This window comes from Apus apus, chromosome 3 (genome assembly GCF_020740795.1).
Source record: "Apus apus isolate bApuApu2 chromosome 3, bApuApu2.pri.cur, whole genome shotgun sequence".
NCBI classification, from domain to species: Eukaryota; Metazoa; Chordata; class Aves; order Apodiformes; family Apodidae; genus Apus; species Apus apus.
The window spans coordinates 62,559,146-62,681,131 of NC_067284.1; the positions used below are offsets into that span (position 1 = coordinate 62,559,146).

A 121,986-nucleotide genomic window follows, 5' to 3' on the forward strand; every position below is an offset into this window, starting at 1 on the left:
CTAGAATTATCTAAGCATAGTATGATTAAGATAAACAGGGAAATTTTTACAAAGAAGAAATTCCTGACAGTAAAATGTATTCCAGATTGTATAAGGTTGGTTTTTAAGCAAAAATGTGGAAACAGTCTAGTGAGGAACATTTCTTTATTGGTCTTTCCCTATCTCTATTTACATTGTCCAAAAGAGCAATGCTTTCCTACTAGCCAGTGAGAAACCTAGCATTCAGCAAGTGTTTTAAAAAGGCCGTATTCCTATGAAAACCTTTATTTTTTTAATATACTCTCCAGCAGTACTTTCTGATGAGTGGTATGCATGGAAAGCAATTTGTTGACTGTAGTACCTGAATTCCTGACTGCACCATGCCAGTTCGTGGCAAACAATTAGTATGAGCTGTTTAGGAAAAAAACTATGAAATAGGGAATAGGGTGAAAGACTGTTCTGTTCTGTCTGAGGCTGGAAGGAGCAAGAGAAAATCCATCACTGTTTATGTGGTTGTATTTGTGAAACATGGGAGCTTGACTAACAGAGGAAGTGGGAATAAATACACAGCACAGAGAGTGATTATTGTTCAGATACAGGTTCCTAGTCCTGGAAGTGTGACTTACAGCCAATTGCAGGGAATTAATTCTCATTAATTTTACAGAGCATATAATAATTTTGACATGTTTGCTAATGACTTACAGTCATAATAATGGCATGTGTTAGTGTTGTAATCTCTTCGGAGCTTATTTCTTCACATCTTTTTATAGAAACATTAATTCATTTGGCAAACATTTTTGTGATGTTCTTTCTAAAATACTGAAGAAGAATATTTTTGCAACTGCTGCTTTGTGTATTTTGGGTCTCATGCATGATTTATCACTTACTACATTTGAAATCCAAATTATGGAGTTGGCTATAGCTATTGCCAGGAAGCAAAATCTGCAGTGCTGGAAAGGTCTAAAGGGGTTATAATACTCTTACTAAGCTTCTACCTTTATGGGAACAATATTTGTGTTGTGAGTCACTCCTAGCATTGCAGTCCACAGGTGCTCACTCACAATAGCAAAAGTGTTGTCGTTCATCTATAATCAGGACATTATTTTCATTGCAAGTTATTCTGACTTCGCAGTTAGTGGAAACTAACCAGCTATAGTAAAAGTGTTGTCATTCATCTATAACTGGGACAGTACTTTCATCGTGAGTTATTTCAACTTTGCAGTGAATGGAAACTAACCAGCAATAGTAAGCATGTTGTCAGGCATCTAAAATAGAAGGGAGGAGAAAGGAGAAGGATGGTCAAAAGACAGAACATATTTTTAATGGAGTCAGGGAAGAATACTCCCAGGGTTTCAGAATGCATTTTGCAATTGTTTGGGTTGGGGTTTTTTGTCTGTTAAAGCTAAATTGCAAAGTGCAAGGTAGCTTTAAACTGGTGAAATTCGGCACAGGCTTCCAGCTGAAAGGCTCCAACACCTCCTTTGGCACCTGTCTACCTTGACTTGGGCAGGATGAAGGGGTATGATGCCACAAACATGCTCCTGTAAAGTGAAATCTCTGCCAGTGTTGGGGCCAAGAAGCGAGATAAACAGCCGTTTTGCAGCACTCAATGCAGTTGCAGCTATTATGTACCAGATAACTAATACCAGCTAACTTAGCTAAATATTTTTAAGGTAGCTCAGATATGGGACACTATCCCCTTAGAGTAATAGCACTTTCAGGCAAGAAGCCTGCCCCTTTTTTATGCTACAAGTGCACTGTAGGCACTTAACAACTATTAACAATAGCTAATTAATAATGGCCCAAGTCCTTGGCTGTGGTTGATGAACTTAAAATATAACTCATGTGGAGATGGCTCAAAAAAGATGGCTTAATAACCTTAACCAAATCCAGGGCCAGCTTTGTGCCTGGACTTTCCTCCAGCATGGGATAAAGCAGCAGAGTACAATTTGTTCTAAGACATTTGCAAGGGAGACCTAAGAACAAAATGAATACATTTTATTAGTAATATATACGAAGAATGCAGACTTGTGGCAATTAAGACCATTAGGAGATAAGAGTATAAAATTAGATGGGAAGTAAGAGATGAGATTGGTCTATCACAGTGGTCCTAAATCAACATGTCATCTCAGAAACCACAGAAGTCAGCAACAGAATGGAGGTGAATGAAAGACAAAGGTAAAAACACCGTGATTTATCTGAGTGTCAGAACAGCATTTTTACACTCAGTACATAATGCATCGATTTACACTTGATAGACAGTACTTACACAAAAAGATACTTCAGCCCTCACTGAATAGCCTGCAGCACAATACAAATTATTTTTGTGGTAATTCTACGGGGGGAAAACAATCCTTTTTTACTAATGGCATTTTCACTTGAATATTTTAGTCTACTGGGAGCAGACTGAAAGACATACCATACTCCAGACTCATGTCTACAGAGGCTTGTGGTTGGATTTGCTGATGCTATTTGATAGTATGAGGGGCACTATTAGGAGCCTTGGTGGAAAGTTGCACAGTGGAAAGCTTCAGCTGGTATTTTCATTCCTTTTCATAGGTGCTTGATAGAAGATCTACGAATTGTTTACTTGTATAACAAGGAGCAGGGTGTCCTGCTAGGAAGACCAAGCTTCACAATCAGGAGTCAAAGGACTGTGCTTGATAGCAAAACATTTGCTTCCTTTTCTGGTGATGTTGTTTTGCCTTTTTTATAAACCCCCCCCAAATATTATTCCATTAAGAAAAGACCTTGCTGGCTATTGTTATCTGCTGAGTCATGCCAATAATTGTTTATTTTAGCATACTTAAAGAATATTAGAGATAGTTTACTCCCCTCACTCAGAAGGCACTTGAGAAATACTGCACAATTTCACAAATAAAATTAAGCTAAAAAGTTTTTGGTCTAAAGCATTTCCTTTAATGGTCTGCTATGCAACACTTCAGCAGTCAGCTTACTCATAGCAACCTGAAATTGAACATGACTTGAGGGTGAGGGAGAGAAAGAAGAGGACAGGAAGAATTACACTAGCCAGTGTATTTTAACTATCTATAAGGCAGCCTGATCCTCATCTTGTTCAACTAACCATGACCTTACAGAATTGGTTCAGACATCAGCTCTGTGTCTGGTGCAGAGCAAAAGAAGCATTTATAAATTAGATTAACATAACCAGTTATGAGAATATTAAATTACTTAATTAACTTCTGTTTTGATAATCTTACAAGCTAACAGGAGCATGCTGTCAGAGCCATCTTCTTCTAGTCCACCATTTTTTGAAAGCCCTTCACTACCATCAGAGAGAAAGCTCATGCTTTGTGGTTGCAATTCTCTCACTTGTATGATATGCTAAATTGCATTTTCTTTCTATACTAGTTCTATGGAAAGTAATCCAAACCAGTAAAATAATCTTTTCCTACATATTTGAAAACCAGACTCTAGACACATTAAGTAAAAATAACAATAACCTTCAAAAAACCAAAACCACCAGAAAAACCCACTTCCCCCTACTCCAGAAACCTCTCTGACTGTGCATCCTGCATTATGCTATTTACAGATCATCAAAGAAGGCCAAAGTGATCTTGCAAAAGTGCTGCTGCCCTAGGACACTGACTGTAGGAAGTCATATGAAGATGTCAGCTACTTTTTCCTCTTAAATACAAACAGACTTTCCAAAGAAATGAAAACTGCAAAGCAGGAGATTGTTTCTGAGAAGATGGGGAAACCTCACTGTAAGAGGGAGGATTACTCTGCTTTTTGAAGCTTTTCAATTCCTTTAATGCCATCAGAACATTAGTCATGCATCCTCCTCATGACCCTATATTAAGGGTGATCCATGCTGATGAGATGCGGCAGCCTCAGCTGGGTTTGCTCAGGAGCAGCCTGCCAAGCCTCTTGCATCTGCCTGATACTAAACAGAAACACATTCCCTTCTGGTTTATGCCTGGGTGAGCCATTTCTCTAGCATTCAAAAAGCCTTCTTTAGCCGGAGAGGAGGCACACCATACTGGTGAACCTGGGCTGGCTTAGCCTCTGGAAGCATCTGAATTCCAGTCCTTAGTTGCAGCTGAGCAGCAACAAAATGCAAGAGGGAGGGATGCCAAGTGGCTTTGGGGTATTCTGAGCTGCTTGGATCTGGAGGAAGGAGGGGACAAACATGGTCCTTGGACTCAGATTAGAAAAGCTATTACGTGGCTCTGCCTTGTAAGTTGTCAAGGGCCTCAGGTTATTAGTGTGACACCACCAGCTCTGAAGGCTTTCTGCCATATTGCTTTTGTCATTGCCAGAAGAAGGGATAGTGGTGGGAGGTGATGCGGAGGGCATTAATGTGTGCAACTGGGTGATCCTGTCAGAAAGAAAGATAAAGGCAGAATCTTACAAAATTACTTGGACACACTGACTACAGCTTGAGAACACACGGGCTCACTACAAGAGATTACAGATTTCCCAATGCATAATTCAGTATCATAAATATGTACATGACACTAACTTGTTATTCTGCTAGACTACTTCAATTTCTTGACAATAACATCACTAAATAGACCTGGGACTAAAAAGGCACTCAACATTTATAATTGATTTCTGCCCTATATCATTTTGGCTCCCCTCCTTCTCAGTAATATGAGTTACTGCAGATTTAGTATTTTGTTACAGATTAATTCAATGGGATTTTTGACTAAGCTAGTGTCCAGAACGACTTTGTATTTGGTGACATCTGTGATGCCAGCATGCAAAATTATTTTTCTGGCATTTTCACAAATCCTATTGTACCACAGAGCGTGTCTTGAGAAATCCATCTATGACCATATCTGATTTGGCTAAGAACACCAAGTGTTATAACACAAATAACAAGAATAGTTATTTTGCAGGAGTACCAGCTTCTGGTTATTTTAATTCCCTTTCAGGGAATTGTAGCCCAGGTGTACTTTCCGAGGTTTTTATATACCTGTCACAGTCGAACTTATTTCACATTTCACTAACAAAACCATATGTATCAGAACAGTCACATGATGACCCTATTTTTTTCTGGTATAGAACTACTAGGATCTCAGAACAAAATCCTCCTTCATCTATCTCTGCCATTCAATCTACTGATGTATCTGCTGAATTCCATTACATATATACCTTAGATATATCTAAATAGATACATAGATATATCAGTTACATATAGATCTTAACATTTCTCTTTGGCTGTTTTTAGAATACTTTTCACTGTCAGAATGAATTTATTTTCAAACCTTTTGTTAGGAGGATGTTCTGGTGATAGGAATCCCAGATCTTAGAAAATTAATTATTCCTTAAGAACTGAGATCCACTGGCAGTCATTAGAGTCTGCAGTATTTGCTGGAATCAATTAAGGTAAATTTATGCACCAGATTCAATTGTGTTCCCTATTTCAAACTGTTTACATTGTGTCAAAGGTACCAAACTAATTTTTAAGAGTATGATGCTGCTTTTATTCCCAATTACTCATCTGCATTCTGTGATTCATCTCTACAGCAACATTTTACTTGACATCATCCTTATGCCAGTAAAAACATGTTAATTTTCTTACTGAACTGTTATTCATTAGCTTCAGTTTCAGAGACTGTCATTTTTCCTGAATTAGTATTTTCTAACACCTGACCATTTTTCTCTTTGACCAGCTCCTCTCTTATTGCATTACTGACACCACTAATTGACAGTGGATGACCTTGCCTCAGATCCCATACTGATCAAGGAAGAGGTTGTAAGCATAGTGTCACATAACTGAAATTCATGGTAAAAAAACTCAAATGTGTGAAACATGGATCATATATATATACATAAAAGGTAACTAGGTATTTCCAAAATCAAGTGCCTTTTAATATCTAGAAGTCTGGAAATTTATAAAGAAGACACATACACACATTTATTTCTCAGATACAAAACATTTTTAAGAAGTAAACTCTAGAGAACACGTTTGTTAGGGAAAAATTAAATCACAGATGCAAAAGCACACAGATGCCCAGGGTGGTTGGAAATTGCAAAGATCATCACCTCTGTTAACACAGATGGAAAAGAATGGGAATTTGGTTCCTGACCGAATTCAGCTAACAGGATCCGGGTTAAAGCTATGCACACTGTATGGGGGGTCCGCTAGGAATACTAAACGCAAAACATAAATCTGTATTTAGCACAAACGCCGGGCTACTGAAAGATGGAAAGCTGGAACAACATTCCTGGACCCCTGAACACGTGTCTTAGGCCACAGGCTTCCCGGGGCACAGAGAGGCACTGCCAAGAGCCACAAACCCAGCGGAATTTCCCGGGGGAGCACAGGCGGTGGGTGCACGGGTGCTCTCCCACACAGGGATGCCAGTGTCACCAGTACACCCAGTGCCGTTTCCCGGGGCGCACAGACCCCGGGCTCATCCCGGGCCGGGGTACGGAGGCTCTGCCGATGGCGGGGTTCGGTGAGCCCCGGGGCCGCGCTCCGCCGAGCCGGCACGGCTGCTGGGGAGCCCAGGCTGCTCCTCGGCCGCTCCGGGAGGGTCTCCTGGCAGCCGGGTCGGGCGGTCCCGCTTCCCGCGGGGCCGCTGGGGGAAGGAGCTGCTGCAGGCGACGGCTCCCCAGGAGCAAGGGCTGAGGAAGGGCTCCCGGAAAGCCGCCGCCATCGCCCTGTGCATGCATGTATGTGCGTGCGTGCACACCTACCCACCTGACCGCCCGCCCGCCCGCCCCCGCCGGGCCCCGTCCCGCCGCCCGGCCCCGGCGACGCGACCCGCCCCTTCCCGCCGCGTCCCCGCACCTCCGCCGCGCCCTCCGCCCCGCCGCTCCCCTCCGGCCTCCCCCGCGCTTTGGTTCGCTCCTCCCCGCCCATTTCCCCCCACCTCTGCCGTCCCCCTCCCACCCCCCGGCTGCCCGCGGTGGTCTGGTCTGGCCCGGCCCGGCGGCGGAGGGAGCGGCGGAGACGGGTGGGGGAGCTGCCGGCGCCCGCGGCCCCTGCGGAGCGGCGAGGAGCGGCCAGAGGGAGCGAGCGGAGCGAGCGAGGAAGCGGCAGCGGCTCTGCGGCCCCGGGCGGCACCATGAGGTGAGGGGCCGGCCCCGCGGCGGGCGGGCGGGTGTCTGTGTCTGTGTCTGTGTCTGTGTGTGTGTGCGGGGCTGAGTGCGGGTGTCTGTGTGTGTGTGTGTGTGTGTCTGTGCCCCCCCGCCGCCGTGAGCGGGGCCCCGGGGCGCTGGGCCGGCGGGGGGAGGGGGCCAGGCTGAGGGGAGCCCCGCGGTGGGGGAGGGGCCCATTGTTAGTGGCGCGTGGGGGAGGGGCGGCCCCGCCGTCCCCGTCCCCGTCCCCCGCGGCGGCGAAGTTGCGCTCGGCGGAGGGGAGAGGGGCCCAGCCCGGCGGGAGGGGGCGGCCCCGCTCCGGCCTCCCCCGGGGGCACCGGCACGGCTGGCGCCGCGCTCCGCCCGCTCCCCTCGTTTTCTCCCGGTGTGTGGTGTTGGGGTTTTTGTGGGGGGTTTTTTATTATTTTCTTTTTCTTTTTTTCCTTTTCCTCTTCGCTCCTGCTCTGCCGTACCCGGCGCGTGTTGCATTGCAGCAGCAGCTGGGCTTTTCCCTGTGTAATCAATAAAGAGGCGCCGGGGGAGGTGGGGAGGGGGGGGGGTTCCCCCTCTTGGCAGCCGGGAAAGTGTCGCGTTGGGAGGTTTCGGATGTAAACACCGAGGTGGACGCGGCTGGGGGCCGGGGGAGGAGGAGAGGAGGTGGGTGCTTGCCCACCTTTCAGCCAGGGACTCCCGCTCCCCGCCGGCTCATTCATTTAAAGTCGTTTTTTTGCCTCTCTAGCCCGTTCCGTCCCGCCCACCCCCCCCCCAGCTCTTTGTAGTGCCTGCTCTGTCTCCGTAATCTTCCTCGACTGGTGCAGGACCCGGTGAGAATGCGGCTGGGTAGCCCGGGCGCTGCTCTTTCGCTGTGTGCTCCCCGTAGGCCTGTCCCGCAGTGAAACAACGGAGGAACCCAGTTACCTTTTTCATTTTCTTTCTCCCCGTTAGAAGGTCTTGCCTGGTTTGCGGTTTAATTGAACCTTCTTTGTCTTAAAGATGCCTGTAAGTCGTCAGGTCTTTGGAGTATAATAGCTAGGCAAGATTTGCATGATGAAAATCAGCCAGTTCTTCTGCTACAAAAAACTGCAGTGGCTATTGGAATTCTATGTCAATTGCAGTAAAATCTTAATTACATTTTTTGAACTTAAGGGTGTTGTGTCTCCGCCCCCCCATGTGTGTACACCGTCGGTGGGAAGGGTAGCATTGCCATTGTTTGAATTGTGTTCTGTGTTTCCCTCTCGTTTTCTTTGTTAACTGTAGGTATTTGTGTCCTGTGTTGTTTTAAGGTTTGCTTTGTCACAAGATAATTTATTTTCATTTATTCATGTTGTTCTTTTAGAGGTCAGATGCCCAACAAAAGAAAAGTTACAACTTAGAAAACTTCCAGTTCATACCCAGATTCTTTAAACAGAGGGTCGTTGTTTTTTGAACTTTATTTTTATTGTCTTTCCAGCCTTTAACACAATGGCTGCTGGTAATCTAGCAAGACTTGACGTTAAATGTTCTGAGAAGCCCTGCGTAGATTTGTTTTTCATACTGGCAAAAGGTACTTCAATTGTGCGGGTGACCCTGGGTGAAGTAAGCTATACCAGCGAGGCTGCTCGTTCGCTGATGTAACTGCTCGTGTGCTAGGACTTCTGCCAGTTTGGAGGGAGCACAAAAATTTTCTCCTAACTAGCATAACAAGAAAGTGTGTAGGTTGAACCTGCCCTTAGGTTGCTTATTTAGATGTTTGAATAGTTGACTCGAAGCAGTTAATAAATATAGGGAAATGAATATATTTTAGGTCTGAGACTTGTTAGCTGCTTGTGAGTGCAGAGCGTTTACCTGGTATGGGGGGGAATGTAGTTGCAAGTTGGATGGTCAGTGTGAGTGGTCATGGGGTATTTCAAAGAAATCAGCCTTCAAGAACACTAATTTCTAAACCCGTTGAAAAAAAGAAGGAAACTGTACCAATAAAACTACACAGGCTAAGAAAATGATGTGGTTAAAGAAGTATATTCTCTATAGAGGCACTGTTAAGTTGACTCAGTTTTGTTTAATTGGTCCGACTCCAGAACAATGGCAAGCTTTCACTGCACGCTCTCTCTTTGGACTTGTTTAGACTAGGATTGATGGTATATTTCTGTAACATGTTTAAACAATATCTTCATCCTGTATTTTGTTTGGGCAATGTCTTTTAATGTATACTTGCTGGTCAAGTTGTGATGGGGGAGGAGTGACAAGGTGGATTGAACAAGTGACCAGCATTTCATATATAGGTCCTCTATTTGCAGGTGGTGTTAAATCTTAGCAGTTAATATTAAAAACATACTTTTGACACTGTCTTCTGGAATGCTTAAACTCTGTTCTGCCATTGCTGTTCTACAGGTAAGTATTCAATTGGTGTTCCGAAGAATACAAAAAGTAGTAAATACCGAAAGTTGTTCTGAGATGATTTGGGGGAAAAAACCCAACAAGAAAACCTAATTTTCTGTTCTGTCCTTTGACACATACATGTGTGAGAGCCTGTTCTTCAGCCATCACGAGCCTGAACTAATTCTGATGATTTTGTGTTAAGATCTCGCATCTTATCTGCGTTAGCTGGTCGGATACTGAAGAGCAGACTGGTTTTCTGTATGTCAAATAAAACTAAACATCATCATAAAGAGCATCTTCATATTATAAATTAATCATCAGTTCCTAAGACACAAACATCAGTGGTGCATGGGATTAGTTCTTGCAGAAGTCTGTTTTGTATTTGAATTAACATTATATGCTATTCGAGTAGCATCTGTTCAGGGTTTTAGGTTGCTGATAAACTTTGAATGTTAAGTATCCCGGTTAAATGGTGTAGCCCAAGTATGAAGTTACTTTGCTCAGGTGCCAGCTTGAATTGGGCTTCTGTATCCTTCTCCCTGCTCTAGGTAAAAACAGGTGACTCCCATGAACACCTGTTGTTCTTATTGTATTCTGGCTTAGTACTAAGTCATGCTCTTGATGTAGTTTTCTGAATGCACTTATAATAGGTATAGAGGAATAGGAATATTCAGTGAGGTTTATGTTTACTAACTGGAATGTGGTAGAGAAAAAAAGTAGTTAAAATCTAGGTAACAGCAGAATTTGGTGGCCTGGTTCTAGTAACGGCATCACTTCCCATCTTATTGATACGAGAGGAAAATGTGTGAACAGACTTTTATGGAAGCATAAGTTGAAATCTGTATTATGGATACTGATGAACCTAACCCTACTGCTAGAGCTAGTATTCTACAGTGAAGGTTAACCAAATTCTTTTGAGGGTGGGTTTTTTTTTTTTTCCTCTGTTATTTTTGGGTTTTGTTTGGTTTTGTATCTTTTGGGATTACTACATCCATTTCTTCGTGTGTGAAAGAATTGTTTTTCATTAGTTTGCCAGTCAGCAAGCTAACTGCTTAGTCTGGTTTAATTACCCAAGTTGCAGGAACTGGGAAAGAAACATTATTTTTTTAGAATTTTAAATTCTTCTATTTCAAGAGTCTAGTATATTAATTTGTGCTTGCAATGGGCTACTGTGCATATCATGTGTGAATGTTCATGCTGTATTTAGGTAGGGCAAGTAGCTAAATTACTGAGTTTTTAGAAAATCATGTCGCATCCTCACGTTTTCATGATAAAAAGCTAAATTTTTGGTCTCTAAACCATATTAAATTTTCTATTTACTAACATTCATCAGCTTTTCTGCCCATGTATGTTGCTTTAGGATGTAATTCATGATATAATTATAAGTCAGTCTATTCTGTGTCTGAGTGAGTAAGCCTTCATTATATTTTAAATGTTGTGCTAAGATATCTGATACCATATTTGCTGGGTTTTTTTTATGTCTTTAATACATGAGTGAAAGCCCACGAGAGAAGTAACAAAATATGTACCTTCATTAGGACTAGAAATTCTTGAAGGAGCTGCTACATGTTTCCCAGGGTTTCCAGAAAAGTGGGTATGCTAGTGTATTGTATTAGTGACAGTAGTATGGTTCAGTCTATTGCAATAACTGCAGTTATTTAAGGTAGTAAAATATCAGAGTAGCAAAGCCATTAATTTCAATGGGGGCAATAAGTTATTGTGTACATCAATATGTAGGGTAACGAATCGTACCTTTGCTTTAAAGACTTGCTCAGATAGCATATTTGAAATAGAAAGCTTAATTTAGTTGAGAACTACTTGACAAAATGTTGGAAGTTCAAGCAAGCAATTAAATTAGACTGGAAAGACATAACTGCAACCAGTACAGTTCCTAAAGCTGCTCATATGTTAAGAGTAAAATTGGTCGTGTAGGCAGGCTTTTTCAGGTGGATACAAGAATTCAGGTTACTTTCCTTGTTCATAAGTAAACTAACAGATGGACTGAGTCATCTGTCTGATAGAAGTGCAGTCTTTAGCCCTGTATTTGTGACAGTTGCAAGCAATTTTTGGATGGGTCAGTTCTGCTCTCCTTATATGGGATCTGACAACTGTTTTGCCCTCAAGGTCTCTGGGTAGTTTAGTTAATTACTTTGACGATAAAAGTATAAGTCTTTACGAGATTACTCTGTGAATAGGGTGTGGTAATCAGAATACAATTTTTCTAGAAAAAAGCTATTTATGATCACCTAAAAATTAGAAGCACTCTGGGAGTGTGTATAATTCAGGAATGCGCTCTGGAAGGGTATGTACTAGTTTTTTCTTGGCTGTTTCAGGGTTTCATGTTTGGAGGTCAGAAAACAAAACTGACTTAAGTGTCCTACTTCAGACCACTGTAGCATAAAAACCTTTCTTTCTAGGCTTCCATAAAAAGGAGAGGAATTATTCTTCCAGCACCTGTTCCAGCAGATGCTTTGCTAGTGCACGTATGCCCTAAGTGATGTACTTCAGTGGTGCCTTAGGCATGTGATTGGAAATACTTGGTAATGAGAACTGCTTCTTGCCATGCCAGTGCATTTCATGCAGAACTATTATAGAAGTAGGTTATTGAACAACTGGACAGAGCCATTTGCTTTCATTACTAGAGAGCAAATGTGTATTGTGAAACATAATTATTCCCTTCTTTACTTTGACCTTTCTTCTAGAATTGCTTTTGACAGTTCATACCTGATTCCACTCAGCAGTGTAGAAATACGTGTGCCAGCTCTCTAAACATCTAGATTATTTTAGTTTACAAGAATGCTATATTGTTAAGAGGAGGCAGAAGGTATGTGCTTTTTATCTTTGATTAAAAAAAATTACTTTAGTGGTAACTAAAAGTAAATGTAGCAGAGAGAGAAGTTGCACAAGCCTTGTAGAACAGCTTCAGTACATTCAGGTAATTTATGATGGTGCCTACCTTGCTCCCTGTTTTCACCCCTGCCTTTCCCTGCTAGTCCTTGTGAATTGTATAAAACTACCTTGTCTTCCTGGCCTGTTTGCATCTCTCTTGGGATTAATACGGAGCAAAGGCACTTCTCTATCTGTCAGTATTTAAACCTGCCAAATGAAAAGCCAGTGTTTTGTCCTTACTGTCCCTCCCCTGCCCTGTTCGGTATGCCCTACAATACAGAATCTTTTTTCCTTTTTAGAAATGGCTGCACTACCTTACTTTAACTTTCAAATTTTATAACTTAAGAAATAAAAACATATATCGAAATAAGTGAGTCAAAAGCAGTTTTGCCTCATTTTAAAAAGCTCCGTATCCAATACAGGTTTTAGAGGAAAATGTTTTATTTGAGATACTCATAATGAATTGTTCTAATAATTGATAAGCTTCTCGCCACCTATGACTTATTACAAGTCTCCTTCACTGTAGCTGTTTCACAACTAATGTTAAAAAAATTCCAAAAAAGAATGTGTAAGTCGTGCTTACCTAAGCCTTTTGACAGTGTTACACATCTGCTACTTCTAATGTTATAGTTCTGTAGACATTTATGGGCAGCTTATGGAACTGCTGCTTGGGAGAAGATAGGACATTTTTCTGAGTTTTCTGCCCAAATGCTAGTGACAGCCTGGTGGAGAAAATGGGACTGTTCAATATGGTGTGAGATGAGTTGTCAATCTGCTTTGGGTTAGTCTTTCCAGTTGAACTGCTTGTTAGGAGCACATGTTTTGGGAGTCAATGCACAAATTTATGTGAGTAGTTGAAGCAAGATTCTCTTGCTCTCCATGAATAGTCTTTGGGCAGGGCTTATTAAAAGAAAACACAATCAATATTCAGGAAAAGAAAAAATCTGCTCTCACATACTGAAAATTCTCCAGGCAAAGCTAGCTTACATAAAGGAAGAATAGTAAAAATTACTTCAGTTTAGTGCAAAACTAGTATTCTTCTTTGCTAAGTGTGTAGGTTGGTGGTGTGGGTTTTTTCTTCTTTTTTTTCCCCCCCTCTTTTTTCTTTTTTAAATTATGGTAAAGAAAGGTGCTGACACCCAGGGAAGCATGGGGGAGAGAAGTGGAAACTACACTCCGGAGGGTGATATGAAAATGTTCCTTTGCTGGATTAGTGTTTTGTCAGAAATAACTCTGAACTCCTAGTTTATAGCACAAACACAGTTGGAAGGATTTTGTTTCACAGGTTCTCTTGTTCTTCTGTTATTCTTCAACAATTTTTGAAAGTAATCTATACTTATTGTGAATTCCATAAGGAAGATGAGGTCAGGTTGTTTTGTGTTCCAAGTATACTAGCCACCTAGTTTAAAAAAGAAAGTTTTAAAACTTAAAATTTAGTGGAATAGTAAAAGAACGAGTAATCAGTGGTATAGCCTAAAGACTCTATTTATGCCTTAGTTGCGGTTCTATAGTGACTAGAGAAATATTTAGATTTTCATTTTGTAGGAAATAAATTTCTATGTATGTGTCCTTCTCCTTAAAGCAACCTCCTAAAATACTGATTAATACTTAAAATTTGCTTAGGCAACTGACTGAGATCTTTTTTGCAGGTTACCATACAGTGATAACAGATTTTTAACTGAAATGCTTTGGAAGGCATGTAGTTGATGGAGTGTTTTATTGTGGTCTTGTCTGGCTATTGGTAAAAGTTCTTATATTTCAGTTGTATAGACTTATCTTCATATGTGGTCATATCTGCTAGAATTGCGTATTTTGTGGAGCCTTCCACTGAAGTTGCATTTTTTCCTAATTGTATGGGATTGAAAATGCAAATACTAAATGGGAAGAGGATTAGGATTCTGTTGCAGTTCATATATTTCCAACAAACCTTTCAATAGCGCTGTATTGGTTGTATTTTTACTGTCATTGCTGGAAAGAGGCGGTTGGTATTTTTAGGTTGCATTCAGTTTTCTGGTTGGCTTTGCAAATCTGACTTGAGTACATACGGGCCTTGAACCTGGTAATGCTGCTTGAAACCACTAGCTCTTGAAATAACATGTAAAAATACACGTGTTTTTCAGGCACCAACCTTCAAGTGCTAGGCTAGCATGGATTCTTCTACTGTAGATGTTCATATCAGTAATGTGTTGTGCAATAAGCAGTATACACTACTGCTTGTTTTGAAAACTTGTTTTCTCCATATATTTTCTTGTTCCTTAACAGTCTTTGCTCTTCTGTGCTTTCTTTTAAAAGCTTGGGGTCTTTTATAAACAATACGTAGTGATGTGTATACCTTTTATTTCTTCTTCTCCGCTGAACTGTTGTTGAGGAAAGTATATGATCCTTCTGGCAAACCTCAGTCCATTAAACAATGCTGGCTGTTCTAGAAAAGGACTCTGTGTGAGTTAATGGAACTTTTTTTTTTTTTACCTTGTTGGATTTGTACTTAAATTTGAACACAGTGAAGCTTTGTTAGGAAACTTGTATTGTGTTCTTGAATGCATTTACAAAGCCCATTTAAAAAAAAAAACGACCAACCTGCAACTGGCTACTGTGGATTAAGTTAAATGGACTTTACAACTTCAGAATAAACATTGTTACCTATTGTCTGAAATGGATGATGTGGCCAGAATGACAAAGCAGTGAAACCTAATCCAAGTGAACCCAATTATGGCAGAGATAATAAAGTAGTGAATGATAGCACTGTTATGAAAATGATCAGTGCTGAAGCTCAGCATTTGCATGTGTAAATCTAATAATTGAACATATTACTGAAGAACAGATATAGTTTGACAGTACTTATGTAAAAAAAAAATTTTTTTAGTTTTTTTTTTTTGGGAAATTAGGTCTGGAGGTACTTTTTGCTAGTTCGGAATACTCCTGCTTTGATGTAAGTTTGTGAATATAGTCAGAACTCAAGAAACTACTACTATATTTTAATATATTGTTATATACTGACATATTTAGTTCAATCACTTCAGTGTGAGTAGAGCAGTAGGATGGTTCAGGAAGTAGCTGATACTTGTATCTCCATTCATTGTGTGTCTCTACTTTTCTCTTGGTTTTTGCTTGCTGTTTGAGGGGTGAGTGAAGACATGAAAGACCTATCCAGTTCATTCTTCTGACCAAGAGAAGGCTGAGGAGAAAGGTTAACCTTAGAAAGCTGGCATGGAATCCATCTCTAATCAAGAGTAGAAGGAAGAGCAGATTAATGTCTAGAGCACTTGAGTAGTGAGTTGCTGCCAATAAGCTTAAGCGGAAGTTGAATCCAGTATTTCAGCTGCTTCTTCAGTTGTTACGTGTTTTGGAGAGTAATTGAGAATGAGGTTTTGTAGCATTTCAGTGATTTCATTGGGTTTTTAGCCACTGTCTGGAAATGCAGGAATGGGTTTGAGATAAAAATTTTGACTTGAGATTGAGGGAGAAGACCAAAGCATCAAATACAAAGAGGTAACTTAAATATTGCACCCTAAATGTCTTGTGCTGTAATCTCAAGGATTTTGGTAGTACCATTTTTCTAGATTGCAGAATATGATGTGACGAAGTTTAGTGATCTGCTGTTAACTGCCTCATACAGGAATTATTCTCAGAATTATTATTGCTTAACTTTACATCTGACCTTGCAACTGAGTTATGAGGTTATGAAAACTGGAGGTTCAGGGACCTAATTTTTTATTTTGCCAATATCTTACAATGGTATTTTCATGAAGATTGGAAGAATAGTGCATTTCAGACTTACTGGTTTGGTGTACTATATGGGTAACTTCAAAAGTTATTCCTGTATATTTTCTATTTTATGTACATTTCTTATTCACTGATAAAACACTTCTGTCATCCTGTAACTGCTATGGTTTCAAACAGTAGCTAAATCCACAAATAGATGGCTGTAAGGTTGTCTTGCAGATTATGAACTGTTGCAGTAGCTGTGTTGCGCTGAAGATATAAACAAGACCAAGTTTTTACAAGGAGAGGCAATACCTTTTATTAGATCAGCTGCTGTAGTGGTGTGGATCAGGCTGCAGGCAAGCTTTCAGACATTCAAGTGCTGAGTGCCTGAGAAAGTTATTCAATTCTTTGGAGACACCATGTGGAGATTTTGTACTGTGTGGATTGTTGCAGGCATATTGCAGATACAGGTAAATGTTGCTGTGTGGTTTGTTTTTTTATAGCTAGCTCATAGTTTTTATGTCTCACGTAGTAGCAATGTTTAGTATAATTTGTATTCCAAAGAATAAGGGACTAGGTGCTTTAAAACAGGTAAGCAGTGGTAGGATACAATTTAACTTGCCCTTTGTTTTTGCATTAGTCTGCAAACATGATGCCCACCTAGAGGAATCTGAGATTGCATTGCAGAGAAAAATTTCAAACAGTAAAACTGAAAGATACTTTGCAAATGTTACTGTTCTGGTGTAAAGTGCGAAGGTGTATTTTCCTTTGAAGCATCCAACTATTGGGAATTGCTGGGGAAAAACCAAAATGCTCCTAGTGCCTGGTTTGAGGAGCCCATCACACATTTTTTGTGAGGATGTGGTGTGGTCACCAGCGTGACCTCTGTATAGTAAATTTGTAGGCTGGAGATAGAAGTGGATTGCATTACAAGGGTTGCATCTTTAGACATGACTAATGCTTAATAATACTGCTCTGTTGAAGTCCCTAGTTAGTCATCACAGGGTAGAAGAGTGTACAGTTAAGCCAGTTCTGAATACTCTAAATATCTTGCTTTCAATTAATGTGAATCCTTTTCTTAGGGCATATGAATGCAAAACAAGCAACCTCTCCTCTTAGACTTCTCTCTGCCTTGACAGTAAAAAGAAGACACCATTCCGGATATGTACTGTTAACCTGTGTGTGCTGCCTGTATATAAAGGTTTAGGATTCCAAATATTTGATGCACAGTCTTCACCTACAATCATCTATCTGATTTCTGTCTGGTCTGTTCTGTGCCTCACTAGCTGTGAATAAAGACGGAGGGAAGTGGCTGTATGGTATGACAAATCCTTAGCTCTTTTGAATGGGAAAGTGTTTTTAAGCCTTGTAACCACTTGTATGATTGATGTTATCTAGGCCTTATGTAGTAAGGCCTTTGTAACATTTTTCCTTAAGTTTTTCTCCTGCGTAAATTGTTCACATTTTGTAAGTCATGGTAGGATGAAGACTGAGCTGTTAGTGTAACTCTTAGGAATGCTTTCAGGTTCTATGATTTATATAGTGGCAATCTCGTTATTCAACATTCGTGTATTTGAAATCTTGCATGTTTTTCTTGTGAACTGGACTGAGGTCTCTGTCTTCAAATATGTCTGCTGTTGGGGTAGGTGTAGGGAGTGAACTCGCCTCAAAGCCCAGTCATTAGTTACTTTGGTTGTAATTCAGGGAGCTTGTCTGGGAATCACGGGAATGGGCAGGGTGTTTAGCAAAAACAAAACAAAACTGTCCCCAGTTTGGTGCTGCGTACTTTCATATAACTTTTGATGAATCATTGTATCAATTGCCCAAATAGTTGAGTGATAATAGCTTTTCTGTTCTTTGGGAAGGGGGAAAGATTTCATGCAATTCATTCTTTCTTAGAGAAAACTTTGTCTCCCATGAAAAGGAACACAGTTCAGCTGTCCACACATAGTTTTGTAACATTTGTAACAGGTCTTAAATTCAAAGCAGTTTTGGTTAATGCTTTTTTTTTTTTTTTTTTTGGTAGAACAAAATCAGCTCCCCAAACACATGCAACAAATGAAACAAAGCAAAACTATTTAGAAATAAAGCTGTAGGCTTTTTCCCTACAACTTGAGAGATTTAATTTTGTTTTTTTGTTACATTGTAGGACAAAAATCTGGGATATAATGATGAAAGCATTCTGCACTTAGGAAAATTTTTGCATCTTAGAATTTTTTCTTGGCCATTACTGTAGCATGAAAATGTTGCTGGCTGTCTGCATTGTAGCAGTGAATTTTTTCTCAGCAGAACCATACCTTACAACCATTTAAATGTACAGAATAATTTTAAAGTAAAACAGAGTTAGTGTTGGACATAGCATCTTCGGTTAGACTGATGATGAGAGCAATGTTTATGCCATGGAGTTTCTGTTTCTCAGGAAGACTGGGGTTAATTGCAGCTTGGCAAGTAAAAAAAAAAGTTCCATATTGTTTTTCTGCAGTAGATTCCTGTTGCTATGCAACAAATAGAATGTCACTTAGTAGAGGATATATTAATTTTGTATTCCCAGCACACATCTCTGCACGTTCATTTTATACTTTAACAGGAGGGTATGATTCTGACTTCCTGTTGGGCTGTAGTATGAAGTATATATTTGAGTTTCTATTCTGGTGCTTGCTGTATCTGCGGTGACGTCAGTGTACTTGCAGAGCCTTTGTTTTCAGATGGATGGGGACACCTGTGCAACACAATCAGGCTTCCAATCAGAAAAAAAGGGGTGGTCGTTGTCTTCCCAGAGGTGGGATGTTATTGCCAAGCAACATGTTACGACTTAATTCTGGTATGGAAAAAATCTTAGGTTGTGAATTCTGAAAAGCTTTGAATGTGATGTGAAGAAAGTTAATGCAGATGGCACTATATGAATCTTTAAACCAAATATCTGGTTAATTTTTAATGATTAGAATTAACTTTGATATTTGAATATGCCTCCCTTCCTGACCTCCCTGCTCCCCCCACTGCTAAAACCAACCAATCTCAGCATCCCAATTCTTTACATTTGCTCTTGATGGATTTTGGAATAAATGTTTAGGGTTTGTTTGAGAAAATCACTGAATATGGCTCCGGAACCAGTAATTAGGTAATGGACAAATGACATCTGGTAAGGCATTATTTCATAATCTATTAGACTTCTGTAGTAGAAAAGAAGGCAAAAATAATATTTGAAACGTAGAAGGATATTAATTTGGCCTTTGTTTCAAAGGCTGTAGTGTGATATAGATGACTGAAATACAGAAACTTGAAAGCTGCAGATTTTTAGTATTGTGCTTTTAAGAATAAAATGCATGTGTTGTCTCACATATTATGATGTTTATCCTAGATAGTAATCAACCTTATTTTAAGTAGTTCTCTGAATTTTGTTGTGGATTTTGAAAGCCAGCTCCTAAAATGTAAGCTGAAATGAAGTTAGATACTATAATTAGCAGGTCAAATACCCTCACTTTTTCTGCTTTTAGAATTGAAATATGCCATTGTCTAACATCTCTTTAAATGGTCACTCTGAAGTAAATTTGTAAGTACCTGTTTTTTTTTTTTTTAAATGTTACTGTAAATCTGCTTATATGTGTGGCTTCCTAATAAAACAGAAGTTAAAAGGAAGACTCAAAATGAAGTTAGGAAAGATTCCTAACATCTCTCAGTACTGTTCTCTTGCTTGTTTTGCCAAGGGGATGCCTCTGGTACATCAAGCATCATTAAAGGATTGAGAAGCCTTTAATAATACCATTTTTTTTCCTGTAGTCTGCCTCTTAATTCAGAGCTCAGTGCCAGAGCATTACATGCCCGTTCCCAGGCTGACCCAATAAAAATGATTTCTCTGTGTACACGAAGAGAACCTGATGCAACCTAGAATAAATTCTTACAGCATTCAGTATTTGGTGAGATCAAACCTTAGCTGTAATACAGATAAATTATTTAAAGACATGGATACGGGTTGTTTAGGGCCTTTTTGTTTTCTTTATTGGGAAGATGAATCCTTGGTTCTGTTGCAGAACTATTTGGCTGTCGCTTTCAAGGCTACGATGACTTGTTTTAATGGTATCTTTTGGCACAATAAACAGTAGGAATTGGTAGAACTGCCTCTTGGAATGGTAAAACTGTCTCCTCTTCCTGAGGAGGGGGGGGAGGGAATTAGGTTTGTGGTTTGAAGGTTGTTGGGTTTTTTTGTTTAAATTCTTTTTCTGTTTCAGGGGATGGAAAGTCTCTAATGACTGAGCTAGGGAGAGATGGTTTTATAGTCTCAGCTCAGTGTCATCTTCAAGAACTGACTGCTTTTTATTTTTCAAAGAGTTTCTGTCCTTTGGTGGTGGTTGAGTTGTTCGTAGTTGTCAGGGATATTCTTGTTTTGTCATTCACTAACTTAAAACTGTGGGCCTGATCTCTCAAAACATTAAATTGTTCAGCATATACCTTAATCCTTCAAAGTAGAGAGAACATTATATGGCCACTGAAGACAGAGGGCCCTAGATCACCTTGGATTAAATAATCTACAGAAGATTTGGTACACTAGTTACTGTGCTTCAGCTCTCCAATGGAGGAAACTACTTCCATCTATTTCTCATTTAATTTCCAACTTTTGCTAATTTCTTAAAAATCAGTGTGTTTAAGTTTGAAGCTCTCAAATGCTGTATTTTATGACACTGTGCTTAAACCATGAATAACTTCTGAATTTGGTATTCAGAACAAATTTTTATTAATATGCAGAAAACATTGCTACACATTGAATAATGAAGAAATCTACTAGCTGTTCACTTACTCTTTAGTCCATCTATGCTAAGTCAGAGGTAGTCTGAGAAAAAAGGTGGAAGGGGCAAAAGGAGTAAGTATGTAACTAAGACTTTCTAGTGGCTATATAGCCGTAAGTCACTCCTTCCTCTCATATAGAAGCAACAAGAACTTCTAGCTATTCTGAACTCTTGTACTTTTTTTAACCCTGGTTATTTTTTAACCATATTAAAACGTAACTTCGCAGGTTCTTTAAAAATTGGAATAACAAGCCAAACATGATATGTTATGATATATGAAATTCTTGGAACAGCTAGATTCTTGACTGCCTGTGCTACCTAAAATCAGTGTAACTCTGGTTAGTTCTTGTCCTGCTGGTAAAGCGTGCACATGAAGGAAATAAACTGTGATTATAACAGTGTGTGCTTACCAGAGAGGAATACTAACTCTAGAAACCTGTGTTTTGCTCATACTGTGCTTAATCAGAGTCACTAGCTTCACAAAAATTAAGATCTGGCAATATTTATTTGTCAGTTTTTACAATGGGAATATGAAGAACCTTGACACTTGGCTCGCTGTTTCAGTGGTTTTTTTGTGGGTTGGACCCTGTGACTTTTTCTGAGGATGCTTTGAATTGGATTTTCTTGATCTCTCCTTTATCATATAACTAAAAGATACTGCTCACCTGTTTTATGTAATGGGACGGTCCACTTAAGTGATTCCTTTAAGATACTTGGAGGTGCGACTACTCTATAATGAGTGATGGAATAGGTCACTTTTTTGTGTGTGTGTTCTGGCTACATGGCAGATGCAGGCCTGATTATTAAGGAAGGGAGGTGTTGTGATACCCTCAGAGCAGCAAGGAACGGGTTTTAAAAAGAACTGTACATACTCTCTGGCTATATCTTGGGAGCCTCTGGGGGGGAAAATTACACCAGTGAGCAGTCTGGACAGATTTTTCTGGTAGACTTTGGTTTGTAGACTGCAGTTTGGGCATCTCAGTTCAGTATGTCTGTAATCTGAGATGGTATTGCGTCTGTCATTCCTGTTCTGAATCATCTTTGGACTTTCTGTCTCACTATGGAACTTAAATTTTTCCTTCTGTATATTAAGGCTTTCATACTCACTGAGGACAGCAGAGAATAGTTTCTTCTCCTCTTTGAAGCTACCACTAGTGTAAGTGAGTGTTTGTATTTCTCTTAAAGCTATTTGTGCTGGTGTGGTGGGATTTTTGGTAGTGGGGGAAGGGCCCCCGGACAAGAAGCTGAGAAGCTCCCCCTGCTCCAAAACCAGGCAAGTGGCCATTAGAGGAACAAAAGACCTGAGCAGAGCAGGCACCTGGCAGTTAAAAGAGAAAGAGCTGAGCTGGAGAGGTGAGAAGCAGTGCTGGGGTGAAGATCCTCAGATGGTTGGTGAGGAAGATGGGGAAGAAGGTGCCCAGGCAGAAATTTCCCTGCAGCCTATGGCGAGATGGCAGGCAGTCCCCCTGCACTCATGGAGGAACGTGGTGGAGCATTTCCTGGCAGCACTAGGAGGGGTGAACATGGCCAGTGGACTCGGATTTGCTGCCAGTGGACTCAGATTACGCAGCTTTGGAAGACCCCAGCGCCAGGGGAAGTGACTGTTCCCGAAGCAGCTGGAGCAGCTTGCCCATGGGAGGGACCCCGTGGGGAAGCAGGGAAGGACTGTAAGGAATCCTTCTTCCGAAGGAGGAGGGAGCAGGAGGGAGCGGCAGGAAGCACCAGCCTGTGAACTGACTCTAAACCCCATCCCCTGTCCCCCTGTGCCGCTGGGGGAAAGGAGGGAGAGAAATTGGGAACAAAGTAATTTGGGCCTGGGAAGAAGGAAGGGGTGGGGTAACATATGCAAGCCCTGCTCTGTGTGTTGTGTGTGTCCTGTGTGTGTTTGATTAGTATGAAATTAAATTATTTTTCCCCAAGTTGAGTCTGTTTTGCTCGTGACCTTAATCTGTGAAGAACCCTCCTTGTCCTTTTTCTCAACCCATGAGCTTCTAGTTGGCCTTTGTCCTCCTTATCCCAGTGTGTGTGAGGGTGGGAGTTGAATGAGCGAGCGACCATGGGGCTGTTTGTTTGTTGTTGTGTTGGGCCCAAACCATGAGACTTTTCCAGATTAGAATCGCCAAATTTCATTCATCTTTCCTTGTGTGCTGTTTTCTACACCTCCTGCCAGTTGCTAACTCTCCTCCTGGTCTACATAATTTGGAAACCAAGGCTGACTGTTGTCTATCATGTATTGATTTACATCTCTTCTCTGGAATGTATCTAAATGTAGACTGGAACTTTTTTCTCCAGTCACTTTTCAGCTATGCCGGTATTATTCAGAATTCTTGCCCTGTTGTATCATCTTCTGGGCCTCTGTCATCTCTGATGGTAGCAAGCATGCTCTTCCACTTCCTTACGGTTCTGCGGCAGCATGAGCATCACAAAACTGCACTTGTGTGTTTTCCCTGATTGTAGCATTGATAGCTGCTATCTGAACATGGTTTTCAAAACTCCTTTCTGTTTTTCTTTCAGTAATTTCTGTTTATATCTAATGAAAATGCCTTGTACATTCCGTCAAGAACCGTGTCATACCACAGTATCTGCCACTTTTCTACGGTAGTTAGCACAGGACTCTAGCAGACCTAGAGGAAATTAAACTTATTTGATATTTAGTTCTTAAGTAATATTGGAGATACTTTTTTTTAATTATTATAATCTTAGCAGGTTTTTACTGCAGTTAGCAGGTCTTGTGCTGCTGTTTTTCTTAGGATTCAAGTTAAACAGAGTCTTCATAAAGCTGACAGCTTGCTTCATTCCCCATTCAGAACCCTGCATCTGCTTTGAGAGGTAACCACTTGCTACAGACTTCTGCAAATCGGATTGACATCCCTCCATGGTCTGAGGTTCTGAACACTAGCTGAAAATATAGCAATAGTAATTTCAGGAATATTTTGCTGAGTCTTTCCTGAGCTTGGAATAGAATCTGTCCAGTCTAAGCTCAATAGCTCTGCAGTCTTCTGAAAACTGAGGCTTGTAGTTGTGGCATTACCAGTTTTCTCTTGGGGAAAAATCCATAGTAAATGTATCACAGAATCACAGAATTGCTGGAGTTGGAAGGGACCTCTAGAGATCATCTAGTCCAGCTCTCCCACTGAAGTAGGGTAACCTAGAGCACTTTACACAGGACTGTATCCAGGTGGATTTTGAATATCTCCAGGGATGGAGACTCCACAACCTCCCTGGGCAGCCTGTTGCAGTGCTCTGTCACCCTCACTGTAAAGAAGTTTTTCCTCGTATTTAAGTGGAACTTCCTATGTTCCAACTTGTATGCGTTGCCCCTCTTTCTGACAATGGGAACTACGAAGAAGAGGCCATTTCACCTCCATAATTGGCCCTTGACCCCTAGGCTCATCACTGGCGAGTCTGCTTTTATCCCCCTCCTCCTTCAAGTTTAGTTTATAAAGCCCTGTCTGTGAGCCCTGCTAACTCTTGCCCTAGTATCCTTTTCCCCATGCGAGACAGGGTTTTCCCATTTGTTGCGAGCAGGCCTGGTGTTCTGTAAATCAAGCTGTGGTCAAAAAACCCGAAGTCCTGCTGGTAGCACCAGGTTTGAAGACAGGCATTGATCTGTCGGGTCTTCTTGTTTACCCATTCATCATTCCCAGGAACTGGAGAGAGAGAGGAGAACACAACTTGGGCTCCTGATCCCTTGAGCAATTGCCCCAAGGCCCTGAAATATTTTTTTTTGTTGACCTTGGACTTCTCTCTACCTCGTCACTATCTACCTGAAAGATCAGAATAGGGTAGTAATCTGAGGGCTGTATCAGACCAGGGAGTTTTCTGGTTATATCCCTAACCCAGGCCCCAGGGAGGGGCAGCAGACCTCCCTGTGGGAAGGGTCTGGCTGGCATTTGGGACCCTCAGATCCTCTCAGAAGGAGGGGATCATCCTCCTCTTGTTCTTCACAGAAGCAGTCTTAATGTGTGAATCTGGCCCGCTTCAGTGACTCCCTGGATGGGGCTTTATCAGCATCCTCATTTCCTTGGTTCTTTATCTCCAGTGCACTGCATCTGCTCTGTGAGGGCACCTGGGAAGGCAGTGGAGGCCCAGAGAGGACTCTCCTGCTTCCATTCCTCCCCGTCCTCACCTAGTTCCCCTCCTTCTGCCCTCTGACAAGAGAACAGGGGATCCTCTACCTCTCCACTATCCTCACCACTACCAGGCGTTTCTACCTGCAGGGCCCCATACCTGTTCTGCAAGGGCACTGCATAAATCTCTGAAGCTGTTTTGTCTTGTAACGTGAGAGTTAATTTTGCTGAGATGTAATTAGCAGTAGTCGTGGCTTCTGCACCTAGCAAAAATACTACCTGAAAAGATAGGTGCAGTTTACTTTTTTGTACACAGCTTGTGTTTCCTAGCAGCCTAAAAGTGTAGGAAATACTGCTTCACAGTGATATCAAATATGGTTTTTTTTTTGTGTAGCTAGTTGGCACACTCAGGGGATAAGCTCTTAAACTGGTAATCTTACTTCTGGTACACTTTATTCTAGAAACTAGCTGAATTTTCATTAAAAATTCTAAGTATGACAACTTCTGTCTGCGAAATAGTTAAAAAATGTGGAAAACTTCTTATTTTGCTTTCCTTTTGTGTTGCCACAAGATGCAAGGCAGTGTATCTCTAGAAGCTTATAAAAGTTTGCTGTGTTCAGCTTTCCTGTGCAGTTTAAAGTCTCTTGGAAGTCTAAGTGCTCTTCCTGGATAATTCCTTACACTGTGTATCTGTGTGTGGGGTAGTAATGAGGATGATTGTTCCCATCTAGCCTTTAATGGTGTCACTAACACACACATACATATGCTTCTTTACTATTGCCTGTTGAAGAAGAGAGCATCTCTTCTTCGTTGTTAAATTTGTATGCCGAACACTTCACAGATTCATCATGGAGCATGAACAGGTCTGTTCATTGTCTAAAATTCAGTCTTTGCATTGTACTTCAGCCTGTTTACTTTTTAAGTTTCTTAGATCTGTTGGCATGCTATGAGGGGCATGTAGCAATTTGTAGCTTTTTTGATACTGCTTGATAACTAGATCACAGGCCTTCTAGGAACTTGATTTGGGTTGAGTGTTTTGTTAAGAATTATTAGATAAGAATATTTCAAAAGTAGTGTAGCAACAGTTTACTGATTAAATAATGCAAATAGATTTGAAAGCTACTATCTAAAATTCATGTGGGATTGAAAAAAACAAGTTTTCAAAGGTTTCTCCAGTGTTGCTATCTGGGCAGTATCGCTGTTTTTTTAAACTGGGACTTCCTTCTGAATATTTAAAACAATGGAAAATTACCCTTAATGTAGAAGACGTTGCTTCCTATCTTGGATGCCTTGTGATAGCAAAACAAAGAAAACAGGATGTATAATTGAAGCAAGGCAAATTTAAGTGTTCTAGGATTCCCTGCCCATGGAAGGAGTTAGGTTTTGTTTGAACTAGAGAGGTTTCACTGTCAGAGTAGCATTAGAAATGAGAGAAGTCTTCGGTTGGGGCAGGCCAGTGGTCAGTCTAGTCCCATACCCTATCCTGGAAAGTAGCAATAGGAGAAGCATAGAAGAAGCTGCATGCAGCCGCTTGGCAATAATCCCTTCTCCTCCCCCTCTGCCATTGTCTGATTTGAGATGCTTGTTGATTTGAACATGCTTGTTGATTAATTTATTATTTGTTTTTTGTAAGAACTTGTTATCCATGAAGTCTTCTAATCCCTTGTAGCTTCCTGATGTTACCTGTGTCCATAACTTCTGTAGCAGCGAAGTCCAGAATTCACTGTCTTTGCTTGTAGCTTTTTGTCTGTTAGGGTGGTTAGGATTGATGTTAACTCAGAAGTTCAAATTTGGCAACTGGCTTCACTTTTTCCCTCCTCATTGTGAGTTCTGCTTCTGTTTAGTAGTCTGTTTTATGGTATGTAGTACAGGATAGTGATTTTATACCTTTGCAAGTGAAATGAAATGGAGTAGTCATGTTGCTTGTGCTGCTGTAAGGCCAAAAGGGCATTGTTAATTTTCCTTGGTGTGGATTAAGTGGATATGTAGATGAAGTAGTTTAGACTCTCCAAATAGCACCTTCCAATTTATTCCTTTTATCTAATAAAGGTCTGCACTAGTAAGGTAAGATCTTTCTAAACATTTTGACAAGTTTTTGACAGGTTATTTTAGTGATTGCTGTAGCAGTTTGCAGTATTTTTATGAAATTTCTGTAAAAGTATTCTCTTTGTATGTAGCAGAGAAGCAGTACACGTTGCTTATTTTTTATGGCTAGAGGGAAGAGCTCGAAACTGGTACAGCTCCTGTGTATGATTTACGGTATGCAAGCTTCCTTGCAGCTATTGCCTCAGGTCGCTGTTCTTCTGCTGTACCTCCTTAGTCACTCATATTACAGGTCAGTGTAGTTTCATTTCTCTTTCTCTTTTAACTACACCAATGTACACAGAATGTACACCTATGTACCTACACAGAAAACAAGTAGAAATCCTATGACATAAATTAAATTTGCAAGCCTAGCACCTGTAACACAGAAATGCTAGTACTAGGTTGTCTTTAAGTTCATGGAACCTGTGTGTGTCTGTAGGTTTTTGTGGTGTAATAGTATCGGTTGACACTTCCACATTCCTTTCCTCTGTCTCCTTGCTATTAGAGTTGTAAAATCAAACTGGAGAGAACACGGTGACCTCAGAAGATTGTTATGGCAGCAGTACTCTGTATAGTGTGACTTCGATAAAAATGTTTTACTTGACACCGGAGGTTTTCAGTGTAAGTCTATATATCCTGGAAAAAAATGCCCACCATCTGTAGTATCACAGTTAAAATCTAGTGAAGTGCTTGAAATTACTCATCTTTTAAGTTGTAAGCTATTACGTTCTCGGTGCTTTTATTTGCAGGCTGGCATACTTTGTATATCAGGAATGTTAAGATTACTCTGGGAGTTTTAACAAATTTCTGGATATTTGCAGTCTTAAGATGACACTAGATAAGGTTTGGGGCTTGATTTCTCTTGTGTCATGTGTTACCATGAATAGGGGTAGTACTTCAGTGATGAAAGGTGGCAGTTTTGTGGGTTTTGGATATCGAAGAGGTTAACAGTCTCATGTTGGTGTACGGGCAAGAAACTGATGAGTAACTTTTCCAGCTTTGTTTTGGAGAATCTGAAATGCAGTTTTAAAAAGTTCACATCTAGTGTATGCACAGGAAGTATATTTACAGAAAAAATAAGTCTTAATTTTTTGTCCGACAGTTGCTAGCTGTAAAGAAGGAACACGGCTGTATGTTAAAAAAGCATATTTGTGTTGTAGTTCATTCAAAATTAAATTTCCATGTCGACTAAAAGCTGTCTTTCTTTACACTTGTAAAGCTGCTGTTGAAAGAAGCGGAGGTTATGTAATTTAAATTTAGGCCAAACTAGGTTCTTTTGGATGTTTTGCAACAGTGAATGATGCAGAAAAGGCCCTACTTGTCTTACATAATTATGAAGAGGTAGCATCTAGTAAGATATGTGCTGACCACAGTGAGATGCCTTTATAAATAACTTGCATAGAACTCTATTTTATGGTGGGTAACTTTTTTAAATAAATACAACTCTGCCATTTCTTTCCTTAAAAACTGTTGTTAACTTTAAGAATTACCTCCTAGATCCAATTAAGTTGCCAAACTTTGTATTTAATTATTTTGTTTCTCTGCAGCTTTTTTGCAGACAGCAGCCAGACTGGGAGTGTATTTAGGTGTTTTGCATGCAATTTCTTTTTGCATGCTTTCTTTTGTCCTGAGAAATTGAACTTCTTGACCGAAAAGCTGTTCAGGGTTTGGTTTGGCTTTTTATAATGAATGATTGTGTTAGAAATGTTTTTTTCTGATAATTGTTTTCATAGACATTATATTTATATACACACATATTATGCCATAACCTAGATTAAGGTACAAAAATATTGCAATAAATCAGAATTCCTACTAAAACTGTAGTGACAACAAATTGGTAGTGAAATTCTGTTTATAGCAACTTGCTATTATAATTGAATCATTTGGTTTGAGTTTTACCAAAAATTGAGTATTGATGAAGGGTGGAAGCGATTCGGGCTGGCATTGCCCCATAAATCTTGCAAAGAATGTTTCCTGACTGTTGAGATTCTGCATTGGTGCAGAGAAAACAAAGTGAACAAAAGGTGTTAAGCAGGAAGAAATATTTTTATAATCATAATGGTGCGATTTTAATGAAATGTAAGTAATTTCAGGTGAATTAACTGTAGTCTACATCAGGTAAACTAAACCTCGACTACAATAGTAATCATTATAGTACATATTAATTTACTGCTATGGTTTTCTCATAGGAGAAAGTGCTGGTGTATTGAAATTCTTGGTAAGGGTTCTTAGCTGAGTTATCAACCTGCATAGGGGTCTAGAAGGAGCTTTCAGTCACAAGTGCTGCCACACCCAGACTGCTGAGCCTAGCTGTTAGGAAAAGTTTTAAGTGGATTGTGCTATTTCAGTAGATGCCACTTAAAACTATGTGAAGTGTGGTCAATAGTAGAAGTTAGTGCTTTGGCTTCTGGTCATAAAGAAGCCCCAGACGCATCAGAAACTGAGTGCAACTCTTTGTTTAAGATATATGACATTATGGAAAGTTATTTTAAACTGCCTCAGAATCAAGAATGTGGGGCTTTATAAGGCAGCTTTTTTCCTGCCAAAGTTGTATAGTTTCTAAGACTGGAGGTTGCTTTGGTATAAAAAGTGATACTATGATAACAAAAAGCATTTAAAGTATTTCCAAAAGTTAAGGGAGATAGTTTTATTTATTTATTTAAATACAAGATGTATTTTTCTGTTGTGGTAATAGAGGCTCAGACAATGTATTCACTGATTCAAGCTAAAAATCAGCATGTGAAAAATGAAGATCTGTTGCCTTTCAGATTGCATTTTGAGTCAAATGACATGCACAGAGCAGGAATTTGAACTGGCATTCTGCAAACAGACCTTGTGTACCTTCTATGTTGTTGTGGTTTTGGTTTTTTTTTAATTAAATTTGTTAAAAATGTAACTTCTCCATTTATGCTGGAGTCAAAACTTTCAAAAAACATAAATTTGCTTGGATAAATCTTGGTGACTGCAGATATTACTGATATATGCAAGTTTTATGTCTGTCTAAGCCTACTTTAGCCAGTATTTCTAAAAACCTGGTTTTGTATACAGAAGTAGAGCATAGATATCACCAAGCCAATTCTGGGACAAAGAACATATATGTAAACTTTTCTACACAATTTTCTTGTTTGTTTTCTTGCAGGCAAATTCAGACCAATCTATAACAAAAAGCAGAAGAGAAGGTTCTGCATTTCCTTTTCATCCTTTATAGGTATTTATGCACCTGGCATGGAGATGACTGGAGCTTTGGAGGGCAAAGCACGGACTTCAGAACCAACACAAAATACCACAAGCACAAAATGCTCCAACTTGTTTTAGGAAGAGCGTGGTCAGTTGTTACAGTATGATTATCAGTTGTCCCAAATGCTGTAGGATCTGAGAGAATTGAGGCCCGATTTCTCGGGGATGTTGGTAAAATTGACTGCTCAAGCATTTGTTTTTACTTACTGGTGTGACAATAGTGGCAGGTAGTGGGTAAACATCTGAAATTATTGATAACTGAAGTTAAAAATTAGACTTAAAAGGGGACTGCAGCATTTGAGAAGCTAATGCATATATGCTTCTGCAGCTGTGCTGCAGAGGTGGTGTAACCTCGAAGAAAGTGGTGAACAGGTGCTAAACTTCCATAGTTGCAGTTGGCAGGCGTGTGCAGATGTTTTTGTGCTGACATCCTGAGGTTTCTAGAACAACTCAAGTGCAAGAGTTTTGAGCATTTTGGTAGCAAAGTTGATGTTGCTCTACATGTGAACAGAAGCTGTACCTGCTCAGGAATTTGAGAACCATCCATATCCTAGAACTTTTAAAAGAAACAGATAAAGATCCAGGCTGTTTGACAGGAAAAACTTGAATTTTCTTATCACCTGAAACAAAACCACAATTTTATTAACCACAGTGGAATGCATTTCACCAGGCACCTTTATAATCTGAAGCAATTGAAGCTCAAGTAAAATAATACTAAAACTGAAATTATCAGTTTTACTGTATCAAAAATTGTTGGGAACTGCAACCAAGAGTCTGTTCCTGTACTATTTACAAATTGCTTGTTTAATTTTAAGGAAAATTATTGCAAAAGGCTAATGGGTTCTAGAAATTATAAGATAACACTATGTGAAGTATTCATCCTTACCCTTTTTATTTTCCAATCTCCTGTTACTTGTGAGTGCCATAAGAATAAGCTGTAGTGCTGCTTGGAGTATCTCCTGGCTCTCAGAAGAGTAATGTGAATGCCTTCTATGAAGGTAAAGGAAGGATTTCTGGTTTCTTTCATCCCCTCAAGGAAGTTATCTCTTCATGTGCTACCATTTGTAATATTTGAAACTTGGAATTAGAATATTCTTCTCTGAAATCTTGAGGACTAGTGCCGCTTTTTGACCTCAAAACCATACATTTTAGTCTCTCCATCAGCATAGGGGAAACGCACAATTAGGACCATTATCATGCAAGTACTGCCCTGTATTTTTTAGGGGAAGTTGTTTATTTGTCATCAGCCCTTAAAGTCTTCAGTGTATCTTTTGGAAGGTGTGTCTAAGGAGATGAAACATTCTGCTTTAATCATAGAGTACTCTTTCTGGAATTTGTTATCCTGGGACTCGCAATCAGGTGCCAACTCATTTACTAGGAATATTTATAGAGACTGCTGCATTTTAGGGACTGTTAATTTGGTAGATAAGCCAAATAAAAATTGCAGAAGGGTGAGAAAAACAGTAAACATCTCTAAGGATATAAAGCTATGTCTCACTTGTGTTGATGAGCTATTCTGATTTCAGTGGGGGGGGGGGATTTGTTTTGTTTTTTTTTTTTTAGAGAAGACACTTCAGTTTCCTAAACAACTAACATAAATGTGAGTCTTTAAATCCTTGCTCAGTTGGTTGCTTACATTTGATGTGGTCTTTTGAATGTTGAAGGATCTTGGGATATTCTGGGTGCCTGGCTTTTTTACTGCCAGAGATCTTGCGGGCTGTGATGCAGAGTGCTCGAATGACATAGCAGAGTGTTTTGGGTCACCAGCTGGTGCTGTAAATGCAAATTAGTTCAGATCCTAAAAAAATTATGCATGCTTCTTGGGTGTTTCTCAGATGTGGGACTGGAGCCATGGTCTGTGAACACCTGAGCCAGATTACTTTGACTGATTCTTATTCCATGCCTTGCAAAACAGCAGCCTGCTGATTTGAAAGCGATAAAACCAGCACCTGCTAAGCACTGCAATACATTTAGTAGGTCTGCTGGATCTGGACCTTACTTTGCATAGAGCCAGCATCTGTCTCTGCTGTTTCTCTGCAGAGTTCATCCCCAGCAGGTACCTGCAAGCTGAGTGTGTGGGGCCAGCGAAGCCCCTGACTTGGAACTTTGTCCTGATGTGTCTGTACAGTATGATTCTGTCCCTCCTCGCTGAAGTGCCACAATGGGCTGCTTGCAGTTTCTACCTGGAAGTGAGTGCTGTCAGCTGCAAAGTTCAAGGGCTACCTCTGCACATGGATGCTTCTAAAATACAGACTTGAGAAGCAAGCATAAAATAAACTTGTCTTGACATGTTTAACTTTTTTCAGGCTCTTCTACCAGGTTTCACAATGTTTCTAAATAGTTTCTTCTAGTTTTTTGTTGCTGTTACTTATAGGGGAATTTTGCTTCTTCTCATTCTTATTTATGAAAGATGTTGTTTGTACATTCCCAGTTTTTTTCCTGTGTTATGTGGATTGCTCTTCAACTCTGTCATCTCCATGTCTTTTTTGATGCACTTCTGCCTTCCCAAGAATTTTCACAATTTGCATGTCTGCTGTTTTTCAAAAGCTAGTTCAAGTCACTTTATCCTTTAGATTTTACATCTACCTCCATTTTACTAATAATTTATATGGTAAGGTTTTTGATATCAAAATCATATCGTTTATGTGCAGTGCTTTTTTTTCTCCACTTTTTTTCTTTCCAGAGTTAGGTAATGATGAAAAAGATAGTGTCTATCTCTCTTGTCTTTTGTGATAGCAAGGTCACACTTTGCATGTGGTCTTGTATGTACCTGTGTTACCTGAGCCAGATTATTACAAACAGTTCCTAAATGACCACTAGCAGTTACAGATTTTTTTTCACATGAACTATTTTGTCACAAGCTGCTCAAAAGTAGATTTGTCACAGAAAAGGTTGTAAAGTGCTGAATCTTGCACTCCGCAGCTAACTGGAAATCTAGGTTTCTATAAGCATATTTTTCATACTTGAGAGTAGACTTGCCTCTTGTTAAGAAGTTCTTGCTGAATTGGCAGTAAAGATACTGTTTGAATTATTTGGTCTAGCCAATGTTTACATTTCTAGATCTTACAACATGAATACTGATTACTTAATGAAGTTGAAGAAAGTTGGTTTTATAGATCTGTTTTTATACTATTTTCTTTAATCTTTGTATAAAGGTATTTCCCCATTGGCTTATGCTGCTACATAGAAGACTGTGGTTTTTATGAGTCTGCTCCATAATATGAACATCTTTACCTGATGTGACAGTAGTTCTGGGTAGTTCAGGATGCTGCTTCACTCCTGTGAAGGCCTTCTTAACTTTCCTCAGCTGTTGAGGTGAAGGACACGCTGGTGCTCATGGTGGGTTTCACTATATGATGTGTTTCACAAGGAATTGTGAATAGTATTTGCCCAGACTTTTCCAGTTGCTTTGAAGGCTCATTTTCTTTTCTGACCACAGGTAGGCAGGAAGAGGTAAACTGCATGCTGGTGCTTGTATTTTTATTTTTTTTTATTTGGATATTTTCTTTAATGTGGGTATTGAAATTTGAGGCTTTCTGTGTTTGGTTTTAGGTTGTTGTTGTTTTTTGGGGGTGGATTTTTTTTGGGGGGAGGTTGGTTGGTTGCTGTTTTTTGGGGTTTTTTTTGAGAATTCTTGATCCTGTGAATGTCTCTGTGTCATCTTAATTTAACAGATATTAGTTGTTAAAGAACACTGCCCAATGTCCCTGCTAGTGGCAGGAGCTATGTTGCCGTGTATATAAATAAGCTTTGTGTCCTGCCTTGAGTATGGGTGATGCTGCTAGTCTGACCAAGTACTGTAAGAGAAATTTTTAACATGGCCTGGATTTGATTAGTCTGCCTAAGCCACTGGCAGTCTTTGATTGCTGGAATAAAAGCTGAAGTAACTGGTTTCTAAACCAAACCAGAACTTCATATTATTCAGTGGATTGTGCTGACAGGGTAGCTAGCCAGTTTGCTGGGGCTTCTTTTCTCCTACAGTCTAAAACAGCCTTTCTGTAGCTTTCTGCTTTGTTCACTGGCAGTCAGCACCTTGAGTGTCCCCCCTGCTTGTTTTTGCTTTATATGAGTCCATTTGTCTTAATTTTAATTTTGTAAGTAGCCATGAAGTGCTTCTGAAGCAACTTGTGTAAGGATGCAGAAGAGCTGGGTCGAGTAGCATGTACTTCTAATGGTTTATGCTTACATTATTCTCACTGGCATGCTGGTAGATGGATTCAGAAGTAGTGTGCAATCTAACAAAATATGATTAGCCTGCACTTATTGGTACACATAGTGTCTGGGAACCTCTGATGTAAGTCTTGAAAGGCTTTATCTCCACAGTCTTTCTTGATAGCCTCAGGAACTTTTTTTCCCAAAACAAATAACTCGGAGCCCCTAGGAGCTTTCATAGAGGCAGTGAATGTTGTCCTTTGTGCATTGGAGGAGAGAATGAGCAGTTTACCGTTTTGCTTTTAAAGATTTTCATTTTAAAAACAAAACAAAAAAACCCCACAACTAACAAGCTGATGTAGAACAGAAAAAAGGTCATAATGGAAAAATGTTTAAAGTGTGATTTTTCTGAAGCTTATTGGTGTTTTCTGGAAAATTACTGTTTCATGTTATGAAATGTTATGCATGTATGCATGTTATGCATACAGAAGTGTAAACTGAATTGTGTTTACTTTGGTTCATGTTGCATTAACCAAATATTACTGTTACGTTTCATCAAATGCTTTTTAAAAAGTAGATGTGAACAATTGAAACGTGCATAAATTGATGACCAGCTAACTGAACAGTGATTGTGGCAAATGTGGCATATGTGGCATAAAACTGGTAACAAAACTTCTCTTTTCTGTCTGTTTCTCCTCAAAATGCATTTTTATGATTGGTAGTTCAGTCTTCCTGGTTTTTTCTTGCTTACCTTAAGTTCACAGGTGATAATTCAGAAAATGAGTGCTTAAGTAGGCTGAAAATGCAATGTTGGGTTAAGCCCCTTGTCTTGTGTGTTGCTTGCCTAAGAGTACTTTTATGGTGTGGTTAACTGAAGGTGACTGAGTCTTGTTAAGCATGTAGCTGGTGTTATCAAACTGGTGTTTGTGCTACAGTGTGTGATAAGACTATAGGTTGTGTTAAAACAAAACAACCCACCAACCCAAGACAAAGAAAAACCCCACAAAAAACCCAAATGAAAAAAGCCAAACTGCATCAAATCTTTGTGAGCTGAACCTGAAGGCCTTGCTTAGAAATTAGGATTCCCAAGGTTTCTGTTAAGAGTGAAGTTGGAGGACACTTCTGTGGTTTAAAGATTAAACTTCTGAAAGTACCTGTTAGAAGGGTGTCATGACATTGGAAAAGCCCAGCCTAGTAGTAAATGCTATAAATCGTAGAACTTTGACCTGTCTCATGAAGCGCAAGATATCTTAGCCCTTAAATGACTATTGCAGAGAGAGATGTAATAAATTAAAATGGAGATTAAAATAGTGCAAGATGGCCTGGAAAACATGGTTTCTAAAACGAAGTTATAGCTGGAGAGGGAAGATAATAGAAGGGTTGGACGGTTGATCTGGGGTTATGAAAGCCATATTAAATTTCTAGCTCCATAACAACCATCTTGTAAATGGAAGAGGCCTGTGGGATGCCACCTGGGTTTTGCTTTTATACTTCAAAATAGCATTTTCCAATAATTACTGCTGGATTATCTGAATTAGCGCAAATGCTTGTTCAGATAAAGCTTTCTGGCACTTGCAGTTTGCACAAACCCAAACAAGGAGTCTTAATTTTCCAGTGTGAGCAAAATTCTTCTTTAATTCATCTTTTTGTTACAGTTATTCCACTAAATACTTCACTACTAATTACTTCACGAGCACAAATAATCAGCAAATGCATAAATATGCTTTTAAATATATTTTCCAGTTGGAGCTTACAAATGATTTTTTTTTTAGTATAGGTCTCTAGCTATACTATTCCTCTGCTGTATTTTTAAAAATGTTAATATTAAAACCACAGAATAAAAGTCTTAATTGGCTAGATCTGCTGTTCTGTGTGAGCAGTTTATACTGCTGCTTCCTGGACTGAATTTACAATTTCAGTTTAAGTATTTGCATATGTAATGATTCACTGAAGTAACTTAGAAGATTAGCAGAAAAATTAAGTACAAAGTAGTAGTAACCTGTGCACTACTTTCAGTTTAAATGCTGGACTTATAACGTGAGATGAGTTATTGTGAGTTACAGTCCTTTAAAGAGGAGGAGATAGAATAACTGATGTCTGTTTATAAGTAATACTACAAAAAAGTATCTAAAGATATCTTCTGATTTTGATAGTAATCTAATAAGTATGCTCTTAATAGATCAGGGTTTTTTGTTCTTATTGCTGTTTTGAAAATATTTTCCTGTTTTTCTAGTAAAGGAAGCCAGTTTCCTCCCTACACTAAGAGGAAAAAATAAAGTATTGTCAGAATTTTAGGGACTTTCCAGGTAGTGCTGGTAATATAATTGTGCGTAAAAGATGTATACAATAGGAATTTTTAGTAGAATGCATGATGTACACAATGTAATATATGAAAATGTAAAAATCCGTAGGCTTTTCTCTTTGAAGTAATATTGTCTTTGGATTTAGCCCACTCTGAAATAAAATCTTGTGCCTAAATACAAATAGTAATTCACATGCAGAGGTTTAGATTAGTTGAATAATTACTTGTTCATGCAGATATGCTTAAGAAAGGTTTGAATTTTCCTGTCTGGGAAGGTTTTAAATTTAAAAGACTCTTGGGAAAGACAATCTCCTTTTGCTGCTATTACCAGTAGATGTGATGCAATTTGTTCTAAAATTTGGGGATAGAGGTATTGTAATGTCAGGTGAACATGGATATGTAGATCTTGGTGTGAAACAGATTAGAATATTTAATATTGAAGTTACTGTGAAACTGAGTTGACTTTCCTGTCTTAAAATTCAGGTTTTGTTTCAAAATATGAGCATTTGCAAAGCAGAGAGAATGACTGGGGAGACAGCTGAATTATCTGGGAATCAAGACTAAGAAACCAAGGCAAACAAACAGTTTCTCGCTGTTTAGCATGGTAATTGGTTTTCTGGTGTGAAGGTGGATCGCAATGACAATATTTAAGAAGCTAACAAATAAAACATCCTAAAATGAGGGAAATAAACTATTGCAATCTTAGGTAATAATTACATTGCCAAAAGGCTGAATTACTGGCTGAGTTACTGTCTGGAAAAACTGTGTTATGTCATGATAAAGGTGTTGATCAATTTTATAACTTGTGAAAACTCTGATCATATTCTAGGAATTTCTTCCGTGTGTGTTTTCTGCTCTAGAGTGAGCCTGCTCTTTGTTATTTTTTCAGTAACTAGCTATTTTTGCAATAAATAATATTTTTAATATATAATATATAAAATATACAATTAAAATAAACCTATTTAAGAGAGGCAAGATATGTTGAAAAATAGTTTTTGCTTTACTAATTGAGATGACAATTCAAATGTCCTTTCATACTAGTTACTGTGCACGCATAAAAACCCTCCAAACAAGTGTTTAGAGCACACCGCTGCATTGATACACATGTTCAAGGGCTGTGTGCTTGCTGCCACTTCACTCCAGCTGCTGAATTCTTATTGTAAGAGATGTATAAAGTAGCTGACATTGGGAGTAATTCAGATAGCTTATACTCAACCGTTTGTGGTGCGTGTAGATAATTCTTTTTTCTAGGACAGAACTTTAAATATAATGAATGCACAAATATTAATGTTAATACTGAACTAGATTGAATTAGTTATTGCAATCGTCTGTTGGTGTTCTAAGTTAAAAGTGAGTCACTGAGATTCAGAATACTTAAGCAATGAATTCTAGCATTAATTTTTTATTTATTTTTTTTTTCAGCTTGTGATGTTCTTTGGCTATTAGTTTGGAGAGGAAGAGTGTAAGACTTCAAGCCTTTTGGTTATAGTCTCATTAATATAAAATTAACCTCCTGTTGGAATTACAGCAGCATATATACTACAGGATGGAATAAGCTGAATTCCTCCACCAGCTCCTGATAAAGGATTTTCTTTTTAAATCGAGCATGGCTACAATAAAACAGTGCTAGAATTTTTAGGTAAAATCACCTTTACTACCTCGTCATCAAAATCATTAACTGATGAAGCCAAACTTTAGCCTTTGGGAAATGCAGTCTTTTTACTGTTTGTTGTCAAATAACACTATATGAAGGATTTTCTGAGGAAAAGTGATCAGAGGTGTGAATGATTATATGTTAATTTAAGCTGCATTTGACACAAGTGTATGGAAGTGTGTTTATACCTAAGGGACTAGATTTTAAAAAGACAAGCCTCAATTGTCTTGAGGGAAGTAAGTTAGTAAAAACTGCTGGAAGAAGTGAGAAAGCATTTGTGTCTGGGATGGAATCAGGGCTTCAAGTTAGAAAAAATCTTGACTGACTTGAAGCCGAACTTGGAAGAAGGGCTTCTGAAATACCTGTGTGAGTAACCACTTCAAGACGCAAGTAGGGTATAGGAGGAGTGAAAAAATTGTTTAAAAAGTGATATTTGGAGATTAAATGGTGTGGGAAGGAAATCAGAGTTATTAAAAATAAGACTAAGTTAGACTTGCCAAAAAATGATTTGGATCAAAGAAGAGAAGAGGGAAAGAAAAATGTGCCACTCAGTGAGTAAATGCAGTAGTTTGGCGTGGAAGTTGAATTAATATTTTAATATAGGTGATAACTTTGACGGTGTTCAAAGGCAAAATGTAAATAAACTGTAATTGAAGTGGAAGCAGAATGCTTCTGATTGCATCAACTTGATGATAATCCCTCCTTGAATTATCATGGAATTTGTCTGTGGAAAGCCATGGGGAAGTAGAGCTATACTGTAGATAGTTGTTAAATGGAAATTTAGTATTCCTTTGTTTTACAGATTATCATAAATGTCTACTGAATACATAACACAAGAATGCTCGTTACATCTTCCTGTACAAGGAAACAGCTGTAGCTGGAGTAATTTTTACAGATCAGTGTTTGCTTACTACACTGTGACTGGTCCTGGGTTACTTAAGAACTCAGTTGTTTAGAGTTGCTTGAACTTTGTCCTGTCCTGGAGCTGTCAGAAATAAGGACAAGATTGTCAAGAGGTGTGGTTATATTTGAAGTCTTTTGTAGATAGACTTGATTGATTAATTTCTGAAATCTCTCTAAGTGCTTTATAGGAGAGTATGCATGCAAGAAGGAGGGCTTTCTGCCTAACAGCCTGCATCTCTTTGTTGACTGACCATAGGAACTCTTACCACATTTTTTTATCACTTTTTGTTGTCTCGGAAATAATGACTGAAGATTGTTTAACATTAATTTAGCCTATTTTTTTCATTTAAGAGATTTCTACAACTTCCTAATTTAGTATTATCAATTGTTCTTCTAATGTTTCCTGGTTTTTTTAAAGGTGATTTTTATGTATAATATCCAATCTAAAAAGATGAAGTGTGTGTATTGAAAATGTGTGTGTGAGATAAGGAATTGGCCTGAATATTACAACAGTTTACAAAGCTGTGTAGTAATGTGCCAGGTTAGGAAACTTGTCTTAAATATTCCAAGTAGAGAAAATCGTTGCCTCTTGCATACACTTTAGAATACGTGTATTGCTTTCTAAAGAGTAGGAGGCAGTAGAATAAATATCGTGCAAGACTAAGCTTATAGCAGTACATTTGTTTTAGCAAACAGGAAGTATTTAAAGATTGGCTTGGGAAATTGGAGGTGGTGCTTTGTCTTTATTGCTGTGCTTTTTGTGAAGAGTAGAAAATAGCTTAGTGCTAAGTACAGTATACACTTTCAGAATGTTAAGATTGCCAACACAATGGCTACTTCTCTGGTTTTGTAGTTGCCTATAAAAATGTTAGCAAACCTTTTATTTCAGAATTTGAAACTACCCTGATAATTTTTCTTTTAATTTTAGAATGGTTTTAGAAAGTACCAATAGTCTTTACGAAGAATCATTGTCATGGTCATAAGCACATCTGTAATGTTTATTGTAATTTAGCATAATTGGTTAGAAATTAAATAATTTGTGTAGAATATTCTCTAATTTTAAGATATTAACTCATAATAAATTATGTACCCTATGAGCTAATTCTGTGTGAAAACCCAGACTATTCATTAGTTTTTACTGGTCTTTTTCTGGCAGTCCAAAATTAAGTGAGTGTTCCAGGCATTCAGGAAAAAGAATACAATTTTTTGAAATGCCCATTTCTTGTCCAATGTTTCTAAATTGGGTAGAGGCACCTCTCTAGTGAATACATTCTCCAGGCAAATGAGGTACAGGTCTCCATGTGATCTGTGCCTCTAAGGCCTGTTGCCAGTTCAGAAGAGCAGTGTAGGGGCAGCTCACCTGATGTGAGTTGGTAGCTGGGGTATTGTGCAGTATGATGGAGGCAAGTGAGGTTGGGAAGTAGGGGCACTGCTGAGGAATAGGATTGGTTAGTGGGGAGAGGTGGCCTCACATAGAAGATTAAGAATGGTGCCTGTCTGGGATTATGGGATTTGAGGAGTCAATTGTGTTAACCAAGGACTGTGGAGTGAGGGAAGCAAGGGCAATTATTGGGACAAGAAGGCATGGAGTACAGGAGGTCAAAGAGTGTGGTGATTGCAGCAGGTAGCACAGTAGACATGGAAAAGGAAAGCATTGCATGAGGACAGAAGTGAGTGCACAGAAGTAAGGGCGAGATGTGAAGAGCTCTAGTATACAGGAAAGCTGGCCTGGTCTAATCAATTAGTATTCTCTTGGAGGAAGGAGGTGAATAATACTGTGATCAGCCTTGACAGGTGGTGGATGATAGTCTTCTCATCTTTTCTCAAAAGAATCTCAAATGAAAGGGGATTCTAGCAACTCCATTGCTAACTGTCCTGGAGCATTGCTACAATTATAAGTAATTTATTCCCATATTTGACCAAATTTTATTCTTAAAGCTTTTTTCTTCTTCCTTTTCCTGTACATGGTGAACAATTTATCACCTGCTTTTTTTAAAAACCATATTTTATTTTTGCTGCCTTACTCCAGTGATTACTGATTTTTATTCCTGTCTGTGCATCTGCAGGGTGCTTTAAAAAGTAGGTTGAGGGGGCCACATCAGGATTATGTAAATACTGCATATAAGATGTTTGGAGTAATCCTTCCACTTTACTCTGGGCAGTGTATTGATTGAAGTAACATGCTCAAATTTCTGTCTCACTTAATTATGCCTTTACTAGTTTCACGAGGTATTTTGTTTTTCTTAATAGTAGGAAGAATTGTGAGAAGCTTAGGAAGAGCTACAGATTGGTAAAGACTGAAAACTTGGTTGGTTTGATCTAGAAAGAAAGATACTGAGAGGTCTGCTTTCTCTTGGATCCTTACTTACTAAATCCTTAATAGTTTTTGTTTCACTCTCACTTGTTCCGTCCATGGTGAAGAACTGTAGTGTTTTGTTTCCCTCTCATAATCAAATTCAGTGAGTTACTCTGCTAATAATAACAATTTAAAATAGCTTGGTAAAATGCAATTTAAAATACTAAGACATTTATTTAGTAGTACAGGTCAGTGATATAAATGCTACATAGTTTATTTAAACATCTTACTTTTAGACACTAAGCATTAGAACTACTAGTGTTTATGATCTTTATTTATAGGGTGCAGAAAGGGGCTGGTTGAAACTTAAAGTGTGAAATGCATCATGTTACTTTTGGGAAGAGCATTCCAATAAAATGAGTGCTAAGGCAGTAACTGCCCAAAATAAGGTACTTACAATATGTCTGCAAATCAGTGGGACCTTCACAAATACATTTTATTTCTTCTAGAACCATAGAATGACTTAGTCAAACTGGGAGTTCTCAGAGTCTCTTGCTGCTGTGCACAGCTCAGAAGGGGCCATCCTCTAAATTAAGTTGGATTGCTTGGGGCCTTGTTCACTTGAATTTTGAGGTCTCCAAGGATGGAGATGTCACAGTTCCTCTGGGCAGTAACTGCCCAGGGGAGTCTAGTGCCAGGGGAGGTGACTGTTCAGCCTGTGACTCTGTGGGAAGCCCAGGCTGGAGCAGCTTCCTCCTGACCTCATGGGAAGGACTGACAAAGGAGACGTTTGTGGAGGACTCTGTCCCATGGGAGGGACCCCGTGGGGAAGCAGGGAAGGACTGTAAGGAATCCTTCTTCCTGAGGAGGAAGGAGCAGCAGGAACCACCAGCCTGTGAACTGACTCTAAACCCCATCCCCTGTCCCCCTGTGCTGCTGGGGGGAGGGGGGGAGAGAAATGGGGAAAAGAGTGATTTGGACCTGGGAAGAAGGGAGGAGTGGGGTAACATATGCAAGCCCTGCTCTGTGTGTTGTGTGTCCTGTGTGTGTTTGATTTGTGTGAAATTAAATTATTATTTTTCTCCAAGTTGAGTCTGTTTTGCCTGTGACCTGAATTGGTGAAGAACCCTCCTTGTCCTTTATCTTGACCCTTGAGATTCTAGTTGGCCTTTGTCCTCCTCATGCCAGAGTGTGTGTGAGGGGGGGAAGTTGAGTGAGTGGCCACGGGGCTGTTTCTTTGTTATTGTGTCAGGCCCAAGGCAGGACAGCTCCTTTTCTGCACCTTTTGATCATTGCCTGTCATCATTCCCTTGTGCACTTTTGAGAGGATTCTGACTCTGTATTCTCTGTAATGCACTATTGTGTAGTTGAGAATGGCAGTTGTGTTCCTGCCTTACCTTAAGACTAAACAAACAGCTGTCTCAGCCTCTCCTCGGGCATCTTTTTCTGTATCTCTTTTAATGTTTTGTGTTTTATTTGCTCCAATTTTGACAAGACTTTCCTTCTACTGAGGAGCCCAAAACGTTATGCCAGATACGGTCTGAATAGAGACGAATAATCACCTTCTACAGCATGGTGGTTGTTTTTACTCAGGTGCAAGTTTTAGCTCTTTCTAATTTCTTTAGGTTTCTGTCAGCTGGTTTCTACAGTCTGCTGAGACTCCTGAAGTTGCATTCCACCCCATTTTCCTGGTCATTAGTGAGGACACTAAACAGTTTCAAGCTGGTGTTGACCCCTGACAAGTTCACCAGTGATGGCTTATCAGACTGTCAGCAACTTGTCTTGATCACCTTGTAAAGATGTTACAGTGGCCTCATGATGTCACCACCTAGCTACCTCCAGCCTTTTTAGATGCATACTATTCAATTCAATAGACTTTCTGTATCTGATTTATCTTGCTAGAACCCCAAATTTAATTTTCTTCTACCACAGGTGGTAGTACTCTAGCAGTCATGCAGACCTGGGAGGTCTGAGAACAAAACTTGCTAGCAGAGACCAAGGCAAATACATGTCGCCTTTTCTGTGTCCTTTGCTGCTAGATAACCTGTCTCATTTCTCCTGTGGACTCACATTTTCCTTGATTGATTCCTGTTAATGACAACTTAGTCTTGATCAGTCATGTTCCCTTTACACAGCTCTCTACGTCAGAATCAGCCTTTATATGAAATAGGTAATGTGAAAATGCTACTACCTCCCTATTCAAGGAGGAGTTGGACCTTCTTTATCTGAAAGTAAAATGAGATACATGATCCACAGTGATGGCAGTGTAATGATGGATTCCATTTCAGTGTGTGTTTGGGCACTCAGGTTGCCCAGGGAATCCAGACTGAAAGCTTTGATTTCTGCCATGTGTCAAAAGCTTAAGAAATAACATAATAAGGTCACTTTTTGTTAAAATGTGTATAGAAGACAGGAAATACATGTTAAGTGGTTTCTCAGAGGAAATCATCAACTGTCAGACTAGTTGCTGAAAATGGTGTTGTTTTTCGTGCCCACTTAAAATGTTTTCCACAGCATGACTGGGCTCAGATTCATGGAGTTGTATCAAGAAAAACAACAAACCATCAAAAATAGACTATTTGTAGGAAAGAAGTAATGTATCTGGCTAGCAGGTCCTGTTTTTTAAGACCGTTAAGTTGAAAGATCTGAACTTTTAAATTTGTCATGATCCTATTCAGTAAAGGTATTAATTTTATGGCTGTCAGCTTTGTTTGTTTACAGTGTATCCTGTTGCTTAACAAATTGGTTTGTTCCCAGGTTGTGCTGTATAGCTTGTTTTCCACTAGCTTTGGCAAAAAGTAGTCAAACTGAGAAACTGGTTTTTGTTAAAAGTCTGTCTTGAGATGGATGAAAGATCGTGGTAGGAATCTTCTGCTCCTGTTTACTGTTGTGTAAAATTGCTATTCAGGTAGTAGTATTAGCTTCACTGTGGCAAAACCTTTGGCTTGCCATGTCACTGTATTCAATCTGCATTGAGGAAACATAATCTATTTGAATTACTGCCTAGAATCCACATAACCTTTTAGTATAAGTAAAGTAGTTAATATTGTTGAGAAATACATTTGAAGAATCAGTGGATAAATTGATTTGATTGTAAAAATGCAGTATTTTCAGGAACAGTATCTGGATAATTTACCAAAAATGCCATGTCTAAGAGAACACCCTGTATAGCAGGATAAAAGAAAACAAGGATATAGATGATGAGTGCATGGAGGAAGTGTAAACTGAATTATTTAATGGTTCTGTGGAGTCTAAATATAAGACTTTATTTTACCATAATAAAAATAATGACTTGACAGATTTCACCTGATGCCACCAGTGCAAATGCATTGTAATGAAAGAGCCAGCCATTGTGTAGCTCTTTTTTATTTTATTTCCCCCCCCCTTAAAACCTGTTGGAAATATTTCTTGAAAAAAATCTTTATGATTCTTTATAGGATGAAAAATGTAGGAAATTCTAGAAGAAACTTGGGAAATACCGCTTTTGTTACTTGCAGGTTGCTTAACTGAAAAGCTTATCTCGAAGCTGAATAAGGAAGGCATTTAATAAAGTATTGCCATCAAGTTATCAGGTTCTCTTTCTCAGTTTCTCAGATGTTCACTCGAGATTGTTGCAGTTTGTCTGCTTTTTCGTGCTAGACAATAGTGGTACAGTACCCAGGATTTTTTTTTTTTTAAATTGCACATTTTCAGTGATGTGCCAGTTGTGGTTCACTAAAAAGCAGGGCAAACCATCTTACGAAACACCACTGAGGAGACATAACTCGTTATCTCAACTAGCATTCAGCTGTTTTTTGAAAAAGTGTGTTTTAAGACATGAGTAATAGAAATGTTTGGATTTTCTTTCTAGCTTTGTGCCCCGTGGTTTGAAAATCCTACACAGACGTTTGATAAATCAGCATCTTTCCATTCCTTTCTGCCCCACAAAGACTGCACATTTAGGAACATGTTGCTACATTTCTGTAATCTGAGATCATATCAGCCAAAAAAAAGCCCTGAAATCACCAGAAAAAGCAGTAGCAGGATACAGTTTTTCAAGAAACCTCATTGTTACATTACTGGCAAAAATCCTAAGGGTTGAGAATCGGCAGTCACAGCTTTTACCTTGCTCTTGTCAGTATATTTAAATCATCTTTTCTGTGGCTGCAGTCATGCTGTTTTCTGTGTGACTGACTATTTAAGTCTGTTTATCCTTTTTGGTTCTTGAGGGAGGAAAACCAAGCATCCACTTTTTGGAGGAGAGACCAGCATCAAAAATAAAGACTCAGGTCAGCAGACTGTGCTTTTGTGACACTGTGCTGAGCTCAAGAACTTCCAATGTGACAGAATGAACACATTCCGTTTGGGTGCAAGAATGGTGTCTGGTAGGGTTCAGTTTGCTATGTTTTTTTAGTTTTGTGCATTATCTCATCACTGGAGGAAGAAACCATGTTCTACCATAAGAATAATCTTATTATTCGTTACTACTGTAGATTTTTTGTGTGAGCCTTCTGAGTGCCAGATCTCTCCCCACTTTTGTACCCCAAATAAAAACCAACCACCCTGTTTTTGGCTTTATATGGTATTGCTGTATGTGGACTTACCCAGAATAATAGTTGACTTTAACTATCAGAGCCTTACATTGTTGTCTAGGGAAGAAGTCATATATTTGTCCAGCTATTTGTCAAGCTTTACATTTTGGGAAGAGAGCTTGTACACTTTGTTTCCTAAGATTTGGTTTAGCTTAACTGTTCCTTTGAATGAAGTTTCTGTTTTCTGCATATAATTTCATATACTTAGCTTGTTTAGTTTACTTGGGAATAGAAAATGTCTTTATTTTTCTTAGTTAATATTTAGATTGTCACTTTAGTTCCCCAACCCACTATCCTAATAAGTTAGCATACAGCTCTTTGAGCAGCTGTGCATCTTGGCAGTAGCATTTGAAGCCAGAATCCCTTGACTCATTCTCCTGCATCCCTTAATGATCTCTCATGCTGGGAAGGTGCAGGTTAATGCAAGTATAATGGAACTGTTACACCAGTACAGCATAGCAGAAAAAGGAAAATTTGTAGATAGGCAAGTAAACCCTGTAGGATGCTTTTGAAGGCCTAATGATGTGACAAACAGGAGAAGATCCTTTCCTCTTGCAGTGTGTCAGTAGACAATTTATTTATTTTGCATTAGTGCTAAAGTAATCTATATGTCAAAAAAAAAAAAAGGCATTTCCAATCTGACCAGAAGGATTCTGGTGCAGAGAATTAATAAAATCTTCTAGCATCTTATGGTCAGTTCCTGCAGTCTAATGGGTGTGTATTGCAGAAAACTGTGGACTCTGAAGAGTTAATGTATAAATACCAAGATCACTGAAGACCTGTCTCCTGTTAGAAGTACAGCAGGGAAGTGTAATAAGTTCTAAGAATAAGATATACAATAAGCGACACTTTTCTGATTCACTTTGCTCCTGCTGCTTTGAATTTAATCACATATAGTACATGTATAATAGAGGAATACTGACTTAGGTTCTAGTAACAGGCTGTATGTTACACTTAGCATTTTCCTAGGTAGAAAACTAAACCTTGTTTTTCATTAGATCTATCAAAGATAGTAATGAGCTAACAGCTTGGATTTCAATTTGGTGTAACCATTTGAGGTTAGTGGATTTCAGGTGTGCATTTAATTTTTTAAAAGTGAAAAATTTTTTTTGAGACTTAATGGTGTCTAATAGCTGTAATATACTATATTCAAATATTAAACAAGCAAATGGTCATTGAAGAGCAGACCAAGAGATTCTTTGCTAAAGCTCCTGTCTGCATGCTTTCTTTAAAATAAAAAGTAATCACTTTAGAGTGCAGAACGTTTTTACTAAGAGAAAGAAAATTGAATTGATCCTCCCCTTCATCTAGTAACGTGCAGTTACTGAACCCTGGAAAAAGACTAGCAGACTGTGATGGTTTAATTTTTTTCTGATAGTGATAGCTTCATTTTTCCACCTTACTGCTGCAGTCTGATAAACAAAGTGATGGGTGAGGGAAACTGTTGGCAGTAGGGGAGTATTTAACCTTCAAATTGGTACCTGGATATTAAAATTATGGAGCTGGGACATTAAAATTTTCTTTATAGGTTTTGTGTGAAATAAAAGCAGAAGGCTTATTGTGTATTGATTGAATAGGTGAACTGGAAATTGTTCGTATTTGTAATTTTTTGAAGGATGTGAATTATCTTGCATCTTTTTATGGTTAAGTATAATCCCCTGCTATTAAGAAAATTATTTTATTTTAAATGGAGCATGAAATATTTGAGAACTAGACATCTGTAATATTTCTAGTTATAAAGAAATATTATCCAGCCTGAGAAGTAGAGCTAAAAATAGTTTAACAGTTGTTAAAGAAAAGCTTGCAATTGTAGTCAAGGTCATTTTATTTGCACTTGTGCATTGTGTTGCTTGAATACCAAATAGTTCTAAAATGAGTAGGTATTTTATTCTTGTAATGCTAAATAAAATAACATGAAAGCAGAGCTTTATGAAAGCTTAGACCTGTGGAAGGACTACAGCAGGGCAAAAAGTGAGAACACTTTGAATAAGAGCATCCTAACATGGTCTGTCCTGTGTAACTAAGTCTTCTGATTGCTGTACTATTGCTCAATCACTCTCTGGTTCTACCTTTGTTGTAATTGGAACATATTAGCTTATACTCATGGTATCAATTTTTAATAGGATCTAAATGATTTTTTAATCTGTCTGACACATGATTGAGATGAAGTTTTGTTGTGGTTTTTTTTTTCCAAAAACCCTGCAAACCACATGACTCTGATTCCAAATCAGTATCTAGATCCTGTCACTTATGGTTTATCATGCCTGTGATTGATCAAAATTCAAATGTAGCAACAAATTGTTTCAGGTTCAGAATTTTTACAGACATTTTCTGTAATACTGTTACACATTGTAGAAGAAAACACTATTTGTTCTGTACTTTGTGAACAGTACAAAATGTTTTTAGGTTTGAACTTTAATTAAGTGCCAAAATACTCTAAGGAAATCTTAGATGAGGGAACCTTCTTATTTACCTCTGGCATCCTTTTAATAGAACCATCAAACACCTGAAACTTTTGCCTAATTTTATTATCTTTGCAGCTAATACCTGTTACTGAGTCAGATGTGGTTCTTTTGGTCTAAATTGTCAACTATAAGATGAACTGTTCTTAGAAAAGCATCACTGTTTAAATACATAAATATATAGTTTTACTTTGTCCATATTGCACTAAATTCTGGCTAGAAAAAAGGTCTAATTAGAGGCTGTTATACCATTCTCATCTAGTATTTGAATAGGTCATAAGACACATGCATCTTTAAAAGTAAGAGTATGTTTCCTCATCTAATCTTGAATGTCTCACATGCATGAGAGACATGATCTCGGTATTCTCTCTTTCCCCTAGATTTGAAAAGCATCCCAGTGTTGAGCTCTTTTCTAACTGTTGGCATGCCATGGACAGTGTGATTGAAATTGATGCAATGTTTTATCAAAAACATCAGTATTGAAAGTTAAGAAAACAGCTGGGTACAGTGCAGAATTTTCTTGTGCCAGAAGATGGAAATAAGGTATTGAGAAATTCAGCATGATATTTCAAAAATACCCCAACATACACAAAACAACCAACCAGACAATAAAAACCCGTGAAAGACTGAGGAGGGGAGAAGTTGTCCTTCCTTCATAAAATAAATATTTCACTGTGTTTCTTTTGTAATTTATGGAAAGTGCAGGTCTCTTCAGCCTTCTGTTTTCTAAATGGCAGGCCACATTCCTTGCAAGCCAGGCATCATGTGCTCTCTATAATGTTGGATGTGCTCGAGTGGTATGTTCAGAGAATTTGGCTCCCTGATAAGAAATAATTCCTTTCTATTTTTATTTCCTGTTTGCATCTGGACATTTCCCATAAAGACAACGAGTGTAGTATCACACTCTCCCAATAAGTAGTGTGTTTATGGTATGTTCTGCTTTCTTGTGCTTCTAATATTCATGACATGAATGATATGCTTCCTTTTAACTTTTCACAGAATCACCAAGTCTTGAAAAGTCCTTTCAGATCATCAAGTCCAGCCTATGACCTACCACCACCACATCAGCTAGACTGTGGCACTAAGTGCTACATCCAGTCTTTCCTTAAACACCTGCAGGGATGGTGACTCCACCACTTCCTGGGCAGTCCATTCCATGTCTAATCACCTTTTCCATGAGGAAATGCTTCCTAATATGCAATCTAAACCTACCTCCCCTGGCATAGCCCTCTCATCCTGTCACTAGTTGCCTGGGAGAAGAGCCTGACCCCCACCTGACTACAACCTCCCTTCAGGTAGTTGTAGAGAGTGAGAAGGTCCCCCCTAAGTCTCCTCTTCTCCAGGCTAAACAACCCCAGCTCCCTCAGCCTATCCCTATAAGACTTTCCCTCTAGTCCCTTCACCAGCCTTGTTGCTCTCCTGGACCTGCTCCAGCACCTCAATATCCTTCTTGATAGTGAGGGTGCCCAGAACTGCTCACAGTACTTGAGGTGAGGCCTCACCAGTGCTGAGTACAGGGACAGAATCACATCCCTGCTCCTGCTGGCCACGCTATTCCTGATACAAGCCAGGATGCCATTGGCCTTCTGGGCCACCTGGGCACACTGCTGGCTCATGTTCAGCTGGTTGTCAGCCAGCACTCCCAGGTCCTTCTCTGCCAGGTTGCTCTCCAGCCACTCTTCCCCCAGTCTGCAATGCTGCCTGGGGTTATTGTGGCCAAAGTGCAGGACCCTGCACTTGGTCTTGTTGAATTTCATGCCATTGGCCCCAGCCCACCGACCCAGCCTGTCTAGGTTCCTCTGCAGCTTCTTCCTACCCTCCAGCAGACCGACACTCTCCCCCAACTTGGTGTCATCTGCAAACTTACTGAGGGTGGACTCAATCCCCACATCCAGGTCATCAATAAACATGTTGAAGTACTGATCCCTGGGGGACACTGCTGGTCACTGGATGCCAGCTGGATGCAGCACCATTCACCATCACTCTCTGGGTCTGGTCATCCAACCAGTTTTTAATTCAGTGAAGCTGTGGATTGCTAGCTTTTCCAGGAGGATGCTGTGGGAGACTGTGTCAAAGGCCTTGCTGAAGTCAAGGTAGACTGCATTCACAGCCTTCCCCTCATCCACTAGGCAGGTCACCCAGTCATAGAAAGACATGAGATTGGTCAGGCAGGACCTTCCTTTCCTAAACCTGTGTTGGCTGGACCTGATCCCCTGGTTGTCTTCTGCATGCTGCTTGATGGCACTCAGGATGATCTGTTCCCTAACCTTGCCAGGCACTGAGGTCAGGCTGACAGGTCTATAGTACTCCCGTTCCTCCTTCCAGCCCTGCTTTTGGATGGGTGTCACATTTGCCAACCTCCAGTCATCTGGGACCTCCCCAGTCAGCCAGGACTGGTGATAAATGATTGAGAGCAGCTTAGCCAGTTCTTCCCTAGCTCCCTTCAGCACCTGAGGATGAATCCCATCTGGACCCATGGATTTGTTGGGATTGAAGTGGCACAGCAGGTCCCTAACTACTTCTTTCTGGATTACAGGAGGAGTATTCTGCTCCCCATCCCTGCCTACCAACTCAGGAGCCTAGTTGTCCTGAGAGTAGCTAGTCTTTTTGCTATAGACTGAAGCAAAGAAGGTGTCAAGTACCTCAGCCTTTTCCTTGTCCTCCATTACTAAGTTCCCTCCCTGTATTTTCCCTGACCCTCCTCTTGTTGTTAATGTATTTATAAAAGCATTTTTTATTATCCTTTACAGAGATGGCCAGATTAAGTTCTAGCTGAGCTTTTGCATCTCTAATTCTCTTTTCTATATGCCCTTAAAATATCCTTAAATACTTCCTGATTCACCTGCTCCTTTTTCCAGAGTTGATAACACTCTTTTTTTATTTCTGATTTCTTGTAATAGTTCCACGCTCAACCAAGCTAGCCTTCTTCCCCACTAGCTTTTTCGGCACACAGGGAGAGCCTGCCCCTGCACCTCCATAATTTCATTCTTAAAAGTAAGCCCAGCCTTCCTGGGCTCCTTTGGTTTTGGGGGCTGCTTCCCAAGGCACTCGTCTGAACCAGCATCCTGAAGAGACCAAAGTCAGCCCTTTCGAACTCCAAGGTAGAGGTTCTGCTGATGACCCTCCTAACTTCACCACATATTGAAAATTCTATCATATCATGGTCGCTGTGCCCAAGACAACTTCCAGCCACCACATCTTCCACCAGCCCTTCTCTGTTTATATACAGTAGGTCCAGCATGGCACTACCCCTGGTAGGCTCACTTACCAGCTGTAGCAGGAAGTTTTTTTCCATACATTCTAGAAACCTCCTGGATTGACCCCTTTCTGCTGTGTTGTACTTCCAGCAGACATCTGGTAAGTTGAAGTCTCGCATGAGAACAAGGGCTAGTGAATGTGAGACATCTCTGAGTTGTTGAAAGAATGTTTCATCAGTCTGTTTATCCTGGTTGGATGGTCTGTAGCAGAATCCCACTAAGATATCAGCCTCATTGGCCTTGCCCTTTATCGTTACCAATAAACGTTCTGCCTTGGTGTGTCTAACATTGAATTCTAGGCAGTCAAAGCACTCCTTAACATATAACACCACCCCACCACCTCTTGCTTTGCTTGTCTCTTCTAAAGAGCCTGTAGCCATCCATTACAGCACTCCAACTATGCAAATCATCCCACCATGTTTCTGTGATGGCAATTATATGGTGGTGTTCCTGGTGCACAGTAGCTTCTAACTCCTCTTGTTTATTTCCCATGCTATGGGCATTGGCGTATAGGCACTTGAGCTGCGGTATGGATATCCCAACAGCTTGAGTGGGTTACTAACCTATTAGTGAGCCCTGTGGTTTTGTTGCATTTATCCCCATTTTCCACCTTGAATGGATTGGCAGGCGTCAGCTGTCCATAGGCTCATTTTTTGTGTGCCTGGTTTCGTCCCCCTTCAAACCTAGTTTAAAGCCCTTCCCATGAGCCTTGCTAACTGGTGCCCCAGGATCCTTCTCCCCCTCTGGGTTAGGCTTCCCCCACCTGTTGCCATGCGTGGTGTCCTGTAGGTCTGTCCATGAACAAAAAAGCCAGAGTCCTGTCAGCTGCACTAGTCCCAGAGCAAGGAGTTAATCTTCTGGCTCTTCCTGCTTATCCCCTCATCAATCCCTGCTACTGGTAGGATAGAGTAGAACGCCACCTGTGCTATTGATCCTCTAACCAGCTGTCTCAGGGCCCTGAAGTCTCTCTTCATTGCCCCTAGACTTCTGGTAGCTACCAAGTTATGCCTACTTGGAATAACAGTAATGGGCCGAACTAGGGTAGGGAGTTTCCTCCATATATCCTTAACCTTGGCTGCAAGGAGGCAGCTGATCTCCCTAAGAAGGGGGTCTGGCCTGCAAATAGGGCCTTCCACTCCATTTGGAAGTGAGTCACCTAACCTGTGCCTCAGCTTGCAAATGACTTCCATATTCAGGATTAGTTACTGGAAGAAAAATTGTACATCAAGGTGTCAACTGCTGTAAAATGTGTCAACTGTTGTACAGTATGTCAAAGCTAAAAATAAATTAGTTTATAAGGAGGTGAATTTTTGGGGCTGAACTTCAGTCTGTGTGTGTTTTCTTCAATATATATTTAAAATAGCAGGATACTTCCAATCCTCATTTCTTGCAGAAGTAATTACTGCTGGAAAACAACTGTGTGAAGCTAGTGCAAGTCCCGATTTTGTTCTTCAGTCTTTGTAGAAGACATATGCTTACGATATTTAATTAAGCTTCATGGTTGGTGGTGAGGAGAAAGGAGGGAAAAAAAAAACCTGCAAGGGGAAAAAGTGCAAAAAATGGCATAGTAAATATTTTCTTGATCTCTTTCATTAGTGGTTAGGCCTGTTTGTCTTGACCACAACTTTTCAGAATGAACACCTTTAAGCAAAACTCCCAAGTGCTTAGTGGTTTTGTATTTAGAAAGGCAGACATTTCAGCAAGTTGCAAGGAGTATTTTACATTTTGAGTTTTAAAAAAATGTACAGAAAAGGTGATGATTTTCCTTTAGTCATTTTATGTTTTATGCTGAAATACTTTTATTTTCACAGTGAACAGAGTATCTGCCAAGCACGAGCAGCTGTAATGGTCTACGATGATGCCAATAAGAAATGGGTACCAGCTGGTGGATCAACGGGATTCAGCAGAGTTCATATATATCATCATACAGGCAACAACACATTCAGAGTAGTGGGCAGGAAGATTCAGGACCATCAGGTAGGGGTATCTCTGAAAATTTGGAATAAGAATCTTCAGCTATTCTTGTGATTGTTTTTAACATCAAGAAAAAGGTCTTCAGAAAAATTATGTAAACTGCAAATAATAAATTTACTTTTTTTTTAAACTAAAGTAGTAAAACTGTTGTTATAGCTTTTCTCCCATAAATGAAACACGTCACGTATGTCCAAGGCAACAGTCCTTGTGTGCTCTTTACCATTCCATCCTTCAGGCAAGTATAAAGGCAACTGCTGTACATAGAAGTAGTCTCATTCTCTTTAAGGCGGTGTGTCAGCCTAAGAACTTTTCATCTTCCCTAGTCTCTGCTTTACCTGCAGTCTGCACTAGTACCATCAGTTGTCATGTAGCTCTTCATGTATTGTGGAAAGGCAGATGTGCAATTTCACATTTCTCCAGATCAGGTATTTAAAAAATAACCTTATGCCATTTAGTAATGCTGATCACTTATCATTTGACGAGGTTGAGAAGCGAGCAACAAGGATGACATCTTAATTTCCTTGATGAAGAAGTTATTGGATCTTGATTAAACGGCAAACTTAGCACCCTGCCTTGTGATATGTGGGGTGGGGTTAAAAATCTAATCTTTTTGATTGAGGAAAGCTTCTATATGTTTCCCCCTCTCCCAGCATTTTATAAAATTCTTTTGCCCTGTTCTTAGTCATTTATCACACACCTGAAATGTAGTATAATAATCTGTGTGATTTGTCGTTAAACACTTATTCCAAGAGTAAGTTATTTCCTTGCATTCATCTGAAAAACCTGTTTGGTTTTTTTTCTGCCATTATTCAGTGGAAAAAGGTGAGAGGATATAGTTACACAAATGCAATGGGATCTTCTTAATGCATGGCTTATAGTTAGTGGTTGCCCTACTAGCTAGAATTTATCACACTTCGTGTGAGCCATGATGATCTTGCAAAATTATACTTTGTGATACATAGTAGAAGTCCACAAAAACAGCTATTGGAAGCAGGACAAGCTAAGGGGTCCAGGAGCCACAGTGAAATGGTGATAACTTGGATAAAAAACAAATGAGAACTTGGATAAAAAATGTAATTCTAAGAAGTACTCTGAAGTTAATGGAAAACTGAGTTTCTGAAATCCAAATGCATATTGACATGAAATACTCTGCTATTAAAAGTCAGAACTATAGATAGTACTGTATTGCTATTAAGAAACATCACTGCATTGTTTGACGTGAGAACACTTAAGCTACAAAAGTTGATACAAAATACCTCATTAGTACCCCTGTGTATTTTCATTGCTGATTTCATGCAGCATTGGAATTAAAATTGAAATGACAGTGTGCTTCAACACCGTAATATTATGGATTATGAGAGTGGTATTAACCCATGTGGTTAGGGAACAAAATCTTCATTAAGCTGAAACTTGTGATGAAATAGCAATTTTAAACATAAGAATTTTTTTTTTTTATGGTTATAGGTGGTAATAAATTGTGCCATTCCAAAAGGGCTGAAGTACAATCAGGCTACACAGACCTTCCACCAGTGGCGTGATGCTAGGCAGGTGTATGGCCTGAATTTTGGCAGCAAAGAAGATGCCAATGTCTTCGCAAGTGCCATGATGCATGCCTTAGAAGTATTAAATTCACAGGAAGCTGGTAAGAGTTTCTTAACTTTTTTTTCTTTGGAAAATTATTCACATACAGAGAGAAAATACTCATGCATAAAAATAATGTCTTGTTTCTAATAACAATTCAGCCTCTTGCTATTTTAATTATTTAAGTGTTTTGTCTTCCTAATTACTGCATCTTAATATTGATTCTCAACTTGACTGCCATCCATGTAAATGCAATTCCTAACAAGTAAATACATTTTCATGTTATCTGCTACATATAGAAACTGGATGAATTTGCTTTTTTTTTTTTAATAAGAGAACAAAACCAAAACACCTGACCAAGACATGTGTACCTCTTAATCAGGGTAGTTTTCAGAATTTCTGGAGATATCCAGTGTTCTTAATGTGTATTGCTATTTTTCCTTCTCAGTTAGTACTGGTTTATTATAAATAAGTTCAGTTTTTTCATTTGAAGTTTGAAATTCAGGCTATCCTCTTTGGCAGTAGGATAACATCCTAACCATGCAGAGTTTTCCAGCTTGGATACCTGGATACAGGGGTAACAATCAATTGAGCACATGTAATTTAGACAACAGATCTGTCATTTAATTTGCTTTCTTTTAGGTGGAAAACAGGATGATATACAGAGTTTAAACCATTGATGGAAAACTTTCAGTGGCTTGCTTTCAGTCTTGGGGTGGTGTCTGTAGTATATTCTAAACAGGTTCTACAGCAAACTGGTCAGTGTAACACTGGGGTACACACAGAGGGGTGTTTTTAGTTTGAAGTACTTCAAGAGACTTTTGTGTTCTAGTAACCAAATAGAGTTATTTTGTCCTCATTCAACTTTAAAGATTGCCCATGTAACAGGAAACCGTACTTCTGTGCCAGTTTTCTTTCTCTTGTCGAGAGAGTCTGTTGATAACCTTGCTAGGGCTGTCTGAACTGCAGCAAAAAAAGGTGATGTTAGCAAGCTGCTTTTCATTTTCATAGTTCTTTCAAGACTTACCTGTTGACACTAAGCTGTCTAGACCGAGAAGGATGTACATTCTGGTCTGCTTAATGCTGCTTAATGTGTAGCATATGAGACAAAAAAATAAAGGTTAGCTAGTGGTATAAGATATCTTCTTGCTAGCTAAGATAATCCAGTCGTGTATCCTGTTTTTCTACCTTCCAGATGGGCATTTTCTCCTCTAAATATCTCACTTTTACTTTACCTAAATATTACTTGATAGTAAATGTTTTGTGCATTCTGATTGTTCATCTGTGTCTCAACTAACATTTGGGAACACACCAAGTGTCGGTTTCTACTGATTTGAAATTAAGTCTGGTATGTGATAATTGCCACAAGTTTGAGGGTTTTGTACTCTTTCTCATTACCTGTCTAAGAAGAGCTTGTTACAACATATTTCAAGTAACTCCGTATGTGTATATATACATATATATTTTTTCATCATTTAGCTCCTTCTAACACTAAAACTGAGGTACTAGAGAGGCTAAAATGACATAGGCTGGTCTGATAGTGCACATTTTTTAATTGGTCAGTGCCTCTGTTTTTTCATTTAATGCATTGTTGTGATTAGTCCAATGACTGTTTTCTTCCTGTTCCGTGTGAAGTATGTGTGGGCCAACTACATTATTATATTCTTCAGTGGTAGAAATTTTATTGAACGAAGATGCCACTCCAGTTGGTAAAGACTTGGATAGAACTAAAACAGGGTTTTCTGTAAATGCAATTGTAATAGTATCTTGAAAATGTCATTCGGGCAGCCTTTAATCAAATGTCATTTCACAGGATGAAACAACTCAGTGAAAATGAGTTTGTTTGCATCGTTGATTCCTACTGTATCGCTTAAGTAATTTCTTAAATGGTGGGATGAAGAGGAGTAGAGCTGAGCCTTTCAATGAGTCTAAAAATCACTGTACATAGAGTTCAGTCCTCTGCTCATCCCAAATAATGAATTCTTCCAAATCATTCTGCCTGTAGTCTCTCTTAATTGATCTCTGAAGGAGCCCTTCAATTTGAGTCTATCTGCTTCATTCAAGTTAATTCATAATTAATCAATTCAGTTAGTCCCTGATGACTGGGGAGTTGTTTTGTTTTCAGGTGGATTTTTTTATGGGTTCATGAAATGAGAGTTCAATATGACTATAATATCATGCTGTAGTCTTACCTAGTTTGCTCTTAACGGCTTTGAGATTTGGGTCTGATGATGACATGAATTAAGTTGCATAATTAAGTTTGATAGTGACTGATTGTAACCTCTTAAGTTTTCTGAACTGTAAGGTAGTCACTTTCTGTTTTGACTTCCTAGTTGTTAGTACAAGTCAAAATGCATCATTAGCTGCATGGAGCAGATCATCTTGAGTGCCATTATACGCCATATACGGAACAACCAGGTGATCAGGTCCAGTCAACATGTGTTTATGAACCCGTTTATGAAGGAGTCTTGCTTTTCTGTGATCAGCTGACCTGTCTGGTCAGTGAGGGAAAGGCCGTGGGTCTTGTCTACCTGGGCTTCTGTAAAGCCTTTGACATGGTTTCCCATAGCATTCTGATGAAAAAACTGACTGCTTCTGGCTTGGATGTACACTCTGGTGGGTAAAATGCTGGCTGGATGGCTGGGCCCAGAGAGTGGTGGTGAATGGAGTTAAATCCAGCTGGTAGCTGGTCACAAGTGGTGTTCCTCAGGGCTCAGTATTGGGACCACTTTTTAACATCTTCATCAATGATCTTGATGAGGAGATAGAATGCACCCTCAGTAAGTTTGCAGATGACAGCAGGTTGGGAGGGAGTGTTGGGCTGCCTGAGGGTAAGGGAGCTTTACAGAGAAACTTGGATAGACTAGATCGATGGGCCAAGGTCAATTGTATGAAGTTGAACAAGGCCAAGTGTGGGGTCCTGCACTTGGGCAACAATCCCATGCAGCGCTACAGGCTGGGGGAATAGTGGCTGGAAAGCTGTCCAGCAGAAAGGGACCTGGGGGTTCTGATTGATAGGTGACTGAATGTGAGCCAGCAGTGTGCCCAGGTGGCCAAGAAAGCCAGTGGCATCCTGGCCTGTATTAGAAATATTGTGGCAAGCAGGACCAGGCAGGTGATCATCCCTCTGTACTTGGCATTGGTGAGGCCACACCTCAACTGTGTCCAGTTTTGGGCACCTCATTACAAGAAAGACACTGAGGTGCTGGAGCATGTCCAAAGAAGGGCAATGAAACTGGTAAAGGGCCTTGAGAACAAGTCTTATGAGGAGCGTCTGAGGTAACTGGGGCTCTATAGTCTGAAGAAAAGGAGGCTGAGGGGAGACCTCATCACCCTCTACGGCTACCTGAAAGCACATTGTAAAGGAGTAGGTGCTGGTCTCTTCTCACAATTAATTGGTGATAGAAAAAGAAATGGCCTCAAGCTCTGCCAGAGGAGGTTTAGACTAGAAATTAGGAAGAACTTTTTCACTGAAAGTGTTGTCAGGCATTGGAACATGTTGCCCACGGAGGCGGTTGAGTCACTGTCCTTGGATGTATTTAAAAGTTGTCTCGATGTGGTGCTTGGGAATATGGCTTAGTGCTGGGCTTGGTAGAGTAGGGTTGATGGTTGGACTTAATGATCTTGAAGTTCTTTTCCAACCTGAGTGATTCTCCGTGTGATCCCAAACTACTGGTGGACACCATGGGCACAGGAGATCTTCTGTTCTTCTGTAACTTCTGTCAGCCAAGAAATACTGTGGCTGTTTAAGATGAGCTATACATTACCTATTTCACAGGAATTTAGGTGCTTTAGCTTCCAAGAGAATGAAATCAAACCAAAGCTTAATGTTACTAGCGTAGCTTCAGCAGATGTCTGAAGACAAGTAGTTTTGCACTGCTGCTTGTAAAAAGAAATCATAATTACACATATGGAATTGCTTTATAAGCCTGTTACCATTTCCAGACAATGTTTAAAGATAAATGTTCATTATGAATCTGTGTTGGAATACTGTCAACAAATGTTCCTAAGCTTTATCAGCTGGGAGGTTTGTCAGTGTATTGTCTACATATTACTTAATTTTTCTGACTTGTATGACGGTGAGAAGTAAAAAAGATCAAGTGTCTTTCTGAACATGCCTGCTTCAGTAGTGGAAATAGGATACTAAGTAGCTTGCAGTTCAAGAGCAAATTAATTTGACTCAATGCTCAAAGTTTAATGCATTACTTTTCTCTACAGTTGGTATAATTCTCTGAAAGTGCAGCTAGAAATGAATCCTTAGTGTGTGTTTGTTTTGGTTTTTTTCCTCTGCTGCTATCGCTGTCATAGCTGATTAAATATTTACTTGGGTCTCTAAGGCTCTAATATTAGCTCTTCATTTCAGGAAATGGATTGCAGCTTCCTCTCCTTTTTATAAACAAAGTAACCTTTTTTGAAAAGGTGTTGGGGGGTATATGTTATGAAGGGAATTTGTACTAATACGTTAAGAGCACTGTTATATATTGATAGTTTTTCTTCCAATTTATCTGCTGGACTTTAAAAAATTATAATACATGTAGTCCTAATTGGTGTTCTGGTGTTAGTGTTTAAAAAATCTTTACCTGAAGAGACAGAATTGTCTCTAATAGTTTATATAAATTGCTGTGTTTCCTAGTATATCTAAAACAGCATGTAGACTCTCCATAATCTCCTTTTACTGAAGTAAAACAGATAAATCCTATATAGCTTCCATTTTACTCTAGAATTGCTTAAAATGAAAGTTTGATTCTTGCAGTATCCCTATTTTCTGCTGTATTTTCTCATTTTGGCAATTTTCTATTAGGTGGGTTATTTAAGTTGTATTTTATTCATAAAAGGCAAGCAGTTTTAATGTCAGCTGAGCATGCTGTTTAGAAACTTGTAAAGCTGTAGATGAACTTCAAACTTTTAATGCAAGGGTTCACAGAAATTCAAATTATTTCTGAGGAATATTAAAGATTATTTGTGGACATCTTTTTTGTTTGAAAGTCAGGTTTTACTTACAGTTCTCTTGGTCTTCTTAAAAAAATAAAATCATATAGTTGCCTTCTCTTGTATATATTTGAAAAATGTCATCCATCTTCGCTTGCAGCTGGCATCTTCACCTGTTCTATTGCTGGTGTAATGTGAGTTTGTTTAATTTAGGATCTCCCTCTAGTGGATCTACAACAGCAGAGGTGAAGGCACTGGGTGCCCGTACACTGAGCACCCACTGATAGGCTTTTGTTGGTCCTTCTAATGAGTTCACTATGTAGAATGAAAATGTTTAAAGTTGGAGTAAAAGCTTCACTGCAACTGGCAATTTTCTTCTAAAAAACAGTACAGGGTTTGTCTCGATAGCCTCTGATTAACTGATGTGAAAATGTCACATCACTTTGCAGTGAAATTGTCTGAAATATGCTGTGTCTTATGTGAGCATCCTAATTTATCTTACACTGGAACTCTTGCTTATTTAAATCAATGTAAAAGTCAAATTATTTTCACTCTGTTCAGTTTTGTGTGCTTTTATTAACTGGTAGCTATTCAACTGCTATTCAGACCCTGTTTTCCTACTGACTTCTGGCTAGTCAAGTGGGTCATAGGCCCAGCTGCAAATCCAGAACTGAAAGACAACAGTGCAGAGCTGCACTTTCTCCTGGAATTTTAAGGTAGACTACAAATGCTACAAATTCATGCTCAATACTTTGTGGGAGATGTATTAAAACTGAACCAAGCCATTCATTTGGAAAAATTCTGAAAAACTTGCTCATTAAATAATTATCTGAGGTGATTGAAAGTTACACCTTCATCAAATGACAAGTATGTGTCATCGGTTTAAGAGGTCATATGAAGAGGATTTCTGGGTTTAAGGCTGTGTGCAGTTTGTTCAGATATTCAGTAATTAGTCTTAATTGTCTAGAGTGAAGATGAACACTCTCTGTAAAGGTTTTGCATTGCATTACAAAGAAAAATTTCCTGTCTGTGTTAAGTAGAGCTCAGTGTTGCAATCAAAGTGACTCTGGAATGAAAGAAGAGCCTCAATGAGTGGAAATTAGATGGCTGAGAAAATTCTCTGATGTGTGAGAAAAGGGATCACTCCTTTGAAGTAATAAGGGCAAGTAACAGAAGTGTGTATCTGGAGATGGGAGGAACAAAGGGGTGTCATACTTAGTTTTGCTGCAGGAAGTTCCTTCTAGTTTAGCTAGAATTGGCGTTGTTCTCTGTGGCACTTGTTTTCAGTCCCAGGAGAGTCTTGCTAACAGAATTAAGTAACTTAATTGTGCAACGTATATATTTGTACTTGGCATTTGATGAGTTATTTTGAGTTGTTTGTTACAGAGGATGAAGGTGGCAGAAGATGAATTGGAGGATGTCACACAGCTGTAAATAAATCTGTTTCAATTTTTCCTAATAGAATTACATCTATGTAAGATTCATGATGGTTTTTTTTACTAACCATTAACAGTTAGGTATTGGTTCTTGAAAAGATCTTGGATTATTCTGGATATAAAAGCAGTTACAGGAATGGCTTCAGTGAAGCTGTTCTATTACTGCCTTAGATTACCCATTTTCCTAACAAATTACATGTAGTATGAAAAAGAAACTTGTTGGTTTGTTTTGTTTCCAGTTTCTCTTTATTTTGCTAGTCTTACCTTGAGGGGGGGGAGGCAGAGTTTCCTTTGAAATTGATAATAACCCTAGAAGTTAGATAGTCCAGTTATTAAGTGATCAGAACTTTATGGGGAAAAGGTACATCCATTTTCCACAGCTGTATACTGATGTGCGGGTTAAGTAATTGGAATACGTGTAGAGATTATTAGGAGACTGAAATGAAAAATCTATATGCAGGGCGGGGGGAAATCTCACAGGCATCTCCTTGTATGGTTTGTATCATGCCAAAACTTGTTCTGAAGGAAAAATTATTCTACTGCAGTGAAGTAATTATACTAGACCTGTACTCTTGGCAAGTCTCTGGAACATGCTGTTGGCACTCCCTGTCAGAGTGGGAGTAACATGATGGGGTATTACCTGTGTTGTCAGAAGTCACATAATATCTCTATTTTTGCTAGTAATATTTGTTTTCCTTTTAAATGTGGGATTAATTGCAGAAATTTTTGGTAGTTGTTATCTGATGAACTAATCCTGATTTATATGCCAAAATATTAACCTAAAGGAAGCATATAAGAGTATTGAAAGCATCATTAATTTTAGTTGTGGTATTTGGAAGTGAAGGGAGAGTTGCTAAGTTTTCACTTTTAAGTGTTGCCTGTGTAGTATTTTTGATTTGTGTGGTTCTTCAGGGTTAACATTGTATCAGGTGAAAGCACTGAAGTTTGATGGGCAACCCAAAGAATGTAATTAGAATTCAGTAGTTGGCCTTAACTGCGTGGGAAACATACATAGAAATTTATTAATTTTGTGGATAGCTTTAAAAATAAATATTGGGGAATGTTAATTTATTTTTCTCTTGAGGGTTCATATTGTTTTAAACCAACAGCAGAAGTTGTAGCTATATGAAATTTGCTGCATTTCAGAAACAGAATTTTGTCACAGAATCATGAACATAATTGTGGAAATGTAGTTTTATTAGGCTCATTTCTATAGTATTATATGGAAAAAGTGACAGTCATCACCTAGAATATTGCTATTTAAACACATTTAGGCAGAACAGGGATAAAAAGTAATACATATTTCATGTTAGATACTTGCTTCATTAAGATTGTGATATTGTGGTTTCATTAAGCAACTGTCAAAGCTTTGTCTCCCCCTGCTTGAAAGGAAGGCAGAGAAGGAAGCCACCAGCCTGCTTGCAGTCATCCAGCCAAGCTAGTGCCCAGGTTATCAGCATGCAGTTTCTAAGGCTCTGCTGGCATTGATATGAAGCTCTGCTGACACTGATAGGAGGCTTATCTCTACTTAAATTCAAATATGTTTTAATGGATTATTATTATTATTATTATTATTATTATTATTATTATTATTATTATTATTATTATTATTATTATTATTATTTATTATTATTATTCTCTTTTACTACTGTAAAGAAGAGCTTGTGAAGTAAAAACTAAAACAGGTTCAGTATGGAAAACACAACACAGACACTGCTCTGCTAAAATAAAAGCAATGAGTAATTCAGCTGCAGGTATTTACAAAAATGGTAGCTGTGTATGAAAGAGTAGATATATGAGGAAATGAGAAGATGATTCACCTAGGTAGATGTACTAGAGAATAGTTGTGTCACTTCTTAGTGCTCTAGTTTGTAACCATCATAGTCTTGCTTTTAAGTCCATACATCAAGTCCAGGTCTAGAGGAGTGGTGCTGTTTTGCTGGTGCTGAAGGCTAGTTTTCTCCCCAAACTTTCTTCTGTGATGTCCTGGAGCAGGACAGACTCTGAATGGGAGGAGAAGGAGCCAGAGACAAGTGAGAGAGGTTACTTCATCATACTAAATTTTCTTATTACTTCTTTGTATATATTTCTGAAAATCTTGCTTTCCATTAATTCAGAAAATCTTTAAGCATTTAATAAGTTGTTTGTTTTAATTTTTTGTCCTCTACAACAGAAAATATATCTTTTTGCTGTGGTTTTGCCTCATACCTGGGGTCTGTTCTTTGCTTAGTAGGTGTACTGTCCCTAATACAAGTCTTTTATAAGGATTATATTTAGTCAGTACACTTATCTTTATAGTATATACCTATGTAAATTAATTTCCTGTCTGCTTTCAATCCCATTCTTCCTTTGAAAAGTCAGTCATACTTGGATTTTAATATCAAACTGTATAATTGGAATGTGTCTTAGTTTTGGCACTAACATACTGAGATATGAAAGAGTGGGAAGTCCTAATTCATTGAGTTGTTTATATAAGCTGTTTCTGTGAGGAGAAAAAATGAGGTCTTCACCTCAAGCTGAAATTCTCATGCGTCATAGTTGAACAACTTTTTCTAAAGGTACTAGATATTTTTTTAAAACAGATTGTCTTGTAATGCTGTTCTCTGAACAGCACGGTAGTTACAGGTATGATTTCTTGTGTGTGTTTCATCTTTCTTGAACCCCTAGGGCATGTGGGGTTCTGGGGAATATTTCACATGATCTGACTGCCAGCAGTCCCCCCAAAAAAACACTTCAGAAATCCTTAGGTTACCAGTTTCCACACAGGCCTGTCCTGATAAATGAAAATACACATTATAACTTGTTGTATAACCTGTAGTACGTGTATTGTTACTCTCTTGAACGGTATGGGCTATGACCTCGTAGGAATGCAATGTCTTTGGTGTCACAGGTGCTATGTCAACACTGCTTTTGCATATAGGGCAAGTGACATTAAAAGAAGTGAAGACTTGTGCAGCTCCAAAGGAGACAATGTAATTGCAAAGACTGAAGGAACTGGTGAACCAAAAAAGCATTCAGAGAGGAGAAACTGTGTTTCTGTCTCCAGCTTGCTAATTATACTTTCATAAGGTTGTGCAGCTGGAATTCAACTCTTGAATGGAGATAAAGAGGTCAGAAGTCAGTTGGAGGTGAAAATGAAGTTAAGGAGTTGGACAAACTGTTATTGGGGTGCTTACTTTGGCTCAAGCAATCTGATGTTATTCTCTGAGCCATGTCAGCTTAGTTGTCTGTGACTTCGTGAAGAACCAGAACTAGTCCTGATCTAGCTGATGAAAACACTTCTTACAGGGCAGGGCTTTTTCCCCTGGGATTTCCAGTCCATTTACTGCTACACAGTTGCCTGAACTGTCATAGAGAAGGGGTGATACAATGGTAAGAATAAGCTGAAAAACAGAAGGCATTTAAAACTGGAACGACTGCTGAACAAATTAGTATGAAATTATATCCTCTGTCTCCTGGAGTGCGACACAGAGTGCACCATCTGTGCTTTCTTTAGAAAAAGAAAGATGTTAGACTTTTTCTTAAAACTCAGATTGAACAGACCATTTAGCCTTGTGTCTTACTTGGCATGTACCTGTGCATATTTCTCGTGGGGCTTTGTGTTTCTGAATTATCTTGAAGTGTTCAAGAGCCTCTGAGAAAGCTTTTTATTAGCTTAGCTCCTGCTAATTTATTTGTTATACCATCTGTCCCAGTGTCCAGACAGTGGTATTTTAGCAGTGAAGTAGTGTTTTTGGCTTGCCATAATAACTTAATTTTATAGAATAAAATAAATGTTTCCAGATGCTTTAACTTACCACTATCTGTTAGCAGGGTGGTTGTTAAGAATCTGTGCTTGCAGAGAGGATTTTGTCAAGAGTACAGGTGAAATGACTTTGGCAGCTGACCTTGCCTTTCTTGAAATTGAAAGCCTTTGGTATACTTGAGTTGCATTTTCTTATGGCAAAAATGTATAAGAAATACTAGAACAATCATGTTAATTGGTAGCAAGGGTTTGTTTTTTGCTCCCTTGCACATATAACTATGAAAGAAGCCCATCTTTTACTTGAGTAGGTTGGCCAGGTTGCACTGGCTTGGCTTGCTGATGCTTGTGTTCTGCAGAATTTACACAGAACATGATTTTCTGACAGTGTGCTCTAGAACAAAATTTGAGACTATCAGAACAGGTTTTCTGATAGCTAGTCTGGTTTGAATAGTTAGTGCAAGTACAGGTGGGTGGCTGGTTTCCAGTGGTGTTGCAAAAGAAAGAGTTGGGGAAGAGTTGTAGAGTGACAGTCACACTCATCTAGTGCAACATGATAATACCTTGTTCAAAAAGACTTAAGTACTCTTCAATATTAAACGAGTGGAAGGTTGAGGTTTAAATTTCTGCTGTATTTTCAGTACAGAACAATTTCAGTTGGTAAATGACAATCACATGACCATTTATTTTTATTTCTGTTCCTTACGATTAATATTTAGGTCAATGCATTTCATGCTGAGAAGTGACAGATGAGAGGGAAGGGAGCATATTAGGTGTGGCAAGCGGTGGTGGTATATAGCACCTGTAAGCAGCAGTGCAGCTACTGCTGGATTGTGTCTTAATACTAAAAGTCCATGAAAGGCTGCAGCATGGTGCAGACAGCCTGGCTGCTTCCCTCGCTGTCTGGGAGCTGTGGTCATGGCTTAATGGGCATAAAAGCCTACTTACCACCTGTCACCCAGGGGAGATGGCAGAGGGCAAGTTGTGACTTCAGAAGTTTTAAAGCAGAAATGTTTCCAGATGACGAATATGACATATTTCTACTTACTGATAACTTAATTGCTCACTATCATTGCAGTTAAATCTTTTGCATTAAAAAAAAAAATAAAAAAAATTGATTTATAGCTGCAGATGTATCTTAACTGTACTGGTTTTGCTGGGAGTATCTCCAGGGTAACATCATGCATTTAGGTAAGCGTCATGGTTTGTGCCTAGCCAGACAACAAAGAACCAGCCATGTGGCCACTCACTCAACTCTCCCCCCAACCACTGGGATGGGGAGGACAAAGGCCAACTAGAAGCTCATGGCTCAAGACAAAGGACAAGGATGGTTCACTCACCATTTACAGTCCTGGGCAAAACAGACTCAACTTGAGGAAAAATAGTAATTTAATTTCACACTAATCAAACACACACAGGACACACACAACACACAGAGCAGGGCTTGCATATGTTACCCCACACCTCCCTTCTTCCCAGGTCCAAATCCTTTTGTTCCCTGTTTCTCTCCCTCCTTCCCCCAGCAGCACAGGGGGACAGGGGACGGGGTTTAGAGTCAGTTCACAGGCTGGTGGTTCCTGCTGCTCCTTCCTCCTCAGGAAGAAGGATTCCTTGCAGTCCTTTCCTGCTTCCCCATGGGATCCCTCCCATGGGACAGAGTCCTCCACAAACGTCTCCTTCGTGAGTCCTTCCCATGAGGTCAGGAGCTGCTCCAGCCTGGGCTTCCCACAGAGTCATAGGCTGCTTCAGGAACAGTCACCTCCCCTGGCGCCAGGGTCTTCCATGGATGCAGATCCAAGTCCATGGGCTGCAGGTCCACATTTACCCCTCCTGGCGCCTTCTGGGGATATTCTGCCATGTTCTTCGATGACTGCAGGGCAACAGCCTGCCATCTTGCCATGGGCTGCAGGAAGACTTCTGCTTGGGTACCTCCTTCCCCTTCTTCCTCCCCAACCTCAGAATCTCAGCCCTGGCACTCCTCTCACCTCTGCAGCTCAGCTCTTCCACTTTTGCTCTCTCTGCTGTCAGGTCTTATATGAGCTCTTTCATATGTTAATTGTAAAGGTGCATCTCTTGTCTCTCCTATGGCTTTGGCCTTGGTCACTTGAGCTAGAGGAGCTCTTAGTAGCTTCTTATGGGAGCCACCCCTGGGGTCCCTCCCCCGCTACCAAAATTATGCCAGAACCAAACCAGCATAGTAAGAGGACCCAACACTTCCTGAAAAGAATAAATAAGGAAGACACAACCTCTCTAATACACTTCATGCTTTTATCTTCTAGAATTTCTTACATAGCTTTTGAACTATAGAGTACAGTAGCTCGGGTACACTTTTATAATTCTCAGTATTTGTTGTCTTTATGACCACAGTGGAAACAATACTATGCTGTTTTCAGTAAAAGAACCTTTTTGTATAGCCTTTAAACAGGGCACTTGTTTGCTGAGTCTGAGGCAGATTGCCTGCCCATGATCTGTTAATGTTTTTGGATTATTTTCACAAGTTCAGATGTAAGCGACTTTTACATTTTGATATTTTTGATGAGGGAGATCATAGAATCATTAAGGTTGGAAGGGACCTTAAAGATTATCAAGTTCCAACCCCCCTGCCATGAGCAGGGAACCCTACCACTAGATCAGGTGGCACAAAACCTTGTCCAACCTGGCCTTAAAAACCTCCACATCTTGTTACAACTTCATCACTCTAGGTAGTTTGATGAAATATCAGCAAGAACTGACTGTTTTGCTTTGGGACCCTTTCAGAACTGGATTATTTTTATTGGGCTTTAATCCTGCTTGCTTGTAATACCATAACTTAAAGTCTAGCTGCAGTCCAGAAATTTCCTATTTTACTGCCCATTTTTGCAGAAACAGTATGTTCATGATTTACTATACTCCATTCCACAGTTCTTCATCCTTTACTTCTGTTAATTCTTTAAAAATAATTTTGTGCTCTAATACATCCATGAGGAAAGAGTAAAAGCATCTTTGTTTGTAAAAGACAGATTGAGCATATATGATTATTTGAAAGATGTATGATTCAGAATTGTACATCAGTAAAAGTTGAAGAATAATTTGCATGTCATTCTCTTTTGCATTTCTTGTGCTTAGCAGAATGCACAGTTTGTACATTCATTATATGCCTCTATTCTTTGTATGTGATACTTGCCTATCTGAAATTGAAAGTCTTTGATCTAAGTTGATGAGCTACAATCTGAGTAAATTTTGGTGTGACCTGTAGAAACGTACTTTTATCTCCCTTCTCTTGATATGGTGATAAGCTGCTGATGTTTTTTTTCTCCTGTTCTTTCTTTTTTCTTACATTGCCAGTGTTCTATTTAGGTGAGTGTTTTAATTTTTTGAGCCTTTTCTGTTCCTCCAAGAGTACTTGTTCATTGTCTTAATAAAATCTCAGACTTGGAGTGCTTTTCAAAGCTTTTGTCAAGTTCTATCATAAATAAAATTTGTTTTGCATTTTGGTGAAACCTTTTCATCCATGTGAAATAAATCCATTCTACAAATGCATAAGGTAACATTTGTTGCAGTCTTTATTTGCTGTATTATGTTTTTGAGCTTGTTTGGCTTAAAATTAGAAGTACACAGTTCTTATAATGTCATGTGATGACTGGCCTTTTTCCTTGGTTTTGTGCTTTTCTGCAAAGTTAAAGTTCAAATCATTACTTTATGGTCTGTCTTCACTTTCAGGTCCCACTTTGCCTCGACAGAATTCACAGCTTCCCTCTCAAGTACAAAATGGTCCATCACAAGAAGAATTGGAAATCCAGAGAAGGTATAGTATTATAAGTGAACAGCTGTTCAATTAAAGAATGTAGTAACTCCTTACTAATAATGAGAAATGAAATGTCAAGACACGTTCTTGAATTAGGGGAGCATTTATACACTTGCAGCTTTCCTGTGTAAAAACTTTGATCCCTTTAATCCCAGCTAGATCCCTTGTTCATGATCTCCACCCATATTGGCCAGTCATAGAAGACTTGATGATCAAATGAAAAGAATTCACTGGTATCATTTTCAGCCAGACTAATTGATTTTCTAGTAATTATTGTGTCTTCAGTTTTTGACACACGCTTACAAAGAAAAAAAGCAGTAACCAAGGAAGTAAGTTTTGACCTTTAGAAGTAGAGAATTAAATAATTTTTCTGTCTGAATCTGGATGTACTAGATCAAAATACTGTACTGGAAAGCTTTTTCACCTTTATACTGTATCAGTTCTTCACCAAACAAACTTTCATTTTTTGCTTTTACTGTATACCCTTACAGGAACCTGTAGCAGTTTAACTTCCAGATGTAGCAGTACTGGTTATATCTGTGCTGCCTGTAGGCAGTAGTCACTGTTCCTGTGGCCAGTCAGCACTTCTCCAAGCTGAGCTGTTTTCTTCAGTATGAAGCCACTGTACCCTGTCCTGTGACCTGTGGGATATTTTTCAAACCCTTAGCATTTTTAACACACGTTTTTTTCAGTTCCTTTTACTAATCACTAAAGATTGATCATGTGCCCAAGTTCTGGGAACAAACTTTCTAGTTGCCATGTTCCTGCTTTCATTGTGTGTCAGTGTGGGTTAGTGTCATGCGTGGAGTGTCTGGGGTTATAGGTATATGAAATGGCAAAGTCTTCTAGGACACTGCTGTCAGATTGGGTTAAGTGGAAGAAGCAAGACCTTGAACTGTCTCAAACATACTGCCTGTGGTGCAATCCTGGATTATTTTACCATCAGAATACACACAGGAGATTAGCTGTTCCCTTTCAGGAGTGATGCTGGGAATGACTGTGTCACATGCAGTACAGATGCAGGGAACGGGATCCTTGAATAAATACGAAGTGGTTCAAATTGGTGGTCTAAATGTACTTAATAGCTTTCAGTGGTAGCTGGAAAAATACTGTAACATGCTGGGTCTTATTGGCACTGAAGTTTTTTCTATTTTGATATTTTGCATTTAGTTTCTGTTATGTAGAGGTGAGCAGAACCAGATTGCTAATTTGGGAAAGATTCACATTATAGATTTGATGAACTAGCTGTATGTGTTGAAGAAAATTTTGATGTAAAAATTGGTAATACTTTTCCATCTCTTTTCTGCCGTGTGTACTTCAGTCTGAGCACGGTTTACTTTTATCTGAAAGTCCCCTTGTTTAAAAGCAAATAGAAAGAAGCTCATTACCAGTCTATCCATCTGATGTGTTTACATGCAAGTCTTCAGTCATATAAAGGTCTTTCGTGTCACTTCTTTTGATGGACTTTTTAAAAAAGCTTTTGTCTTTTGATGTTTTTTTTTAATGTTCTACGATAATGGCTTTTCATTTGTTTATTCCCAGCTGCTCCTTTAGAAGGCTGTATTTATTGAAATTTATAATGCTGGAATACTTTTCAGACACGTATTGTAGATAGATGTATCTTCAGTAAAAAGTGCTGCTCCATATCACGGGTTCTGCAAGTATCTCTTCAATTTTTTTATGCATAAAGGACACATTGTCAGATGGCATTCTTACAGTTTCCAAGTTGAAGAGTTTCAGGAGAAATTTGTTTTAAATTATTCTAAGTCTGAGAAAAAAGTCTGCTGACTTAAAGTTGAAAAAGAGACCCTGTGGAGGTCGTCTAGTCCAACCCTGTTGCACTAATTTCAAAGTTACGTTTGTAGCTTCACGGTTTTCCTGGGCGCACATAGAAATGTTTCCTCAGAAATCTCTTGTCAAAGGAGTGACTGGTGAAGAATGACTTGTTGAAGAGAGCTTTTAAACTGATCTGATGTTTTCCTTCAATTTTTTAACCAGTGTTCAAGAATCTTGGGGAGATTGGGAACTGAAGAATTAAATTAGATTGTTGTCAACACAAGTGCATTATTTTGGTTTTAAGATTTTTTTACTTTATTTTAGAAAGGATGTAGATGCCTTGCATTTTGAATAAAAATGCTAAACTAGTAATACTACCTTTTTACTTTGCACAGCCTGTTTGCATTATTTACTGTGCAGTGATGACAACTTGTAAAGCCACGAGGACCAGATGTGCGATCTGAAACACTGAGGTTTTTATGAGGAGAAGATTACATATATAACTATCAATGAAATAATTTTGCCTGGTGTATTGGTAGCTTTAATAGTTTCTTAAAAGAAAGTAACAGACATTACTTAAAGATAAGTAATTTTCCATAACTTGCATTCATTTAAGTGCAGTAAAAACAAACTTTAAAATGCTCCTTTAAAACACACAGCTTTCTTTTTCAATCCTAAAAAACAAAAGGTTTTTTTGTTATATGGGTTATTTTTCACTTTGTCAGAGTGGTGGTCAGGCAGTGTTTATAAATTCCACTGATTGGTAATGAGCCAACTTCAGCTGACATGTATTTGTTAATAACTTCAGACTTACTTAATGTCAAATACCATTTTAAAATATAAGATTCGTTCATGGCATGCCTGTGTGTGCTACTCGTGTATGTAAATTTACCTTCTCTTCCAGCCACGATAAATATATTGTCAGGAGTATGAGTAACTGAGTTGGTATCTAATATGACACTTAGGAATTTAATGAGTTAACGTTTATAAATAACTTCAAAATCATCACTGCTTCATAAATAAAGAGACCAAGAATACCAGAAACAGAGAAAGTGTTTAGACTTATGTGGGGAAGAAACGAACAGTTTCCCACAGATTGTAAGGAGAAATGAGGGTGTACAAGCCGCCTGCTGTCCTTCAGGGGCGTAATGGACCAAAACTTGACCGACTTCTGTCGTAAGTACACAAAAATGTTAGAAGTTCACGTACATGCAGTAGCGGAATATTAGAGGGTTTTGTCATTGATAAATACTTAAGGTTTGCATACAGTTTCAGTTTATCGAATGGAGTGGGATGATACTGTTAAAGAAAACTTGGTTTGTGACTGTGCTAGAACGTGTTATTGATATGGTGTGGTTTTCATAACACCTTTTGGGAAGCTTGTTAGTTTTAGACAGTACAAGTTCAGAGCCTGACAAGGGTAGCAGTTTCTTATTTGCTGATACTTGCTTTTCATTTTATAGATTGGAAGTGTTGGGTTTTTTTATGAGATCTTGCTAATCTTAATTTTAAAATACGGTAAAACACTTCCCCCCCCCCCCCCCCCCCCCGCCACTGGTACTTACTACCTAAATAATTCCTGAGCTGTTTTGAAAACGTGGAAATATGGAAGGAAAAAACCTGCATCCCACAATTTAGTAGTAATGTAGCTATTATAATTTAAAGGAAGGGAAGCTTGCTCATTGCTTTCTGCCTTTGGTAGCCTGGTTCCTACGGATTTCCCACAGCCTGTGACATTTCCCTTTTTAGTAGCCATGTGTACTGTTTCCAGTTTTCCTTTGCTTTTGAAATGGTGCCATTTATCCAACAGCTTATTTTTAAGGAAGTAGGATTTCTTTAAAGGCATATGGATTTATTAGATTATAACTCACCAAACAGTTCTAATCCAAGATAGGCATGTGAATATAAGACAGCAGTTGAATTTTTGGGATAGGATGTAAGAGTGGTCAGTAGAATACTGTCATATGATTTTAATATGTGCTGTGCCTGTTACAAAATCTGTGTGAAGTTTGCATCCTAGAGACATGGTTTAGATTAAATCAAAGGGGCATTCAAGCAGGTTGGAGTAACACCAGGGTAAACTTCTCAAGTTGAGCTTGCAGAGGTAGTTTCATGGAGCAGCCTTGAAGTCATTTGGATCTTTCCAGCCTCTATTGCATAATAGTACAGGAGACAAAATGAGATGGAAGCAAAAAGACCCATTGGTGTTGTTTTTCTTACCCTTAAGACTTCATTTTTTCTTGCCCTCAAAGTTAAACAGAGTTCTGGTATAATCATGACTTCTCTCTTTTTTGTTTGTTTGTTTTTGCCTATCTTTCCCTCTATTCACAGTTTCTTAGTGTCTTCCCGTGCACAGTAAAGTTTTCCTTAGTTCTGTCAAGCCTAGCTTTCAGAGACTTAATAATTGGCTTTATGGAGAGGGTAGTGGGTGCCAGTCAGCAGTCTGAGAAGAGCAGTCTTCCATTAAGCAATCTTTTGACCACATTGGCAAAATTGCTGCCTTAATTGCTGCAATCAAATATGAATGTTGCTTGACGGATGGCTCTTGCAAGTATCTTACTTAACGCTTTTTAAAATGTCCTTTTGAAATCTTAACCTTTCTGCAAAATGTTCAGTTCCATAGTTTTTTTCTGTTTAATGCAAAACATTAAGTTGGGATGAGAAACTATTTTTCCAGATTTTTTTGCTATTGTGGTTCCCTTTTATGAAATCAATTCTGTCCTGACCAAACTCACTAGAATATACTGCTGAGAGAGAGTTGCCGATGACATGAGATTTTTCCACTACATAGATGCTTATTTTTTTCAAAAATTCTATGTGCACAGATGACGTTCTGTGATCTGGCTTCTGCCAGAAAAATTCAAGTGTTCTATTAGTTTATACAACCTATTGAAAACGTCAAGATGAGGAAAACTAGACTTTGCTGGTTTTTGCTTCACTGATAAAACCTAGTTCTTTATCGTATTTTCTTATTTCCAAATAATGCAGTTTGAGCTTACAAGAACTTGTTGTTAGATCTTAAATCTCTTTTGATCAAGCAAATGAAAGCCTTCTAGTTTGACCTTGGTAATATGTACAAGTTTTAGAACTACTTTTGAAGAAAAGAATAATTAACCAGATGAAACATAGATCAGTAAACTGTACCCAGATAATTTTTTTTTTTTTTTTTTTTCCCCAGAAGCAGAAAGGCTGTCCTTGTGGTGTTTCTGGGCTTTAATAAAGCATTTGACAGATACCAAGAGGGAATTTACTAGTTGATGTGGAAGAGAGGAGGATTGCTATGAAAGTCAGAGTTTCTCTGAAACAATGTTCGATGTGCTTGGGTAGAAGCTCTCTGAACTGTCTAGAACTTGAAAAAAATAATCAAGCTAACTTGGTAAGATTTTTAGTGAGAGCATGTAGCGGGAGTTGAGTTTAGATGCAGCAAAGTGAGGTTTGTGCGACAGAGAGCTTAGGAAGTTACAGAGAGGTTAAATATTTAACGATTCAGCTGAGGTTGTTACTGGTTCGTCAGGTGTACTTTTTATTCATGAAGACTTGGTCTCAGTGGAGGCTGGCTGTGTTTGATGGAAATTTGCAATCTCTATTGACATGATTTAGACAGTTTTTTCTCTTTGTAAATGAGTTATGAAATGTGAGGGGTGGTGTGTGTTCATTCCATGATACATAAGCAATAATGTGTATTCCTTGAGATACGTGTCCAGTAGGTTTACATGACCGTACAGGAGAGTGAGCTCTGTGGTAAGTGCTGAATTTTGGAATGATGAATAAATATTTAATATTAAAGATGGAAGAGCAAGTTTAATGTTATTATTCAGATAGGTTTCTGCAAATTTGAAAGGCCATAGGAGACACACCTTTTCCTTTTTGGAACCTGTGCGGAACATAATCAGAGGATTAAGCTCTTCAAACTCAAACTAGCAGTTAAGTTCAAAATAATCAGCATGTTAAAGAACTTTTAAACTTTTTCTTTAAAGTGTTAATGTAGTGGTAATGTAGGTTGAGTGTACATAGTTAAATTGATATCCGTTGAGTGTGTGTATTTCCTAGCAGTCAGAAGGTAGCTGGTCTTTGTAGATGCATGCTTCAGATAGAGCTGAGGTCACCCTGCATCTGGTGCTGGTGCCTCTGGCTTAGCTACTCATTGTGTAGCCTGTTTGCAGCCAGCTGCTCTGGTTGCTGCAGTGACTCAGTGTGGGAGGAGAGCCATCATGTGAGATGTATTCTAGTAGTGACTGTTGGGTTAGATAATGCTATCTATGCCCACATGCTGGGGCTTTCAGCATTTTAGAATAAAACTCCAAATACTACTGTCTTGTGTATTACTCCCTAGATTGAGGCAGGGTTAGAGGAGCTGGTGCAAAAGCTCAGGGCAGCCCTGAAAGCCTAGGCATACTCCAGGACTGGAATTCCATGGACGTTTTCTCATAGTGCTATTTATTGCAATGCAGCAATATTCAAATGTATTTGAATATTTAATTGATAAACATAAGTTTAATGGCTAGATCAACAACACAGTTTGAAAAACTCGGTTGGTTTGAATTGATGAATCCAGGTTTAATTATAGTTGATACTATGGACTTAGCTTTAGAAGTTTGACGTATTAGTGTTTTTCCTAGATTTCTTGTTTAGTGCAGAATACTGCAATGCTTTAAACTAGCGATAGTCTAGCAACCTTTGTCTTGCACTTTGGATGTCATTCTTTTGTCTATCTTTTGCCATGCCCTGTTTGCTTTTTCTAGAATAGATAACAGCACAAGCAAGAAACTGTTGTTCAAAAAAAGCAGAAGGCACCGCATGGAACATAGACCTGAAAATCTCCCCTCAAGAGAATTTTTTTTTTTTTAATTCCACATCACTTCTTTTAGTGCCTGAAGTGATGTTTTTTTGAGTGCTCTTTCAATACACTCATCATATTAGTGATTTTTCCCCCCCCCATCCTTGTTGTTATATCTCTAAGCAGACAAAACAAGGCTAGTATTCCTATTGATCTGAGTTATTTGGTGCCCTGATTTGACACAAAGTTGATCAGCCAAGAAAGAATGGAATATGAAATTGTTGTGTTCAGAAATGATGACAAACAGCTGTCAAATACTATGCATTATCTGCCTGCAGCTGACCTCTTCACTCAATGCAACAGTTACTTAAGTCAGGTCTTGTTCCTCAAGATATTTTGTTTTCTGCAGGCTGTCTTGAATCTTTGTTTTCTACAGTGAGTTTTAAAATTAAATACTTCAGAGCACTTTCTCTTAATCTTGGAATGTCTATCAGCTCAGTGCCTGTTGAATTTGGATGTGATACAAAGGTGCTTTTGTCTGTACTGCTCATGGAAATACCTCTGGTTTTAATGTATCTGGCTTCATGACAAGAAGCCTTTCAGGTTTATGGCTGAATTTTTATTCATGCTGGTGCATACTCTTCCTGGTGCATTTCCTATCATCTTTTTAGGGAAAAAATTAATGACATGATATCACATCCAAGAGCAAAGCAATTCAGTGTTAGAATCCTGAAGACCATACAGAAGAACTTCCACTTGAGGAAACAAGGTGACCTGCCAGAGTAGGCAGCTATTTGCTTTCACCAGCTGTTTCAGCAACAGATTTGTTACTTGTAGGTTTTTTTTCTTGGTGCCTTTGTGACAGCAGCTATTATTATTATTATTATTATTATTATTATTATTATTATTATTATTATTATTATTATTATTATTATTATGTTTAGTATTATCATAATCATCATCATCGTTATCTTTATTTTTATTTTCTCCTCTCAACACAATGAGAGTTGCTTGATGTTGAGGCACACTTTCTCTGCTGGAAGGACAGTCTTTCCACAAACTGATAGACTGGCAGTAACTCTTCTGCAGGTGACCAAGTTAGAGACTTAAACATTTAAGTGTTCAGAAAAGGATGGATTCTTCCTGGCTATTAGGTTTGCTTTGGCACAGAATATTGTTTACCAGTAAACACTGAAGTTTCTTAATCTAGTTGAGATCTTTTGTCTTCCCGTCAACCTATGTCGCATTGGCCATATTTTAAGAGAACTGATTGAGGTTTCAGTTCTTTTGATTGACTGTGTTGAAGTCTTCAGCAGAAAGGACTAGAGGATCCCTGTCCATCATTCACCTCCAGGAGCAGAAGCTAAAACTTTTCTCCCAGATACAGATCTAAAGGTAATAGTATTAATTTGGGATAGCTTCCTAGTTGAGCATCGGACATGCTAGCTGTTGAATGTAGTGATGTTACTTGCTAAATAATAGAAAGTAATCTAGGTGTTACATACGGTATTTCATACCATACCTGCTACTGAGACCTGCTACTGAAACAGTAGCGCCGCTTAACTGTTACTCCCTTTAATGATCTGATTCAGAACAAACCAGGAAGGCATTGTGTACCTGGATAAGTTAACTGCAGTTCTGTTTTGCGCTTATCATATAGGAGAAATTCTAAACACTTTCACCATCATGGAATGTAGTGTTTGGTTTTTTTGGTTTTGTTGGGCTTTTTTTCAGAAGGGATGCAACCGTGTGTACTTAACTCTGGTCGTTGCATTTTTCTCCTTGTCTTATTTTAAGATTGTAGGCAGCCAAGAATCAGGAGCATGACTAATGAACTGCAGGATTAATTCTGATGGAGTTCAAGTCCCAAGTTAGTATTGTAAATACGATTCTTTCTCCATCTTCTGACAGTACCTCCACATGCCTCCTGAACTTGGCAAAGGTATAAAGTCAAGAGGGCATATAATTTTAAAAGCTGTCACAATATTAAAGTAAGTTAATTTTAAAATAACACCACAAAAAAAGGGAAATCAAGAAACACTCCCCCCCGCCCCAAACATCCCAGGGTGAAGTTTCCCAAGATGTTTTTGGCGTGAAACTAATTAAAATCCAAAAAGAAAGTTTCATGAATAGGAGATGTGATAAATCTGGCATCTATTCTGAAATTCTGAAGTTGACTCTTTGAATCTAAATCTATGTGTAACGATACCTTGTGTATGACTGATCTACTGTACAATTTTCTAGCTGTCTCAGCCATTCAATTTAAATTATCTCTTACATTCTAGTAATTCACACTTGTAAAATAATTAAGGTAACTTTGCCTTAGCATAATGAACTTTTCACTGTAAGATAGCTTTCTGGGCCATTTTTAGTACCTCTAGCTTTTTCAAAAGCTGGCCTGGTAGCTAGATACTGTTCTTTCTGAAGCTGAAGGATTGTCATGTATTGCTTTCACGGTGTTCTTGAACTTCTTGTTCTGTGCTTTTGAACTACTGGTAGCTTGTCATTTCAGAAATGCCTTAACTGATGTGGAATAAATCTTCTAATGCCTTTGCATAATATTTTGATTGCTGAACATTTTTAAAGATAAAATTATAATGTCTAATACTAACTAAATAAAACCATAGGGAATTCATGCAAACAAATTTATATTTTTTTTTTCAATAAGCTAAATAAAATCTTTTTAAGCTACAACAGTAGCACTTGTTCAGCTGTACTACTTTCTTAGATTACAAAATTCATCCTTGTTCATGAAGTTGTGTTAAAGCAACTTGATTGCATTACTGGCATACCGATCTTTTGACCTGTGCCACTTTTTGTTTTCTATTCAAAATTTTTATTAAAATTGTTAAAATTACTGTTAAAATGTAGTGGGTTGTGGTGCATGTTTTATTTGTTGTCATGTGTTTGTTTTTTTTTTTCTTGTTGACAAAGGGGTGCTTCAGCAATATATAATGAGAATAAATTTAACATTGTTCTCAATGATGGTGTGTTTAATCTCATAGATCTTTACTGCATGACAATTATTTCTGTAAGATGAGAAATGCTTGAGAGGTATTTTGCTGCCCTCTCTTGGTAGAGCATTTTTATCGTAAGCAAAGTGCTCAACTTGTTAATAGTTTTAATTTGTACATTAAAAAAAACTGGTTTTATTCCATTATTTCCTGAGTAAATGGAAAATGAGGATTCTTTTACCAAAAAAAAAAGTTAATATTGTATTACTCAATATTTTTGTTATGACACAAGGGCACTGTGTGTCTTTATAGCTCTCTGGACAGGTGAAAACCCCCGGGTAAGCTTCAGGAGCACTTCAGCTAAAATTGCATGTAGTTACATGCTATATAGAGACAGTATACATTCATATACACTCCAGCCCCCAACCTCTCCTGTATATAGTACTTACATATATACTCATGTGCACTTACCCATCTCAATAGTTAGAAAAGCTTTAAGCAAAACCCTTCTGGGCCAGAGGAAATACCTGGAATACTTCCTTCAGCTACTCTCCTATCCTCTGGTCATTTTTACTTCAACAGCTGCTTGTGCATGGTGTCATTTCTGTTTTATAAATGATCTCATGTTGTTTTTCTTTGTGGGTGTGTTGGGTTTTGGGGGATCTTTTTTTGGGTTCGGGTTTTTGTTTTTTTCTACTCTTTCTTGAATCACTCTGGCAGGGAGTTCCACAGTTCATCTGCCTGATGTGCAGAGGTGCTCTTTTCTTTTGAGCTTTTCTTCTATAAGTTGCATGGGATCTTTCCTTCCAAGATGTCCTTGTCACTCAGGATTTTGCAGACCTCCCATTGTCTTTTCCAGAGTGCAGGTATTCAACTTCTTTATTTTCAAATGGAAACTGTTTGGTACATTTTATCACAGTGTTCCTGCTCTTTGAACCTTTTAAGTTGTGATGTTATTTGCCTTTTGACATGAGCGACATAGATGGAGGGTTTGTGAAGCAGGATGACGCTATTTTCTATACTGCTCTTAATTTTTTCCTAATGTGTAGCATCTGGTTAATGTTTTTGAACAGAACACGACAATGAATGGATGTTGTCGTAGAACTGTCTGTCATAACCCTAATATCTCACTCCTGAGTCAGTAGTCAACTCAAAAGTCTAGCTTTTTATATATGAGTTTATCAGATTTCTCCTCTCTCCCCTACATCATTTATATCTCAGTCAAGTTTTATTTGCCAATTTTAATGCCCAGTTATTTGGAATTAGAAGATCTCTCAGTAGTTCTTCATAATCAGCCCATCATCCTAGCTATCCTAAATTACTTAATATTAAGGAGTTTAGTGAAGAGCACCTCACTGTGTCTTTTCCAGGTTGCTTATGAAAATAATAAATGGCACAGCTCTCACTGTCGCTTATTGCGTAATTGCCTCAGTGACGCTGGTCTTATGTGAGAAGTGACCTATATCAAACTTCTTTTTCTATAAAGAAATTAAGAAGAAGAAAGAAGAAAATTTAAATATTTGGTAGCTGCTTGATGTGTTGTTAAACCCAGTGAATTGATACCTTCAAGTTTTATACACGAAATACAATATGAGATGTTTATAAACTCAAATGCCTTAACTAAATTTTAGTTTTAAGACTAGGATTGTGTACATTTCTGGGTAGAATATTCTGACTTCTGGCAAATGAATGAAAAAAAAAAGCTACTTTGGAGTCTGTAAATGTTGACTTCTGCTCTGAATAGCCTTTTAACTACAAACATGCGCATCCACATCTCTTCACAAAAAAGAGCTGAAGATGACCAAGCTGAAGTTAATCATGGTGAAAGCCCTGCTTTCCTCTAATAATAGATTTTATTTGAGAGAGAAAGAGCACAGCAAAAGTAGTTTTGCACTATACAGAGCAAGCAAAATTGTAATGTCAGAAATATTTTAATACTTAGCTTTAATTTCTGTGGTTTATATTGTCCTCTCGGTATTTTTTAAAAATGCTCTACTGGTTCCAAAAATGTATCAGACAATTACTGTACTTTTGGGTGCATTTCAGAGGCTAAAAAGCAAGCACTGAACCAGCTGAGTTGCAGCCCTAATTTTTTTAGTGACTGCTATTACAACTTTGTTATATTGGAGAGCAGGAGTCGAGGGAAGAATTGATTCAGGAACAGAACTATTGCTGCTTCTGGGGGTGCTGGGTAACAAGTTCAGTAGGAAAAATTCCTTTTGTTGTATGTAAATGGAACTTAATTGCTTACAGAAATTAAAATTGGGTGGGGGTTATTTTTGGGGTTTTTTTTGTTTATGAAGGAAAAACACTGGTCTGAAGGAGGATGGACTTCAGTAACGACAGCACTTAGTCTGGAGTTTTCAGTTCTGCTGGTATTTTCTGAACATGAATTGGACTGGTATAGCTGACATTCCCTTCATTTTCAGACTTCAGTTGTATATGGCTCTAAGCATATAGTATAGAATTGCCAATGACCTTTCCAAGTAAGATTGCTCAGTGGCAGTCTCTAGAAAATGCACATCTAGGAGCTTAAGGCGTCAAAATGTAGGTCTCCTTTTTGTGCTTTATGGTTAAATGCTGGCTGTCCTCTGTATTTGTTGATAAAGCTATCTTGTGTTTGCATCTGAAGCATGACAGGAAAATAAATGGCTGTACGCTTGACGTAGAGACATAGAGATTTTTCTTTTAAAATGTCTTTTTCTTTTTAATAAATAATTAAAATAGAGGGCAATGACTGGCAACATTTTCAGTGATATGTGCTGCCAGGAATATACTGGCCACAGCTTTGAGGAGGATGTGCCTAATTTTATTTTAGTACGGAGTTCCTCCAAGAGATGAAAAAGTTTTGAAGATAAACTGTATTTTAGCTAACTAGAAACATGTATCTTAAACAACTCAACAAAACAACTATAGAAAATACAAAAGAAGTTGAGAGAAAAAAGCAAAATGCTTGTTTCCAGTTTTTCTCACTGTATTTTTGCACAGAAGTCCTTTCTTTCAACCAACCTAGTGGCTTTGGCAGAAAATTTTGCATTTCTTCTTTACCTTAGGAAGTTCTTTATATTTTCTCTGCCTGCCTTTTGTTTGTTTTCCTCCTGTCCATTTCTTCCCTCTCTGCTTTCCTTTGCAAAGACTCTTGGGAGCTGGAGACTCTGCCAGCATTCTGCAGTGTTTCCTTGGCTCCTGAATTTTTTTCTGACCATGTCCACCTGCCTTCCAGGTGTTCTTGTCTTGATGTGATGCTAGTGAAGTTTTATGTGTGTGTAATATCAAATGGAGAAGGACACGTATATTTTGATACTTCTGTAAAATTTGGATAAATACTGGCTGACTAGTTTATCTGAAAATGTAATTTGTTTGGGGGTGTTTTTTTAATGAGTATTTGTGTTACTGCTGTTTCACTGTACTTTGTTCACTGCTTCAAGTATAAAGTAACTGTGCAAAGAGTGAATGTGAGTAGATATCCCAAACTGGGAAGAATGTAACAGATATTAAATTTTCAGCAGCATTCTATTCTTACCTCTTAAAAGCTGTCTGTCAGAATGTTAAATTAGTTTGGAGGAAATTTGATATATGACACTTTTTGCTGTAAACATAATAAAACAGTTAACCGGTTCAGAAAAATGATGTTAGAACTTTATGTAGCTACAAAATGCTGTGCTTTTGTTCTCACTGGTGCAAAGATTGTTGATTAGTTTCTCTTCTTGTCCTCTAATGGTTACTTGATATTTTTGGTTTGCTTTGCAGCTTAGTCTTTTTCCTTTTTTCACAATTTTAGACAGCTGCAAGAACAACAGAGGCAGAAGGAGCTGGAACGGGAGAGGCTGGATCGTGAACGAATGGAACGGGAGAGACTGGAGAGAGAGAGGCTGGAGAGAGAAAGGCTAGAAAGGGAAAGACTTGAAAGAGAGCGCCTAGAACAGGAGCAGCTGGAGAGAGAACGGCAAGAAAGGGAACGGCAAGAGCGCCTAGAAAGGGAGAGACAAGAGAAGGAGAGGCAGGATCGAGAAAGACTTGAACGACTTGAACGGGAAAGGCAAGAAAGAGAACGGCAAGAACAGCTGGAAAGGGAACAATTGGAATGGGAAAGAGAGAGAAGAATTTCAAATGCTGGTAAGAATTTCAAACCCGAGTGTATTCAAGTACCCCAGACTACTCTTAACATGTTTGGGTGGTGGAGTGGGAGAGAAGCAACAAAGGGCTGTAGGTACAGTTGTATAACAGCAGTCAGTATTTCAGGCTTCTGTTTCCTGGAGTTGCTTCCTTTTTTTATGGCAAGAAGCCAAAAAGCGGTGACTTTCCTGGCATAATTTTCCATTAACTCTGAAATATTTTTTTTTGCACTATTTGCTCACTCCTTTGCCATGCTCTCAGACTGTTTGAAGAATTGAATCATATTAAGCACCTCCAACATTGGTTAAAGTATGAAGAGTTAAAATTTCTAAATACCTTATCATTGTTTGCTGTATTCAACAAGATATATTCTCATTACATAATTTGTAAAAAAAAATATCCTGACTATTTCAGGTTGAGTGTGTTAATGTAGAAGATGTGTACCTATGTGAGGCAAAGTACTAGTATGAGAAATGCCTTTCAATGTGAAGTCTTGCTTAGTTTATCTTCGTAGTAATATTTCAATGAGATGGATTATATTTATTTCTAGCTAGTGCAAGGCCTGCAGAAATGTATCAATTGATAACTGAAAGCTTTCTTATTTTGCTAATATAATGGAACATTAGGCAAGCACTTGGTCATTCTTTAGTTACAAATTCAATTTACGTAAGACGTCAGCTTATGGTGAAAGTCAAGGAGTATTATGTAAGAGCTAGTAATTTTAGATCAGAGGATTTTATTGATAGTTGTATCCTCAGCACTTTCAAGTTTGTGATGGAGCTTTTTCTTGGGAAGAGAGGGATGATACTTGCTGCCTATGGTGTGAGTTTTGTTATTGGAGTTGTAACAAATGTTAAGATCACTACACTTGCTTGCAGTTGGCAACCAAACATGAAGATAAGAGCTGATAAAAGACTGATTAATCAACCCTATGTCTAATCCATCTCACTGATGGGATTTGAGAAAACTTGCTCTAGAACGTATTTGTAAATTTTGTTGGCACAAAAGTGGTTGGTAAAATTTAAAAGTAGCTATTGATAATATGTAAAACTTTCCTAACAGTATTTTCACTTGTGCCTAATCCTCTGGTACTAACTGTAGTCTACATTTATACATTTTGTTTGAATGCTGGTTTTGTTGCTTCATTAGCTCCCTTTTTCTCTTTCTCCTTTTTTTATCCTGCCTTTGCTGCTGCTTTCCATCTTCTGTCCAGCTCCATCTTTCGACAGCTCCCCGTATAGCAGTTCACTTCCTGAATACTCCAGTTGCCAGCCTCCTTCAGCACCTCCTCCGTCATATGCAAAAGCAGTCTCAGCACCAATGTCGGAGGCCACACCGGAGTACGCTGTAGTGACTTCTGCACCACCGACTTCCACTCCCCCTACACCGCCTCTAAGGCACTCTGCATCACGTTTTGCTACATCTTTAGGCTCAGCTTTCCACCCTGTTCTCCCCCATTATGCTACGGTTCCTCGTCCGCTGAGCAAAAGTTCTCAGCCTACTTCTCCTGTCAATGCCCCGGTGACTTTGCCTCCAAATACAAAGCCTGTTGCCTGGTCTGTCCCCAGTTTTGCCCCCCTCCCCCCATCTCCTCCAGTAATGATAAGCAGTCCACCAGGCAAAGCTACTGGTCCAAGACCTGTCCTCCCGGTGTCGGCTTCTAATCCAGTGACCCAAGTGTCCACGTCTCCCACAGCTCCTAATGGGCTTCATGAAAACATGGCTTATCCGGTTCCTTCACCTTCTACCTCAGGTCCAACTCTGCCTCCGCCACCTCCTCCCCCCCCACTGCCTTCCTTTCCGCCTCTGTCACTGTCTGGACCTCAAGCTTCTTCTCCCAACTCCCCGAATGCCTCGACTCCCTCATCCAAGCCTAGTGTTCTCCCTTCTCCCTCTGCAGCTACCCCTGCCTCTGTTGAGAACTCTCTAAACTCTGTGCTGGGAGATTCCTCTGCTTCTGAGCCAGTCTTGCAGGCAGCCTCTCAGCCGATTGAACCTACGACCCAGCAGGGTAAGGCTTTCTGTTATTGCTACTAATGCACTAATCAGGAATGCAGTAAAAAGCAATTGGTCAAAGCACATAAACTGCCCCGAGGAATTAATCTTATGCTTCCAAAGTTGCAGTGATCTTAATACCACAACAAAATAGAAAACTGGGGTAAGGGAAATTTTAAGCATACAAAAGCCAGCTTTCTATGGCCTGCCATAAAGAAAATTCTGATTTCTTAAGCTCCCACCTGTCAAGAACAGAGCGTATTGAATACTTGCTTGGTAAGACTTGCACTGTTAGTTTATTTGGAACATGGTATTAGTAGGCAGCATCATCAGTTTCCTAATAGCAGCTGCCATGAAGGAATGTATGTGCAGCTTTGGGCATATGAAGGACCTTAAACGAGGAATAATATGAACCACTTTGATACTCTGTAGTTTCAAATTTAGGAAGTAGTGTGTAATGCATACAGCATTTCTTTCTGGAGAGTCGTAGTTTGGTATATGGCTGTGTGCCTGCGCATGCCTGTATATATAAAGACAGGTCTTCCTGTGGTATTCTACCAGTGTAGCTCAGCAGACTTAAAAAAAAAAAAGTTTGGTTAAGCAGTTGACAGTCTTAAGAAGTACTCTACCAATATGATAAAAATGTGTTTGGCATGGGTGTAAATGTCTTTGTTAACTGAATCTGCCCTGTCTTTGTTAACCTGTACTCTGCCCTGATGAGGCCACATCTGGAATACTGTGTCCAGTTCTGTGCTCCTCAGTTCAGGAGAGACAGGAAACTAGTAGAGATAGTCCAGTGGAGGGCAACAAAGATAACTGGGGGTTGGAGCATCTCCTTTATGAGGAAAAGCTGAGAGAGCTGGGACTCATCAGCTTGGAGAAGAGAAGGCTGAGTGGAGACATTAATGCCTGTAAGTATCTAAAGGATGGGTGCAAGAAGGGTGGAGCCAGACACTCTTCAGTAGTTCCCAGTGACAGCAGGAGAGGCAATGGGTACCAGCTGGAACATAGGAAGTTCCATTTAAATACGAGAAAGAACTTGTTAATATGAGGGTGACAGAGCACTGGACCAGGCTGCCCAGGGAGGGAGTGGAGTCCTCTTCTCCAGGGACACTGAAAAACTGCCTTGATGCACTCCTGAGTGATGTGCTCTCGGGGATCCTGCTAGGGGAGTTGGACTAGTTGATCTCTAGAGGTCCCTTCCAACTCTGACAATTCCATGATTCTGTGATCCTGCTTTTATATTGATTTAATAGATTTAGGTCTTTGTAGACAAGTCTACCATAGCTCAGCTACAGGTGTTGGCAGAGGGGCTCCTGGAGGATAAGCAGACTGTGGCTTCATCAACACAAGCCAAGCAGAATAGATCCTGCCATAGTCTTGTGTTCAGTTAAGGTGTAAGCTGTTATGGGATGGAGTGGAAATAGGGTGAATGGCCTCACTTGTATGGGATAAGTGTGCACTTGAATGGTCAATGATGCTAAGAGAGTTTGAAAGGATTTTAAATTTACATTGTAGTTTAGTGGAGTAGGAAACCAGGGAAGACTCATGTGTGAAATTCCTGCCCACAGAGATTGCTTAAGGTGGTTGTGCAGCATTTTTAGTAGCTTAAGACAATTTGGGTGAGATGGGGGCACTGTTTTCTTAGTCACAATTTCTTAAACTGTTCCTATAGTAACAACACAGTGATCATCAGAATATTCTTCCTTTAAAATGCATTTTGCATTGTCTGTCTTTGTGAATTCAGAGCATTAAAGGAGTCATAGATAAAAAACAGAAAAGCTTGTTCCCATCAACTTAAATATGCCAGTCTTGTAACTCACAAATTAGCATTTCTAGTAAATTATTAAAGTTGATTCCTGGAATGTATTCGAGAGAAAAAATAGCTTAGAAATTAAGACAGTTCAAGGATTCAGATGTGTGGGTCATGTGTTACATGCTTGTTAGTACAATAAGTTGCTCTGGTTAGCACCATTTGAACACAGAGTATTGTTCCTAGGCTGTACGATGCTTGTGCCTTACAGAACTCCTTATAAAAGCTTTGCCTGGCTTCTGGTGTAAGATTCTTCTTGGTTGCAGCACAGAACCTGACTGGAGGGGTTTTGTATGTAAATGTCTCTGAAGCTGTCTGATCTCTTATAGCATACTATGTCATATTTTTAGTGTATCTAAGAATATTTCTCTCCTGCTGAAACTTTTGTTTTCTTGCCTATAAAGCCACTATTAATATCTCATAGACTGAGCAAAAGACCCAGCATTTCAGAGGACATAAGTTCTTTGTTTTCTAAATCCTTAATCCAGTCTGTTTTCTTTTCCATACTAGGTGTTGTCCAAGGACCACCAGCACCTCCTCCCCCACCCCCCTTGCCTCCTGGCCCAGCTCAGTCTTCAGTAGCAGCCCCACCTCCTCCTGGCCCACCACCACCACCTCCACTTCCACCTTCAGGGCCACTGCCGCCACCACCACCTCCTCCACTTCCTAGCCAAGTTCCTCCTGTTCCCCTTCCACCTCCTGCTCCCCCACTCCCTGCCTCTGCATTTTCAGTTGGAAACATGTCTGAAGAAAATCGCCCTTTAACTGGACTAGCAGCTGCACTTGCTGGAGCCAAGCTTAGGAAAGTCTCACGGGTAAATACATCTCTTGTTTCTTTTTCCAATTCCTGTCTCTAAATCCTATCTTCCTGAACTGGTGGTAATTTTGCTTTGTATTAATGGCAGTATCAAGACTTTTGGGGTAGGCTTAATTCATTATTAGAAGAGCATTACATGATGTACCACCAGTCCATTGCATTCTTTATACAGTTGTTTCTTTCTCGTCTGTGAACTTTGCTTCTGTCATTAAGTCAGCTGTAATTTTATTTGCACGTCTGCTGTTACTTTGTGTTACAAAGGGTGAAGACTCCTCCAATTCAAGTGGAGGCGGAGGCAGCTCTGCTTCATCTAAAACAGATAGTGGACGTGGAAATGGACCACTTCCCTTGGGAGGCAGTGGGTTGATGGAAGAAATGAGTGCCCTGCTGGCCAGGAGGTATGAAGTTGTTTCTGTTGTGCTCCAGCTGCTTAGTCATGCTAGGGGTAGGATTTTTGGGTGCTTGTTTGCAGCTGGCTAAGGATCAAGTAAACATCAGCTTGCATATGCGGTTCATTTGTGAAGTTGATAATGCTTTGTGAATAGCCATTTTTACTTGAGCTTATCTGAGTACTCTTCTTCTGTATAAGTCTTTGTGCAGCAGTAGAGGAGGGGATGCAGGCTTCAAGAGGAGAAATAATTGCACAGTTTGGAGAGCTTTGTTCCTGAAAGTATTTTGAAACTACTTTTTTTAAACACTAATTTTCAATTACCTAGCTATCAAGCTGTATGTGTATTTAATTACACTAAACATTCTTCCATCTTAAAGCCATGATCATTTTGGTAACTTCTGTCTCTGCTTATAGGAGAAGAATTGCTGAAAAGGGATCAACAGAACCAGAACAGAAAGAAGATAAAACTGTGAGTTGAGAAACTGTATCTACTTCACATTATTCAATAATAGATTATGAGAAAAGTTCTAATGGTGTACAAGACATTATTTATAATTTACCGTATGTGTGTATATATACACATAACCATTGTTTTGTGAATTACATGGTGCTTGCACGTCTACATACAATTAAATTGCTACAAAAAGTATTGAAATTAAGCTGTTAGACACACAAGAGTCAAAAGTGGGTTTTGTGTTTGTTTTTTATTTCTCTCTTCCTCCTCCCCCGGCTTGTCCATTTTAACCAGGAAGAATCGGAGTCTTCAACTTCAAAGGTTTCTTCAACAAGCACACCTGGTAAGTAGCACAGGTTTGTGTATTCTTGTGATTCTCTAATTCTAAAACTTAATTACAAATCTCAGTCAGCTGTGCAGAATATTGGAGCCCACCTCCTCTCCGATGATTACAGCCTGGCATTTTGCTCTAGAATGGGACCTGGTTCAAAAGTGTATCAGAAGAGGACAGATAAAAAGAACATCCGCTGGAACACTGTGCTTGGTACATGGTCCTCCTGTATCAAACCTGTGAGGCTGATGTGCAGAAAGCAGTTGGTAGTGAATGTAAAAGCAAGTTGTCTCAGTCATTGCAGTACAGAAGTTGAGACAGTAATTAGTTTCCTTCAAGGCAGATAGATGTCCAAGACTATGAGTCAGACAGAAACAGCTGTAGCTTCCAGGTACTTCAGTAAAGATTCCCTCACAGGCAATTGTCCGTAAATCAGAGTGTGGTTAAAATAAGATTAATACAACAGGAGCTAGCGTAATATGAAAGAGCTAATTTAATGCAGCAAACAAACAAAAAAAAGGAAACAACCTCAAAAAATCAACACAAAAAAAGGTTGACTTACTAAAATTTCCTCATGTAAGCTATAAAACAAATATAAAAAGGCAGGTTTTAATCTTCTCATTATGTTTTCCAGAACTAACAAGAAAACCTTGGGAAAGAACAAATACAGTGAATGGAAGCAAGTCACCTGTTATCTCCAGGTACTCCCTTCTGTAGCAGCCATATTTTCCTTATATTTGCTGTTGTTGCTCATACTGCTAAAGATACTGGACTGAAATAGCAAAAATGGCCTTGATAGTATTAGAAGCAAAATGTATATGTTTAAAATTACTGCTGAGAAACTACTTTTGGCATTAAGCACAAAAAGCCCAAAAAGATTCCGTAACAATTGCTGTTGTATAACTTCCAAGTATTAAGGTGTATGTTTGCCTACAGCAGTATTTAATTATTTCTATTTCTTTAAATTAGGAGGTCTGAAATTTCCTGCAGGGGAAAACCAAATTCGTTGCTGTCATTCATATATTCACTGGTAAAAGTAGTGAATAGGTTTTCTCCTTTCTATTTCTGTGCCTGTCATAGAATGGTAATCTAGATATCTTACCAAAAAAGGCTTAAATATGATTCTGTGTCAGCTTACAGTAGCTGTCTCATACCAATCCAAGGAAGTCCACCCTAAAGAAGTGTAGAAATATTATACATTCTTCAGGGCATTAAGCAATCTTTGGTAACTTACCAGCCGAAACTGTGGTAGGCAGTGGGCATTTCAGTAGTGCAAAAGAGGCTGTCTTAGCAATTTTTTAAGATGTATTTAATCGCCATTTACATTATCATAGAATCACAGAATTGTCAGAGTTGGAAGAGACATCTAGAGATCAACTAGTCCAACTCCCCTGCTAAAGCAGGATCCCCTAGAGCACATCACTCAGGAGTGCATCAAGGCAGTTTTTCAGTGTCTCTGGAGAAGGGGACTTCACCACCTCCCTGGGCAGCGCTCTGTCACCCTCATATTAACAAGTTTTTTCTCATATTTAAATGGAGCTTCCTATGTTCCAGCTTGTGCCTCATGCTGTCACTGGGAACTACTGAAAAGAGTCTGGCTCCATCGTCTTTGCACCCACCCTTTAGATACTTAAAGATGTTAATAAGGTCTCCACTCAGCCTTCTCTTCTCCAAGCTGATGAGTCCCAGCTCTCTCAGCTTTTCCTCGTAAGGGAGATGCTCCAATCCCCCAAGTATCTTTGTTGCCCTCCGCTGGACTCTCCCTACTGTCTGTCTTGAACTGGGGAGCCCAGAACTGGATGCAGTATTCCAGCCTCACCAGGGCAGAGGAGAGGGGGAAAATGACCTCTCTTGACCTACTGGCCACACTCCTCCTTATGCAGACCAGGATTCCATTGGCCCTCTTGGCAACAAGGGCACGCTGCTGGCTCATGGATAATTTACTATCTGCCAACACTCCCAGAACCTTCTCCTCAGAACTCCTTTCCAGCAGGTCCACCCCTAACCTATATTGGTGCATGGGGTTCTTCCTCCTCAGGTGCAGGATCCTACACCTGCACCTGTTGAACCTCGTTAGGTTCTTCTCTGCCCAGCTCTCCAGCCTGTCCAGGTCATGCTGGATGGCAGCACAGCCCTCTGGAGTGTCAGCCACCCCTCCCAGTTGGGTATCATCAGCAAACTTGCTGAGCATGCACTCTGTCCCCTTGTCCAGGTGGTTGATAAATATGTTGAGCAAGACCAGACTGAGTATTGACCCCTGGGGGACATTGCTGGCTGCAGGCCTCCGACTCCACCCTGATCCATTGATCACAACCCTCTGAGTTCCATCAGACAGCCAGCTCTTAATCCAACTCACTGTCCGCTCATCTAGCCTACACTCCCTCACTTTCCTAATGAGGATGCTATGAGACACAGTGTCAAAAAGCCTTGCTGAAATCGAGGTAGATGACATCCACTGCTTTCCCCTCATCTAGCCAGCCAGTAATGATGTCATAGAAGGCGATCAGGTTGATCAAGCGTGATTTCCCTTTGGTGAATCCATGCTGATTTCTCCCAATGCCTTTGTTTTCACATGTTTTGAGATGACATTCAGAATGATTTGTTCCAACACCTTCCCCGGGACGGAGGTGAGACTAACCAGCCAGTAGTTCCCTGGGTCCTCCTTCTCGCCCTTTTTGAAGACTGGAGTGAGATTGGCCCTCCTCCAGTCCTCAGACACCTCTCCTGTTCTCCATGTCCTCTCAAAGATGATGGAGAGTGGCCTAGCAATAACATCTGCCAGCTCTCTCTGAACGTGTGGATGTATCCCATGAGGGCCCATGGATTTATGGATGTCTTTTTTGTCTAAGTGGCCTCTAACGTGGTCCTTGTCTACCTAGGGAAAGTCTGCTTCTCTCCAGATCTTAAATCTTACCTCCAGGATTCAGGAGCATCAGCTTTAGCAGTGAAGACCAAAACAAAGAAGGCATTCAACAACGCCACCTTCTCTGTGTCTTCTGCCAGTAGGGCACCTGTCTCATTCATCAGTGGTCCTACGTTTCCCCTAGTCTTCATTTTTTTTATTGATGTACTGGAAGAAACCTTTCTTCTTGTCCTTAATACCCCTCACCAGATTTAATTCCAGACAGGCCTTAGCTTTCATCATTTCATCCCTGCATTCTCTATGTTCCTATATTCCTCCCAAGTGGCCAGCCTCCTATAATGGCCACTGGCCATTATGGCAGAAGGCTTGTGCTTAATTTTATAATTCCTGTATATTCTGTGTACAGAGGTGAGAGGATTCTGACCTGTTATAATTGAGAAATTTATCTCAATTTCTTGAGAGAAAACAAAATAACATGTTAAACTTGAGAAAGCTGTGTTTGAAGTTACTTAGTCTCCTTTAAATTATGGCCTGTTGGAAACAGCTATGTGAGATTTGGTGATTAGAAAAGAAAAATCAAGTATTCTCTAAATGGCATTACTTGTGGTGGAGGGTCTTCGGTTCTGAAACACAGCACTAGCACTGTCAGCCTGTACCAGTATCCTTGTCTATCCTTCAGAAGCAACCAAGTCTTGGAGCTTATAATGTCTGCATCCTTGAATCTGGTTGCTTGCTTTGTTTTTTTCGTCAAAAAGCGGATGATTGGTGGTGGTGCCCGCTCTGCTGTACTGTCAGTGTAACACAATACTGCTTCACCTTTAGCCTTGTCTCCCCCTACCTTCTTCCCCTTCACATTGCAGTAGATCTTACCTGCTTTAACCGACGTCTCTTGTTTTCAAGGAAATCAGGGTATCAATACATGGCAACAAGGGGGAACTTGTCACCAAAAAAAGTTGTTTAAGGAATCTTAAAGGGTGTTTTAGATTTCATATTGTTTAAGTCAGTTGCTGACCTGGCCCTTTGGCTATAGATACCCTATGGATGAGGTAGTGGAAAAGGAAAGTGAAGGAGTTAATAAACAGGGCAGCTGTCTGTATTGGACTCCTCTGGGGGGATCTGGGATGTCCTTAAGTCTTCATTCTGCTTCTCACTAAAGCTGTAGCTTCTTTTAAACTGTTTTATGCATCCTATTTCTTTGATCTTGTTCCAGACCGTGAAAGTCAGAGGTTACTGAGGTCCATTTAAAAATAATTTCTGACCTTGAGAAATACAGGAGTGCAGACAATTTTTGAGACTTCTCTTCAGACATATTGGGAAACTCACTCCATCAAGCTTTTGTCTTCAGTCATCAAATGGAAAATACTGACAGACTTAAGCTTGATGAGAGCCTCAATTGGTGTTTACTCTAGAAGTACTTCCAAAATAAGAATTCCATGTTTATTGAATGTCAGTATTATTTTCCAGTGCTGTCATAACCTGTTGGAAAGTGACATAGCATATATTTTAAGATTGCTTGTGCAGTTTTCTAGTCAGTGTTGACAGTTTGCCCTGCCAGGATGAGGAATGTTTAGTGGACTAAGGAAGTAAAGGTATGAGTAGAAGTCTCTCTCTAATATCCTTGTGTTTTGCTAAATTCTCTACCATTACCAAGTCCATCTCAGCAAACAGCTTGTTACAGTGTCTTAATTTTAGTCACTCAAACTCAAATCTTAGATTTTGAGTGAATTAGTCAAAGGGTGTTTCTATTTGAAATATTTACATCATTTTGCCAAAAGGGGATGTCTTTCACCTGGTAATACTCAAGCACCCACTTCTGACCTCTGCAGAGAGGATACAAATTATTTACAGGCTTTAAATAGAGAAAGAAACTGGTAAGTAAGCAAAACATCTCTTCAGGGCTTCCAAACAAGTAGACAATGAAGGTGTTATTATACAGAATGAATGTTCTGAGTATTTTAAAGTAACTAGCGTCGTGTTTAAATTCAGGCCTTTTTATTTGTAGCAGACTTTAAAAACAGACTCAAGCAATGTATTTCTAGTATTTCCTGAAACATTCATATAGAACTCTTGGAACACAACTAGTGAAACTCCATGGTGTTAAAAGTGCTAAAACTGAACAAAATGAAGACCTATTATAGCTTGTTAAGGTAGTGTTTCTCCCCTTCATAGACGGGAAACTCCATGGAAAAATCTGCTTGCTTCTGAAAACAGGTTCTATGATTCATTAAACAGGTATCATCCTGTTGGGATTTGAGACTTTGTAATAACCATTTTGACCAGTTCAGGGTTGGACTTTTTGTACATGGATTGGTAATCACCACAGGCATGACCAGGTTTCTCTTCACATTTTATTTGTCCACTTGAGCCCATTTTTGGAGTAGTTAGAAGTAGATGGCACCCAAAGCAAATCAAGATGGTTTAATATTAAATACTGGCAGTCACCACTTGCAAAGGTATAAATTCCTATTGGATATGCCAGGATTTAGTGAACCATTTGCACTTCTTGGAGAATCTGTTTTTCAAAAATGTAATTTCATCTAAATAGGAACAACGATTATTTTTCCAGATGAGTTTTCACATCTGCTTTTTGCAAATTAAGTGAAGATAAAAAAATAGATTTTGCCTGACGTGAGACATCAGAAAAGAAAAAAAAAAAGGGGGGGGACTTGTTAAACACATACTGTTTTTGTTGGAAGCATATTAACAAATTAGAATTAACATCATATGTATTTTAAGTTGTAAATCTCATTTTAACTCTTCCGTAGTGGTAATACAGACTTGGAAAGCTTCAGGTTTTAAAGGCCCACAGATAAGTGTTACAGAGCCCCTCAGAATTACTGGATCAAATTCCAGCTTTGTTTTTTGTCAATGCACTTACTGTGGTGACTACTTAATCTTTTGTATGAAAAGTTGCCCTTTTAGCTACTTACCTTGGGTGCTGTATTCTGCATGTTGGCATGAATAAAATCTTAATCTTGCATGCTTGATTTAAGGTGCTTTAGGGATTATTGAGGTTGCCTCACTGTCCTTGTAGGCAATGCTATGAAAAACCACATAGGAGAGCTCTTTAGCCATCTAAGGATTGAATAGTTGGGATGTCTCATTCATTAAAATCCAGTAGTTAATGTTTTCTTAATGGCAAGTACATTTACCTTAATCTTTCTTCTGACCGAGTTGAAGAAAGGAAAAAAATAGGATGATTTTGAGGGAAAGACATCAAGATTTTCTGGAGATTAGAAGTTTCCTAGTTTACAAATCACGGTCTTTCATATTTGAAAAATGTCTTGAATTTTGGAAATAAAAAATAGAATACATTCTTAAGACTGAGTGGTGGAGTTTATAAAGAGGGTTTCCTGTTGAGATTTTTGACAGCTAGTAGGAATATACAGTGTATGATTGGTAGAGCTGTCTCTAAAGATCTGAAGCAAAACAAATATTAAGCAGTCTGTCTGTGGACAGCTCATCTTTAAGGCCATTTCATTAAAATATTAAACCTATAAATCATTAAAATATTTAAGCATATTCTTGTTTGGGTTCGTTCATTAAGGCATTTAGTAGGTGTCTGTTAGGATTTGCATTTGAGATGCTGATTCTTTCTTTATTCAGACTGGATAAATGCTGTAATGCTGTAGTGTAGCAATAGTCAATGGAAATAATAAAACCTTATTTATGAACAGTCCGAAAAACTCATGCTATTCTCTTTGGAGTGAGTCAGCGTTCACAGTTTGAGGTGTAAACTGCAAGTAACACCCTATATATCAGATATGTGATGAAGCAGCAATTGCCAAAGATCTCATCTCAATGAATGTTTTTGAGCAAGAAATTTTTGATAATGAACTAAACACTGTTGATATCTAAAGAGTTCTGTAAAAGATCCCAAACTGTGGTTTGTCTTCTTCACAGAAGTAGTGCACACTTTAGGTCTTCTGTTGGTTATCATGTGAATTATACTTTCCAGCTTCTTCCACTATCAATTTATTTAATATTCCATCTTCTGTCTTACTTGACGGGTCATGTATTTCATTTTGGTGTGTTTCAAGCAATAATAATATTAGGGTTTTTTGTCTTGGAACTTGCATTTAAATAGCTGTAGACTGAACGTCTAAACAGCTGTAACAATTGAGAATTGTGATCCCAAATAAAGAACTGAGCTGATGTAGCAACACAAGATGTTCCTGTACCTCTCTGCTTTGATGCAAAGTCCAGCAACAAAGTGACAGTTACCCATTCCCTTCTGATGATTCTGTTTTGCCTGGCTGCCTGCTGGCAGTTTTTTCCTGAATGGTTACCCCTAGGCTTAACATAACATACTTGTCAGTGCACAAAAATTATTACAAAGCATTAAAGTGACCAGAGGCTTCTGGCACCTGCACTGGAAGTATTGCTGTTGCTTACTATTCTTCTGAGTGAGAACACAGCTTTTTTGTTTTAGCTAAATTAAAAATACATAAATAAATTGAAAAAAATAAAGCAGTGGTTATACTGTTTGTGTCCCTCACATATTTTCTTTTATTCTGCAAAAAAATAATAATTGTACTGTGTATTTGTGAGAAGATAAAATGCAGAACTATGCCTTTCCTCCTGGTTTGCCTTTTTTTGTTCCTGGTGACCTTCTATCCTAATAAATAAGGCTGCACCTTCAGGTAGTGAATCCAGAAAAATGCAGTGTGTAACCAATTCCTCTTATGTCAGAATTTTGCAGTGAAACAGTGAGTTTCGGCCAGGCCTTTTAGTTCAGTGATGCCACATACAGGAATAGTGAAATAGGACCCAGTTTAGTCTGCTTAATACCCTGCCCTTGCTTAATGTTGGCATACTGTGGTAACTATAAACATTGAGGAAACCTCTTCATATGAACTGTCAGTAAACATTTTATAGAGTAATGGAGAGAGAATGTTGGTCAAGATTTTTAAAGTCATTAAGCACAGCAGAACCTTTCTCTCTCCTTGTCTCAAGCCACCCTCCCATCCATCCCTGCGTTGGAGAACTGTTTCTGTATTCCTGCTGTTAGCATCTAGGTTCTGCTAGCTCATAGCTGGAATGTAAGGCCCCATGGAAGCATAGTAAGTACATGAGTCTGAGTTACACCTTGTATGAACACAGGGGATCAGAAAATAGAAGTGAGAAGGTAGAAAACCCAGTTCTTCTGGAATGTACATTACAAATACAAGATAATCTTGGTAAGCAAGATTTCAGTGTCTTAGGAGAGTATTATGTAAGCAAACATTGGACATGACGTAGTCCAAAACACCTGAACTTCCTCTTAAGTATTATATTACAAGTTTTGCTGTTGTAACAATATTTGCTTTCAGTAGCTTTAGAAAGCAATTGATGGAGTAATTTAGGTTGGAAGGATGTTAAGGTTGCTCAGCCTTGTCCTGTCAAATGTTGAAAGTCTGCCAGGGTGATTATGCAGCATTCATACAGTTTCAGCATCAGCTTGTAGTCATTAGTTAGCAGGAGTATGTATTTGAGAGGGCCTCTTTTGAAATGAGCAAGCAGTTCAAAAGGGTGAAGGGAAAGTATTTGACATTTGAAGGAATTCAACTTTTCATGCCCATTATGGAAAAATTAGAAACCACTGACAGTGAAATCTGTCTGCTAGTTGAAGAGTTCTCATTTTGATCTAGTAAGTCCTATTCACATAGCATTTCCAGTATGTGAAAAATGTTCTTGGTTGTTGCTTTCTACTCTGTGTGGTATTTTGGGTCTGCCTGATTTTCCCACCCCTTCCCTCCCCAACATTTTTTTCCATTCTGAATTTTTACGTTTTTGATGAATGTTAGCAAGTTTGGGGAGGTCCTATGTATCCTGTAATAATGAATGATGAGTAATTAATGTATGTGTTTTTTGTACTGCAGACCAAAATCTACAGCAACAGGGCAACCCAGTGCCAATGGACTACAGTCAGAAGGTCTAGATTATGATAGATTGAAGCAGGTATGTATATAATGCTTTCAACAGAAAACCTGTGTATAAGGACTTGAAGGTGTCCAATACCAGCTTTTTAACTGTTTTGTTAACTAGTTCTGAACTTAATAAACTATTTAGTAATTATTAGCAATTATTTTTTCCTAGACCTGTTTCAGTATTCTTAGGAGCTGCAACTAGGATGGTGGCTTACATAGCCCCATTACTTGCTCACAGATCCTTGCTCCTGCTTTTGCATTAGACAGCGCACACAAGATGCTGTTGATGCTCTGGTTGGAATGGGAAACTGGTTTGCCTGGAAAACCTTTGCTTCTCTTCTCTCTATCCAAACAAGCAAGCAAGCAAACAAGTAACAAGCCCTCAGAGTGTTTCTAGCGTAAGAAATATCACCATGTTTTATATCAGATGTGAGCACCCATGGCCACGAGTTGGGTGGTGAAAAAGCATCTAGTGATAGCACCCTTTGTGCAGCAATCCTGGCTAAGAGCAGAGGAGAGTCTTGTGGGAAGAAAGCAGCAGCTGCCTGCTGTTAGATCAGGAGAAGATATTGTGGGATGCTTTGGAAGTTTTCTGGTAACACTTGCCTGTAGGCAACAGGCCTTTGTCAAGTACACATACCAAACAGACAAACCTGTGCAACCAGAGGCTCAGCAGGGGATGTCTTATGATTTGCATGAAGACAGGAGCTATCAGTTAAGAGCATTAGGTTTTCATTTGATATATGGGATGCATCAAAAGCAGCATGGCCAGCAGGTCAAGGGAGGTGATTTTCCTCCTCTGCTCTTGTGAGACCCGACCTGAAGTAGTGTGTCCAGTTCTCGAGACCCCAACACCAAGTACATGGAGCTGTTGGAGTGAGTCAGGAGGGCCACGAAGATGATCAGAGGGCTAGAGCACCTCTGCTATGAAGAAAGGCTGAGAGAGTTGGGGTTGTTCAGCCTGGAGAAGGCTCTGGCAAGACTTTACAGTGGCCTTCCAGTACCTCAAGAGGCAACAGAAAAGCTGGAAAGGAACCTTTCCCAAGGGAAAAAGTGATAGGATGAGGGGGAATGGCTTTAAACTGGAAAAGGGTGGATTTAGATTAGACATTAGGAAGAAATTCTTTAGTGTGAGGTTGGTGAGATACTGGCACATATTACCTAGAGGAGTTGTGGCTGCCCCCTTCCTGGAAGTGTTCAAGGCCAGGTTGGATGGGACTCTGAGCAACCTGGTCTAATGAGAGGTGTCCCTGCCCAGGCAGGGGGATTGGAGCTAGATGATCTTCAAGGTCCCTTCCAAATCAAACCATTCTATGATCTGTAGATTGAGCAGACATTCCACACTCCTAAGAACGGGACCCACCCAGAGGTGCAAGTGTGGGTGTAAGGTTATTTGTGTTCCTCTGACTGCTGAGGAGGGCTTGAGATTATAATCTTTGTTGCTGCTGGTAGGTGCTTTCAGTGCAGATGTCCTTGTGAGAGCAGTTGTTGCTGAGGGCATTTGACTAATCTGGCCCTAGCAAACTTGAATAATGTGTTTTCTGTTTTTGCCTGATTCCTGTGGCTGAGCAGCATTTCAGCATGGTATCTCTGGTGTATGTGGCAGGCTTGAAGAGGGATGGTATCGTGGAGGTAGGTGGCCTGCAGATGGCTTGCTGAGTGAGGCTTGTGCAGAAACGGTACCAATCTGAGTTGTGTGGTATGGGGAGTCATGTTTGAGATCTTGGTACTGTTTTTGTGGCACATGTCCATACTGAGTTGGTGGAAGCCCCTTTTTCTGGGGAGCATGTTGAGATGGTGCCAGTTACTTTTCTGCCAGAATCTGAGCTGCAGTGTGTTGTGGTGTGATCTGCCACTTTTCCAGGCTCTGCTAAAGTCAGATCTGTGACCTTGAGAGGGTGAAAGCAACATGCTTGTTGCTGCTGTGGAGGCTCTGCACTCAGGGGTCTGTAGAGCAGTGGATGGGTTCCAGACTTGAAAGGTTTGGGGGAGGAGGGTGTGGTGGTGGTGGTGTTGATGGCAGTGGTTTTTAGAGGGGTATGAATTGTGAAGTTGGATTTGAGGGATCTTCCTCAAGTGGTGCTTGAATCAATGGGCTGGTCCTTGAGTGGGTGGGGAGATTCTAGAATGTGTTCTGGCTTGGTGGTTGGTTCAAGAGATACTCCTATTTTAAAATCTCACAAGGATTTACAGTACTCTTGCTACAGCTTTTATGAAATACTGTTGATTATAGCAGTCTGACTCTTTTTGTCTTCCTTTTTTTTATTTTTTTCTGGAGTGCTTTTTGTCTTCTCTGTGGCTCTTTCAAGTTGAAGGCACAGAGGATGGGGACCCTATCATCCATAAAGCACAGCTCTCTCAAATTTCCAGCCTCTGTTTAGATTCTTTGAAGGCAAAACTGTCTCACACTCTTTCTACTGCATGTATGGCAAGCTCTTACTTGCCACGGTCCTTTCCAGCAATTGGTGGCCACGCTTCTGCCCCAAGGCTTTTTGCTGCTTTTCCAGTAATCTTGGCTAGGACTTGGCGAATTGGGAGACCTACCTTGGCAGCTTTGGTACATGTTCGTATGCCAAGAATTACTTCAGGCAGGGAAGGTGTGTCCATGTGTGTGTCTTCCACCAGTAGCTCGTGAAGAACTCAACAAGTCTAGAGCACACTAGAGTAATTGCACATTCAGTTGTAAACAATGTGCTAACCCCAAAGCTTAAAAAAAAAACAGCTGAAATTTTCTGGATGAGTTTCCTGCTGACTGCAGGTTTGGCCAGGAGGTGACAGTCTTCTCTGCAGAAACAGACACAACCCCCCACTCTGCTTGTAAAAACATTGTCTCTAAATCACCAGTTTCAGCCTGGAGGACACTGAGGGGAGACCTCATCGCAACTTACTGCTTCCTTGTTAGGGAAGGAGAAGGAGTAGGTGCTGACTTCTTCTCTCTGGTGACCAACGATAGGACCCAAGGGAATGGTAGAAAGATGGGCAGGGGGAGGTTTAGGTTGGACATTAGGAAGAGATTGTTCACCCAGAGGGTGGTGGCGCACTGGAATAGGCTCCCCAGGGAAACAGAAATGGCACCAAGCCTGACAATATTCAAGAAATATTTGGACAACACCCTCAGGGACCTGGTATGAACTTTGGGGTTGTCCTGTTCTGGGACGGGAGTTGGACTTGGTGATCCAGGCTGCCCGAGGAAGTGGTTGAGCCACCATCCCTGGAGACATCTAAAGAGAGATGTGGTGACAGGGGCAGGTTTAGTGGTGGACATGGCAGAGTTAGGGTAGTGGTTGGACTTGATGATCTTGAAGGTCTTTTCCAGCCAGAATGATACTGTGATACTGTGAGTTAAAATCAGTTAGAAGAAAGGACGGAGAAGACAGCAAGTGGGGGATGGCATTTCGCTCAGTCACCCTCATTCCCTCACATTCCACTGGGCAACTGGGAATAACTTGATCCCCTCCCTCTTTCTTTTTTTTTTCCTCCTAGAATATTTCCTTGGCTTGCAGTTTTTAGTTAGCTATATTTTTTTGCATTCCATATCACATTTCATCTGTAGCAAACCTTTCTTACTTTAGTGGAGTTTGCCAACGTTTTTTGTTGGGTTTTCGTGTTGTGGGTTTTTTAAACTTTTTTTTATTTAGCAATTACATTAGTGCAATATTGTAACTTCAGTATGTCTCTTCTCCTCTCATAAGTTCTGCAGGAAACAACTTGCAGGACTTTTATGGAAGGATTTTTAAAAATTTGTTTTACCTGCAGTAAGAATGATTTAGGGATGCTATAGATGTGAGGGATTAACTTGGAAGGCAGAGGCTGGATTGTGCATTTCAGAAGAGTTAAAGATGGATGAAAGGTAGAAAGTATTTTGCATTTTTATCAGCATAAGACTATAGGTGGCAAATCTAATCTGTTCATGTTGCAAAACTGATGTTTCTTATGCTCTGACACCACAGGACATTTTAGATGAAATGAGGAAGGAGTTAACGAAATTAAAGGAAGAACTCATTGATGGTAGGTATCAATCTGTTTGCTGCTGTTGTTCAGTCTTAAAATGAAGTAGCTACTGGTGCATGACAATGTAAATATAATGTGTTCTTAGCCCATGAATGTTACTTTGGTAAGAGTAGATTTGTTGTTAGTCTGGTGGCATACTGTGATTTGTGGCAGGCCTGTTCTGATCAATGTGTTTGTATGTTTTCTCTCCTGTGCTTTTTTTAATAGGACATTGACACCAAGTAGTATCTAAAATTGATTGGAGGGATGCTGCATTTGAGTAATTTGCAGTTATCCTTACATCATGTTGGTGTTCTGTGGGTTATTTTTAAATAATCCAAAGCTGCTGAGGTGCATATATCAAAACTGGTAATGTTCAAAGTAGGATTGTGCTTCCAGCTTTTGGTCTTCTCTATGGTCTGTAGCATAAGAATCAAATAAAAGAATTCTCACAATTTTCATTTTTCTTTTAACAGAAAATAGTCTTCTGAAATTAAGAGAAGTTATTGTGGAAGAATAATCTTAAAGATCCAACAGTCAAGAAGTAAAGAAAAGAAAATAGTGTTTTACTGCCTTGGTGTGCATTTTTTTGCTTTGTGGAAAGTGACAACATGAAGTATAGAAAAAGAAAGTCATATTAAACTGATACTATTGCTAGTAAAATAGTAAATGTCATCATCTGATGTTGTAGAAAGAGCTACTTGGTTTTGGGCTACAGAGAATGCAGTGCTTTTCCTTACTTTTTGACTGTGCTGTGTACTGCAGCCTTTTAGAACAGTACAATGCATATAAGGGAGGGTCCTGAGGATGCTTTTAAAATAAACAAAGGAGCTCACATGTGTGCTCCTTGATAAGACCAGTTGTAGTGATTGTCATCAGGTAAGGTTGTAGACTTTGAGGATGCAGAACTGAAAAATAAACTGTTAAAATTTGTACAGTATGAGAAAACATAATGCCTGGTTGAGAGTGACACTTGTTTGAAGCCACATGAAACTATCTTACATATAGGTTATTCATGTTTTAAGACTGTTGGAGCAGGGTGAGCCTTCTTTAAGGGGTCGGTTGTGTATTCTGGCTTTCTGCCTTGATTTCAACTATTTGGTTTGTTAACTTTTCTCTCTCTCTCTCTCTCTCTAGCTATCAGGCAAGAGCTCAGCAAGTCAAATACTGCATAGAAAGACTTGTACTAAGCCGATGTGACTCTTTAACTTGATATAAAACTGACTACGTTTTGTGAGCTGTTAGAAGAAAATGGAGACAGACCCTTGGAAGGAGGGAGGAACAACCCATTCTGAAAAGCTTCAGACACATCACTCTGGTGATATGCTATTCCCCTCCTAGTTTGCAGCTTTTTTCTGACCTTTACAGCAGGATGGAAAAGACTCTTAAAGTTACTGTAATGATTATGCAGAAATTCCTACACCTACCAGACAAGATCACAGTGCTTTGAAGTCTACTCATGTCAAGATAAAATTGCACACGTTTCAGAATTTGTTAAGGCAAAAAACAGGGAAAAGCTTGGGAAGGCTTTTCAGAGAGGTTTTCTTTATTAATGAAGGAGTTAGCAAGTTAATGCTGTTGTACTTCAAATGTATCTCAGGTTTGTCTTCCTATCATATCTGATATTTCCATGAATAATTTAAAAGATCAGATATGTAGAAGTTCAGTTCACAAAACATGGAACGATTAGAAACGTGCGCCTTTAAAGGGCAATATTAGTAAGTGAATGACCTAGACAGTGATGACATATCAAGATTTTGGAATTTATGATAGGAAGCCTCTCTAGTTAGCCTTCATGCAATTTTATAGGAAAATAAAAAAAGCAAATACAGTCCAGAGTTTAAAGATGTAGATGCCTTCCTACATTGTTACGATGCTTTACCAAATCTAAGACTTCTACATAATGCGAATCAGCAGTCAAATGTAAATCATTAGTATGTTGTAGATTTGCAGTAGATTTTGGGGCTTTTTTTAGATTTATGCATGTGGACATTTTTGTAATGTAACACAACACAGCCAGCTTTTTAATTAAAAGAAAAATTGCATGTCACAGAGTAGCCTTTTCATTTGTAAGGCTTAATTTATGCCCAGAAAGATGCAGGATGAGAGAGGGGGAAAGTGACACATTTTTATTACTTTCTACACTTTTTTCTTCATCTTACATGCATGTGTAATAAAGAGGAAAATGCGACTTTTATCAGTAACCATGTTAATGGAACCAGGTACTTGATCCTTTTGTATCTTTTTTCAGTTTTCTATTTGAAATTCAGTAACGCTTCCATAATGGTTCTGAAACTCCCATGTGAACCTAACTCATGTCTCAGTGAGAGAACAACAAGTAGGCATCTTTATTACTGAGGATACACCTGTGTATGTGCATTTTCCTTTACCTTTTTACCATGACCCTCTGCTTCACTCTTTTTTCTGAGACTCCTTTTTTTTGATTGCTTAGTGAAACAGGACAGCAGTTAGTTATCTTAGAATGATGGAGCATCAGGTCACAGTAAATGCCCCCTTCTCCTAATTTATCTGCCACCCTCCTTACAAAAAAAGAAAAAAATGAAAACCAACAAAAAACCCCACAGCTCCATACAACCCAAATTCTGCAAAGCAGCAAATTATATGCCATGGGTTTCAGTCAACAATTTGTGAATCATTTTTATGGGGAGATGATACTTTTGTTTCTCGGAGTTTTCAGATTTTATGCTTGTATTTTTTTTTTAATGTGGTACAATTCAGTGGAATAGAAATTCTGTGAATTGAATCTGTAGTGTTTTAGACAAAGAATATGGATAAAAATCTTCCATTTTCCTCTGCACTGTCAATTTTTCTCAGCCATAACAATGCTATGTTTGCTTTGGGATCTGTCCTGATCCAAAGGAAAAGTTTGCTCACAACTTTCGGAGAGAACGCTTAGAAGTATATGCAGCTCCATTCATAGGACAAGTGCTTTCAATAACATACTGTCTTAAGTGCTGAACACCAAATCAAAACAGCACTTACAGCTTTGGAAAAGCTTCAGTGAGCTCCAATTCAAATATCTCCTGTTTCTATAGGTTCATATTCTAAGAGAAGACTGCAGTGGAAATATTGCCGTTTATTAATTTTTTTAAAGCAAGCAAACAAAAAAACCCCACAAAACCACTTTTCTGCATGCATTTATTGAAGGCATTAAAAAAATCCATAGTAAGCTTGTCAAGTACTGTGTTTTTTCAAACAAGAGGAGGCATTTTCATCTTTTTTTGATGTAATTTTTTGTTTTACACAGACTTTTTGAGCATTACGGAAGTTTATCCATGTCAGAAATGATGTTTGACTTGTTTGTAGGAGAGTTGAGGAGTAACATAGTGGAATAGCATGAATGGGTATAAGTGGTCCAAAATTAAAGGCTGAACTAATAGATTGTGCAAGGAACTGGTTTATGCACTAAACGTTTTGTGCCTTGGTCTACAATTAACATGATTTCTGTTTAAAAGAAAAAGGAACAGATGTCGTCTTTTGTGCTACTTCTACATACATACTTTCTGTAATCCCAAACTGCCGAACTAGTTCTTTCCAGAAAATTGGATTGAGTTAAAGGTTACTGTAGACATTTCCTGTCCTACTGACAGTTGCTCCGTTTCCAGAGATTTCAGTATTGAAAATGAACTGCAGAAGCTAAGATTATTTTGCTTACTGGTAACTAAGTTCTTTAAAAAACATATTGTGATGGTTCTGTGCTTTTGTACAATGGATGTCTTAAGCTGAGGGCAGTTTAAGGTATCTTTTCTAATGCCAGGAAGGCATTGCTTTCCTCAACACTGTGATCTGACCTGTGATAAACCTGTACCATAGACAAGTGGCTACCAAGTCAACTGCAAACCAACTGAATGTAAAAATCTTAGTGCTGGTGCTGAAATCTCTTCAGATAGTCATAATGATTTCCAGTTCATTGTTTTAAAAAGTTGTCAAGCATCAAGTGTCAAAGATTGAAGATGATCACTAGTGAATGTTGACTTTTCATGCATTTAGGTTTACCTTGTTTTTAGTTTCTCAGTTCATTCTCTATTTTTATCATACTGTGTCATTTAAAATTTCTTACATGCTAACATTTTGTTTGAGCGAATGAAATAAAATTGCAATACATACACACTGCCACCATTTATTTCTGGAACTTCATAGGAGGCTTTCTGAGGTTTACTGCTCAAATTCCCCAAATTTTTATTGACTGTGATAATTCCTTACTCCTTGCTTCCACCCCTCTTTGTTTCTCCATCAGAAGATTAAGTACAGAAAGTGAAGACTTGCCTTACAAAGAATGTAATTTGCAGGGACTGTGTAACATTTATGAATGGTAACCGCTGTACATAAAATTAATTTTAAATATATGATTCGATTTACATTCTCACATGGCATACAGTTTGGTCTCTGTATCCACAGAGAACTTGGAAGGGGGGAGGGCAGAGGGCAAGACCAGGTAAAAAATAATTACAGTTAGTCTGACTTTTTCTCTTGCTGCTTTTATGTTCATGACTTATTTTCAATACTGGTAATAAAAGAAAACCTACCATGAAAGATTAATATAGCTGTCTGTACACTGAGGACAGTGTTGCTCATTTTGTCTTATGGCCAAGTATTGAGTGTAGCTGTTTAAATGTCCTTGACTTTGCATCCTGAAAGCTGTACTTCTCTGCTGTTGCCTTTTGGTTCAGAGGGATAATGGGATTACTGCTGCTTTGGCAAACCATTGGTACTAGTGCCAAGTTTGCACAAATCTTAATGAGTTATAAAAGTGGGGGGGGGGGGGGGGTTTGTGTTTGTTTTTTTTTAATAAAACAATCACTAGATTCTAAAATGATGTGCTATTGTTGGGGTAGTGTTTAGGCAACAAGTATAAAAACTTATTATTGAAATTTCTGAACAGTATTACTAAATCTTTCCATCAGTGACCAGAGTTGTACAGTATCTGTTTTTTAAAGTTGTGTATTATAAAACTAGGAGGGTGGTCTGCTGTTGATCAAACTGATGTTTATAAGCACTGTACATAGGCTCTTTTGAAAATGTTCAAGTAGGCTCAGTTCCAGTGCTAAATAGATAAAGCTTGCAAAATCAAGAGAAAGTTCCCTCTGTTTTTGGTAGTTGAACAAGACTCGGCTAATGGGAAGCAAGAATAAAGTTTCCAGAAGTGACTTTGAAGCCAAGACCTAGCCATTTTTTGGGCTACTGTAAATTTTTTTTACTCTGTAGGTTATCTCTGTGTGTGTAGGGGGGGATGATAGAGAGCAGGTGAAAAGGGAAGAAGTTGGTGATTTCAGTGAACCTGGGGCCAGTGTGAAGTACTTGAAGAAAAGGCTGAAGTTCACTTAAATTCTTCCTCTTGAGGGGTTATTTTTTGTGTGTGGAAATGCTGAGGATTATTTATTGTTTAGTTGCATCCACCTAGGGGAGTCTAAATGGAAGAGAGAGATTAAGTTTGTTAAATCAACTGTCATTTTTTCACATTCAAAAGGCTATTGATTTATGTTATCCCATACGAATGTCTGATGGGAGTTGCGTTTAATTCCTTGGATATGGTCACCTGAGACTGTTGAAATTGGTACGTCACATCAGGAAATCTGTTCAAATTGATTTGGGTTTATAATTTGAATTTTAAAAAAAAGTGTTAATAGAACTTGGCATGATTGTCCAAAATACAGAAAAGGAGATGTAGCTCTAGATGTTGGGAAAGCTCAGCAAAACCTTGAAGTCACAGCATTAGTGTCTGCATGTTACCTGGTAACACCTTCACTCGTTGCACAGAGACTTCTTCAGGTAGCTGGTCATCACTGATGCTGAAAGTCAAGGATCTTTGTAAAATTACTTCCATTTTATAAATGGGTCCCAGTTGAACTCTCAGTCAATAAATGCATTTTCTAATGTTTATTTTATGGAGTTTGGTGTCCTGAATCTAACTCAACGAGTATTCTTTATCCAGTATCCTACCTTGATATACCTGATAAACAGTGGCAAAGACATGAAGCAACTCCTACGGATGAACTGTACTGCTGCTCTGGCTATTGCAGCTCTCAGCTGCAGGCTGACAGTTTTTTGAGACGCTTAATTTTGCCATTGTTGTTGTTCAGTTAGGTGAACAACAAGCTATTTTAGAGCTATTATCAGTATGATATTTTCACTTCTCTTTGCAACTGCAGGTATTTCTGCAACTGCTCAAGCATGGTAAGAGTTGCAACTGATCTTTCATCATCATCCTGTGTTTACCATTTCAAGTGTGATGTTCTTGAGTGGTGATGTGGAGCCACCTACTCTCTGAACAACTTTCAACTCGGCAGTAAAGTTATCTGTGCTAAATATGCTGTAAGTGTGCTGAACTATATCCTGAATTTTTTTGCAAAGCCTCTAGGAGTTGGTCCACAGGCTGCTGACACAGGCAAAGAAAAATGTAAAGAGTAGTGAGGAAGTGGCTGTAAGAAAAGAAAGTATAAGGGAGTTCTGGAAGTGCTGAGTGCAGGCTGATACCTGCAAGGAAGGAAGCAGCTAGAAATGAGAAGGGCTGCAAGAGGCCTGAAAACTCATAGACAGGTTTCAAACCCTATCGATCTGCATGCTTGTGGAATCCGCAAATTGAGATGGTCAGCAAAGGTGGTGACTTTCTGGGCAATCTTAAGGCTGCTTTCCAATCTTTGCAAATAAAGTATATTTTAAAATAGAAAAAAGATATTACCTGTTTGAAGGTAAATTATCTGCTGCTTGACATTTTCTATCTAATTATTGTGGAACCAGGTTGAACCTACACAGCTTGGTAAGTCCTGTGATGCTGCAGAACCAGCCCCAGCAGCTGAAAGGTAGCCCTGAGGGAACAGGGAGTGTGGACATGCTCATTAAGACCTAATGAACATAGAGGGAAGTCTTTGTCACTGTCATGAAGCCTGGTGGCTGCAGCAGATGAGAAAGTTTTATGTGGCTCTTAGGCTGAGACCTTAATCTCTACCAGTGGAAGATGCTTGTATTTGAGACAAAACTGGCCAAAAATGTGCCTTATTATTTTTGCCCAGTAATCTCTGCTCTGCTAATGAGTGAAACTCTCCCTGGCTCTCAGTCCCACAGGCTGACAACATGCTATAGGATATGCAGCAGAGAGGGGCCCAAGGAGTTCAGCCCTGATTGAGTTGGTCCATTGAGGGATTTCACAGGCTAAGTGAAAAATCCTTTCCCTTGTTCAGAGTTGAGTGTTTACTGCAGTACAGCCCTGAGGAGCTGATACTCCTGGGTGCCCGCCAGGCTAGAAAGATGTCAGCATTCATGACGTTGGCACATGTGCTGGTTTTGTCAGCAGATCTTCCACAATGACTGGAATAATCTGCATTAGTGCAGTGCTCCTCATAGCCCAATGCAACAGGCAAAGGTTTTTATTCTGTGTATAATGTGGACTTAAATATTATTTTATTTAACTCTGGTATTTGCCAGAGTGTTAGGATTGTCAGAGGTGAGGGCCTTTTAACATCCTACCATTACATTCCATGTTGTTCGCTGTATGGGAGTGGATCTCTCAGTTACACAGCCAGTTTACATGTTTGACCTCCCAAAAGTGACTTTTGAAGTAGGAATTACTAAAGTAGAAAGCTGAAATTAGCAGTTATGTGACTTAATGGAGTCTACGTAAAGAGGAGATTACCACTGCACCCAGAAGTGTGGGGAAACTGAGAGGTGTGATCCTGTCAGACATGGGAAGGTCAGGTGCAGTGCCTAATAAATAGCAGGTACTCAGAGGGAGAGTGCAGTTAACCAGGGATGTGCTGGTTCAGGTTCTGTGTGATGATCAGGAGGCCTTGCTCCAGCAGTAAAAGGAAATCAAATTCTAATTGCCTTTTCTTTTTCCCCTAAAATCTTTCTTGAAAAAGAGTAGGACATTACACCAAGCAAAGTTGGAGATTGGAGTTTCTTTCTAGTGTGGTAGGTCAATGTGTGGTCAAGGCTTTTGAAAGCAGTATTGCTGGATGAGGTCCCTAAATCTGCTTTGGTTGTCCTGGTTTTAGTTCATGGGGGTGGGTGTGGGGGGAAATCCTTCAGAAATTTAAATACTCAGATACTCCTGACTCATGGAAACATTTGTGATGTGACTCATACTAAGTCTTCACGAGGTCACATTCCTACACAGATCTCAGACTACACGGAAGGAGAACACACAGGTTGCATGCTAATGACAGCTTTCAAGACTCCTTAAATTAAGAAGGTAAAAAAAAAAAAAAAAGAGAAAGGAAAGTACTCTTTAAAGGAAACTTACAAAATGATAAGTTGCAATGGTTCTGCAATTAATTGGTTGTAACTGAAAACTCAAGTTCTGTGGTTTTACTCAGTCTGTTTATATTACTTTTCAAATGTGTTTCAGTGTATTGTTTCACTTGTATAATACTTGGTGAGCTGCTATTTGCTGTCATGATTTGTCATAGTGTCAGCAAGATGCACTGTGCTTTCATTCAAGAATGAACAGTTTTGTTTGAATTCTGCTGAGTGGCTGATCTTGATGACCACTTGCTGTTACTGAAACAGGGTGATGAAAAAGAAAATTCTCCTTGTGGGAGCTTTGGCATGACGTAATGGAAGCACACCTGAAAGTCACCCAAGGGTGGAGATCTCCAGAGATCAGCTTAGGGATGGGAGTGGGGGAGTGCACCTGTTTGAAAAGTAGGTAAGGAAATCGCAAGTCCACAGCAATGGTAGGCAAATGAAAGGACTCCAGAAGAGAGGGTTCCTGACAGGCAAAAATGCAAATTCCTTCCTTGAAAATGTATAAATGGAATTGTAAAAAGCTTTGAAGATGGTGGCACATTTAGCACACTCAAAATAATGAATGTTGGTTGGAGCATCTGGGTTTCTTGTGTTCCCAAGCACTCTGAGGGAAACAAGAGGTGACTAATAATCAAGGGGAGTAGAATGAGCACTTCATAAAGTACTGTATTTTATTTCTGTGTTACTTTTAACTTACATTATTTTTTTTTCATTAATGCCATAGGAATGTAAGGTGAAATATATAACCAAGTTAATGTCTTTAATGTATGTGACTAATATAGAGGGAGACAAGTTCAAGTCTGAAACCCTGCTCCCCAAGTGCAGAGCCTTGCAGTGTTGGAGCTTGAGATCTGAACATTGTGCAGACAGACCCAGCACAGCCTGTCTGTGAAGACTTGAGTCCAGGTCTGCACCAGCAGTAAAATCTCAGCTTTTTCGTTGCATGATAAATTGTTAAATACATTTTATATATCTGCTGAAGGACAACGTCAGTGCCATGAAGTCATTCACCTTATTCTAAAGGCAATAGGTTTTGTGCTTTGTTTAACTGGATCCAAATCACAAATGTTTCTCTATATGCTTTCAGCTATTAGAAATAAAAATGTTGGACATCTTCAAGCCCTGGGTCTTCGTGGCTTGTCTGAAATCAATATACTTTGTATTGCAGAGTTTGGTCTTTTTAGTCTGAAATGTTTCCAGACATTAGCCGTAATTGTCTTATATTTATACAATCTAGTAAATACTGTTCAGCATTTTTTATGCATCTATGAAAAACATGGAAGCAATAAAATACAACTTGAATTACAGGAACTGGCTTTTTTACTCGAGGTTGAGAATCCTGCTTCTGATACCATCAGGGATGCAATTGCTTACTTCCAATCTATATGCTCCAGCATGCCTTTATATATGATGTCACGTTGTGAATGGCCTAGTAACTTTACATGCAGTAACATAACTACAATACAGCACCTGTGTATGCTGTGAGTATGCAGTATTTCCAAACTTAAATTGGTTTGTTAAATAACAGAGTTAGATACTGACAAAATAAATAGAAATTAGTGACAAATGTCTCTTGAGTAAGGAACTGGATAATGTTATCGGTGCAGCTTGGAGCTGGCATTACAGAGTGATACAGCCATTACAAGTGCTACAGATCTTATAAACTCTGCTGCTGAGTTTCAGTAGTGTTAAATTTTCTAGAGGTAAGGACAACAGATTTTGGTGGAGAAATTCCTCACTAATAATTGAGAAATGGCTAGATGTCTGCTTTAAAAAGAACAAAAATGAAAATACTCCAATTACAGAGTTATCTCAGAGTCTTTCTATGTTTTTGTTGTTGCCAAAGCTGATGCTAACAGAGGAAAACATCAGGGCAGTGCTGCAAAGTGAGGAGTGACTTAAAAATGGTGCTTTGATATTTTACAAGCTGCACAGAGATTTAATGTCACACTAATGTCTGTTGTTCCTCTTCAAAATGTTGGTTTGGGAAGAAGAGGAAAAGAACCCCTCACTTTTATTACAAGTTTCTTGATGAAAGCATTTAACTTTTCCTCCTTATATCCATGTTTTCCTGGTTATAGAAGAGGTGCTATTTTAATACAGCATTTTATCAGTTTTCTTTTTTTGAAATAAATAACTGGTTGGTTGGGATTAATGTAAGATGTAGGTTTTTCTCTAGCAATGGAGTACTGGCTTTGTATGTGTGTGTTGTAGAAGGGTAATTGAAGTGCTAGAGAGAGGGCAGAAACCAGAAAAGTTTCTGCTCTATAACTATTTGAACAAAAGGATTTAGATGCTTAATATGTGTAGCAAAGAGGAAAATCAAAATAAATTTGTTTCATAGTAATAATTGTTGCAGCCTAGGGGATATCCTACAGTGCCACTGAGGCATCACTGAACAATTAATTGAACTCTTCCCTTTGAAATTTGGAGAACAACTTCCTTCAGCTGTTTTTAGTCTTAAAACAGCTTCAGAAAAGGCAAGAGTTGACTGTTCAACCATGGTCATTTTAGACTTAATTTAATCTTTAAAGGTAGCACATGGATAGGGTTTCATGCTCTTCTTTCTCCAGGCTTCCCAAAATCTCCCGCGGCAGCCTCTCTCTTAACTGTTGACCAAGGCTGTCCTCTTCTACCCTACACGTGACAGAGCTCGAGCTGCGTTTTGGGGCAGGAACAAGACGTTTCATTTTCTATAGCCTGTTTATTTTTTTACCCATTTTGTTTCTGCCTGCTGGTCTGGTGATTGATCAGCCCAGACTGCCAGGAGAAAGGAGTAACTCAGCTTCTTTGTAATTGGGCTTGGGTTTGTACAAATGACCACCTTATGAAGCAAGCCTTAACCATCCTTCCAAAATCGGGGGCCTCCAGAGGCCTGATTTAATGTGACATCTGAAAACTGCTTTCCTTCTTTTCCAAACTTGCATCCTTACTTGTGTATATTCATCACATAGAGCTTATTTCAATAAAATATTACTTGCCCCATAATACTGAGCAAGCAGCTCCAATTTAACCAAAACTAGAACGTAAAAGCTGAAACATTGCTGCGAAAGCTTAATTTCCACATACGTTGCAGTAGGAAGTAATTGTAATGGTCCTTCTGGTGCTGGCAAACAGCTCCTTAGCTCTGTTTTTGAGCCTTCCATCATCCAGCAGGTAGAAACAGAATAGCCAAGTTTAACAAACTCCTGTTTATTTCAGCTGCAGAGATTAACCTGGTAGGTGTGAAGGCATTTTTAAGCTAAAAAGGCTTTCTGATAAAACAGGATTGTTAAAAACATTTTTTTAAATTATTATTTTTTTTTATTTTTTTAGTTAAGCTAAAAGAAAATTTTGTGCTGTAGCTGCCAGAGGGGTGGACAGAAGTTGTCTGGCCTTGCCAAGAAAACAACGTTGTGTCAAGGATACACAACCATAGAATCACAGAATGGTTTGGGCTGGAAGGGACCCTAAAGATCAAACTCCCTGCATGGACAACTCCCACCAGACCAGGTTACTCAAAGTCACATCCAATCTGGCCTTGCAGCGTTGGTACACTATTATTTTAATTACTTAAAATTGCTGAGATACTTACAACACGGATTCTGGATTGTGCATCCTGGCTTTCTGGGCAGAGCATCCCTTCTCCAGAGCTATGGAAAGATGAATTTTCTCAGTACTTCTCTTTCCTTGATCTTGTAATTGACCAAAAGCAGATGCCAACCTTTCTGCTACAGCATTTGATAGATTTTTAGCAGCATTATTAGACTGCTGGTGGGACTCTATTTTCACAGTTACTTTACTTGGTCAAATAACAGAAGACAGAAATGCAATGTGGCTCTTGTATGTGTCAGTTCTTCCCCCAACCTGCTTTTTGTGTTAAGGACAATCTCAAGAGTTTGGTTGCAAGGAAAATACCTGATGTGTGAGCAGAGAGCTTGCAGGGAGAGTGGAGCATCTCTCATGGTGCTGAGGATGAGGTCCCCCTTTCATGCCAGCATTTTGCCTTTGTCACCTGCTCGGCTGTGAAGGTTGTAGGAATCTCATTTGATGCCAAAAGACGAGTATTTTTCAAGTGCAGGAGCCAAGATTTTGTAGGCATTGGTCATATATTTGAAACATTTCTGGAGATGCAAATATCAAATCTTTAGTTCATCTGGGTAAGGACAAGGTAAAGGCTATCTTAACTTTTTTAATAAGTGAACAATACATGGGAATGAACAGGCCTAAGTATGCTCAGACAGGGGACTAGGTTGCTTCACTCAATGTTTGTATGGCTAAGGAAGCTTCTACATTTATTGTTCCCTGTCACTGAGTTTTCACACTTGAAGTTTTATGGTGTCCTTTATTTTATCTAGGTAGTCTTCCCAAGTAGAATCCATCTTCAGTGGAACAAAAGATATTAAGATTTTTGGAGGACAGGGTGGGAAGGAAATGCAAAGATCAGCTTCTATTATTTTAAGTCATGCTTAAAATTGATCAACTTAAAAAAAAAAAAGCTAAGTTTATAGTAGGGAACATTACAAAATGAGACACCTAAATTTCTCCCAGGTGCTGTGAGGATAAAGATTACTGGTGTATAATAAAGTGTAAAAGCTCTAAACAGCGAATGTATTTTAAGCATTTTTCTTTGCAAAGCAAATGGAGCTTGTTGGCACAAGACAGGTCTTGTTTTGAGGGAGGGTGATTGTTTTTTAAGATCTTTGAGCCATCTTGATTTCTTTCACTTGCAGTGTTAACAGCTCGTGGATAACATAATTTATGTAACTTTCAAGTTGGGTCACTGTGCAAAACAGTAGAATATACTCTAGAAATTGCCACAAATTATGTGGTTTTGTTGCTCAGCTTTCAAAATATTCCAAAAAGACTTCTCATAGCTCCTTGTGAATTCCAGATTCAACTGGGCTTTTTGGCCTTTTGAGATCCAAAATACAAAGTCAGTACCATAATGGTTTATAGAATGTATTCAATTCAATGAAGTCAAGGTTGCTGAACTAGGTAGTTATTAAAGTTTCCATTTTATTGGATCCAGAACCACACATTAACCTAGAACATGAGCGGGAACCTGCTCTAGAACCACAAATAGACCTAGAACCAGATTTAGAACACCCCCTACACTCAGAGCCCTCACCTCCAGCTCCATCCTTAAGGCTTCAGAGAGTGCAGTGCTTTGCCCTATACTTGAATCAGGAATTGTCTTTTTAGTATCAGAGGGTTTTTTTTCCCCCTCTGTAAATGTTTAGACTGTGCTGTGTACCACAGCATTGATGCAAATGATAGAAGAGCATTGATGCAAACAAGGGAGGACTCTGAAGTTGCTTTGGAGAATGACATTTGTCTGAAGCCATATGAAACTATGTACAGGTTAGAACGACAATTGAAGCCAAGTGAAACTATGTATAGGTTATTCATGTTTTAAGACTGTTGGACCAGGATGAGCCTTCTTTAAGGGCCCAGTTGTATATTCTGGCTTTCTGCCTTGACTTCAACTATTTGTTTTCTTAACTTCTCTCTCTTTCTTTCACTCAGGGTACTTAATACCAGTAAGTACCTAAATTGATTATGGAGTTGCATTCCTTTCCGCTGGTGCCTCAACTGCCCTTTTTCCATAGCGTGGTATTCCATGTGTGCATTGTATTTAAATTGTATGTTTTGGGGGATAAAGGCTTATACATACAGGTTTGTACAAAGAAAGAGTCTTTGACTCAAAGTTGAGAGACACTTCTGCACTCCTGATCATATGTAATCCTTCAGAGTTTTTTTTTTGGGGGGGGGGTTTGTTTGTTTGTTTGGTTTTTTTAATGTACTATAATCCATAGTTTAGTACTTCAGAGTCATTGAGGCTTCAGGGCTGCAGCAGGTGAGATGTCCTGCTCAGTTCAGGGCAGAGGCTGGGATTTTCTGGTGCTCCTCATCAGCCGAAGAATGCTTCTGAACCCCTAGATATGGACCTACTTTGCAAATTTATGCTAAGGTGACTTTGGTTATAAAACCTGATCATCTTTAAGGTCCCTTTCAAACTTAAACATTCTATGATTCTATGAATTAGTAATGAAGTTTAGGTTCCAGTGGTCTGCACCCCACCATAGTTCACATAGTTCTTCAGTTATATCAAAAAATAGTGATGCTGTAACAAATGGAAAAGTAGTCTGGGGGCAGGGAGGAGGCAAGCAATGTGGATGCTGCTGCTTTGCATAATGCTCTTTGACATTAAACAAGCAAACAAAAAAGTACCTGACAAGCCTCAGGACACAATAGTACAAACACACAAGCGCTTACTCCAGTATCAAGAATGCAATTAAAAAATCCCACATGCAGTACCCCCCAAGAATGGTCAAACTAGACTGTTACTCATATGATGGTTAACAGTTGGACTTGATGATCTGCAAGGTCTTTTCCAATCAAAACGACTGTGTGCTTCTATGACTATCTATTAATAAGCAAATAATTTGCTGTGAAATCACCCAGCAAAGGCAGTAGCTGGAGTCAATTGCAGGCACGTCCACTCCAGATACAATGCCCCATATTGTGCTATGCCATGGGAAATGTGTGAAGTAGCTGGAGCCAATGAAGTGGAAAAATAAGGTCAGTGGGAACAGAGGTATTCATTGTAATGGGTAGGATGGGGTGGGAGATGTTTACACTCCTCTAGCTTCAGCAAAAATATGATGGGGTAGTTAAGGGAAGATGTTCCCACATAGGGTGCTATTCCTACACGCACAGAGGTTTTGTTTAAAATGAAAGAATAAAGATATTTCTAAAATCTCAGGATACACTGGGGTTCATGAAATGGCAGTCTGTGCAAGATACAGAGTCACACAAGTATCATTAACAAAGCTGGACCAAGACAGGGATAAGGCAAAAAGTCATTAGTGGCAGAGCCAATCTCATGGAACAGTAACTGGGAAGCAATGATTGCAACATTTGAGTGTTGAAGGAAGGGCAGTACCTGTGTGGGGATCAGTCAGAGGAACTAAAGGGCAGTTCTGTTCTCCCAGCTGATGTGCAGCTGCCGGGCCAAAAGGTTGGGCTCTTCACTGCCAAGTGGCAGGCATTGGTCAGCACGGTTCTTCCTTTTCAGGAGCAGCCCTGGGGTAAGGGCAGGGTATTTTAATGCCTGTTTAATTATTCTGTTTAAAATGGTTAGCTTCTGACCAGCAGTTCCTGACTTTTGAGGGCTTGCATCTACACTCGTAACTTCAGGAGATTTTCCTAACTGTAAGCAAAGACAAAACATTACATTTCAGTTCAAATGCCTCTGCTGGGTTTTGGGAGGACTTTTTTGAGTACCTGTTATTGTGCAGAGCCAATGATGTCATGTTGAACTACATTCTGGTTTCTGCATTGCCCCCAGAATTTTTAATTGGGATATTTCCAGCTGTGGGATTGCTATTGCTAATAAAGGTTGATTGCTATTGATAGCAGTGGGGCTCCCAGAAAAGAAACAGTTGACTTCCAGAGGCCAAGGATTAGTGTTCAGGACTGACAATTGGAAGAGCTGTCTGTAAGCTTGTAAAATGAACATGTCATAAAAAGACTGACACAAAATCCTGACAATACTCTTGTAAATCTCTTTTGCAGAACAACTGCACCTTAAGCAACAGTAAAACTGCATGGATAAAGAAGCTTTTCTAAGCTATCTTTGTCTTTGCGTTTGATAGGCTTCAGAGATATGTGGTTGGATATTTGAACATAAATGACTGTTTAAAGCTCTGTGTGCTCCAGCTGATCTTGGTAACAGAGGGTTGGAAAAGGAGGACTGGAGGAATTGGGCACGCAGCAGTATAGTTTTGGTCCTCAAAGGATGCTGAAATTATTAAAATGTGATTGTAAGTATTAAAAAAAAATCAGCTTTGAAAGAAAAAAAGCACAGGCTATTGTGGATTTGAAAATAGCAAAACTATATTATTTCCTTGAAGGAGGTCACCTGATTAGCTCATAAAGAGGAAGACATCAAGACTGTATCTTTGGTGATGCTCTGCGAGTGTCCCACAATGCCACATAAGGGTAGAGTGGAGTAGAAAGGGTAATCCAGAGCTCACTGCTGTTACAATAATGGCTTAGACTGGTTTGAAGGAAGAAAGGAAGAAGATACTTGCAAGGTGTATTTATTTCCATGCCCAAATGGAGATGAATGAAGACATGCTGTCAAGTGGAATCGGGAAGAACATGTGTCCTGCGCTCACTGAGTTTCATCCTTTTAGATAAATGACTGAGAGTTCAGGATAAGTCTTTGGCCACCTCTTTGATTTATTAAGTTGAAATATAGCATCCAGAGCAGATGAACTGCAGAATACTGGAATGCAAGAGAAAAATATATTCACCTGGTGCTGTGGGTGTGGAGGTGAGGGAGTGGGATGCTGTAGGGAGAACAGGGAGAGAAAGCTGGATGTCACACCTTATGGGAGTCCATGATATCATATTTGTTGAAAGGCAAAACAAAACCCCTGTGAAATAATTGTGAGGTATTTAAAAGCACAACATATGGGTGGCATGGGTGGTTTTCACTCAATCCCATCTGGGATTGAAAGGAAGTAGTTTAATTGAATTTAGTCAAGGCCTAAGAGAGGTAACAAGTAGATGAGAAAGATAACAAGCTGATAATAGAGCTAGAACCACCTTCATGGAAAATCAGAAAGAGGTGGCTGAGATGGCACACTGGCCTTCCAACATTGAAGGTTTGTTTATAAAGATAGAAAGATCCATGTTCTCTATGGCTACTTTTCAGTAAGATAACAGTCTTCATTAGGTTCAATGAAGACTTATTCTATTAATAAATGGTTTAAAATTATTTGTTGACATTACTTTATAAATTATTTAAGCTTTAAAATTATTTCACAGAGTGAAAACCTGAAATTGGTTATAAAAGTCTTGCATTTTTCTTTGCTGGATAATTTTATAGTAAGATCTCAATGATGTTGACCAAGGCTCCTGTCTCATCACAAAAGTTTGAGTGGTGCCTGGAGGTCCCATCCACATTTCTTTTACATTTATGGAGATTTTGTCTACAGAAATTCTATGCAAGAACACAAAGTAGCTGGTGGCAATAAAGAGATTTTGATTAGAGGATCTAATCCTTTATACCTCATTCAAAACTGAGGCTTTGCTTTAGTGAGGACTGCAAGATTAGACTTCTTTTAAAATAAGTTTTCAATATGTTAAATAATCCTAGCAAACTACATAGAGGGTATCACGATAAACTTTTGGGCATTCATTAAATCAGTGTCTGCTCTTCTCTCAGTCTAGCAAAGCTATTTAATTCTCAGTGGGCTTTTCATCCATAAATCTTAACTCTTACTTAACTTAAGACCACAATTGCAATGGTTTCCTCTCTTTGCAAGAGCGGAAAAGATGCAGATGAGTGGACTTCATGTTTCTGGGTAGCAAGAAGTACTCTGTGTGTTTAGTCTCCTTTGCCTGTGGCCCAAAATTTGCAGTGAGCTTACAGAAACACTAGACTGTGTTACCAAATGAGCAGTTAAAATGTCAAGTGATGATGGTAGAGTACCATCAAATACCAATAGTCGGTGGGGGAAAGGAGAAGAGGTCTGGTCTGCTGCTTTGGTTCTGTCAGATGTCCAGTTGGTACAAGTAAGTGATGTTTTTAGTCAAGTGCATTCATTCTTCTAAGTGATTTTATTGAAGGATTCCTCTGTTTGCTTCATTTTACTCCAATGTCTGAACGGCTCTTGGTTTCAGCCCTTGGTGATATGTTCAGGTACAGTTTTCTCAAAAGCAAAATTAATAATCTTTTTAATAATCAACCAGATAAAATGCATTTTACCATCTATCAAAAATCTGACCTTGACACCATTGTATGTCTAAGACCTGATCCAAAATGCTGCTGCTAAAATTGCAAGTAAAAAAAAAAAAAAAAAAAAAAGAGAAGGAAATCTTGGTTCTGTGGTTTGTGTTGTGTTATTTCCTGACATGAGGCAACGCATTCAAATACCATGAACATACAGTTAATCTGAGTCCACAGAAAATTGCCTTGCAGAGAGCTGCTAATCCCACCAATTCAGAATAGAGACATACCAATGGTACCATGGACAGTGGAGTTGGAGGCTGGTAGGGCAAAAAGATTTTGGTGAGTTAGTAACGTTAAGAGTTGTCAAGAGTGCTTGGAAATATTTGTATAGCTTAAAGTTGATGGTAGTACACAGTGGTGTGTGTTGGGGTTGCTGCTGCATCCTCAGCACCTTGCTGCAGAACAGATGCCATCTGTAATCTTCCTAGAAGTCTGCTGCATCTGCAAAGAGGTAGAGAAGAACCTCAGGAGTGGTGCTGAGAAAGCCTCTTACCAAGTGTGACTGGAATAAATCACTGCCTGTTGGGAACAGGAGAAGGTCAGAAGTGTCAATTCCCAGGGGTAATGCTGATAGCCCTACAGGGAACCAACAGCTTCAGGAGTGATTGGCACTATCTCAGTTTTTACCCTCAGGTCAGACCTCCAAGTCTGAACTACTCAACCTGGATAATAGTCAATAGAGAGAAATCAGCATCGCCAGAGGATGAATACTTCATCTCTCTCAGTATGTGGCTTGACAATACAGGGCTGTTTGGGCCATAGTTGCTCAAGGAACTCTTTGCTCTTTTTATCCCAGATAATTTGTTCCAGCTTACTGACTGCTGCACAGCTGGTCATTTGGGTGCAATAAGTAGGTTTCTATCATCCAACTTGAGACCAGTGAGATTACAAAGGAAGAGAGGGTCATTAAATAAGGAGTAGTGGACTCCTGTGGACATGCCTCCTTCCCTAAGGACATGATGAGCAGAGGGATTCCCCTCTGAGAAACCTAAGAGTCCAGGGGAGACTTCCCTTTCACTCCTCCTAGGAGGAGAATGCTGTTCTACTCTATCCTTTTAAAGCTGGTGGGCTCCCTTAGTTCAAAGAATGTCCAGGAACTGAATGAACACCATGGTTTTTGTTTAAGGGTCTGCCTTGTTCCTGTTCCCCCTTCTAAGTAAAGACATTATAGATGCGGTTTCTTGACTTCTTATGCCCACCACAACTGTCTTCAGAAGCAGTGATAACTTACTGTTCTGCGATTTGAAGGTGCACCTCCACGTCATTCAGCTTTTCTAATAGTACACGATCTCCCTCCCACCTCCTTTATGGTGCCTTTGTAACTACAAGTTTCATTTTAAAAATATAGTTAAGATCCTCAGGAAGCTGCAGGACGTTGGGGCGTGGTGGTGTCTCCTCGCTGCTGTGGTGAGCTGTTTCTTGGATAAGTCCTAGTCCACCAACACTGTCAAGCCCCAGCGCAGCATTTAGTCTTATCAAGCTTCTCAGGCTGCTTCACTGGCAGCAGGCAGGAGTGTTTCTGCAGCTGGGCTTCTCCTATCACTGAGGAACTGCCTCTAGCTAATGGAGGCCAAGAAAAGCAGACAGGTTCTTCCACCTGTTTCCAATAGCATTGTCCAGCCACTTTACTAACAACAAGGATGTTCAGAGACTAAAAGCCAAACAGAGACATGACCAAGAAAATATTCCAGCTGAGGTGGGTAAAGGCAGTGATCAGCATCTGCCAGCTAGCTCCAGCCTTTCTGCTTGCATCAAGCAATATGTCGTGCTTCTTTGTCTCCCTCTCCTGCCTGGCTCACCATTAATGTCATGCTTTGGGCCCAACACTACAACAAAGGAACAGCCACAGCTCTTCTTCTCCATCACAGCTCTCCCTTAAGTGCTTCTCTGCTCAGGTCTTATCTCAGTTCTTTCATATGTCAATCACTGAGGTGCATCTATTGTCCCTCAAATGGCTCTTTGGCTGGTTTTAGAACAGGGGGAGCTTCTCAGCTTCTTACAGGAGCCACTCCTGGGGCCCTTCCTCCACTACCAAAAAACCCACCAAACCAGAATGCAACACCTTTGTGCTTTGCAACGCTGTGGTTTCGTTTCTGCACTAAACCCAAGAAAATTTGGTTCCCTAGGAGGGATGGTGGTGATGGTGGTGCAGGATTTGGGGGATTTTATTCCAATGACCAGCTTCTGATTTAAGTAATTCTGTGAAGCTGCTGGGCAGGTACCAATACTTACCAAGGAACGATGATTTTATGTATTTTATAACAACTTCACTGAGGTGGCATCTGCTGGCAATGCTTACAACTGCAACATTTCCAGTAAGAATAGATGGGATAGCTGGATATTCATGCAGGCACTAAAGAATGTTTTATTGACCTACTTAAAATGTGATATCAAGGACGTTTAAATCTCTGAGTGAGCAGGCTTGACCTTACAGCTGACCCTGGTTTAAGCCAGAGGTTGGATGAGGCAATCCTTGTGTTTGCTCCAGCTGGAATTTCCCTGTAATTCACTTCACAAGTTTATTTCTTTGCTTTACATATCATGGAAT

At 39.3% G+C, this 121,986-nt stretch overlaps 1 protein-coding gene across 6 annotated transcripts; it reads left to right on the forward strand.

The window, feature by feature from the left end:
- Nucleotides 1–6,792: 6,792 nt before the first annotated feature.
- Nucleotides 6,793–107,287, forward strand: ENAH (ENAH actin regulator). 6 transcript variants are annotated; one of them, XM_051614545.1, is made up of 15 exons: nt 6,793–7,027; nt 53,566–53,731; nt 55,193–55,370; nt 69,116–69,200; nt 82,489–82,823; nt 84,037–84,834; nt 87,142–87,446; nt 87,710–87,846; nt 88,254–88,308; nt 88,588–88,636; nt 89,259–89,325; nt 93,657–93,719; nt 97,349–97,427; nt 101,347–101,404; nt 102,524–107,287. In XM_051614545.1, the coding sequence occupies exons 1-15, from the start codon at nt 7,023–7,025 to the stop codon at nt 102,559–102,561; spliced, it is 2,418 nt and encodes an 805-aa protein (XP_051470505.1). In that variant the 5' UTR covers nt 6,793–7,022; the 3' UTR covers nt 102,562–107,287. The 6 variants fall into 6 exon arrangements, with proteins under 6 accessions (XP_051470505.1, XP_051470508.1, XP_051470506.1 ...); XM_051614548.1 differs by having other exon boundaries at nt 84,724–84,834; XM_051614546.1 differs by lacking the exon at nt 93,657–93,719.
- The last annotated feature ends 14,699 nt before the right edge of the window (nt 107,288–121,986 follow it).

Coding starts and splice junctions, on each gene's coding strand:
- ENAH (XM_051614545.1), top strand. Junction 69,201..82,488: donor GAATTGGAAATCCAGAGAAG/GTATAGTATTAT, acceptor TCACAATTTTAG/ACAGCTGCAAGAACAACAGA. Junction 97,428..101,346: donor ATTATGATAGATTGAAGCAG/GTATGTATATAA, acceptor CTGACACCACAG/GACATTTTAGATGAAATGAG.